The sequence below is a fragment of the Aedes aegypti genome, chromosome 2, assembly GCF_002204515.2.
Source record: "Aedes aegypti strain LVP_AGWG chromosome 2, AaegL5.0 Primary Assembly, whole genome shotgun sequence".
In the NCBI taxonomy this organism is placed as follows: domain Eukaryota; kingdom Metazoa; phylum Arthropoda; class Insecta; order Diptera; family Culicidae; genus Aedes; species Aedes aegypti.
Window position 1 is genome coordinate 399,796,370 of NC_035108.1, and position 144,179 is coordinate 399,940,548.

The 144,179-nt window shown below is 38.2% G+C and overlaps 9 protein-coding genes and 1 long non-coding RNA gene across 14 annotated transcripts; 4 read left to right on the forward strand and 6 right to left on the reverse strand.

Annotated features, from left to right (window-relative positions):
• Positions 1-1,172: 1,172 nt before the first annotated feature.
• Positions 1,173-13,665, forward strand: LOC5564019 (growth hormone-inducible transmembrane protein). The gene is made up of 4 exons (XM_021847114.1): positions 1,173-1,336; positions 1,611-2,086; positions 12,752-13,221; positions 13,288-13,665. The coding sequence occupies exons 2-4, from the start codon at positions 1,628-1,630 to the stop codon at positions 13,373-13,375; spliced, it is 1,017 nt and encodes a 338-aa protein (XP_021702806.1). The 5' UTR covers positions 1,173-1,336; positions 1,611-1,627; the 3' UTR covers positions 13,376-13,665.
• An 813-nt stretch (positions 13,666-14,478) lies between these two features.
• LOC5564020 (SNAPIN protein homolog) lies at positions 14,479-15,551 on the forward strand. The gene is made up of 2 exons (XM_001648292.2): positions 14,479-14,918; positions 15,367-15,551. The coding sequence occupies exons 1-2, from the start codon at positions 14,583-14,585 to the stop codon at positions 15,433-15,435; spliced, it is 405 nt and encodes a 134-aa protein (XP_001648342.1). The 5' UTR covers positions 14,479-14,582; the 3' UTR covers positions 15,436-15,551.
• On the reverse strand, positions 15,477-16,575 carry LOC5564021 (ribonuclease H2 subunit B). The gene is made up of 2 exons (XM_001648293.2): positions 16,418-16,575; positions 15,477-16,359 (listed from the first exon to the last, which is right to left on the reverse strand). Exons 1-2 carry the CDS (start codon positions 16,449-16,451, stop codon positions 15,560-15,562), a joined length of 834 nt encoding a protein of 277 aa, XP_001648343.1. The 5' UTR covers positions 16,452-16,575; the 3' UTR covers positions 15,477-15,559.
• A 3,765-nt stretch (positions 16,576-20,340) lies between these two features.
• Positions 20,341-23,228, reverse strand: LOC23687831 (putative oxidoreductase GLYR1 homolog). Its single transcript, XM_021847115.1, is given in 5 exon segments — positions 20,341-20,624; positions 20,627-21,408; positions 22,290-22,823; positions 22,825-22,954; positions 23,011-23,228. Coding segments are annotated over 5 exon segments (1,695 nt in total). The 5' UTR covers positions 23,174-23,228; the 3' UTR covers positions 20,341-20,538.
• An 881-nt stretch (positions 23,229-24,109) lies between these two features.
• Positions 24,110-31,667, reverse strand: LOC110676973 (putative oxidoreductase GLYR1 homolog). Its single transcript, XM_021847116.1, is given in 6 exon segments — positions 24,110-24,392; positions 24,395-24,844; positions 29,516-29,847; positions 30,729-31,262; positions 31,264-31,393; positions 31,450-31,667. Coding segments are annotated over 6 exon segments (1,695 nt in total). The 5' UTR covers positions 31,613-31,667; the 3' UTR covers positions 24,110-24,306.
• Positions 31,668-36,237: 4,570 nt separating this feature from the next.
• On the forward strand, positions 36,238-78,270 carry LOC5564023 (myb protein). 5 transcript variants are annotated; one of them, XM_021847118.1, is made up of 9 exons: positions 36,238-36,542; positions 46,745-47,311; positions 56,682-56,831; positions 68,352-69,176; positions 71,882-72,211; positions 74,209-74,405; positions 74,469-74,730; positions 77,340-77,495; positions 77,557-78,270. In XM_021847118.1, exons 2-9 carry the CDS (start codon positions 47,234-47,236, stop codon positions 77,683-77,685), a joined length of 2,127 nt encoding a protein of 708 aa, XP_021702810.1. In that variant the 5' UTR covers positions 36,238-36,542; positions 46,745-47,233; the 3' UTR covers positions 77,686-78,270. The 5 variants fall into 5 exon arrangements, with proteins under 5 accessions (XP_021702810.1, XP_001648344.3, XP_021702809.1 ...); XM_001648294.3 differs by having other exon boundaries at positions 36,238-36,435; XM_021847117.1 differs by having other exon boundaries at positions 36,238-36,424.
• Positions 78,250-79,118, reverse strand: LOC5564022 (deoxycytidylate deaminase). The gene has a single exon (XM_001648295.3). It carries the CDS (start codon positions 79,012-79,014, stop codon positions 78,421-78,423), a length of 594 nt encoding a protein of 197 aa, XP_001648345.1. The 5' UTR covers positions 79,015-79,118; the 3' UTR covers positions 78,250-78,420.
• A 6,437-nt stretch (positions 79,119-85,555) lies between these two features.
• On the forward strand, positions 85,556-89,350 carry LOC5564024 (COP9 signalosome complex subunit 6). Its single transcript, XM_001648296.2, has 3 exons — positions 85,556-86,150; positions 86,452-86,963; positions 89,083-89,350. The coding sequence occupies exons 1-3, from the start codon at positions 85,715-85,717 to the stop codon at positions 89,221-89,223; spliced, it is 1,089 nt and encodes a 362-aa protein (XP_001648346.1). The 5' UTR covers positions 85,556-85,714; the 3' UTR covers positions 89,224-89,350.
• LOC5564027 (zinc finger protein 330 homolog) lies at positions 89,280-108,762 on the reverse strand. The gene is made up of 3 exons (XM_001648297.2): positions 108,433-108,762; positions 107,120-107,667; positions 89,280-89,681 (listed from the first exon to the last, which is right to left on the reverse strand). The coding sequence occupies exons 1-3, from the start codon at positions 108,564-108,566 to the stop codon at positions 89,425-89,427; spliced, it is 939 nt and encodes a 312-aa protein (XP_001648347.1). The 5' UTR covers positions 108,567-108,762; the 3' UTR covers positions 89,280-89,424.
• Positions 108,763-121,908: 13,146 nt separating this feature from the next.
• LOC110675999 lies at positions 121,909-123,116 on the reverse strand. Its single transcript, XR_002499985.1, has 2 exons — positions 122,236-123,116; positions 121,909-122,170 (listed from the first exon to the last, which is right to left on the reverse strand). It is a non-coding gene; the product is annotated as an uncharacterized LOC110675999 (long non-coding RNA).
• Positions 123,117-144,179: the final 21,063 nt, after the last annotated feature.

The window sequence follows — 144,179 nt, forward strand, 5'->3', positions numbered from 1 at the left end:
AAACCGTGTAATCACACACTTAAACGAATTCGCCGAGAACCCAACAGCTGATATCTCGGTATTAATTTGACGATTCTCGGTAAGACTTTTACCGAGATCTCGGTAAACGTTTACCGAATCTCGGTAACGTTCGCCGAGATCTCGGTAAAAAATTTAGATTGCCGAAATCTCGGTAAAATAAGTACCGAGATTCGGCATTGAAAATTACCGAATTTTCAGCTGTTAGGTTCTCGGTGAAAAGTTTTACTGAGGTCGGTGAAATAATTTAAGTGTGTAGTAGGCTATGAATTAGTTAGTTAGTTAATAAAAGCTATGTTCAGTTATCACTTGCCAATGGACCGATGCACGAGTTCACTACCGGGTACCCCCGTTGGTTTGACCACATTTAATCTGAACACTTTTTAATCTGTACCCCGCTAATTTGCACATCGTTCAAATTAAAAATGGTTCAAACGTCATTAAGCTCATGGAACCGATTGAAGTGAGATGGAACGCTATGGACCGATGCACGGGTTCACTATTTGACGTTTTAGCGGTGCCGTATTATTTATGGGACCATGGCAACCAGTGAACTCGGCACCACTCAAATGTCAAATTAGTGAACTCGTGCATTGGTCCATGGAACGGAACGCAGAATCAAAACAAAACATTGAAAAAAGTTACCAGAAACACGTTTTTAGGGTGACTAGATGTTCAAATTAAAAATGAACCCCGATAGTTTGCATAGGTACCGTTCAAATTAGCGGGGGTGCCGTGTTATTTACGTGACCATGGGAACAAGTGAATTCGGCACCGCTCAAACGTCAAATGGATCAATGCACGAGTTCACTAATTTGACGTTTGAGCGGTGCCGAATTCACTTGTTGCCATGGTCACGTAAATAACACGGCACCGCTCAAACGTCAAATAGTGAACGCGTGCATCGGTCCATTAGTGAACCCGTGCATCGGTCCATAAACCGTTGAACCATTAACATCACTTTGCTCATCAAATTCAACGTTTTATTTAATATGCAAAATCGAAATTTCGTTCGCATTTTCACATGCCCCACTCCGAGGATGAGATATTTTCAATTGTCACACGAGAAGTGTGTCCTGAACTGAACTTGCATTTTTGACATTACTTCTCGCACTTTCTCCGTTCCTTTTCGAGCGTGCGCGCAAAAGAAAATGAAACGTCGCCGTTCTGAGTCAGACACAATCAAAACATCGGCAAGTGCACATCGCAAATCGAAGTGACCCGCAATCAAAAAACCAAGACGAAAACAGGCATTTTGTTGTGAAATTTTGTTAAAATTTTCTGAACAGCGCAAAATTTAGGTGAATATCCTTGTAAGGTATGTGAATCTTCCCTATTTTAGTTGTAAATAATAACTTAAATGTTGCATCACATCTTGTATGTGTAGTTACGCATTTATATGAGCAATGAAACTTTCTAGAAACTTATTCGATTGATGACGTTTTTTATTGCTGGTAAACAAATCACGATCCATCCCGGAAGAATCATGGTTGTGTAACGAATTTTATCCCAAAAAATAACAATGTTTTCCGCACAGCGACAAAAAAAAACTGATGATGAAATTTAATGCAATTCCTCTCTGATCGTTTTAGGTTACCAACGAAGCAAAATGCTATCCCGACTAGCTTGCACAGGAAGGACATTCGTCTCGACTCCGCTGCTGAAATCCGCCCTGCAGCAAGTTCCGCACCGCCAGCAAGTGGTCCGCCAATATGCCCGAGAAGTGAAGGGTGGAGGCTCCAGTTCCAGCTGGACCGCTCGTGCCGAACGACAAACGCTGCGTGAAAGAGCTATGGCACCACCCGGCCCAAATGCGTACTCCTTGGGAAAGGGTGCCCTGGCGGGAGGAGCTGCCCTAGGGTTGGGAGCGCTGTGCTTCTATGGGCTTGGTTTTGGCTCCGGTACCAGCACCCTGGACAACTCGATCGCTTGGCCTGAGTTCGTGAAGGAACGCGTGCGCGATACGTATCTGTATTTTGGGGGGTCTTTGGCTATTACGGCTGCTAGTGCCATGGCCGTTTTCCGGAATCCGACTCTGCTGAATTTGGTGTCAAGAAATGGATGGATGGTATGTATCGAGGAATGGGCAATTATTACATTGGTTCACGCATTTTGATCAATGGATTCAATAGAAATTTGACACGCTGACTTCGAGAAACTGAGGTTTCTACTCACAAAATTTTACTTTTTGTTCTATAACAATCGATAACATCTGCTTAACGAAATCGATGCCGAAAGCATGGCATGGCATGGACAGGGTGTTTACTACCTGAAACAACCTGGAATTAAAATAGATTTTTTTCAACCTGGAATTCTCAGGGAATTTTGGCTTCAATCAAGGAAATTATTTTGGAATAGTAATACCATCAGCGTACCAGTATCCGTTCATGCCCCTATTTCAAATGAAGTCGTCTGACATTATTTTCATTTGATAACAATTTTTTATATGAACATTTATTTATTTATTAAATTCATCAACAGGCTTTGTAGCCCCAATGATATTGTTTAAACTAAGGACAGCATAACATTGTTCCGGAGTGATCGTGGCTGGGCGTGTAAATTATTTTTTTCCAGGATGAAGGCACAATCTAGCGCTCTGCACACGTCCCTTCTGGAGCGAAGTAGCTCTAGATCAATCTGCTGGCATCGACTCTCGTAATTGGCAGTTGGAACGGGTTTCTCCATGGCAGTCTCCGAAGTGCAAACCGAAGAAAGCGGTGCTGTACAGACTCAATCCTTTCGGAGCCGTTGTCGTAAGCGGGACTCCAGACCGCGGAACAGTATTCCAAAGTGGAGCGCACGAGCGAGCAATATAACGACTTCAAGCAGTAGACGTCTGTGAAGTTCTTTGCAATTCTGAAGATGAATCCCAATGTTCTGGATGCCTTGTCGACAATGTACGAAACATGCGGCTTGAATGTCAGCTTTGAATCCAGATTCACCCCGAGATCCTTCACTTGGTTCACACGATCGATTGTAGTTCCCAACAGGCAGTAGTCAAATATTATCGGCTGTCCTTCCCTTGTAAACGTTATAATGGAACACTTCTTTGGATTAACTACCATACGGTTCAGGAAACACCAATCGGCAAAGTGATCAAGCTGTTGTTGCAAAAACCCACAGTCGGCAATGGAGTGGATCTTAAGAAACATTTTGTGATCATCAGCATATGATAGCCGAGGACTTCTGATGGCCGAATGAACGTCATTAAATAGATTAAGAAGATCAATGGCCCAGGTGACTACCTTGGGGTATGCCAGACGTAGCATAAAATCTGCAATTTCCTATCGCCACCTTCAACAGGCGACCGGTTAAATAAGTTTTGAATCAACTAGAAAGACTGCCACAGACGCCAAGCCTTTCAAGCTTAGCGATCGCAATAGTATGGTTCAGCTTGTCAAATGTGGCGGACAGATCGGTGTAAATAACATCCGTTTGTGATCGTTCTACCATGCTGTCGGCTATAAACGATGTAAAACAGAGCAAATTGGTGGTAGTGGACCGATTGGCAGTAAACCCGTGTTGATCAGGCAAAGATGTTGCTTGCAGTGCGACAGAAGTGGTTCCATGATCAGTAACGTAATCCCTCTGTAGTTATCAACGTTACGTTTCCTTCCTTTCTTGTGCACCGGAAACATGTGTGCATACTTCTAGTTAGAAGAAAATATGCCGAGGGTGACAAACGGAATAGAGGAGTCAACAAGCTGGCGAAGAAGAGGAGTCAGCAAGCTGGCGATGTGTTTCTTCAGGAGTACGGATGGAACGCCGTCAGGTCCAGGGTTATTGGAAAGCTTTTAGTTTCGTTGCTGCTTTGGAGATCATCCCAACGTAAATATCGATTGCATCCAATGCTTGATACCTAGTTTGAAAAGACATTGACCCATTAATGTTTCCAGTGGACGATTTGCCCTTTGAAAGAATCACCACACTAGACAACGGACTAGCATGCAACGCCTAATGGCACAGTCGAAATACATTTTTGACGAAAAGTTTTTCGGACTGAAGCAGGAATCGAACCCACACCCCTTGACTCTATGCGGCGAAATGCTTGGTAACACTAACCGCACGGCCACGAGGCCCACAAACATTTCTGAGCCATGCGAGTGAAATTTCACTGCTGCTTATAGTTTTGCTGCTGAAAACCTTGGAGAACTTCTCAGCGAATAGCTGGCAAATTTCTTGAGTGTAGGAACCCGCTGTCCCATTCAGTTCCATTGAAGAGGATAATTTGTACGTCTTTGACTGCTCATTAACATATTTAACAGACTGCTCGTTAACATCGTTAACAGGTTTCAATTTAAATTTTCGTTCGATTTCCCGTTGGTTTCGCGTGAAACATTGACGACTCACGCGTTGATATTCATAGTTGAGCATCACCTCGTAATGGTATCTTAGAGAGGATGTCCGAGATTTAGTGTATTTGCGAAGAGCTGCTCTTTTGAGTGACTTCATTTTACGCAGTTCAGCAGTCTACCAAGGAAGCCGCGAAACTCTATGCACTCTTTTTGGGACGAGTCTGCCGTGCCTGTCAATGACGTATGCCAAGATATTTGAGAAGGTCAGAGTAGCAATATCAAATTCGCTCCGATCCAAAACATTTTCCCAGTCAATGCTATAGTCAACACTTCCGCAATATTATGATGATCGGCCTTCTGGAAATCATAGTATACAGTTGCTGGACTATCATTGCAATTAACGGAGAAGTTTCTGTCGACGGAAATAATCAATGGAGGGTGATGAGAGACATCTTTAACTAGTGGACAAGGGGCCATCGAAATGATGGGTGCTTTATTCTGGGTACTGATGAAGCACAGATCCCAGCTTCGTCCGTTCTCATTAACTACGTGATTTATCTGGGAGAGCATAGCGGCACTGTAGCTTTCCAAGAGGCCGGATACACAACCGTGGATTACGAAGCGTTTAGGGTCCGGATAGAAGAAACCATTGTGTGATAGTTTCCACGAGACGGTCGGTAGATTGAAGTCGCCTAAAACGAGGACCTCATTCACAGGGGAAGCAGTCTCCATTACAGAAAAAACTGATCGACATGCGTATCGAAAACAGCATTGTCCCGAGTCAGATCAGGTGCGATATAGAGCGCGCACAGGATCAATTTTCGATCGCAGAGATTGACAGATATCCAAACTTATTCAAGGCATTTCCAGGATTCGTTCATGACGGCCCTCGCTTTCAGTTCCCGTCGAACGGCAACCAGTACGCCAACGCCAGTTGATTTCTGGCAGCTATCTGGATTCCGATCACAACGAAAGACTTCGTAATCTAGTCCAAACATTTGATTAGACAAAGTTCGAGAATCGAGCCATGTCTCGGTTAGAACGATAATTTCGAAACTGGAATCCGAAACAGCCAAGTGGTAGTCCTGCACACATAAGTTCATTCTACCAACATTCTGGTAGTAAACTACGATGACCTCGAATCGTTTGGGTGCAGGATCGCTAATGTTCCTGGAATCCATGTAAATATCAGGCGACAGTTGGGAGCGTACAGAAGAAAAATACTCGCCGTGATTGGATGCTTGGAAGACCCTCTCTCCACACTGTTGTTCGACCAATATTGGCATATGGGTGTCTTTTGTGGTGGTAAAAGAGCGAAGTGAGAACAATCTAATCAAAGTTGGGTCATCCCCAAAGGATGTGCTTGATGTCGATGTCGAGTGCGTTCTCTACGACTCCCACGGCAGCGCTCGAGGCTAAACATGCGTCTTAAACAAGAAGCACTTTCTTACTGTTACCGTTTATGCGTATTTGATCAACTGGAGAAAAAAAAAAGCAAATCTCAGATCTACACACACTTTGTTGTTTCCACTTTTAGTGAACTGGAACAAAATTGTCCTTGCTTTAAGTGATCTCACATTTGCTTGTCATTTTCCTTACAGAACATTTACCATACAATTACGGGAAGAGTGGACGTCTGGCTATTTGGAAAGAAGTCCTGAAGGTTCCCTTCTTGAAGGTAAATCTGGTTCAGGTGTATATTTTCGTGAGCAAACACTGAATCAGTTCTACTCACTTGGTAGGCACAATATTTGCTCTTATGTGTAGAGCGCAATCAGCACTTTAACAGCATGTTATGGGCAACGTCATATACTTCTGTTCAGATAGTCAGGCTGCAATAAAAGCTCTTGCTTCGGACAACAGGTCGAGCCTTGTTATCGCATGTCGTACTCAAATTAAGTAACTGAATTCAGTTAACTCGGTGATCCTTGAATGGGTTCCTGGACAATTGCTCTGCTTCTGGATCTTCCTAATATGAGTTTTAATCTATCACCGAAATAAAATTCAGGCTCAAGCCAAACATCACTTTTAACAATATTTGTTCAAACTGGTTATAAATTTAAGGATATTTTTTTTAATAATTAATAATCAAAAATTTAAGGTAATAATTAATGGTACTTTGAGGTACATTGTGACATAAAAACTACACTCAAAATAATCCAAACGTCATTGTTACGTGAAAACATACGTGATTTTTTTCCATCGCACTTTTCACGTAGCTCCTACGCAAACCATAGGTAGCCCAGAATGAACGCATGAACTTTGGAAGTTCGTCCATTCCACCGTCGCTAAACGTAAGAGCTACGTGAATTTTCCGGTAGCCTTTACGAAGCGTTTCAATAGGACCTAGATGGTTTTGCATTAAATTTAACTGTAATAAAGACTAATCTTATTTCTAATAGGCTTTGGAAGAAAACTAATTCCCAATTGGAAAATGTAAACAAATTTAAAAGATTGTGATATTTTTATTGTCAATCTGAGCATTTTGAATCCTGTTTCCTCAATTTTGTGAGTTTGATCTGTCTTGTCGTAGCCTTCGCGTGCCATAATTGATAGAGGTTATAAATCACCTGTAAAATATGAAGTAATGCAGGGATTCTTCGATATTCAAAGCATATTTACCTTGAAATCAATCTTACACAGAGATTAAAGCAACAGCAGCTTCTGAAGTTCTTCACAAATCAAGCGGGCGCCATCTTAGGATTTGAGCTCAATACCGAATGTACGTACAATATTCAGATGTCAAAATGAACTTAGGCACCTACGTGAATTCCACGTAAGTGCGATAGGTAACCTCAATAAACATTACCGAGTCACTGTTTGGTGGTTATTAATGGTTTAGTGATCTTCATCTTAGTCAGGTGAAGTGGAGGTAAAATGAATTTGGAATGATCTACGTGATTTTTCACGTGGCAATGACGTTTGGATTTTTTTGAGTGTACAGTCACTCTAATCACAGTCTGGCGGATAGGGCTATCACACTCAAAAAAATCCAAACGTCATTGCCACGTGAAAAATCACGTAGATCATTCCAAATTCATTTTACCTCCACTTCACCTGACTAAGATGAAGATCACTAAACCATTAATAACCACCAAACAGTGACTCGGTAATGTTTATTGAGGTTACCTATCGCACTTACGTGGAATTCACGTAGGTGCCTAAGTTCATTTTGACATCTGAATATTGTACGTACATTCGGTATTGAGCTCAAATCCTAAGATGGCGCCCGCTTGATTTGTGAAGAACTTCAGAAGCTGCTGTTGCTTTAATCTCTGTGTAAGATTGATTTCAAGGTAAATATGCTTTGAATATCGAAGAATCCCTGCATTACTTCATATTTTACAGGTGATTTATAACCTCTATCAATTATGGCACGCGAAGGCTACGACAAGACAGATCAAACTCACAAAATTGAGGAAACAGGATTCAAAATGCTCAGATTGACAATAAAAATATCACAATCTTTTAAATTTGTTTACATTTTCCAATTGGGAATTAGTTTTCTTCCAAAGCCTATTAGAAATAAGATTAGTCTTTATTACAGTTAAATTTAATGCAAAACCATCTAGGTCCTATTGAAACGCTTCGTAAAGGCTACCGGAAAATTCACGTAGCTCTTACGTTTAGCGACGGTGGAATGGACGAACTTCCAAAGTTCATGCGTTCATTCTGGGCTACCTATGGTTTGCGTAGGAGCTACGTGAAAAGTGCGATGGAAAAAAATCACGTATGTTTTCACGTAACAATGACGTTTGGATTATTTTGAGTGTAGAAGTAGGTGAGAAAAATTACGCACAGAAAATCATCAAAGGCGGCATTCGTATTCACGTTAAAGAAAAGACGAAATTTACCGTTGTTGTTGCTGCCCTCAAATCGGAAAATGTTAAATTTTTCACCCACGGTACAAGCGACGAAGTTCCGATCAGAATAGTGCTAGGTGGTCTGCCGGTGCTCGATTTGGAGGAAGTGCGAGAAGAACTGAAGCAAGCAAATGTTCTCCCAGTAGAGGTCAAGTTACTGTACTCATCGAAAGATGAAGATTCAGCTCTGTACCTGCTAAAATTCCCGAAGGGTGCCGTGAAATTGAAGGAACTGCAAAAAATAAAAATGCTGTTCAATGTAGTTGTCAGTTGGCGCTTTTTCTCAAGGAGGATTGGAGAAGTTATCCAGTGTTATCGGTGTCAAAAGTTCGGCCACGGAATGCGCAACTGTAATATGGATGCAAAGTGTGTCAAATGTGGGGAACTGCATCTCACGAAGGACTGTACATTACCGCCTCGTAGAGCAACAGATGATCGTTCAAAAATTCGTTGCGCCAACTGCAGCCAGAACCATACTTCTAGTTACAAAGGATGTCCAGCAAGGAAAAACCACATCCAGGAAAATGAAGAGAAGAAAAAGATGCAAAGCTCACGAAGAAAGGATGCACCTGCTTTGTCCCATGCCCCGGGAGGTCGCAGCTTTCGTTCCACGTTTGTTACTCCGAGTAAATCATTCGCTGACGCTATCAAAGATGGGTCTTCTGCTACTGTTGTTGCTGCTGCTGCTGTTGCTGTTGATGGTGCTGCTGGTGGTGGTGGTTATGCTGGTCCCGATCAATCGGAACTATTTTCGCTACACGAGTTTATGAATCTTGCTAGCGATTTATTCACTCGTCTCTCTTCGTGTAAAACGAAGACACAGCAATTTCTCGCCTTGTCGGAATTGATGATCAAGTATGTGTACAATGGATAACACAACCAGCTTGAACATACTTAATTGGAACAGTCGTTCTATTCGTAATAAGGAAAGCGAATTCTTCAATCTACTGGACAACCAGAATATCGATATTGCAGTTGTGACAGAAACCTGGTTACGTCCAGATATCTCTATCTACCATCATGACTACACATGCACTCGTTTAGATCGTTCTTCATCGGAGGCAACCCGAGGAGGAGGCGTGGCGATATTTATTCGAAAAGGAATTAAATTCACCCAATCTGGTGGACTGAATACTAACGTCATCGAGGCCTTACAAGTAACCGTTCACACCGACGCTACTCCAATTCATCTAGTTGCTGCTTATTTCCCTGGATCATCCAACCTAAGTACGCTCAACAAATTCAAACGTGATCTTCGTACCATAACAGGGTTCTCTGAGCCATTTTTCGTAATTGGTGATTTTAATGCCAGACACCGGTACTGGAATTGCCAAAAAATGAACAAGGCGGGTGAAATACTTTTCCGGGAATACGAAACATCTGACTTCTTCATTCATTTCCCAGCTGGTTTTACTCGAATGGCTCCAAACGGTAGAAGTACGTCTACACTTGATCTAGTGCTGTTGGGAAATTCCATGGATATGTCAGTCCCAGAAACAATTCAAGATCTTTCATCGGATCATTTTCCAGTGATGTTCACTATCAATGAAGGGAGTATCACCTTCAAAAATGAGTTCCGTCAGTACAGGAACTATAAACGCACAAACTGGACCGTTTATGTGAACTCAGTCTCCAGAAGTCTGGATCTAACATCTGACGTCATAAATAACCTGGATACTGAAGACAAAATCGATACTGCCATTGAAACGCTTGTTACCACATTAGTTGAGGCTGAAAGAGTTTCGGTGCCAGTTGTCAACTGTAATCCTCAGAAGCGCGACCTTCCAGATCGGATCAAACTTCTGATTCGTTTGAGGAACGTACGAAGAAGGCAATATTGCCGAACTAGAGATCCCTTGCTGCGAACAATTGTTGAAAATCTCAATCTCCAAATCCGCAACGAAAGTGCCACCTACAAGTTTCGAAATTTTGGTACAACCATCCGTAATCTAACAAATGGTAGCAGCAAATTTTGGAAAATCAGCAAAAATCTCCGGAATAAAATCAAATACCAACCACCTCTTCGATGCGGAAACCGGCTCATGGTGTCTGACGCGGAAAAGGCGAATACATTAGCAGAGCACTTTGCAAACTCACACAACAACCAACTTCGCAGCGATCCAGAAACTACCTCAGAAGTACATCGGGCAATGGAGGATTTGGAAAGTCACGCTCTCCATAATATCGACGTTGCCACTTTCACTAAACCTAGCGAAATAAAAAAAATCATCCAGAGACTAAAAAGCAAAAAAGCACCAGGACAAGACGGGATTCGTAATGCTATGCTCAAGCGGCTTCCTCGAAAAGGTTTGGTTTATTTAACCAAAGTCTTCAATGCTTGCCTGAAACTCACGTACTTTCCTGAGAAGTGGAAGCATGCAAATGTTGTAGCCATTCCAAAAGCCAACAAAGACGTTACCCTTCCTACAAACTATCGTCCAATTAGTTTGCTGAGCAGCCTGAGTAAGATCTTAGAACGGCTAATTCTAAATCGCTTGAATCGCCACCTGGAAGCAAATCCTGTAGTTCCCAACGAACAATTCGGCTTCAAGAACGGTCATTCAACTAACCATCAACTCGCCAGAATCACGAGGCTTGTTAAACAAGCCTAGATGTAGAAAAGGCTTACGACTCCGTTTGGCAGGAAGCGATAATTTTCAAACTCCAAAAAGCAAACTGCCCGCTATACCTGGTGAAGTTGATAAAGTCGTTCCTTTTGGGGAGGTCCTTTGCTGTATCTAGCAACGGTTTCACATCAGGTGTCCATCGTATTCCATGTGGAGTACCTCAAGGATCCGTCCTGAGTCCTACACTCTACAACATATTCACCAGTGATGTGCTGATAGTGGACGGCGTCACCTACGCATTTTTTGCCGACGACACTGCGTTTCTAGCGACTGATGATGACCCCGAAATTGTGACCTGTAAACTCCAACATGCCCAGAATAAATTACAGGAATTTCAACATAAATGGCGAATCAAAACCAATGCTACGAAATCTCAAGCAATATTTTTCACCAGAAGGCGATCACCGAGATTTCTACTAACAGCAGAAATAAACGTCAATGGATCGAACATCCCCTGGAAGGCGGAAGTAGAATATTTGGGCCTAACTCTAGATCAAAAACTATTGTTCGATAAGCACATAAATCGGGCCATCAACAAAGCCAACTGTTTATCTCGCTCCCTTTACTCATTGATAAATCGTCGATCACCACTCCAGATAGCCAACAAACTCCTTCTCTACAAATGTGTGTTTAGGCCTGTCCTCACATATGGCTGCCCAGTTTGGGGAAATTGTGCGCTGTCCCACCTACGACGGCTTCAAGTTAAACAGAACAAGCTTCTGAAAATGATGCTTGATTTAAGCCCTTGGTATTGTACAGAAGAGGTGCATGAAATAGCTGAAATTGAAACAATTTTCAGATTCGTAGAAAAAGCTGCAGAAAGATTCAGATTATCTTGCGAAATGTCTAATAATCCACTAATTGTTGCCATTTTTCCTTAAGCATAGCTGTGATACTATTAGATATAAGAATAGAATAAAATTGAATTCGAGGGTTTTTTTTTAATTTTTCCCTGTTAGTTGAATTTTGGAAATAATAATCGACCTCCTGAAATAGTTTTTGACATTACTCGCAGCTGTAAGTGACACAAATCTCTGCCAAAAAAAACGAATTTGTAACAACATTAGGTAGAATCGAATAAATAAATAAATAAATAAAATAAATTATCACTAATAATATTTTCATCGGTGATTTACCCTTCTTTCAAATTACACTGTTAATGGGGCAGGAGCCGTCATTGATTTCGATATTTTCAAAAGCATTTTTTTCGTTCAAAATCAAGATAATTTACAGGAAAATGTGTTCACTGTATTCTATTCTCCAATTTATACACAGTGAACAGATTTTTATTGAATAATTTTTAGTTTTGAACAGAAAAACTGCTTTTGAAGTTTCGATGATGACGATGAGCTTTGGTATCCAATGTAATCTAATCCTAAAATTGTTTTTCCTTGACTTGAACAAACGTTTGTATAAAACAGCAAGTTATCGTACACAATAGCTAACAATAAATACAAATACAAATACAAATGATTACGATGACGGAGCGTTGAAGGTTAAGGCTAAGTAGCCCGTCATTCGTTTTGGCAAAAATGATGACTTTTCAGCTTGCATTTCAAAGTGATAAAACTCAGTCTTGATAGTTTATATTGACTTAAAAAAGTATCAGTGTACGCGCTAACAAGCATAAAGTAAGCTGATACTTTTTCATCTGTGTCAATGCAAAACCAACTGATTTTCTTTGAGTCGAAATCGTGAGATGAATTAGCAACAATCATCAACGATCCGTACAAATTTCAATGACGGCCTACTTCGCCTTAAGATAGATGAAACATCTTGGTACAAACCGCGAAATGGTACTGACCGCGAAATGACATGTCGCCAAATGGTACTCTATGACGTACAGAAAATTAGTATCAGTTTCTCTTCCCCAGGTGAAAAATTTTAATTTTATCGCCTAGTATTATTCACCATGTAGTGAGTGCTTCTAATGGTTCATTATTTTCAGTCGATTCTCGGCACATTTGCGTTGATGATCGGATCCGGCATGTTGACCCAATCGATCCCGTACAGCCCAGGATTCGGATCCAAGCAGCTGGCTTGGGCTGCTCATTCGGCTATTCTGGGAGCGGTCATTGCTCCTATCTGCTTCATCGGAGGACCTCTGCTGACCCGAGCAGCCTGGTACACGGCCGGAGTCGTTGGTGGACTTTCCACAGTAGCTGTGTGTGCTCCTAGCGACAAGTTCCTCTACATGGGTGGCCCATTGGCCATCGGTCTAGGAGTGGTGTTTGCCTCCTCGATGGCATCGATGTTTTTGCCACCGACGACGGCTCTCGGAGCAGGTATTGCTTCGCTGTCGCTCTACGGAGGATTGTTGCTTTTTAGTGGGTTCCTGCTCTACGACACGCAGAAGATTGTTAAGCGAGCGGAGCTCTATCCTTTGTACGCACCGCGACCATTTGATCCCGTCAATTCGTAAGTTATTATTGTTCGAAATCATTTTACGATTACCGTAACTAATTGTTTTCATCATTTTTACAGAGCTATGTCAATCTACATGGATACGATGAATATTTTCATTCGAATTGCGACAATTTTGGCCGGCGGTGGCGGCAATCGACGAAAGTAAATCATGTTAATAGCCCTCGCTCTGTATATAAGTTACTAGTTCGTAAACAGCTTTTATGTCTATCTTCAACTGTATTTCATAGTTTGTTTTAGCAAGTCTATCAACTCACTAGTAGGTGAGATTAATCTAGAACATAAGTTCATTGAAAGCGATATTGTTCTTTACAGGGAGAAATAATGTGAAGAAATTTTTAGTGAAGCTGATGCCTATCCCCTGTCGAAATCTTGGAAATACCTAAATTGATGAATGTTCTTGAACGAAGCATAAATAAAATAGAACAATGAATTATATACTTTCACTCTGTTTGTTGGTTATACATGACATCTCTACTTCGGCCCTATCAAAATTCGAACAATTTTTTCTCCTCAATGAATAACAAATTGAAAATCTGCCATTTGGTTTCAATGCAGAGCAAGATACAGTGAAGATAACTGTACATGGTTTTCAGGTCAATTAAATTGGCTAATACATCCAAGACTTGTGGGTTCCAGCCATAATAGGATTTCTTTAGATTAATTCTCGCATAACACATGACCTTGTCCTAAAAGCCATTGGTAACCGAATGCGTAGCTCGGTGTTTTTAAGCACTTTTATGGACAAAGAAGAAAACTATCTCCACTGGAAGATAGAGGAGGATCTTCTCTTCATCGTTACATTGTTGTGTAAATCAAATAATTTGCTCTGTATCAACAAGCTACACACTTGATTACCAATGGTTTTTAGGGCGAGATGATAAATTAAGCAAGAATTCTCGAATAACATGTGATGTCGTCCTAAAAGCCATGTTCGAATGGTCGGATTTTTATGTTATTTAGCAATGCTACAATGAAGAGAAGATCCTCCCGCATCTCCCAGTGGTGATTGTTTATTTTTAATTTTTGTCCTTTAATTTAAAACAACAAGCTACAAACTCAATTACTAATGGCATTTAGGGCAAGATCATATGTTATGCGAGGATTGATGAACGACACGAAAATCAAAAATTCAATTTTAATTTTGTATGTGTTTTAATCACGGTTAGCGTAAAGGCCACCCTATTGTGACATCTTTCGGATGTCACAAATGTGACGCATGCGTCAAACTAATGTTGCGTCAGAATGTGATGCTGCTTCATTGTTATGTTGCAGCTGCCTATCCACAGAGCAGTGAGTAGAAACACGGAATCCAAAAACAGCATCGATTCGGATCCCGGAAAATACCACCTGCCATGGAAGACGACCGATCGGACAGTTCCGTGACTTCGATCGAAGACGATGACGAGGAGCGGACGGACAACACGGAAAACCTGTGCGAAAACCCGACCAGAGACATCCTAACGGAGGGATTTTTCCGCCTGTTCAAACCTGTGATCGATGATCTGGAGAACAACATCCGGGGGGCACGGATGAACCAAGTGGAACTTCGCCAACAGCTGGACGAGCTGTCTGTGCAAATGAAAAATCTCAACTTTGAAAACGATCCCCAGCTGCACGATTATTTCAAACGGATGGTTCACATCAAGCAGAAAGTGGTGGTGATAATGAACATTTTGCAGGGAGCTCAGGTAATATTTACTTTCTTTGTCTTCTTCTTCTTGGCATTACGTTCTCACTGGGACAGAGCCTGCTTCTTAGCTTAGTGTTCAATGAGCACTGCCACAGTTATTAACTGAGAGCTTTCTTTGCCAAAGTTGCCATTTTCGCATTCGTATATCGTGTGGCAGGTACGATGATACTCTATTCCCAGGGAAGTCAAGGAAATTTCCATTACGAAAAGATTCTGGACCGATTGGCAATTGAACCCAAAAACCTTCAGCATGGCTTTCCTTCGTAGCCGCGGACTCTAACCACTCTGCTAACTAAGGCCCCGACGCATATTGTTGCCAAATATGAGTTCAGTAGTTATTAAAAATCCCCCCGCCGAAGTGAATCAAAAATGCCAAGAATGGGATCCGACTGCCTACATCTTATTGAGAGTAATTTTCAAACGGACTTCTTTCTTCCATTTCACAGGAGCGCCTTGTGGCCATATGCCAGCAACAGGAACTAGCGGCACCTCCGCCCTTGGTTCAAGACAAATAAACGTAAGCTGATTCCTAATTGAATATTACTGAACAAATCTGTTAGCTTTATGTATTCCTTAATTTATTCCCTATTTTAATCATCATTAAATGAAACAAACAATAACACATAACAAACCCTCGCATTACTTTTTGAAGAAACTGGCAATACTTTTCGTTCCTGAAGCCGCTTTGGCCAGCGCCTTCGATTTGGCACTTACCTTCTTCTCCACGGGTTTGATTGGCGTCGTCTCGTGGATTTCCTCCTTCTTGATCTTCTTTATCTGGCTAAATTCCAGCTCAGCGGTTGACTTCCGTTTATTCTGAGGCTTCTCCTCCGGAATTCCAACGGCAATGCTAAGCTTTCGGCTGTGTTCCAGGCTCAAATAATCGGACATAATGCCGTGAGCATACAGAAGCATCTCGCCAGCTTGCCGCTCGTTTTCCTTTTCCTCCTTGACGAAATTGTGCGACCGGGAGAACTTACGTTCCTTTCCCAAGGCTTGTTCCAGCCGGACACATTTCCGACGAAGCCAATCCAGTAGTTTTTCCTCATTGTACTTGTAGGCGCAAATTTCACCGGCCTTTTTCTCATCGGAAATCAACGCCAGCTGTCCGGTTCTGGAGCATGCCTTCACCAGCCGGTGCGTATGGGGAAAATCATCATCCACCAGGATGTGATCCAAAGGAACGGCTTTCCCATTGCAGTTCTTCTCCAAATAAGGTATAGCCAAAAACAGGGGATCTATCCTAGTCGGGAGGAATATCTTCCCATTGGAGCACACCGTTTCGTTGATGAACCACGACCGATTCGCCTCCGAGAAACAGTTCAGTTCGTACAAATCAAGGTCATCATTGCGGATTAGATACTTGGTTGGCTTACCGGTGGCCGGATTACGAAGTGTGATGATCTGCAACTGATCGTCCGATTCGTTTTCGGCGAGATCTGTGGAAGGAAAATACAACTTAAATAGAGAATGTGCCTACATTTACACAACATATACCTTTCAGTATGAAGAAATGTTTATTATAGGACATTTTTCTTGAGAATTTAGACTTTTAACCGAAATTACTGCGGGCTGGCAAAAGTTTATGTTTGCCAAAAGCAAACGAAAACTTTGCATTTCCCGCGAAAAGGCTTTCTTTCGGACAACAACAGAAACAGGCAGTGTTGCCACATTTCTATCTGTACCGAAGGCTTAAAAATCTTTTTTATCTGTACCAGTGATTCTAAATATCTGTACCCAAAATCTGTACCACATCCAACATAAATTGTTGGGAGAAACCCTAATTAAATTGGAATTTTCATATAGTTTTTATTGATATAATTTCACTTATTATATAACTTTTATTAAATTCAATAAAAATAGTATCTTGCAATAATGGTTTTAAGGAAATCAGATCCAATTTCACGTATCCTGTTACAAACATCGTCAATTCCAAAAATCTGTACCAATCTGTACCTTTTCGTGAAAATCTGTAATCTGTACCGTACAGAATCTGTACCAAAATCTATCAGAAAATCTGTACCATTCCAGATAAATCTGTACTTGTGGCAACACTGGAAACAGGATGAACACGCTCGTTCAAATTTACGCAAAAATAACTAGTATTTCTAGCATAACTTTTGAAAAGGGCCTATCTGCAAAACGCAAACATTGAGAAATTCTCAATTGAAGATTCCGTACCATATTTATAATTCCTATTTTAAACCCATTCGCATTTTTACTAGTTTCATACCTGTGTTCGACACCCATTAAAGTCTGTTGCGTGGCCCATTATGTTTCTAATCTCAAATAACACAACAACTCGTGAAAATTGATGAATTCAAACATCATCGGCAGATAGGCCCTTTTATGAATCTTCAAACCAGTTAGGCCCTTTGATTGAACATGGTTTCAGTTAGGCCCTTTTATAATTTGCTAATTTTATTGATTTTTGAATTGATTTGCATAAATCTTGAACAAAATTTAGCGATTATGTGAAAAAACACTATATAATAGCTAAATATTGGAAATTTTCGGTTGAAGATTCAGTACCATATTGATTATTCTTATTTCAAACCCATTCGCTTTTTACTAGTTTCATACTTGGGGAAGACCCAAAAAGGACGTCCATCGTTTTTCGGAACTTTCTAGAACCCTTCTACCCCCTCTGTCACGCTTTTTCTAATACCCAATCCATGCACTGTCACATTTTCGTACATCCCCCCAATGCAGGAGGCCCCAATTGATGGACGTCATTTTCGGATAACCCCTTGTGTTCGACACTTATAATGGTCTATTACGTGGCTCACAACGATTTGAATTTGAAATAGCACAACAACTTGTAAAAATAGTTCAATTCAAACATCATCCGCAAATAGGCCCTTTTACGAATTTTCAAACCAGTTAGGCCCTTTTTGAATTAGCTAATTTTATTGATTATTGAAGTGATTTGCATAATTCTTCGACAACATTTAATGATTATGTGAGAAAACAACACAATATCATACAAGCTACATATTGGAAACTATTCTATACAAAATCAGCAACATATTGATTATTGATATTTCAAACCCATTTACTTTTTTTACTAGTTTTATACTTGTGTTAGACACTCATTATGGTTTATTACGTGGCCCAGAACGTTAGTAATCTCAAATAGCATAACGACTCGTGAAAATGGTTGCATTCAAATATGATCAGCAGTTAGGCCCTTCAATGAATCTTCAAACCAGTTAGGCCCTTTCAGTTAGGCCCTTCGATTGGACATGGTTTCAGTTAGGCCCCTTCAGTTGGGCCTTACATTAAACATAGTTCCAGTTAGGCCCTTTTGGAATTTGTTGATTTTATTGCTTATTGAAGTGATTTTCATAGTTTTTAAATAAAATAAAGCGAGAGAAAAACAATGTAATAGCTATATGTTGGATATTTTCGGTTGAAGGTTCAGTTCCTTATTGATTATATCTATTTCAAACCCATTCACTTTTTTATTTGTTTTAAACTTGAGGGCCTTCCTTAGCCGAGCAGTTTAAGCCCGCGGCTACAAAGCAAAGCCATTCTGAAGGTATCTGAGTTCCATTCCAGGTCGGTCCAGGTTTTTTCGTAATGGAAATTTCCTTTACTTTCCTGAATATAGAGTACCTTCGTACTTGTCACACGATATACGAATGCGAAAATGGCAACTTGTCAAAAAAAAGCTCTCAGTTTATAACTGAGGAAGTACTCATTGAACACAAAGCTTAGAAGCAGGCTCTGTCCCAGTGAGGACGTAATGCCAAGAAGAAGTATAAGAAGAATTCTTGCAGGGCTGTTACAAAAACAAACGAATTTGTTTTTGTGAAAATCGCGACTTTTGGAACTCGATCCACAACTAGAGGCAACAAATAAAAATTAACAAATAAAAATTATTCAAAATTTTTAATGTAATTGATTTTTTTTTCAGGATAAAAAATCAGTTTCTAACTAACTTTGCATTAATATTATGATAAAACTAGTAAAAAGAGAATGGGCTTGAAATAGGAATCAATATAGTACTGAATCTTCAATAAAGAATTTTTAATATTCAAAGTTGATTTTCTCACATACCTAATCGATTGATTCCCGCATAGAAAAATACATTTTGCCAAATGTTGCAAACACTACGATGCCATTACCTGATAAGGTTAATGCATCACAAATTGTTACTTTTCTGTTGAACAATATCAAACCTGAATCTTGAGATAATTAAAAACTGTTTGTGTCATCTATAGCAAATAATGACAGTATAATTTAATTTACGGATATTGTTGAACTATATGGAGATGGAAAATTGTGGGAAATTGTAGCAACACATGATAACCTTTCCGCAAATTGCTGATATTTATTATCATACACGCTAATACAAAAGTAATCGCGCTGGCTGATGAGGTTAACGCAGCGATGAAAAATTCTTTTAATTTTCTTACGCATCTCGAGTCAAGATTCTCGACATAAAATTAGAAATTAAAATTGAGCATTTGTTTCACATTCAACGAGCGTTTGAAAATAAATCATAAAGATTCAAATTTTTATCAATTATTTTTTGTGATACCTGGCTACTGTTTTTTTAGCGTGATTACTTTCGTGGCCAACCAAAATAGGTGACAAAAAATCGGAAAAAATTGACGTCGCTTAGCAGTTTCTTAAAAAAATTAATAATAAAAATCTGCTCATTCAGTTCCAAAGTGCCCGCGGCCTGATCTGTTTGAATAGAAGCGCTGGTAAGTAATGTAAAATAGTCAAGTTCATCGGTAATACGCAACTAATTTTGTCTTTCCGATAAATAATTATGAAGCCGTGGATGCAACTTCGACGCGAGTGAGAAAACCTCCGCTCGGCCACCGGGGAAACCGTTGCTGCTTTAGTCAACCAGAAACAACCGGAATTGTGAAAGATGACCGAAAACAGACCAGTCGAACCTGCGGCCACTACCAGAGATGTGAAAAACATCGAAACGCGATTGAGGATCGTAGACGAGACTTGCAGCAGCAGAATAGACCATTTCCGTGAAAATTCTTTAATTGCTCATGAGCTTTCTTTTAATTTACTGAACAAACTTTCCCAAGGAACCCATATGTTTTCAAGCCTCTAACTATTGAAAAACAACGAAAAACTGGCGGCACACTAGTTCACCCCACGGTCCCCTACAATTTATATCTCTCCAAAAGTTTTGGGAACCCCTTTTTCTCCTATGAATTTATCTCCACGTTGTGGTGAATATTGATCAGCTGTTCCTCCGCCGTCTCCACTTTGTTGCCTGGTGACGGAGAATTTGCTATCTCTGTTGCTCTCTCATCATATTCAATTGACGGTCCTGCTCTTTGACATTTCGTGCAGGAATTGTTTTCATTTTTATATGGAGTTGACCTTCACTGCAGGACTCGTTGACATTATTTGTATTTTGCTACTAAAAGAAAACAAAAAATAGCTGCTAAAATAATCCTTCAACCTTTTTCCATACGTCCACGCCGTCCCTGCCCACCCCAACATTTCGGGGGTGCCCAGCAGGGATGCGTTATTCCGTCCATCTTGGTCCATCCCCGCGCTCTTATATGCACTCCTTCTTCGTCGTCGCCGTTCAATTCTTCAAGCTCACATCTCCTCCTTTCAGCGCTAGACCGAAACTAAACTGCGCTGGAATCGTGGGAACCGTAGCCGAGGCATTTCGCGTGCTTGTACACCTCGTTGGAGGCGGCCGTGATGGGCAGGGGTGCTCCAGACCTTCGGCCAGGTTCAGCGCCAGCTTGAGGTCCTTCTGCATGTGCTTCAGTTCCTGCTGGGGCGGGAATTCGCCCATGATGATTGCATTTCCCTTCTGCATAACCAGCTCTGACGACATGCTTGTCAGTTCCAGCACTTCCAGGACATCCTTCTGTTGAAGACCCGCTCGATTGGCCAGCGCCAGCCCCTCGGCAATACCGGCCAGCATCACGCCGGAGATCATCTGCAGGACCAGATTCATCTTGGTGGCATTGCCCACGTCGCCCATGTACAACGAGTTGCGCGAGATGGCCTCGAAGCAGATCTGGCATTCCTCGAACAGCACCCGTTCGCCGGCGGCCAGAATTATTAACGTTCCTTCCTCCGCTTGGTTTTTGGATCCCTGAATTTGTGCTTCTAGATATCGTCCTCCTTTGGAGATAATTTGCTCTGCAATGTCATGTGACGTTTCGGGATCGACGCCGGTCATCTCAACGTAGCCTTTGCCGACCAGATTGGCCGACATGACGCCACAATTTCCGAATACCAACTCTTTGGCAACCTGAGGATCGGCAACGCACGAGAACGTCACATCGGTCATTTCGATCACGTCCGACGGGGTGTCGGCGACTTCGGCGCCCACTTCCTGGAACTTCCGACACTTGGTGGCCGTCCGGTTCCAAACCACGACCGAGTGGCCGGAATTGAGTAGATTCTTGATCATGCCGAGTCCGAGGAACCCGAATTTCAGATTCGAGGCCTGAATGTTGCGCGACTGGAGCGCGTTCGACACGCTGCACAGTGGCCGCATCCAATACAAATGCTGGCCAAAAGTACAATTTTCACTCAAAATGTTCAAAGATGCTAATTATTTAACAAAACATGATTTTTAAAGGTTATTTGATAGAAATAGTCGTTGAAACAAGAAATCTATATTTCCGGTACATTTGACAGAATTAGTTTAAAATAGCACATTTTTTTAATTCAATCAATTAAATCCGTATCCAGATCAAAATCGAATGAAACGACATTATTCCGATGCCAATTTAAAGTTCAATATCGTGGGCAAGCTCGAGGTGGTTTTTGAATCTATTTGGGAGCTTAAAATGGTAGAAAAATGCGATATATATAACAAGTATGATGGTCTTATAGACTGATTCGCAGTGTAACTAAAAATATTTTTTTCTTATCTTGGCACAAAAAAGCGCAAGTGAAGCCATAGTACATCGAATACTATGGAATATTTGCCACACATTGAGGGGTAAATGTTCATTTTAGAGCGTTTCCCAGATATCTTGCACTACCTTTGAAAAAATGTCTTATTTTTGAAGGAGCTCTATGTTATACACTTCTTGATATTCTCAAATGGTAAAAATGTCTAACATGGTTCAAAATATCTTCAAAACAAAGCCCAAGGTATATTCTTTCGAATGAGACCGAATGAGAAAGATTTGGTCATGATTTAGTACAGAAACTGCAATTTCTATAGAACAACCTTCACGAAATTTGAAAAATTCAAAAGGGTCATTTTTAGCTGACATCTCTCCAAGTTACATGCTGTAAAAAATCGAAATATACACCGATTGATCTGGAATTTTGGGGAATTGTTATTCATAATAATATTCGAAAAGGAATTTTCAAACTTCATTTTATTGACTTTTGGCCAGCTTTGGGCCACTGTGCGCTGATCATATCGATTTCCGGCGTGGCCGGGCGGGCTACCGTTGGTCGGTTCAACAGATGTGATACAGGTACATTGCGACGCACCGGGGAGAAAGTGTCGAGATCAAGTGAGGACACATCGCCGGTGGTATCGTTGAGGATTTTCCGTTTGCGCTTGGGCGATGAAGTGTCGTTCAGGGCCGCTGCAGCTTTCGCTTTGTTGCCTATCGCGCGGGCTTTGGTTGTGGAAGCAGCTTTCTTTTTGGCGGCGGATTTCTTGGCCGTTACGGGTTTCGTTTCGACCGATTCCAGCGCTGCCGGGGTGGACGTGTTGTTGACGGTCGTTTCCTCGCCGCTTTCGGTGCCACCTTTGCGCAGTTTGTTGAACTCGACGTCCGGATCGGGGCGGTTGTCTTACTCCGAGGCGAACAGATGCTGGAAGTTTTCCGGCGAGGCGATGAACTCTTCGATTTGCTGAACGGCCTCCTTGAAGCCGGCCGACTTGCACGACGAGAGCAGCTTCTCTTTGAACTCCTGGTATGGCTTGTGTTTCCTCGATCCATGCATAGTTGTTGGAACCAAAGAAGAAAATGCATCGAACGGGAATGTTTTTCTTGGCGGTAATACGGCGGAGCTCTGCCGGGGGCTCCGAGATACGACCTGGCCAGGGCGAGAAGCCTTTGGATTGATGATTCCGGTGAGGGTTTGAGCACGGAGTTTGAAGCTATAAATACCTAGCAGTTTTATAAAACAAACGAAAATTGTTGATCTTTTTTTAAATGTGCGAGCGAGCCAGTTTTGTTGTGAGCTGGGATTTGACATTTCATTATATCTACAAACATTCAATGCAGGGGTGTTATTGGACATTGAGGAAAAATCTCCACTTTGTATACCCATAGGGTTGAAACAACTGTGCCGCACGACGATTTTCAGCTCAAAATGTGGTGAATTCTCAAGTTTTTAAAAAATTGTAAGAAAATCAGGACTGCATATAAACAAAATCTAAAAGCGTCAATAATCATTAAAAGTTAACGTCTTTCAAAGAAAAATATAAAAATTGGGGGTAAGTTCTGACGGAAATGGTCTATTGATGCGAGAGAAGCTAAAATACCGTGAAGAGCTGAAACAAGCATATAGTGAATGTATGTTAATTATTAAATTCAAGAACAAATTAGTAAGAAAGTGTTCAAAGTTTTTAGTTTTTTAGTTTGAAGAGAAAAATTAAAAAATAAAAGGAACAAGTTATCAAAGTTTAATAGAATACACTGAAGTGAGTTAAGACGTTCAATTGAAACATTTACGGATTGAATTAATAGGTAATCCCGGTACTGGAAATTTTTGTGTTTCTGTTAACAAGTATTGATTTTTTTTTCTATTTTAACAATCTGTAAATGTTTCAATAGACCATTTCCGTGAAAATTTTTTAATTGCTCATGAGCTTTCTTTTAATTTACTGAACAAACTTTCCCAAGGAACCCATATGTTTTCAAGCCTCTAACTATTGAAAAACAACGAAAAACTGGCGGCACACTAGTTCACCCCACGGTCCCCTACAATTTATATCTCTCCAAAAGTTTTGGGAACCCCTTTTTCTCCTATGAATTTATCTCCACGTTGTGGTGAATATTGATCAGCTGTTCCTCCGCCGTCTCCACTTTGTTGCCTGGTGACGGAGAATTTGCTATCTCTGTTGCTCTCTCATCATATTCAATTGACGGTCCTGCTCTTTGACATTTCGTGCAGGAATTGTTTTCATTTTTATATGGAGTTGACCTTCACTGCAGGACTCGTTGACATTATTTGTATTTTGCTACTAAAAGAAAACAAAAAATAGCTGCTAAAATAATCCTTCAACCTTTTTCCATACGTCCACGCCGTCCCTGCCCACCCCAACATTTCGGGGGTGCCCAGCAGGGATGCGTTATTCCGTCCATCTTGGTCCATCCCCGCGCTCTTATATGCACTCCTTCTTCGTCGTCGCCGTTCAATTCTTCAAGCTCACATCTCCTCCTTTCAGCGCTAGACCGAAACTAAACTGCGCTGGAATCGTGGGAACCGTAGCCGAGGCATTTCGCGTGCTTGTACACCTCGTTGGAGGCGGCCGTGATGGGCAGGGGTGCTCCAGACCTTCGGCCAGGTTCAGCGCCAGCTTGAGGTCCTTCTGCATGTGCTTCAGTTCCTGCTGGGGCGGGAATTCGCCCATGATGATTGCATTTCCCTTCTGCATAACCAGCTCTGACGACATGCTTGTCAGTTCCAGCACTTCCAGGACATCCTTCTGTTGAAGACCCGCTCGATTGGCCAGCGCCAGCCCCTCGGCAATACCGGCCAGCATCACGCCGGAGATCATCTGCAGGACCAGATTCATCTTGGTGGCATTGCCCACGTCGCCCATGTACAACGAGTTGCGCGAGATGGCCTCGAAGCAGATCTGGCATTCCTCGAACAGCACCCGTTCGCCGGCGGCCAGAATTATTAACGTTCCTTCCTCCGCTTGGTTTTTGGATCCCTGAATTTGTGCTTCTAGATATCGTCCTCCTTTGGAGATAATTTGCTCTGCAATGTCATGTGTGTTAGCAGAAACAGGCAACACAGCGGATCGGGGAATTCACCGGGGATTCGGGAGAACCAGCGGAATAACGAGAACACACGCGGAAATAACTTTAACGATGGTTTTATTAAGCAAAGAAATACAAAGTTTGTATGCACGCGGCGAGTGTTAGATTTGAACTGAAAAAACGGGTTTTCTCTTCTCCTAGCTGTCGTACACGAAAGAGTGCACGGTTGCCAGAATGGTGGGAATGGGTATTCGTCCAGTAGTGAAAGGGTACACCGATGCATTCTCCACACTCCTCCTCAGCGGTTACCTGCTTCACTGCGGATCCTCCAGTCCCAGTTTCACGACGAAATCTCCATGTTTCTGTGGTCCCAACGGTTTTGTCATTACATCAGCTATCATTATCTCCGTAGGACAATACTCGAGCACAATTTCGTTCTTCTCACACAGTTCTTGCACAAAACGTTCCTTGGTGTTAATGTGCTTGGATCGCTTGCTTGACCTCTCCGTTTTAATGAAGGCAATACAGCCCTGGTTGTCTTCTTTCATCGTAGTTGGCTGTAACTGAGGCTCTCCGAAGTCGCGAAGAAGCTGCCTCAACCAGATGGTCTCTTGGCACGCTTCGGCTAGCGCGACATACTCTGCTTCCATGGAAGAGAGCGTTACGCAAGTTTGGCGGCGACTAGCCCACGAAACTGTACCACCAGCGAACAAGAACACAAATCCCGATGTTGATCGCCGGCTGACGGGATCACCTGCCCAATCGGCATCACTGTATCCAACCAGTGGATCTTCTGCAGCACCGCCCAATCGAAGATAATAGTGACGAGTTGCTTTCAGGTAGCGTAGTAATCGCTTTGCAGCGGTCCAATCGGCTTGACTTGGCTCCGAAAACTTCCTTCCCAATATCGCTGTACTGGCTGCAATATCCGGTCGCGCAACCACTGACAAGTACAGCATTCCTCCGACTAAGCTTCGATACAGGGTAACGTCCTCAAACGGTTCACTGTTTGCGCCGTCTTTCAAAAAACCGATGTCCATTGGTGATCTCGTAGTTTTCGCATTCTCCATTCCGTGCTTGATAATCAGCTTATCGATAAACTGCTTCAGCCTGATCTTGAACACGCCATCTTCACGTAAGACTTCCACTCCCAAAAAATGACGGATTTCGCCCAGACATGTCAACTCGAACTCTCGGCCTAGGTTTTCGAATTCCCTCTTCACATTCGCTTCTTCTGCTGACGCCACTAGAATGTCATCAACGTGAACTATCAAAAACACTTTCACTCCATCCGTATTCTTCGTATACAGGCACTGGTCGGCCGCAGATGACTTGAATCCATACTTGGTGAGAACTTCATTCAGTTTCTTATGCCAGCAGCGGGCTGACTGACGGAGCCCATAAATGCTCCTCCTAAGCCGGCAGACGTACTCCTCCTTACCCTTGACTGTAAAACCGGGAGGCTGCCGCATATAAACCTCCTCCTCGAGCACACCGTTGAGGTATGCAGTCCTAATATCCAGGTGTTGAACGATGAGCTTCTGCTTGGCGGCGATAGTGAGGAACAGACGAAGTGTAGCTTGCCGGGTGACTGGTGCAAAAACTTGGTCAAAGTCTATGCCATCCTTCTGACTGTATCCCTGTGCTACGACCCTTGCCTTAAACTTCACTACTTGTTCTTCCTGGTTCCGCTTGACTTTAAAAATCCATTTGGAACCGACGGGTTTCCGTCCTGGCGGCAGAGGTACTAGCTCCCATGTACCGTTCCGCTGATGCGAGTCCATCTCGTCCTTCATCGCAGTGCGCCACTCCGCACTTTCGAGAGCTTCCAGATGATTATCCGGTTCTTCAACCGCGCATGCCGCTATTCCTACGGCGTACTCCAGCAGATAGTCCTCTAGATGTTTCGGAATTGTTCGGTTCTCCCGTGCCGATCTACGGACTGGACCCGAGGCTCCACTTGATTCAGCACGTGGGGTGCTAAACTCTTCTTCTTCGCTAATCTCCTCGGTGTCGGTCTCCTCCTTGAACGGATTCGGATTGATCTCAACCTTCGCTTGCTTCTTGCTGGCCCCGTTCTCCGAAGTTGGAATCTCAACGGACGACGTTCCGTTCTCTTGCTCTATGAAACGGGCGTCCCTGCTGATGGTGATGCAGTCAGTCTCAGTGTCCACAAACCTATAACCTTTATGCTCAATTGAGTAACCAACGAAAATGAGCCGCTTCGCTTTCGGATCCATCTTGCTGCGTTTCACGTCGGGGACATGAACGTACGCTGGACTGCCGAACACCCTTAGGTGGCCAAGGTCCGGCTTTCGTCCCCACCACATCTCAAATGGAGTCTTAGGTACTGATCTAGACGGTATACGGTTTTGTATGTACGTAGCGGTCAAAACAGCTTCGCCCCAGAAGCGCTTATTAAGTCCAGAGTCCAAAAGCATACAGGTTGCCATTTCAGTGATGGACCTGTTTTTCCTCTCCGCTACACCGTTGGATTGGGGAGTATAGGGCGTCGTGAACTGTGGCTTTATTCCGTTAGCACGATAGAAATCCCGCAAAAGCTTATTATCAAACTCCCCTCCACCGTCAGATCGGATTACAGAGGGCTTCCGACCAAAAAGATTCTCGGTCCACTTCACAAAGTCGATAATATTTTGGGCCGCCTCCGACTTGTGTTTCAACAGGTAAGTTACTGTGAAACGACTGTAATCGTCAATGAGGTGCATGACGAATCTATTCCCACTCGGCGTGGTGGTTTTCATGGGCCCACAGAGATCGGTGTGGATGATATCGAGAATCCTGGTCGACTTCCTTTCGACAATGCTCGGAAACGGAGCTCTAGACGCTTTGCCTTCAAGGCAGCACTCACATACAAGTCTAAGACCGCAATCACCTACCTTCATACCCGTTGCTAACTCCTCTTTGTTGATGCGTTCCGCAGCCGCCCAATCGCGGTGGCCGAGGCGACGGTGCCACAAGTGTTGGCAGTTCTCGTGATGTTGCCCACCTGCAGCTTGCAGCGAAGACTCTGCCTGCCGCAAATGATACAGGCCGCCGCAACGAACTCCTGTTGCAACGACGTTCCCCTTCGGATCGATGATACGGCAACCATCACTATTAAAACTCACATCAAGCTTCTTCTGAGCTAGTTTCTCAACGGAAATTAGGTTCGTCGACAGTCCCGGGACGTACTTTACACCACTTATGTCGATCCTGATCACTTCATCGTCACCGTCTATGCCATGGAGCACACCGGCACCCTCACCGAGAATCTGCGTTTTCTTACCGTCAGCGAGCGTAATGTACCCTCCGCAAGATTCTTCGAATGTGGTGAAAAACGATTTATCGCACGTCATGTGCGCACTGGCACCACTGTCAATAATCCAGGATCGAGCATTTTCACCATTCACAACGAAAGCAATTCCTCTCGTATCACTGTGTACGGCTTTCGCTTTTACACTGTCACTTTTCTTCGGCTTCGTGCCGGACGACGAGCTGTTGTTTTCTTCTTTCTTCGCCTCGAGAAGTTTGCGGCAGTTGCGTTGCAAGTGCCCTGGCTTCTTGCAATAAAAGCACACACGCGTTTCACCCGTCTTCGTTACGGCAGTTTTCATTGCCTTTTCTTTCTTCACCAGATGACCGTCGCGTTCCAGCCGGCGCTGGAATTCGTCCATCAATTTGGACTTAACCACTTCGAGCGTAATGTCATCTTGTGACCGCGAATCAAGAGCTGTGACTAGCCCGTCAAAGGAGGGTGGGAGACTCCTCAACAACAAACAGATTTTCGTATCTGCGTCCAGAGTTGTGCCCGCGGCGTCGAGACGGTCAAACAAATCGTCAACTTCGAACAGATGTTGTTCTAAGTCACCGCGCTCCGAAAGATTGATCGCACATAACTTTTTGAGCAAGGACACGCGCACCGAACGGGTACTCTTCTCGTGGTACGCCTTTAACGCACCGAACACATCGTGAGCGAACACACACTTCTTCACTATGGCGAGCTGACTGTCTTCCAACAGTAGCACCAACGTCGCCTTCGCCTTGCGATTCGCGATATCCCAGTCATCGTCACGGTCAAACTCGTCGGGAACTTCCTCGACCACAACATCCCATAAATCGTCACGGGCCAACAAGTTTTCCACTCGCAACTTCCACGTTGCCCAATTCGTCCCGTTAAGTTTCGGGATCGAAAATTTCGCGTCGGCCATTTTTGCACTCGTGCACTTTTTCTCACTCGGCCGGTAAACTCACTAACACACCCGCACGATGGGGCCTTCGCGATTTTCTTTTCCACTCTTCGCTTCCAAAGCGGAACACCAGCAATGGCGGCTCAGCTCGGCCGGCCAAAACTTTTCTTCACTTTCACAAATCCCGCGGGGGCCTTGCGCTGGGCCCATCACCTGTTAGCAGAAACAGGCAACACAGCGGATCGGGGAATTCACCGGGGATTCGGGAGAACCAGCGGAATAACGAGAACACACGCGGAAATAACTTTAACGATGGTTTTATTAAGCAAAGAAATACAAAGTTTGTATGCACGCGGCGAGTGTTAGATTTGAACTGAAAAAACGGGTTTTCTCTTCTCCTAGCTGTCGTACACGAAAGAGTGCACGGTTGCCAGAATGGTGGGAATGGGTATTCGTCCAGTAGTGAAAGGGTACACCGATGCATTCTCCACAATGTGACGTTTCGGGATCGACGCCGGTCATCTCAACGTAGCCTTTGCCGACCAGATTGGCCGACATGACGCCACAATTTCCGAATACCAACTCTTTGGCAACCTGAGGATCGGCAACGCACGAGAACGTCACATCGGTCATTTCGATCACGTCCGACGGGGTGTCGGCGACTTCGGCGCCCACTTCCTGGAACTTCCGACACTTGGTGGCCGTCCGGTTCCAAACCACGACCGAGTGGCCGGAATTGAGTAGATTCTTGATCATGCCGAGTCCGAGGAACCCGAATTTCAGATTCGAGGCCTGAATGTTGCGCGACTGGAGCGCGTTCGACACGCTGCACAGTGGCCGCATCCAATACAAATGCTGGCCAAAAGTACAATTTTCACTCAAAATGTTCAAAGATGCTAATTATTTAACAAAACATGATTTTTAAAGGTTATTTGATAGAAATAGTCGTTGAAACAAGAAATCTATATTTCCGGTACATTTGACAGAATTAGTTTAAAATAGCACATTTTTTTAATTCAATCAATTAAATCCGTATCCAGATCAAAATCGAATGAAACGACATTATTCCGATGCCAATTTAAAGTTCAATATCGTGGGCAAGCTCGAGGTGGTTTTTGAATCTATTTGGGAGCTTAAAATGGTAGAAAAATGCGATATATATAACAAGTATGATGGTCTTATAGACTGATTCGCAGTGTAACTAAAAATATTTTTTTCTTATCTTGGCACAAAAAAGCGCAAGTGAAGCCATAGTACATCGAATACTATGGAATATTTGCCACACATTGAGGGGTAAATGTTCATTTTAGAGCGTTTCCCAGATATCTTGCACTACCTTTGAAAAAATGTCTTATTTTTGAAGGAGCTCTATGTTATACACTTCTTGATATTCTCAAATGGTAAAAATGTCTAACATGGTTCAAAATATCTTCAAAACAAAGCCCAAGGTATATTCTTTCGAATGAGACCGAATGAGAAAGATTTGGTCATGATTTAGTACAGAAACTGCAATTTCTATAGAACAACCTTCACGAAATTTGAAAAATTCAAAAGGGTCATTTTTAGCTGACATCTCTCCAAGTTACATGCTGTAAAAAATCGAAATATACACCGATTGATCTGGAATTTTGGGGAATTGTTATTCATAATAATATTCGAAAAGGAATTTTCAAACTTCATTTTATTGACTTTTGGCCAGCTTTGGGCCACTGTGCGCTGATCATATCGATTTCCGGCGTGGCCGGGCGGGCTACCGTTGGTCGGTTCAACAGATGTGATACAGGTACATTGCGACGCACCGGGGAGAAAGTGTCGAGATCAAGTGAGGACACATCGCCGGTGGTATCGTTGAGGATTTTCCGTTTGCGCTTGGGCGATGAAGTGTCGTTCAGGGCCGCTGCAGCTTTCGCTTTGTCGCCTATCGCGCGGGCTTTGGTTGTGGAAGCAGCTTTCTTTTTGGCGGCGGATTTCTTGGCCGTTACGGGTTTCGTTTCGACCGATTCCAGCGCTGCCGGGGTGGACGTGTTGTTGACGGTCGTTTCCTCGCCGCTTTCGGTGCCACCTTTGCGCAGTTTGTTGAACTCGACGTCCGGATCGGGGCGGTTGTCTTACTCCGAGGCGAACAGATGCTGGAAGTTTTCCGGCGAGGCGATGAACTCTTCGATTTGCTGAACGGCCTCCTTGAAGCCGGCCGACTTGCACGACGAGAGCAGCTTCTCTTTGAACTCCTGGTATGGCTTGTGTTTCCTCGATCCATGCATAGTTGTTGGAACCAAAGAAGAAAATGCATCGAACGGGAATGTTTTTCTTGGCGGTAATACGGCGGAGCTCTGCCGGGGGCTCCGAGATACGACCTGGCCAGGGCGAGAAGCCTTTGGATTGATGATTCCGGTGAGGGTTTGAGCACGGAGTTTGAAGCTATAAATACCTAGCAGTTTTATAAAACAAACGAAAATTGTTGATCTTTTTTTAAATGTGCGAGCGAGCCAGTTTTGTTGTGAGCTGGGATTTGACATTTCATTATATCTACAAACATTCAATGCAGGGGTGTTATTGGACATTGAGGAAAAATCTCCACTTTGTATACCCATAGGGTTGAAACAACTGTGCCGCACGACGATTTTCAGCTCAAAATGTGGTGAATTCTCAAGTTTTTAAAAAATTGTAAGAAAATCAGGACTGCATATAAACAAAATCTAAAAGCGTCAATAATCATTAAAAGTTAACGTCTTTCAAAGAAAAATATAAAAATTGGGGGTAAGTTCTGACGGAAATGGTCTATTGAAGTAACTGTTTTATACGGTTTAATTCGTTTCATTGTATTTAATTGTATTTATTTTTGTTTCAGGTTTTATTTATTGTTAAATAATAACAAAGCAGTATAATATATGGTTGGGATACCATAAATGACAATAAACTAATAATTACACATGCATTGTTTATTTTTGTTCTTATTTTACAATTAAACTGTTTCTTAACAGTTTCCCTTACCGTAGATGAAGCAAAAAATGGACAGTATATCTACAACTTGACAAACTGTAACTGACAAATTATGTTCGAGAAAATCGACGTTTTGAAATGGTTACATAACTTAACCGCCTATTCCCCACATTGTAATTTTCCGATTTACAATTTACCAAACTGTCAAAATAGTTTGTGGTAATGTTGATATATTGTTGTTAAACATATTACATGAAATTGTTTAGGTATGGTCGCAAATTGTTCTGAACAATATCGGGAACAGTACTTGTATGGTTCATGATTATGCGGGTTATGATCTAAAACTTTGAAAATCACTTCAATAATCAATAAAATCAACAAATTCCAAAAGGGCCTAACTAAAACTAAGTTTAATAAAAGGGCCTAACTGGAGGGGCCTAACTGAAACCATGTTCAATCAAAGGGCCTAACTGAAAGGGCCTAACTGGTTTGCAGACTTGTAAAAGGGCCTATCTGCCGATGATGTTTGAATTCAACCATTTTCACGAGTTGTTTTGTTATTTAAGATTTAAAACGTTATGGGCCACATAGTAGACTATTATGAGTGTCGAACACAAGTATAAAACTAGTAAATAGGAGAAAGGGTTTGAAATATGAATAATCAATATAGGGCTTGAAATAGGAATCAATATAGTACTGACCCGCATAGAAAAATATGGTTTGTTGTACATTTCAAACAGTAAAGTACCTCTAACTGTTAAGGTTACTATACCGCAAACAGTTGCGTTTTTGTTGAACAATATGGATCCCAGAACTTTAAACCATAAACAACGTTTTGTGTACAAAATACCAAACAGTAATAATTCATTAAAGTGTTCCGATAAAGTTCAACAATATCGGTATGGGATCTGGTGAGAAATAGTCGCAATATAAAATCACTGTATGTGGAATGGTTAGCTCTTTTATTCGTGCAACCCAGTTGTACACGTGCAATTCACTGTATATTACCTTTATTTGACTGTTCGGGAAATAGTTGTTTTGCATTGTTTGTGAGTGATTTTTATTGTACACGCTGAAAAATTAAAACGATTGTGACGCTAACCAGGTGGTTATGCAATTTTATACTGATGTTAAAAGTTCTTGAGATTTTCACAAAAAAACTCCCGATAATTCAGAACAACGCACAATTTGTGTTGTTTCACTTTTTGTGACGAAATGACAATTTTTTTTCGTCGCTGTGTGAAAAATATTTACTGTGCATTTTTTTTAGCGTGCTTGTCTTTTCACCGTCTGTCAACAAACAAAACGATAAAAAAATAAATGAAAACGAAAATCGCCGTTCTGTGTTAGTTTCAAAGTTCCTTAAATTTGCTTAAGTTTCCGACTTCTTGCGTTTGCAGATCAATAAAAGCAAGTATGTAATTCTATCCTATCTACTGATTAATAATCTGACTTGTAACGTGTGATTAATTTCCTCTTCCCAAGACTCGCCCCTGATGCCACCAACATCCGGAAACACCAGCAGGACTAGCAGCTGCGGAATTGGTTTTAGTGAAACCTGGAACTAAGATAGTACAAGTAGATGTGGGATTGGAGCTTATTCCAAGAAAAATTATAGATATTTTTTTAACTGCAGTAATTAAGTGATGTATGTCGAATAGTAATATAAAATAATAATTATAATAGTATTAACAATAAGTGTGTTTATTTTTTTTTATATGAAACAGTGAAACAAATAGTGCGTGTAATCTTGTCTGATATTTTATTCAATTTTTTTTAGCTTTCATATACTTTAAAGATAGAGTTATCTGCTTGAGTAAATTGGACAAGTTTCAATCGAAGTGATTTTTTCTACATGCATTTTTGTTTCATTATTTTTATTGAATGTCTACCAAATTCCCATTATAGTACAAATACAACAGGACAGTTCACCGTACGGTTAATGCACCATAAAGTAAGGTCCTAAAATTTTTAATGAAATCTTGTTTTTATTTAATAAGACGAAAGAGTACGTTTTTGCAACCACTTTAGCAATTTTTCCTGTTCAAATAACGGTTATATCAAATTTAAAATGAAATTACAATAATAGGTTCAAATTTGAACCTTGACACACAGACAAACAGACGTAACACTTAGAACAAATGTCGATCAAAATCATAGTCACGAAGACATGTACGCCCAATGCTAAAATCGGTGTGTTTGGCCGATAGGCCAACAGATGGCGGTAGTGTGCAAACGTCAAACACGAACAAAAACGATGCGAGCGCTGCGGGTGGTGAATCGGCCACCTACCATATTTTTGAACCGACCGTTAAAAAGGTGGTCGATGGCCAATGATGAGAGTGTGACGTCTGTTTGTCTGTGCTTGACACTTTGGATCATGTTTGACTTTCACTGAGTCGGCAAAAACGCCACAGGGGCTCATCTTTTTAACATTGGGGTTGTTCCTATTTGATATTTCGGAAGGGACACGGAAAACAAAATACACCCAAAATTTGAGGTTAAACCAAAGGGTGTGACAAAATCCCAGAAATCCGAAAAAAATGTTTTTTGGCCGTAAACCAACGAAAATCATACAAAAATTGAGTAAACATGTGATTCTGGCCTAAACTTAATCTTTTGGTACTAAAATTAGGACAGGGATTTAGGACCCTATTGGCTTGTTTAGGGGTATCCTGTTTTTTTTTACAAATTCTGATTCTACGTTAAAAACTGAGCCAGAATCCAACGTTTCATAATTTTCCGTGCCCTGGCATTCAGTCGACGAAATGAAATCTTTTTAAATAATTTACTATATCAAAATTAAGATATTCAAGCGCAATAAAATCATGTTACGCTTAAAAAAATGCGCTCTTTCGATACGGCTACAAAAAAACGTGAATTTTTCATCACTAAACAACCCAAAAATTTTTAATGAAATCTTGTTTTTATTCAATAACACGAAAAAGCATCTTAGGGGCGGTCCATTAATAACGTAAGACAATTTTGGCGATTTTTAGATCCCCCCCCCATCATGAGCATCTCAACCATCTTAACTAAGCTATGGCGAAACTAGTTGATTCGGCGCAAAAAAGTTTCACCAGTTGTAGTGATATTTCCCACACTCATGAAAATTGCCTTGATGAAAATAAAAAATTGCTTGTCGCTTGGTCGAGTTTCAGTGTTGAACACCTCCGACAACTGACAAAGCATTTCAAGGCAGTCCAATCAGCTTTTCTGCATTCCAATCGTGATACCTCTCCACGAAATAACTCCTTCGGTAGTATCATCCGGAAACGTTCCTCGCACGTACAATACCGGATGTTCTTGGTAATCAGATGGAAGGGGTTCATCAACCTGTTAAGCGAATACGAGATAAAGTTCGTCGTTCCAATTGAATAACATTCAGAGTTCTTACATTACACTACACGATGCGTTTCGAACGGAATTCAAGATGAAAGCTAAGACGTGTCTCCTGGCACCGGATGATTCTACAACAGGAGATTCTTGTTTGACACTTTTCCGCATGCGCATCAGTCTGTTTTGATTTGATTTTGACGACAAGTCAGTAAAAATCATCAACTACTGAATAGTCGGTAATTGTTTTTACTGACTTTTCGACCTGTTCGGTAATGTTGCAAAATTGGGTCCGACAGCTACCGTAGTTCAGTAAAAAGTAAAAATTATTACTGAACTTCAGAAGTTTTTAATCCAAAAGCTGAAAGTTCGGTATGTATTATGATTTACAATTCGTACCCAGTATAAAAAATTACCGAACAAGCAAATCGTGATTGAGTGTGTACACCCAAAATTTGAGTTTAAGCCAAGGGGTGTGACAAAATCTAAACAAATTTTCTTTGGGCTCAAACCAACGGAAAACATTAGTAAATTGAGTAAACATGTGTTATTGGCCTAATCTTAAGCGTTTGGCACTAAAATTGGGGCAGGGCTTTACGACCCTATTGAGCTCTCGCCGAGCGGTGTCACGAACACGTGCGCAAATTTGCTAGTTGAAAAGTCAAGGTTCATTTATGAACCCAATTTTTAAATTAAAGTTGAAACATGATATAGCCGTTATTTGAGCGGGAAAAATTGCTAGAGTAGTTGCAGTAAGATGCTTTTTCGTGTTATTGAATAAAAACAAGATTTCATTAAAAATTTTAGGACTCAATTGTTACGCGAGATTTCCTTTAGCGTGCATCCCCATGCCGCCCATACAATTTTCATCGGGGCTTCGCGCCTTTTGCCTCCTTCTGTCATCGCTCGGTAAAAAGCCTTTTCGAACGCACGTCAAAATTGAAAAGCAAGCTGTCGACAAACGAACAACGTCGTTTACCACTGCGGGAGTTGCAGCAAGAGCGGAACATTGTTTGCTGCTGCATTATAATTCGGGTGAATTTATCAAAAATCCGACGTGAAAAATTACCTATAAACGGTGTACTTCGTGGTCGTGTGTGATAAAGAATCGTTCGAAATCCGTACTGGTGCGTTTAAGGTGAAAAATTTGACAAAATATAATCGATGTTTCGATACGAAACGCACGGCGTTTCTCTTGCTTCGGCTGTGGGAAGATATTGCGTGTTGTGCTCCCGATTGGAATTTGTGAGTGGATCTCCGGATTTGATAGTGAGGATTTGAAAATCTGATAAACGCATTGACTGGGATAAGAAGATAGTCTTATTCCGACGAATATCCGGAAATCCACTTGTAGTGATGGAACACAGTTCTCCGAACAGCGTGCCGATCAGAGAGCGTAAAGCAAGGAGCTGCGGAGGAAGTACATAACAATAGTGACACCCCATTTTCGCGTTCCATTTCTGCCTGCTGGTGGCCGTGTGTGAAGTGTATTTATTGCCTACTGTTATGTACAGGAGGCAAGGAAAAAACAGGGGGACGGATCGGTGCCTGTGAGGACCCTCGCGTATGCTTACAGAAAGAGCTCCGATGTAATAATATTATGTACAGTGGCGGACAAAACTTTACGACATCCTTCTAAAAATATCATATTCGTTGACTTTCAGTATTATCACCATATATCTGTTGTGATTTGGCGTTTATATGTTTTTTTACTATTCATTGTTACGTATAACGCATTTGTAGAACATAATATAAAAGCAAAAGGAACAAGCAGTAACATAAAAAATGTGTTACACGGAGCGAAAATCTGTAGTGGGACTGACATGCGGTTACTTTTCATTATGGGACAATTTGACTTGCTGTTTTTTTTTCGAACAAATCTTATAATCTCATTAGTGCAAGCTGGTAGAGCATTGTGAGATATGTTGAAAACTGAACTCAACTGAATTTTGACGAAAATGCAGATGGGACTGACTTGCGTTTACATGCTGTAATTGATATCGAATTAGATATAACATAACAGGGTTCTTCGGTATTCCACGCATATTTACCTTTAAATCAATCTTAAATAAGGTTTGAAGCTTAGCAGCTCCTTTTTTTTCGAAAATATTGCGGACACCATTTTAGCTTCCGAGCTTAATACTGGATGTACCTGCCAGTGTGATAGGTAACCTCAGAAACAATCACCGGATCTCCATTTTGTGGTTATTTATGATTTAATCATCATTTTACCTTAGTCAGGTGAAGTGGAGATAAAAATGAATTTGGAATGGTCTACGTGATTTTTCACGTAGCAATGACGTTTGTATTATTTTGAGTGTATTTTCGATCTGGTCACTAATAAGTAACTATTTGCAATAAAGTCACTGTTCTTCGTCTTTAATTCAAAGTAGGTAGAGTAAGGTGGGGCAAAAGTTCGACCTTAGTGAAATAATCAATATTTTCAGAAAAACATTAGCAGTTGAAACTAATGATTTATTACTAATGAATACCACACAGTGGACCTTCAAGATTTTAAGTACAATGTTGCTGAACAAACATGTGTCAAGGATCTTTGTCCATTTTTGGTGCTAGCAGTTTCAAAATTGATCGTCTTATACAAACTTTTGCTCCACCGATGGGGCAAGAGTTCGAATCATACGGGGAAATAGTACGAAAATATACGGAAAGTCCTAAATGTACTGCAAATACCAAGTGAAAGCTTTCAATCCATATTATGTGTGAAGAAACTAAGAGATAAATAAAAATAGGTATGCAAAATTCGAGCGCAATTGATTTAAAGAAACGGCCATGACGAAGGAACCAAGGTGCCGAAAATACAACCCTAATCACCTCACAGGAAATTCTGAACATATCCAAGGATTTTAACATAGTACGTGGTGTCATTCTCACAGAATACTAGATGACCGGAATACTAGCCGAAGTACTTTTGATGGATTTCAAAGTAGAAGAATGTGAAATTTTCGGTTATCATTCTTATATTGTCTTCGGTACAACTTGTAAATAGTCTTGCCCGATTTTCTGATGAAATCCTAGATAAAGTTCTTACAAGATGCTGATAGAATCAACTTAATAATCCTAAACATTGACTAACTTGACCCTAGATATTCATAAATTTTGAAAATTATTGGTGAATTTGCTATAAATATGAAATGGAAATGTTTAAAAGCATTTATATCTATCTATATAAATAAAAATGGAATGGTGTTTGTATGTCACGAAATGGCTTACGAACGGGTCAACGGATTTGAATGATTCTTTCTCCGTTTAATTTGTCAAGGGTTCCGACGTGTTTGTGTGTATGAAAATCCCAGGATATTCACCGGGAAAGTTGGAAAAACGAACGTGAACGGACTATAAGTTTGTATGGGACGATCTTTAGCGTTTTTCAACAGCCTACTTGTTGGCAAGACGAAGTTTGCCGGGGCCACTAGTTTCTGATAAAAATACATTTTGTGCTGCGTATTTATTTAACGAGAACTTTCATTGTGTTTGGGCCTTTACGGTAGACTTAGCTAAGCCCCTACATAGAAAAAACTAATAATATTTTATTTTGTTTCACGTAATGAAAGTTCGATCGAAAATTACAATTTTCACGTCAGATAACAACTAATTGCTATTAGATATAGCTTTCCTAAAACTCAATCGATTTTTACGATATTTTGATTGAAAACTATATAACGTAAGACTCATGTCTTTTTTGTGTTACACAAAGTAGTTTATTTTAGAAAAAGCGCCGTTTGCAAGAGTTATTGAGAAGGTTTAAAAAATTCCCACTAATAAATTCACAATTAAAATTATCTAAACTATTCTGCACATCCTCTCTTGAAGGCTAAATATGATTCCTTATTCAAATTAATCAATAAATCAATACATTCCAATGTACTAATAAAACGAATTTTCGTACTTAATTGTGTGATATCGTGGTGAAATGTATTTTTAAAACGAGTGCTTCTCGCAAGTTGTAGCTTGCTGTGTAAATAATTTGTCGTTTTCTAGCTTTCTAGTACAGCTTTTATACAAATGTACGTAAACGAAGTTTACTGACATTTTCTAAGCGACATCCTATGAGTAAATGGTGTAAACAAAAACAAATTAAAGACCTCCATATCCCTTGCAGTTGCCCCTAAATTTTATGGCTCATGAGGTAATCTAGAATGCCGTGAAAAGTGTACTGCGATCTGTCAAACTTGGGTACCTTTTGCACTACCGAGGGACCAAATGCAGTACTAGAAGTGGTACCCAATCTGAGCCCGAGTGGGACGGACCTGGTGTAAAGGCAGCATCCATTTATTGCGTAACGCTAAAATTGGAAATTTTCGATCACCTCCCTTCTTCTTAACGCTTTTGGTGTAAAAAATAAATAAAACAAATAATAGTCGTCACGCTTGAGCCTTCTTCTTTTCCCCCTTCGAGCGTTACGAATGTTGTGGACGACGCCAAATGAGAAACGCTGCAATATCCATTTAGGCGAAAGTGGGGCAGTTTGGCCTTAAGGAAAAGTCGATGAAGGTGTTGAAAATATTATGCAATCTTCTGATTTTTGCATGATTCATAACAATTCATTGATCGATTCGCTAAATCCGCATGATTTCCGTTTTCTTATGAAGTTCACCAATGAATAATTGTTCAAAAATTGTAATTTTTCGAGTTGAAACGAGCCATTCGGGTATTAAGGACGGTTTTTTCAAACATCTTTTATTTCATTTTTTTTGAGTTCAGAACACTGACTTATAGTATGCCTGTTGTTTCATTTCCTTGTCAGCTTTGGGATTGCATGCCATTTCAGATGAGATTTCAATAATTTATGCAGTTTTCAAGGGGTGCTTATTCCACCCCATCGGCGAAATAGTCCCGACTACCATTAAATTGAAAGTAAATTGTAAACACAGAGTTACAGCATGTCAATCATGAGCATTTTGTATGAAAATCGGCTTCCACTACTATTATTCTGAACACAACTGTAGCTATCCTATACTGAATTAGATTCATTTCGGATTCCTAGACTAGTAGCGTGTGTTTAACGAACTCAATAGCTTTATTATTGAGTTTTTTAAATGGATTCAATGAGTTCAGAAAACCACAATATGAAATGAAGAGAGCATTAGTTGTCCGAGCTTTCAATGTTAGCTTACTCTTGCGAAACCAATCATCAATCCATTCCAAACTTTTGTTGATGTCTTGCGGATTTTTTGTGGATTTTTTTAAAAACATTTATAGTATAATTCTGCGTTATTCGCAAAAAGATGAATTTGGCAATTTTTAACAACAAGGTAGATCATTAACCTTCCAGTCGTCGCGCGGTTTTCCACCGTCTGAACCACTACGCTGCTGTTGTGAACGAAAAGCGATGTTTTTTCAGCTGTGTTGTACAAAATACAACAGCGCGACGACTGAAGTGTTAAGGCGTCGTCCAATAATTACGTAGAGTGAAGTGAGGCAAGAGTTTCATTTTAGGATTTCTAGCTCAATTCAAAACAAAACTTATATATGGCATGGTGGTTCGATTGCTATTCAAGTAAGAGACTTTTACTCCAAATATCATAAAAAGTTATGGTCATTTGTTGTTTTTCGACGTGAATATTGTAATTTTTGGTCAAACTTTCGTTGCATGTAACCAAATATAGATAAAATCTTTTTCAATATTTTATATAAGGGCGTTTCTAGGCCTATCATAAGGATGCTTTGAGGTGTATTAGTGTTTGCAAAAAAGGCTTGGAAACAATTGTTGGTCCATAGTGGGGCAAAAGTTCGACCCATGTATAGACTCGCGGAAAAATTAGCAAATTACCTAAAATCCACCTATTATCTTGAAATCTAACGAAATGCCGATTGTGCGAGAAATTTCACCAAAATTTTACATTTACGAAAAAATGCTTTTTTTGGGTGCATTACAATTAACCCTGTTTTAAGCAATTTTTTTGACGACTGGTATAAAGTAGGGGGATATCCCCCAGTACCGGATACTTGAGACATTAAATTCATAATTCGAAAAATATTGGTTTTATGTTACCCATTTATGATAAATATTATCATTTTTATAGTGTACAAAAATAAATTTGAAAATATAAATGTGAATTTTGACATTGCATTTTGATGATGTATTTTAGTACAACATTGATCGATCTTGGAAGGTGGCACTTAATACCTAATACCTAATAATTATGAACATGATTGAATGTTTTTACTTTAGAAATAGTATATTATTGCCAATTAAATGCATTTGCAACTTTTACAAGAACAATTTGAGTTTTTCTTATTTTGCAGGATGTCCATCAAAAACCTCTTTCATATATCATGAAAAATAACACATTTTACGATGTTGTTCTGAATGTCCATTCTTCTGAATACACTCAAATTTAAGGCGATACGTAAATTTTTCTAAGATTTTCAAACATTTCTACTTTTTTAAAAAGGCATGCATATTTCAAAGATGTGTTATTCTACGCAAACATTAGACTCCATAATAGCTTTCTTTTCTGCTAATACACCATCTTGATTGGACCGTGATTTCTTAATTTTTCGACTTTGTCCGGTATTGGGTGCTGTCCGGTACTGGGGGATCTCCCCCTATACCTGTCATAAAAGTATGAATATTTTGTGTTTTAGCCAGCGAACTTTTGCCTCACACTAGATTCGAACTCTTGTCCCACCGGTGGGGCAAAAGTTCGTTTGAATCTGTTATAACAAAAAAGGGTAAATATTTTAAATTATTTTTTTTTCAATTTGTAAGAAAATGCAGGTTGCATCATGAAAATGTTTTTCTTCGCTTTAAATAAAAATGTCCCCTTTCCTCGTCTATTAAACGCATTTTCGATATCGCAACATTTGATTTTTTCAATCGCGAAAATTTGTTACGTAACGGTATTCAGATACCCTCCCCACCTACCCCTATTGTAACAAGAAGTAACGGAAGTTCAACCTCCTTAAGGAAGTAGTACATAAAAAAAATATTTATAGATTTATAGTGCATTAACGATGTATTTTTTTTCTTGGTTCATGAAGCATTTTGTCTAGTATTGTACTATAGATCGATAAGACAATATCTTCAATAATTCTTTAGAAGACCATCAATTCATTAGGGTTCTATCACGTTAGGCTGAATGTCGTTAGGCCGAATGCCGTTAGGCCGAAAGGGTCATTAGGCCGAAAAAATACCGATAGTTCTAATGAACCATAAGGTCCATTGGGTAACCAACAAGGATAGGTCAGGTTAATTTTCAATACGTAGAAGCCGCCGAATGAATTTTCAGTTCGAATGGATTGTTAGTTGTTAGATCAGAAAAATTAACATTACCCAGAAGCGCACATCGGGAAAATTTGTATTTCGAATGGTAGAATACCGGTTAGTTTCAATTTATGAACGAAACATATTTTTGTTTTGGAGAGATGGTAGAGTGATAGTCAATGGTTTCTGATATTTTTATCAGATTTCTGTAAAATATTTGTTTCCTGGAGAGATCTTCAGTATATTTTTCTTATAATGTATACCAATTTATTGTGAGATGCTTAGTTAATTTCAGGCGGAGAGATATTAAGCAAATTTGAAGGAATTCCTATGGAACATTATTAAAATCCTTGAAAAACTTCTAAAAGAGGTTAGCAATTTTCGACTCGATTCTTGGTGAGATGCTTGAAAGATTTTTTCTTAAGATGTATGATTACTTCTTAATGAGAAATTTTTACAGGAGTCCTCGATTAGTTACCTGAAGGTTTTTTTAAATATCATTGAAAAGAACAAGAGGATGCTATTGAAAATATGTGTAAGTTGAATAAAACATCCTTGGCTGATTTTTCCTGATTCTAGGCAGTTAATAGAAAGTAAAGCTGAACGGATTTTCGCAAATCTTTTGGACAATCTAGGTGGTCTAAAGTTTTAGCCAAATTTATTAAGTGCGGATTCCTGAATGATATTTGGTGAAGCTTTGTTAGTAATACTAGCTTGACTAGTCCTTAATTTACGATTCTAATGAATCCATGGCGAGATCACTAAGGTATTCTTGGACATATTTTTGTTTAGTTCTTGACAAGATTTTTGTCAAAATTTTTGATGGGTTTTGAGAAGATGCTGTTTTGGATTTATGGTATTTCTTTACCAGACTTCATAGGAAAACACTCAAATAGTCGTCCATCTTTAGGTGGAGCGGGGTTTATGAATGAGTGTCAGTACATGTATTAGGTATTGGAAAAAGCTTGGAGAGTTAATTTTTGATTTGGACTACTGGTTATGTACGATAGATAATAATAAATACTTCTGATTACCTCTTTCTCTGTTTTGTTTCGATTCTGAGTTTCGTTTCACAATGTTCCATTTTACTTCAGTTAGTTTCAAGAGCTGAATGACTTCTAAATGATTTTTAATTAAAAAATTAAAAAAAAAATCGGTCAGTTTATTTTTATAAACGTTTTATAAAAATTTGCTTTTTTTTGTGAAATTATGCTTAATATTCAGATAAAGCCTTGTAGTTATATACATACTTGTAGGTTATTTTCACAATGTCAAATATTTTCTTCAACGAATCCGAAACTTGGTGGTTTTTCAATACACGATTTACATTGACAATTGAATATCAGAAAAAGCTTGAAGGCCTACAGATAACTAAAGCAAACTTTCAGTGCTGACAATTTCTAAAAAATAGCTAAGAAGATCTTTAGAGATTTTCCATACATCGTTTATATGTTTTCCTAATACTCTAGAAATTCTTACTATTACCATTTAAAGCTTACAATATTTTAAAATGATCATCATCAAAACTAATTCATAAATAACTTAGATCACTTATCCGAATTTAAACATATTGTACACAAACACGATAAAGATTTAAATGTTTTGAACAATTATGGCACTGCGGTGGTATTGCTAACAATTTCAAATATTATCAAATTGCATGAAGTTTTTCTGTGATTAAAAAAAAACTGTCCCAAAATCCATAGTTTGATAGTTAAATAAAATATCAAAACGTCTGGAAAATTTAAAGTTGAACGATCGTGATGTCAGTGTCTATCGTGATGTCAACAATAGGGAATAATCCGGGAATTGGAAAACTGGTTTGTATGGAAATTACTATGGAGAAACTTAGAAAAAAGTTCCAAACATGTTAATACTGGAATGTAAGTGCAAACTTATTATCTCATAATGAAAACTCATTCTTCAACTCATTAAAAAGAAATTTGCTGACGAGAACTGTTCAATCCGACAGATAGGCGAAGAGATATTCATGGGTTTGTTTGCTATTATTTAGCTTCATATGGGATTAGAGCCCTGCAAACATCTACCAAAATCCAAATTCTTCAGCAACTTCCTTCATTATGGTTTGAAGAATGAGTTTCCACAATGGGATTATAATTTTGTACTTACATTCGAGTATTAACGTGTTTGGAACATTTTTCTGAATTTCTCCATAGTAATTTCCATACAACCTACATCGTCTTTGGACCACCTTTATATTTCATAGAACACTATTTTTATTATAAGGATGGTAAGAAAGACATGGGAGATCGAATTTGTTTTTTTTTTTAATTTTGAATCGTTTAATGGGACAGTTACGCATATATGGGCAGTTCAGAAATAAATCAGAAATTTTCTTGGATTTCCAACCAAAAACATTCCAAAGAAATCGTTAGAAGTCCCTCCACAAATTTTCACGAAAAAATAACTAGGAATTCAGCTAGCAATTTGATCAGTACTTTTGTAAGTAATAATTTATGAAATTTAGAATAGAAATTCTCAAGTGCTCCAGGGATTCTGTCAATAATATCCTTCCACGATATTCTTAAATGTATTTTTTTTTTATTCTGCTAGAAATTCCTCTTAAATTCTACCCTATTTTCAGAACTGAACAATGGAAATGTGCTAAAAATGAAGGAATTCAGTGATTATGATAAATTTTAATCAGGTGGTTTTAAAGTTTTGTCCGTCACTGTATATGTAGTTCGGATGGTCTTCCTTCGGCCGTATGAGCAAGACACATTGAAAAGTGATGTCGTAGTACTCTCCGAATGTGTGTTTGAGTGTAACAGAGAAAGAAAGGATCAGCCTGAAAGCGCCCCGCAGTAGACGAGTGGTGTTGTACCTTCCTATTACCTATGGGAGATCCGAGGACAACACTCCGCAGTGTAGCGCACGCGGTGCACGCAGAGGAACGAAAACAAAACATCTGCCGCTGCTGCTGCCGGGGAAGCAAAGGGCAATAATTAAACATTGAATTCTCGTCTCCATATGTGAAGTGCGTCCTATATGTGGTGCGAAAGGAGCACGCCAGGGATGCGCCGTATGACGATGTCTGATGAAATTTAAATTTATCCAAAGAATATAGTAGGGCTGGTAGCAAGACCCGTTTTAGAGACTAGGTTACTACATATTTTGATATTTTGAGTCTCTAATTTTAATGGATGGTTTCCAAAGGCTTCAAAAATTCTTGCGTGACTATTTTACAGGTCACGATATTAATTCTCAGATTGCTCAGGGAAAATCTTCAGAAATTCAAATGATTATCTCAGGGATTCGTCCAGAATTTTCTACAGAAATTCCCTTTTCTTCCTCTTTAACCGGAATTCACTCAAGATTTTCTCATGCACTCCAACACTAGTACCTCCAGTAATTTCCGCAGAGATTTCCCAGAAAAAAAAATATCCAGGATGTCATTGAGGCAATGTACCTACTATGGTCCAGAAAGCAGATTTATGCCGAAAGATAAATTTAGAATGAAACATTAGACGGAAACTGTCTTCAACAAAGTTGTTCGTATTGATTAGGCCCTTTATTTGGTTCTAAAAATTGTTCTTTTTTAACTCTTGTTTTTCTATTTAAAAACTTTACTTTGATGTACCGTTTTGATTCATATTACGGACAGCTTCTTATTCCGGACACTCTACTTTGTATGGGAAACATTTCGCACGAAACGTTTCAATTTTTGGTGATTTCTGTGGTTATCCGCTGATAAATTCCGAAATTCTTAGATGATTTTGCTTTAGGAAATCTTTGGAATAACAACTGAACTAAGTTTGGGCTGGGGACGGACCTGGTGTAGGGGTTAGAACACACGCCTCTCACGCCGATCGAATCCCATCCCCGAGATAGTCACTAAACATTTCAGTAGTGACGACTGGGAAGTAAAGCCGTTGGTCCCGAGATGAACTAGCCCAGGGCTAAAAATCTCGTTAATAAAGATAGAAAAAAAAAGTTTGGGCAAATATCTGAACAATTTTTTTTATGAAATTTCGGAAGAATATCTTGAAAAATGACATATTGTAATACCAGCCCTGAATACAGTCTTTTGAAGAACTTTTAATTGATTATCAATTAGTTCCCATAAATTGTATTTTATTGAATTAAGTTTCTGGTCAAACTATGAACAACTGTTCTATGTATCATTTACCTTTTACGAAGAATCGTCCATCCCTAGCGGAAAGGTACATGTGTTACTTATTTTTTTCCATTTCAACAGAGTCAGGCAGGAAGCGCACGCGGGTATGAGTTAAATCGAAGAAGCACCGTGTCATGAATGATGATGATGATTGCCGCTGAAGTGGTACCGAACCCCATCGGAGTGTAGCGCTGCAGACAGAGTCCTCCTGTCCTCTGCATGTCAATGCCCAGCCAAGAAGAGAAGTGAACAGTGAATAAACACACGGAGAAGAGTGGTCCGGGCCAGAGCAGCTTCAGGGCCTAGTGCGTAAAGCATACCGGTATAAAGTGCGTAGTTGAATATTGTATTGGGAAGTGAGAAAGAGGGGTTCAAAACAAGCGAAGAAGAACAGCGCTGAAGCTATTCGAGGTATAGTGCAAGGAAGTGGTGGGGGGAGTGTGTGTGAGGAAAGGACAAAGAAAATTTGTGGAATATCCTGCGCCAGCTGAAGGTTCATTAATCGGAGACAGTGGAAACGACAAGCAGGGCGAGACGAGGAAGGGCATATCCTTAATAACAAAAAAAAAAATGGATACCTCGGACGATGATCTTTCCGAGCACTCGCAAGGGGACAAATCGACCAAAACCCGCTGGACGAAACATGAGGTAAGTGACCGGGAGATTTTTGATTCCTCTAACGAGTATGGAAATTAGAATACCAAGGAATAGACAGCTTGAGCCATATTTTTTTTTTATTCCGTATAAATCATTCGGAAACGAGTAGTGTAAACAAAAATATAATAATAATTATTTGACATTATTTTGGCTTCAACATGTTTTTAAGAGCATAATATACTGCCCATAAACGCATGTCAGTCCCATGTTTGCTGGATTTCCTATTCACATGGGACAATTATGCGTTTATGGGCAGTATAGTTCTTCATAGTTCATACTTGTTTTAGAGACTTGATGGCTATTTGAAAGCAAATGTCTAAAATTCTTATTTGCAATAAATTTTGTTCAAGCATTTTTTCTAGAAATGTAATATTGTTGGTCAATTTCAAATTTGTTTCATTGTTTGTTAAAGTTGTGGGAAATGGTATCTCTAGATCAGTGGTGAGGAAATCTAGGAACCCGATCAAAGATTTTATCAGGAAGAATTCTTTTGGAATCCCCAACTCACCGCTATGAACTTCCAGCTTACTTTAGGATACCGCACATAATTCTTAAGATTCCGCTGATAATTGTCTAGATACCGCAAGGAATCTACATGATCCTTTGGATCCAGTTACATGGTTGTTATGACTACACGTATTTCGCGAACTTGGTGCTATTTTGAAAGTAAACTTTGGGCAGATTTAGTTTTAAACACCGAGTCAGAGTATTGAAATGTCAAAGAATATATTTTTCTTCTAGCATTTGATGTCGTTGCAATTGGCAAGGATGACTCATATTAGAAGTGCAAAATCAAATCTGGACAATGATTTATCTCTAATTCAATGCGAATACAAGTACAGCATTGTAGGGTACACTACCCTACCATACATCCAAAGTTGGCTACCTTGCATAAATTGTAAAAAAATCCAAATGACATTACTCCTTCTTTACTGCGACGAAAGTATTGAAGATACGGACAGTCTTAGAGTCAATTATTGAGTAATCTTTCTTCCATGCCCACTCATGATGGAATTTCTATAAATAAAAGTTTTAGAATATTTTCGGTGCATCCTGGTGTAAACCTTTTAGGGTCAAGCAATTCCTATCGAAATTTTCACTTCTATCTTTCACAAGTTCTTTAAAAAATCCTTCTATCCTTCCTTCCAAACATTCTTTCATAAAATCTTCCAAAAATACATTTGGGGACACATCGAAGGATTTCTCCAGAAATTCTTGTACATACCTTATCTTTCCGAAAAAATCTGCAACGATTTCACTAGGTATACTGCCGTGAATCGCAAGTCAGTCCCATCAGCATTTTTGTCAAAATTGATCTGAGTTCAGTTTTCAACATATCTTCCAATGATTTGTTGCAGACCTGCACTAATGAGACAACATGATTTATTCTAAAAAAAATGCGAAAAAAACAGCAATTCGAATTGTCTATAATGAAAACTAACCGCATATCAGTCCAAAAATCACTAGAAATAAACCAGGTAGAATTCCTCAATGAATTTCTGGATTTTCTCAGGAGTTCTTCGAAGGATTCATTCAGGGATTTCTCCAAAACGCATTCTGTAATTTATTATAAAAAATAGAGACATAGAGATAGAGACTCATAAAAAAATCCATCAGAAATTTAATCCGAGGTTATCTTCTTGATTTCTGGAAAATTTTTTAGCAAATTGAACTCGTTTTTCCACAAGGACTTTCCGAATTTTTCTCCCGAGGCTTCTTAAAGAATTCTTACAGGGACTACTTTGATTTTCTCCAAAAATATCTCAAGGTTTACTCCATAAATACTCCAGTAGTTCTTCCACAAAATCCTTCAGAAATTTTTCTAGGATCCCTCTAGAATCTCTCTAAGATTTCTCTAGGGGTCATCCATAAACTACTCATGCAGTATGAATTAATAGAAAACTCCAGGAATAATTTTGTATAGGAATCTTGAAAAGAATTTATTGAAGAATCCTTGAAAAAAATAATTCTAATAAAAATTGGAGAAAATTCTGGAATAATTCCTGAAAGAATTCATGAAGAAATCGTTAGAGATGTTGGCGGAAAACACTGAAATATTTATTTCAACAATAATTCCTTAGTAAATTTCCAAAACCCATATAAGTTTTTCTTAAAAGGCAAGAATTCATGCATCTATATTTGAAACATATATGGGAAAAATGACTGAATAAATCCCAGCAACGATATAGGAATTAATCTATGGAAGTATTCCTGGAATATTTCCTGAAGAAATGCATGGAGGAATGTCTCCGAGGAACCCATTAGGAATTCCTGCAGTAATCCGTCTATGGATTCCACCATGAATTTCTACGGGAATACTTCTGAAGATTCCTCAACGACGTTCTCCTACAGAAATCTCCAGGAGCTATTCCAGGAATTCTATCGAAGTTCCTCCGTTGTGTCTTATAGGATTTCCTCCAGGAAGTCCTCCAGGGATGTCTTTCAGGAATACCTTAGTGGATTTGCTGCAGGGATTCCTCAGGGGATCTCCTTCAGGAAACCTTACGAATATTTCCATCAGAAATTTCTCCGTGGATTTCGTCTAAAAATTTCTTCGAGGATTTCCTCAAGAAATTCCTTTTAGGCTTTCCACCAGGAATTCCTCCGTGTATTTCGTTCATCAGCGTGCTGACTCTTTGGTGTGTGTGATAGCTGTGAATCCGATTATGGAACTTCGTATCATCTGATATGTAACTGTCCAGTTTTCGTACCACCGTTGGGGTAATGATCTATAGGCTCTCTTTACACTCATGCGTTTTGCATTGAACCGATTGTGGTATGGAGCTACATGCTCTCATTTCGCTTATGCGATTTTCCCTTTTCATAGGATCCCACTCCCATTTCCTCTCATCTTTCCCTTCCTTTTCCTTTCCCATCGAGTAGATGCTGAAATAGGCTCATATATAGCGATGGCACAAACCTCTCAATCGGCGTGGAACGTACCTTTGGAGCAGGCCTTCTGATACCTGATACCTGTCCTTTTTGCTGCTCTACCAACTTGATATTTGGACTTTTCAAGGCTAATTATGCTTTTTTGAGTCAAAGTTTCTTAACAATATTTTCGGTATTCCTAAATTTGCTTCCTTTATGTTTTAAAAATATAAAAGTTCAATATTAAGAAGTTGTGTTAGCCCTGTCGGTAGGCGCGTGCTACCGATAATCCAAAGGTTTTTCCCTGGCCAAGATCACAGGGGTTGACGGTGCCAAAGTAGAAGGTGCACCATAATAATATCCGTCTGTGAAACATATCACCTTCCCAATACTTTGGCACACCTCTAACGGTTCATGATTTATCATGAAATGGCTGCATTCAGGCGGAGGATCTGTTAATATGTTTCGGCATATTATCAGGTCCTCTTCGAACGGAGGGACCGCCAGGGCTCAGTAGTTACTTATAAACTAGTGCTGGTTGTTGATGTTTCAGTCCGTTTACACGAGCTGTAGCATCTTTTGTACTATTCAGTAATGGTGGTTAAGTTTCAAAGCTAACGTGTGATCAATCGTTTTATAAGTGATTGTGTAAGTGCTAATAACGATATTTGAAGAAATTTATGGTGATGAAAATGGCATTAGAAGTGATTGTGACAGTTTTGTTTAAAGCACGTACATAATAATGATAATATGAACCCTACTAGTTTATTGATGGTTATAATACATTCTGCAATCATTTCTCTGAATTCGTGATAAAAGTGACAGCAAGTGCAGTAGAATTAATCGAAGTAATTTTATTTTTTCTGTAACTTTCTTTATCGTAGTTCGATTATCTTTCAATTATTTATTAATGATAACAGATGGGAAATGGTAACAAAAATGAATTATGAAAGTATTGTAAAGTTATTGTGATAAAAATTGTTGTTGTGTTATGAAGTGATAAAACGGAAAGTATACATATGTGATGTGTATTACGCAAGTTAATGAGTGATAATCGGTGGTATAAGTGATAGTGTCAAAAACAAAAGTGTGGTAGTTATGTGACAGTGACTAAGTAATGAAATGGGGAATCATAGTTTTATAGTAGTCTGGAATACTAGACTTTAAAACTACGGCAAGGGCTGATTGCTGCTAGGGTACACAGTGATTATTTGAGCAACATTGCTTAGGAACGTCTTTGTGATGAACGTAATAGAGGCTTATAAAGGCAAATGTAGGGAAGGAGTTTAGGGTAGATTAAAAGTCCCAGTACTACCCCTATTGCTACAGACTAGGGATGTTAGTACCGACACGAATTCAGACTATAATAGCTAAATTTTCTCATATTTTTATCCCTAGCAAAAAACGATGGTAATGTTCATTTTACCAGCACTATGTGGGTAAAATGAACAACTGTTGGTGGTAAAATGAACATCATGCGAAATACACGAGCAAAACAAATGTTCTTGAAAATTTTCGTTGCATTTCCGAAAATATATCTATTAATGATTATAACCAATTCAAAAATTAATCTAAAGATATCAGATTTGACATCATATCATAACGATATTCACCTCACTGGAAAACCTTAAGACCTCCGTCCTAAAAGTTACGTCAGCTCGTATTTTCAAACGTATTTTTTTTTAATCTTAGTTTTCGTCGATATAATCACTTCAATTGACCTCCGTATCAACTCGAACACTTTGATTTATGCTCTAAATCATCCGTGCGTGATAAAATTTGATTGAAATTTGTCTTTTTTTCTCGGTAAGAGGCACGGTGTTCATTTTACCACCCTGTTCATGTTGCCACCACATTCTCACTGAATAATAAGATGTATTCTTACAGACTCCAGAGCCTATAGAATTTTGCACAGGATACCCAGATAAATTGCACGCAAAACATTGGCAGGTTCATCAAAATATTGAGCAAGAATATTAAAGAATCCGTAGTAAAATTTCACAGAATCCAAGTCATCACCGAATCCGGAACATTATCCTGGGAAATTTCTTCGGATTTTCTTACCACATCCTGAGCAGGACATATTTATCCAGAACAGGATTCTGATAGGCCGCATCCGGCCCGCGACCTCATTTTGTGCGGCCCGCGGAGGGTTCGAAGATTGTTCTTATATTTTGAAGTTAGAACATACAAAGCTTATTTAATTTTCAATTTAGTTTCAACTTAATATTCTAGCTTAGTAAATCTATAAATTGTTTTGTTTTTAGACCCTATTAGATATTTTATTTTATGAATGCTTCAAATTCTAAATTTCAAATTCTGGGTGTTTCAACAATGTTTCTACCAAGACTTTCTTCGACATTCATCCTTGACAGAATTATAAGGAAGGCAGGCTTTTACAAAATCTTGAACAGGATTTTAAAAAAAAATCTGCACAAGGCTTTCAGAACAGAATTCTGGTCACGAAATTCCTTGACTGAATGGGGCAGAGCCCCATTTGAAATGACATTTCTTCTCAACTGCGAAATGCGATCAATGAAATGTGATTTTATTGACCATTTTATGCAAATAATTTCTCACGTATCTTGATTGTCGATTACTTTTCTTGTCAGCAGCAAATCAGCCTTAACAATCGCATGATTCTCAAGACTTTTTACCAGGATTCCATAGCCAGGATTTTAAACGAATTCAATTCATATTTCTTTAAATCCTGGGCAGGATTACAACATAACGGTATGTAACATTTTGCCAGAACACTAAACGAAACTATGTAAATAAAAATGGAATGGTGTTTGTATGTCACGAAATGGCTTACGAACGGGTCAGCGGATTTGGATGATTCTTTCTCCATTTTGTTCTTCAAGGGTTCCGACGTGTTTATGTGTATAAAAGCTCCAGGATATTCACTGGGAAAGTTGAAAAAACGAGAGTGAACGGAACTGTCATTTTGTATGGGACGATTCGTAGCGGTTTTCAACAGCCTGCTTGCTGGCAAGAGGAAGTTTACCGGGAACACTAGTTTATAATAAAATTATTAGTAGGTTTCTTTTGAAATACTTTTTAGCATTTTCGAAGATTTCTAGGTGGCATTTGTAAGTGACTATTGAGCGAGATTGTGAAGGAATCCTAGGCATTGTTCTTGAAATATTTCAGGATTTAAGAACATCCCAGTTCAAGCGTATTCCTATTATTATTATTCTGACAGAATTCGGAGTACGATTTAAAAAAAAAACTAGGTATTATTCTCACAGGATCTAAAATTTCTGGGGTAGATTCTTCAAAATAATCTGGACTAGATTATAATATAATTTTGGTAGGAACTCTCATAATGTCCAGCACAATGCTTAGCAGCAATTATCTCTCTTTTAGAGTACCGTAAAACGGGGTATCTTTGATAATGCGGGTAACTTTGATAGTCCGTAACTCACCACATACTAAACGAAATATCATCATTTCTGTAAATCGGTTTAGCAAAACGAATGCAAAACTGAAGAATATTAGTATGACACTCCATATAAGAGCTGTTTTCATTTGAATCGAGACCAGTTGAGGCTTTTACACAGATATAAAAATTGACACAATTTTTTAAATTTTTGAAACGTTTACAAACAATCTGTTGTACGATCACTATTTGATGTACTTTTGAATAGTTGGCCACTTATATTTGGCAGCCTAGTTATCATAGAACTTGAATACGGCTTCAAATCTCTTAGCGAAAAGCATTTTCACAAACTGGGACCATTTTTGTAATCTAAGTCAGAAATTTCCATATAACGTTAAACGCCTATAGGTATGCAATGCCCTACAAATGTTCGTAATTCATTCAATTTTGTTCGATGCATACTCCATTATCAAAGCTACCCCAAAACAGAAAACCGACTTTCGATTATATGAAAAATTATATATCCATTCAAATTAAATCTTTTGGCAATCTATCAACAGCAATCGATAGATAGGATGCCAGTACTTGTTTTAAAAATATAAATTATAATTCTTTGAAACAGCATGCATAAATATTCAAGTTTTCTTCGAAAAAAACTATCAAAGTTACCCCGTATTACGGTACTTCAAATGAAATTTACTTCATTCACTGATTTTTGTCAGGTTTTCTGAACTTCATTTACTGACTTTTGTCAGAATAGGGTCCTAAAGCCCTGTCCCAATTTTAGTGCCATTATATGAAAAATTATATATCCATTCAAATTAAATCTTTTGGCAATCTATCAACAGCAATCGATAGATAGGATGCCAGTACTTGTTTTAAAAATATAAATTATAATTCTTTGAAACAGCATGCATAAATATTCAAGTTTTCTTCGAAAAAAACTATCAAAGTTACCCCGTATTACGGTACTTCAAATGAAATTTACTTCATTCACTGATTTTTGTCAGGTTTTCTGAACTTCATTTACTGACTTTTGTCAGAATAGGGTCCTAAAGCCCTGTCCCAATTTTAGTGCCAATCGCTTAAGTTTAGGCCAAAAATACATGTTTACTCAATTTTCTAATGTTTTCGGTTGGTTTGAGTTCAAAAAACATTCTTTTAGATTTTGTCACACCCCTTGGCTTAAACTCAAATTTTGGATGCATTTTGTTTTCCGTGTCCCTTCCGAAATGTCAGATAGGAACAACCCCAGTGTTAAAACTAAAACCCCTGTGGTGTTTTTGTCGACTAAGCGAACGTCAAACATGATCTTAAGTGTCAAGGTTCATTTATGGACCCAATTTTTAAATTAAAGTTTAAACATGATATAGCCGTTATTTGAGCGGAAAAAATTGCTAAAGTAGTTGCAATGAGATGCTTTTTCGTGTTATTGAATAAAAACAAGATTTCATTAAAAATTTTAGGACCCGATTGTTGGGAATATTTGTGCGTTTAAAAATGTGGCCCGCGACGCAAAATTACTTCTGCGATTTGGCCCGCGGTTAAGAAAGGTTGGGCAGGCCTGCTCTAGACAATTAGGGGCTGTTCATTAATCAGCAAGTCAGAATAAGCTTATTAAATTTCCAAATTTAGCGAAACATAACCCAACTTTTATTATTTTTTAGTGCATTCAGCAATAGATGTTCAATAATGTCATCCAAATCATATGATATTTGCAAGAAATAGTTTATAAAACTTTCGAAAACATCAGTATTTCTTTGAAAATTTTCTGAACACATTATTCTAAAATCCTGCGAAACGTTAGAAAAGGGCCTATCTGAAAAACGTAAACATTGAGAAATTGTCGATCGAAGATTCAGTGCCATATTGATTAATCATGTTTCAAACCCATACCCTTTTTTTAGGGTGTCTATCTATCCGGGAAAAGCGGAAAAAACCCGAGAATTACAAATTACTGGGATAAATACGGGAATAGTCGTGAATTTGGTGAACACACCGGGAAAATATGGTTTCAAACATAAGAATACCTGTTTGTTTCAAATTCAAAAAGTACTAGGACATTTTGACGGAAAGAAGATTTAAAGAAGATCCTTGAAACATCTCTAGTAGGGTTACTTCAAGATTCCGGTCAAGATTCTCTGTGAGATGCTTGATAGATTTCTATTTAGATTCATGGCAATTTCTATGAGATTTTTGCGGGAATCCTAGAGAGAATCGATTCGATAGTTGATCTTTTTTTTTCAATTTCTTCGGAAAATGTCAGGCCCGAAATTCTTAGAGAAATCAAATTATGATACAGCAAGATTGTGATGGGCCTTTTTGAAGTAACTTTTGTTCATACTGGATAGAATTTTATATAAAATTTTGAAATTAACTCAAAAATAGAATAATTTTGATGTAATATGCTCTAACCCAAAGTTGGTAATTCATTCATCGGGGCAGATATGAAAAGAATCTTTTAACTCTTCGCGGGCCGCACAAAATGAAGGCGTGGGCCAGATGAGGCCCACAGGCCGTACGTTGGGCAAATATGCTCTAGATAGAACGCTAGCTAATCCTTAAAAGCGTGTTGATTGAAGAGTGCCTGAAATAGATAAATATTTTTTATAGTTGCTTAAATACTATTTTTAAATAACCTACACCTAAACATTGTAAGCTTTGCTATTTCAACCGTTGATTGCGATTGAGCTATAGTTAATTAACGATTAGATACGTACAACAATAACCTTAAGCTATAATGAACAATATTATATAATACGTTCCTATAGTTTCGTCTACCCTTAACATCAGATGCCTTCACTAAATTATTGTGCTGGTCTGGAACTGGCTGTCCAAAAAGCTAGAAGAAATGTAGCTATTTGTTGTTTTAACAGGCTCATTGAAAATTCAATGGAAGACAAGAACGTCTGTTTATCGTAGATGTAGGGACAAACTTTTCTGCCTGCATGTTTTTCAATATGTTTGTTTGTAGGGCTAAATATAGATATGGCCATTACTACCTATAAAATCAATTGAATGTTTATGAACATAGCCGTGAAAAAAAAACTAGAATGAAAATGTATCATACATTTTTAATACAAAACTCAAAATTGTATCCTTTTCCAGGACGCTGCCCTCAAATCGCTGGTGGAGCAGTACGGCGAACGGTGGGACGCGATCGCCAAGTTCCTCAAGGATCGCACAGACATCCAGTGCCAGCAGCGTTGGACAAAGGTGGTCAACCCGGATCTTATCAAGGGACCCTGGACAAAGGAGGTAAGCAAAAAAAACAATCAGTAGAGGGAAAAAATATACACTTACATTATGGCTAGGGGGAAGCATCTAGCGAAACATGTTCAATCATGTCAGGTTGTTGTGCGCTATATTCGGGAGAGGATGATGCACTCGCATTAGGTATATAAGGATTCCCACTGCTGTAGCTACGAACCTAAATTGCGCAATGCCTTTCTAGAATCGTAAGAAAGGGGTTCGTTTCACCCCAGTGCACTTTCGTTTGCTATATACTCATTTGATTTGTACGCTTGTCTCTGATGGTCGATTTTGATGATGGTGATGGTGATGACGAGTGCGACGAGGACTGCAAAGTCGTCTGCGCATATAAATTATGTTTCTCTCCCCCTTCCGATATGTTGGATGGTTTTTCGTCCTCTGTGTACATTTGCTTAGTATGTAGAGCCCAGGTGGCATTTGCCATCAAGTTACGGCAATAGTAAGGCAACCCGTGGAGGGAATCTGCAGGTTTCAATCGGATAGCACTCTACCTATAATAAACACATGTTTTGTTCTTTGTTCCGGTTGGTGCCGATCGTCCAGAAGTCATGCGGGTGTGTCTTCCTCCGTATGTCTGAGGAGGCGTTTTCCTTTAGGGGACAAACTGGTAATGTTTGACTGTCCAGTATATTTCAAACATATTCGAAGCATTCAGCTAGAACAAGAGGTTCCAAAAGAGCTGATTTGGTGCCCTATTAGAACCTATCATCGAGTTTCCAAAATCGGGAAGGCTATCATTTCCTGAATATCTTAGATAAATTCATGTTTGAAATCTGTAGGAAATCCCAAATGATAGTTTTGAAGGTTATCCGAAGAAACCAAATAAAATATTACCAAAAAGAATCCCAAGGAAAGGGCTTCAGAAAAAAATTGGAAGATTCTCTGGAGATCAATTAAAGTATCCTTAATGGAATTCAATCCAAAAATGAAACCTTAAAAAAACTTAAAGGAAAACATTGCAGAATGCAAAAGTCCTCAACAGAAATTTTGCAGGAAATCTTTGGAAAATCCGTAGGTAAATTCCTAGAGGATGGAGGACTTTTTAGAGAAATTGCTGGAAGAATCTCTAGATTAATCTATCTTGCCGTAGCAATTAATCGCCACTGAATATTTCCCAGCTCTGTTTGCTCTCTTTAACAAACATATGGTATCTATAGTTCCTATTTGTGCACACATAGTCGTTACATATCTTATATAAAGAAAAATATAATGTATAAAGCGTTTTATAAAATATTGGAAAAACATATAACTCAATTGTGTTTTTTTTTTAAATTTTATCAGAATCTTTCGAACGATGGCGATGTTCGTTAATTTCAAAGGATTGATGTTATGGTTAAAATAGAAGAGGAACTAGTCCAGTGGCAGTAGTTTAATTCAGATATCTAGTTTTGACTGTGCACTTCATGGTCTAATGTGAAAACAGTTCTAAACTACGATTGATTCCGATCGAGGAAATGAAATAGACACGGTGAAGTTGCGTTTGAGCCTAAATAAAGTACCGTAATACGGGGTAACTTTGATAGTTTTTTCGAAGAAAACTTGAATATTTTTGCATGCTGTTTCAAAGATTTACAATTTATATTTTTAAAACAAGTACTGGCATCCTGGCTATCGATTACAGTCGATAAATTGGCAAAAGATTTATTTTGAATGGATACATAATTTTTCATATAATCGAAAGTTGGTTTTCTGTTTTGGGGTAACTTTGATAATGGAGTATGATTCGAACAAAATCGAATGAATAACGAACATTTGTAGGGCATTGCATACCTCTAGGCGTTTAACGTTGTATGGAAATTTCTGACTTAGATTACAAAAATGGTCCCAGTTTGTGAAAATGCTCTTCGCTAAAAGATTTGAGACCGTATTGAAGTTCTATGATAACTAGGCTGTCAGAGATAAGTGGCCAACTATTCAAAACTACATCAAATAGTGATCGTAGAACAGATTGTTTGTAAGCGTTTCGAAAATGCTAAAATTGTGTCAATTTTTAATATTCGTATAAAAAGCTTCAAATGCACTTGATTCCAATGAAAATAGCTTTGACATGAAGTGTCATACTAATACTCTTTACTTTTGCATTCGTTTTGCTTAACTGATTAACAGATACTTCGTTATTTCGTTTAATATGTTGTGGGTCTCGCACTATCAAAGTTACCCGCATTATCAAAGTTACCCCGTTTTACGGTACAAGCATCTGTAGGTAATCGGCACTAATGGAGGCAATGATGGGGCATAAGAAAAAAAAAATGGAAAGCAAAGGCCATGATGATCGCGCGGTGTGCCTTCAAACAGGAAAGGATTTTTTTTCCCGAAGGGATTGCGTTGGTTGAGGGTGAGCGATGCTCTGGAGTAGAAAGACAATCAACGGAAGTAGATCATTATGTCATTGCGCGCTACGGAATCCCACTAACTATAAAGAATATGTTCTTTAGGGAGCAATGCGGTTGTGGGTTGGTGTAGCGTATCGGTATGTTTCCGTAGAATGGTTCTTCTCCTTGGTTTTACTTTCACATTGGAACGAAACTTGCTTGTGAGTTTAGTTTTCGAAAAGCACATGCACAATTAATAATTGAGAGTTCTCTCAGCTAGAGTTGTTTTGTCGTATTTGTAACAGATACGACGATATTTTATACCATGTACTGAAATGATACTCAACTCTAATCAAGGAAATTTCCAACTTATATGGACATTTGCACCTTGGATGAGATTTCATTTATGTACCTGAATCTTCAAGACTGTTACAGAAAAGCGTCATGACAATAGAAGCTCACATTTATCTGAAAACAATATGTCATTTCATTTGATGGAAGCGAATGTTGCTCAATTCCAGTAGAAAAGAATAAAGGAATAGTAACTCTAAAAATCTGAAACTTCAGTGTACTAGTCATTACTAATAAAATATGTCGGAAGAGTACATGTGAGCAATTCTCGTTGAAACCAGGCCGCCATCGGCACCCATAGTTAGAATTCCAATTTTATGTCACTGATCGTGTTTATGGACGGTTTTCATTTATTGAATTTATTTATTCATTATTACTGAATTCAAAGATATGTAGAAGAATTGTTCTGTTGTCAGAAATCGCATTATAAAAGAAAATTCCTGTTTAATAACCTAGATTTATAACTTATAAAGCTGAGTATAAGGCTCGGTTCCAGTAGGGACGTAACGTCAGGAAAATGAAGAATAATAATAAGAAGAGTATACATAACCTTTTTTTATTGGTAGCCTCTAAATTGGACAGGCTAAGTGCTATCAAGGTGAAAAATTTATTCTACTACTTAAAATCAAGATGGCGTCAAAATCCAAGATGGGCGCCAGATTTTATCACTCAAAATATTTTTTTTATTCTTTACTCGACTCGAATAAAACACCAAAGGCTGAAAACTTGTTTCTTTGTTGTACAAAAAATGATGTTTGTATTGATTGCACTCGCCATATACGTCAAAATCGTAGAATTTGATTTAGAAAATCGTTCATTTGATAGGGTGAATACCATTGCTTACCTAGTTTCTGTAGTCTATTTTACGCAATTATTGCTCAGCTTCCTGATGGTGATCTCAGAATTCAAAACTAGCGGTGCGCTACTGGTGAAAAAACGATTTTTCTAACAAAATTCAAGATGGCGGCCACATTTGAAATGGCCCCCAAAATTTTTTCAAGTTTAAATGAAAGCTGTATCCTTTGTCTATACGTTGCCACTAAGTTTGCTAAGTGTTCCAAGCGAAAATTGAGACATCTCACGTGAAGAAATACCCTAAATTTATCAAAAAATGGGCTTTTTCGCAAACAGTTCAGGTAGCTGGCGTACGAGGGGTCCACCAATTTGAGAAAACAGAAAGGACCACCCTTAATTTTTATCGAAAACTAGCGATCAGTGACATAAAATTAGAATTCTAACGATGGGTGCCGATGGCAGCCTGGTTTCAGCGAGAATTGCTCATGTATAGGGGTCATTCGAAAATGACGTCCATCCTTTGGGGGAGGTGGGGTCTCCGAAAGTGTAACAGTACGTGTATAAGGTATTGGAAACAACGTGACAGATGGGGGAGGGGGAAATCTCGAAAAATGATGGACGTCATATTTGAATCGTCCCATGCCTAGATTTAACGAAAATTTTTCATAAAATCGAAGAAAATTTGTTTGTTTTACGATACAGTTATTTTTAGTTTAAATTTCGAATTGCATTCTTGATGAAAACAGGCCGTTATTGAAGTAGGATCACGTTTGAAATACATTCAACATCAGGAACCGTTCAATTGCTAATTCGCGACAGGCGTCGAGTTGATTCATGTCTTACTTGAAAGGAAGTTGGACGATTAACCCTCAAAAGCCCGGGACGAACCTTCAATTTTCAAATGGCCACAATTTGGAGACCGGTTGATCAATTAATTTGAAATATATTTTGGAGTACATGCGGTTAGTTGGTCTTACAATCCTTGTGTGAGACATTCCCCTTGACCCCTCCCCATTTTCTGGGAAACGGAAAAATCGTGGACATGAAGGGCAAAAAATTGGCATTACACGGATATCCAAAGATCCCGATGAGCTAGAAAGTTGGTGTCTTCGCTAAAGTTGTCCAGCATATCAAGGACTATATGGCAATGAAAAATCTAATTGAGAGTTTATCCGGTAGGTGGCGTTAGTAACAAAGTTTCAATCGTCTGTACCTCAAGATCCTTATCAGCTAGAAGGTTGCTGTCTTGGGCAAAGCTGTTCAGCAGATCAAGGGCTATCTGGCAATGATGAATCCAGAGGCGACTCGTAATCTCACTTTTTACCTGTTCTACGAATCTAAAAACGGATAATTCGACAAATTTAGTTTATAAAACACAAAGTAAATGATTGTAATCTTCCTTTCTAACAAAGCTCTATTTGTTGATTGCTAATTTGTTTCTGAAAATCCAGAATTTGTAATCGTGGAACAGGTAGATTTGAGGTTAGGGAATCGCCACTGGAGGACTCTGATTGAGAATTCCGCCGCCAGGTAGCGCTAGTAATAAATTATCTTCAATTTTATATATCTTAAGATTCTTATTAGCTAGCAAGTTGGTGTCTTCGGCAAAGGTGTTTTGAAGGTGAAGTATTATCTAATGGTGAAGAGTCTAATTGAGAATTCTTACGATAGGCGGCGCTGTTAAAAAAGCTTCTGTATCCTAAGATCATAAGATCATTATATGGCAGAATGTTGATGTCCTCGACAAAGATGTTCAACAGATCAAGGGCTGGCTATTTAAAATCAATGATTTGGAATTCAACCATTCGGCGACACTAATGACAAATTTTCGTCAATCTTCAGTTTCTCGATATACTTAAAAGCTAGTTCGTGTATTCAGAAAAGTTCTTCAGTAATTTGGGCGATGGAATCTGATTGGAGATTGATCCGATAGATGGTGCTACAGCCATCTCTCCATAACTTCTGGATATCGAGTTATAGAACCATGGCTTTCTGAATAGTCTCTTGAAGCGCAATTGTATTGTTTTTGTTTTTTTTTCTAATTCGATGTTTATGTTACTGGATAGTTTCCACAATATCGAATTATAAATAGTTGGCTGTAGTTTGAAGTTTATTTAATTTTCTGCATCCTAAGATAAACTAGATAGTTGGCGTCTTTGGAAACGTTGTTATGAAGAATAATGCCTATCTGATAGTGATTATATTCAAACATGTGTGACATTTTTACGATACTCTATTTCAAAATCCTGGTTGTATGCTTTGACGGCTTCGTGGCCATGCGGCTTGTGTCGCCGTTGAAACTTTTCGTGAGGAATGTTCCGTGGCTGTAGTTATTCTTGTCTAAGGTTATATTAAATTGCTGAAAACAATGTCCGTGTCATTTTTGTTGGAATAGATATAGTGTGGCACCAATAGTCATACAATAGTCGTCGGTGAGTGAAGCATGCGTCGTCGTCGTCATCAGTAGATGTGTAGATCTGTTGGGAGGGGTACGGTAGTTTGAAAAGTGCCACATTGCAGATGAATTTTCAATTATATTTTAAACTGCAAAAGAGCCCTCAATCTACTCTGCCGAAGTCACCCAGCTTATCGCAATCTTGAGTTATCCGTGGAATGGAAAATAAGATAAACTTTGATACCACCAATCTACTAGTTTATCAATATCTTGAGATACAGAATGATAGAAAATACAAGCAACACCCAATTCAATTCACCGCCAGATAGCTCTTGATTTGCTGAACATCTTTGTCGGAGACACCAACCTTCTAGCTAATAAGAATCTGGAGATATAAAGGCGCCACCAACGGCTAAATTCTCAATTCAATTTCTCACCTCAAGATAGCCCTTGATCTGCTAAACAACTTTGTCGAAGACATCAACCTTCTAGCTGATCAGAATCTTAAGAAACAGACCGTTGAAGAAAATTGGCACTAGCGCCACCTAGCGGATAAATTTTCAATTAGATTTTTTATCGCCTTATAGCCCTTGATCTACAGAACAACTTTATCGAATACATCAACCTTCTAGCTCATCGGGATCTTTAGATTTCCGTGTGAAATGCCAATTTTTCACCCCTCGTGTCCACGCCTTTTCCGTTCCGAGAAAAGGGGGAGGGGTCAGGAGGGATGTCACAGCCAAGGACTGTAGGACCTACTAACCGCATGTACTTCAAAATTTATTTCAAATTAATTGATCTAGTGGTCTCCAAATGTGGCCTTTTGAAAATTCAAGGTTCGTCCCGGGCTTTTGAGGGTTAACCATCCTGATGAATTCCGCGAATACGTCGAGACTTCGCTTGCTTGTTCGTCGGTTAAGAGACTGTGAATGGTCGGTGCTTTTTCGAACTACCAAAACCTGCGTCCACTTTTCGACTTCCTCAACTGTTGCATTGTTGGAGTGAAGGGCAGTGAAACTGGATCTTTCGGTTTATCTGTAAATAGGAAATCTAGGTGGACCCAGATAGCCGTAGCGGTAAACGCGCAGCTATTCAGCAAGGCCAAGCTGAGGGTCGTGGGTTCGAATCCCACCGGTCGAGGATCTTTTCGGGTTGGAAATTTTCTCGACTTCCCAGGGCATAAAGTATCATCGTACCTGCCACACGATATACGCATGCAAAATGGTCATTGACATAGTAAGCTCTCAGTTAATAACTGTGGAAGTGCTCATAAGAACACTAAGCTGAGAAGCAGGCTCTGTCCCAGTGGGGACGTAACGCCAGAAAGAAGAAGAAGGTAGGTGTCACGAAGAAAAGGTTTCCACTTAGATCAATGGCTTGAGCAGGTCAAAGAATAATTCTCCTCCAATAAGTAGATTTATTTTGTCCGACTTATGCAACTGTGGATTCGCAAGTTGGATGTTATTCGATAGACGCCAGGAAATCACATCAGTCTTGATAGACGGTATGCATTGCGTTAGCTTGGGCGTGACCAAGCATTCTACTAAACAATAAAACTTTTTTTTGACTCCAAGCATGACAAGTTTCAGGATGATCGAGCTGAAGTTCTAAAGCTACCTAACGTCGAAAGTCTTGTTGTTTTCCTTCCACCGTCTTCAACAATGTTTCCCCGAGGTTATCTTGGAGTCTTCATAGTGGTACACGGGATTGCAACAGAGGCTGATGGAACGTTTGATCTAATATGAGTTTCGTATAAAGTAGTTACACACAAGAACACATAGCATTTTAAAGAATACTCTTCCAAAAGTCCGTTGTGTGAAACATCTTTTTACACAATGTCCCACCTCCTATTTGTTTCAACGTCGAGCATTGGTAGCTGAGGTGATAGTCTGAGCACATACCGCATGAATTACCACATGAAGTCGAACTCACAGCAACGTTGGTCTTCTGAGGCAGCTGCTTGAGGCATGAAGAATTTGAAATCGTGATTTCTCATTCGTTGATGTGTACTGCGGTAGTTCGGTGCTTTTAATGGTCGTTTCCCATGCATTCCGAAATGCCTTGTCGATACTAGCGAAACCTAAGCACACTATAAGGTGCTCAGAAAGTCCAGTAAATTATTGTATCACAGACTCTCCACATGTATGGTTGTCACATCGAGCAATCAACAACGCTTGACAGCTTAGTTGTAACCCAAGAGAATTCCGGATTTCTTAAATGAGATTCAATTTGATACTTTCAATGATAAAAAAAGCGATCACTCAACAAGATCCTAGTTAACCTCATTGATAATTTTGACGCCCAGTTAAACACGGCTTTGTCTTAACAGTACAGTTTAATGGCTTCGAAATAGGCTAAATGTTTCATTAGATCTTGAAAAATGTTCTCGAATTTACGCCAGTTGGCATAGTTTCAGTTATGCGGGAATGAGGTCACTTAGAGATTGCTGTTGGATAACTACTTGGAGTATTGGCAACGGTTGGAGGTGTGTTGCAGTTGGGGACTAGTATGTATAATCTTGGATGTTGATGTAATCTGCTTAAGTGAAACCTGGCTCACGGATAACATTCCTGATTCACTCATTGAAATAGAAGGGTATAACATTGTTAGAAATGATCGAATTCACAGTCGTTTGTATATATTATAAAAGTTTTTTAAAATGTAAACTTCTTTCTGTTTCAGAAGCTATGGTTGGAAATGGTCACATGAGCCGCACTGAATTTATGTTTTTAGAGATTATGCATAATTATGATAAATTTTTGCTATGCGTATGCTACAATCCTCCAGGAACAGATTGTTCGGAACTCCTATTCGATAAATTGGGTGATCTTTCTCTGCAGTACCGCAATGTTTTATTATTAGGTGATTTTAATACTAACTGGAACAAAACGGATAGTAAAACGGAACGATTTAAAAGTTGCTTAGACAATTACGGCTTAAAATGCTTAAATTCAATGAACACCCATTTCCATCATAATGGTAGTTCTTTATTAGATCTCGTTTTGACCAATAATCCAGAGTTTGTATTGAACTTAAATCAAGTTTCGGCACCTGCTTTTTCGAAACACGACGTACTTTTTTGCTCAATCAATATAAGTAAATGAAGAAACTACTCGTACATATCGTGATTATAGTAGCATTAACGTGCCTCACCTAATAAATGCGTTTAATGGCATTAATTGGAACCTTCTTTATAGTATGAGTGATAGTGATTTAGCCTTAAACTTTTTCAACCTACAACTACTAAGATTGTTTAATGAATTTGTACCTGATCGTACAACAAAGCCTAAGAAAAATCCGTGGTTCAATCAAGAAATTGCTAATGCAATAGTCGAACGCAATATCGCTTATCGTCTTTGGATTGCTAATAGATCTACTTTCAATCATAACCAATTTAAACGTCTTCGTAACAGAACTACTACTTTAATTAATAATGCTAAGGCAAATTATGTGTCAGATAACCTTTCAGCTTCTAGTACAAGCAAAGATTTGTGGAAGAGAATTAAAAATTTAAATATTTCCAAGACTTCTGAATGTAATGATAAATTCGATAACAGCATTGACGAAATCAACGATTATTTCAGCTCAAACTTCACCTTCGATGAGGATTTACCATCTGTGCCACCTGAAAATGTATATGGTTTCAGATTTTCTGAAATTTCTGAGAATGATATTATAATTTCTATCAATTCTATAAAATCTAACGCAGTAGGCTTGGACGAAATTCCCCTACGTTTTATTAAACTTTTGTTTCCTTCCATTTGTCCAATCATACATTATATTTTCAACTTAATTGTATCTTCGTCTCAAAATTTCCTCAAGCATGGAAACATTCAAAAATAATTCCTATAAAAAAGAAGGCAAAAACGTTAAACTTAGAAAATCTCCGTCCAATTAGCATTTTATGTGGTTTATCAAAAGCTTTGAGCGGATTTTGAAATATCAAATTCAAGAGCATATCGAATACTTTGACCTCATGCATACTTTCCAGTCAGGGTTTCGACGTGGTCACAGTACAACATCCGCTTTTCTAAAAGTACACAATGACATTCTTTCAGTTATCGATATAGAAGGTGTAGCATTTCTTTTCCTTTTAGACTTTTCTAAAGCATTCGATAGGGTTTCACATACCAAGCTTTTAAAAAAACTATCCTATGATTTTTTATTCTCTAGACCAGCAGTAAATCTTATGCAATCATATTTATCAAATCGAAGTCAATCAGTTTTTGCTGGTGGAGCCTTTTCTAAGACCTGTTCTATTTTGTCTGGAGTACCGCAAGGCTCAATCCTTGGGCCTCTTTTATTTTCTTGCTTCATCAATGATTTACCTAACGTTCTAAAACATTGTAAGATCCACATGTTCGCCGATGATGTGCAACTCTATCTGGCTCTAGAAGAAGTTGATTTGTCACTTATGTATCAGCTAATTAATGATGACTTGTCTCGCATCATACGTTGGGCGGATGAAAATCTTTTGCAAATCAACGCTTCTAAAACAAAAGTGATGTTTATTTCAAGAAGCACTCATAACTACTCCTTTCCATCGTTTCATCTAGGCAATGATCTTTTGGAGTACGTTAATAAGGCATCAAATCTAGGTTTCATAATTCAAAATAATCTTGAATGGGACAGTCACGTCAATAATATGTGCAGCAAAATTTATAGCGGATTGAGATTGTTGAGAATTTCATCAAATATGTTACCAACTTCAGTAAAATTACAACTTTTCAAATCATTGCTGCTTCCGCATTTCATGTACGGTGATGTATTACTTATAAATGCTTCTGCCAGAGCTATAGACAGACTCAGAATAGCATTAAATTGTTGTGTACGTTATGTTTATAATTTGTCAAGATTTTCTCATGTGTCACGTTTTCATCCCAAGTTGATTGGATGTCCATTTTATGATTTTTTCAAAATGCGATCATGTCTAACTTTGTTCAAGATTATTCGATTTGCAACACCTTCATACTTGTACGAAAACTTAAACCCTTTCCAAAGCTATCGCACTAGAAACTTTATAATACCGCGATATAATACAGCACACTTTGCGAATACCCTATTTGTAAGAGGCATAGTATTCTGGAATCAATTACCAAATGAAACCAAAAACTTAAATACTTTCAAAAGCTTCCAGCAAGAATGCGTCAAATGGTTCAACAGGGGGAATCAACAAAATTAATAACTACGGAGTATCAGAAACATAATATTAAGTTAAATGTATTCCTTCAAATAATAGCTAATTGTAGCGCTTTAAAAGGAATTTTCCTTATGCTACATTGATATGAACAAGTAAATAAATAAATAAAATAATCGCCTGAATATTTTGTCACCCACGCTGCATCACAGCGGTTCTTGAAGGAATCCCAAATTTCTTAATGTGTATCTTCAGCATCGTCGGGTATCAACAACATGGTCTCGCTATGAAAATTTCGGAACTCGGTGTAGGTTTCCGCGAGTTTGCTGCTGATGACTTTGAGCCATGTCAATCTCAGATGTTTCTAGTTTCGCAGGGTGAACGAATGATAAGAATAGTAGATACGTATAACATCAAATTTAATCCATTTGTAATATCGAGTTATATATGTTGGGTGTTCAATTTTATACAGTAACAGTAATCAAACGATTTCTCTTTTCTCCCCAAAAAAACAGGAAGACGACAAGGTCGTTGAGCTGGTTACCAAGTATGGTCCCAAAAAGTGGACCCTCATCGCTCGGCACCTCCGGGGTCGCATCGGTAAGCAATGTCGGGAGCGGTGGCACAACCACCTAAATCCGAACATCAAGAAAACTGCCTGGACCGAGGAGGAAGACACCATCATCTACCAGGCACACCTGCAGTGGGGCAATCAGTGGGCGAAGATTGCCAAGCTGCTACCCGGCCGTACTGACAATGCCATCAAAAACCATTGGAACTCGACGATGCGTCGAAAGTACGAAGGACCCGAAGCGACTCGTCGCAAACCCAAAGCGAGCAGTAGTCATACCCCTCAGAACCAGTCCGGCTCCGGCCAATCGAACCAAACCAGTTCCCAGCAGTCGCAGAGTGGACAGAACAGTCTGCGAAACATCATTTGCAATAACCGAAAGAAGTCTTCGGTAGACAGTATGAACGAGGACTCGCTCGACAAGGACGGTGGAACGATCGCCGTATCGACGGAGCAGGGTGACTTCCTGATATCTCCGATGCCGAACGCCACCAGCGAGAAGCAGTTCGTCATTGCACCGCTGTACTCGACCGGAAAGGCCACCTTCGTCAATGCCAAAGTGATTGCTAGCAGCAACAACATCCATATTCTCAGCGGTAGCAATAATAACAATAATAATAATAACCACCTCCAGCCGTACACTCCGACCAATGTGGACTTTAGTGATCTGCTCAGCGGGAATGATGCCGATGGCAAAGACCGGAAGTTCAAAATCAACACACCCAGCATTCTGCGAAGGAAGCGAAAGTTCCGGGACGAGAACGAAATGGTAAGTTACCCTACTAGGATTAAGGTGGCACATGTTTATATGGAAAACATCAACTTGTACAAATCTTAAGATATACTCATCAATTTTTTTTCTTTTGGACCCAGAGGCGTCGCGTGCTCAAATAAGCCACTTGTGCAACAACAAGAAAAATATATTTTATAATTGGGTAAATAATGCCTATGTAAACGGTAAACTGGTGATTAACTGGATTTTGCACGTTTCAGTTACAAAACATATCAGAAATAACAAAATGTATCAATGTGCGCGTATTTGCATATATTCTTGCATTTAGTAAAATAACTGCAGAGTGTATTTTTTTTACGATTTATTGGTACGTTTTACTTGATTTGCAAATTTTTTCATCTGCATATTAATCTCGTGTATCCGGCAGAAATATAGAAAAAAAACACATTTTTTTTAAATAATTTTCTTGGTCCCTTAGGCATTATAACTAATATTTGAATATGTGCGTATTGTGCTCTGCAACAAAAAATCCACGGAATGCGATTAACAGAAAATGGTGGTATATCGTCGGTGGTATAATTACAAACATTCGCGTACTTGAAGAACGAAAAAATTCAAACCTACTTGAATGTTGACGTTGCGCGCATATCTGCGCGTTATCGCCGCCGCTGGATGTGGATTTAAAATGAGCAATACCGTCGTCTTTGGTCCATAAGGGTGACTTTGGGCCAAGATTTTTACAGCAAACCATAACCAGAATAATGAAAACAATGTGGCAAGCTTCAAGAATACGTTATAAATAGCCACTAGATGGTCATGGATTAGTTTTTTGCCTCCCGTGCAATTCAAGACATGCATCAAAAAGGGCGGTCAAAGTCACCCGCTAGGACCAATGTCACCCCACACGGCGGTACTTGAATTGTATGAATGCAGCGTAAGAACACATCGCGAATGATTTGTACGCTGTCCGCTTCGGTGGCGAGCCGAAAATCCCGTTAGAAAGGTTAATCCTTCTTTAAAAACAACATGAATCCCACAATAAACTATAGAGAAAACAGATATGGAATCATCTATTATTAAAATATGGAAATTGGAGCAGTCTACGGAGCAAAAATAAATGCGCTAATTCCATTGATAATACATTCTTTCTGAGCTTTTATCATCTTCTTCAGCTTGTTCAAATCGGCTGGTTGAACCTGTCGAGAGAAACCGATTTCGTATTGCATGAAAGTTAGCACCGTAAAGCATGCAATTTGCACTCTAAGAACACTCTATTTCCATATTGACTGCGCTAACTTCACCAAAGACCAGAAATGATTAGTTTAACATTGGATTAATCGAATTTACGTAGGGTAAGTGTACCAGTTTTGGCCACCCTAAGGAAAAATATTGTTTATTTATAAATCAAAAGACCTTTGGTTACTGTCTGGACATTAAACGAAAGCTTTCAATCCATGCTCAGCAGGGAAAATATAAAAACTAATCAGAAACTTTGTTTTTGTATTAAAAATGGTGGTGGCGAATACTGGACCACTTGCACCAGTATTCGCCACGATTTTAATTTCGGTTCCTGAATTCGCCACTTACGTTGATTTCTTATGGAGGGTGGCGAATTCAGGAACAGGTGGCGAAAAATAGGTGCAAAGGAGCAAAAAGTTTAAGGAAAATGATTTTTTTCTATTATTTTCTGAGAAAATTTTGCGGTTTCCAAGAATGTTTCCGTATCATCTCAAAGCAATTTAGCAAACACTAAACAATTGGCAACCATATATGAAGTAAAACGGTATAAAATCTGGGGTGGCGAATAACTGGTACATGGCGAATACCGGTACACCTTCCCTATGCTTGGTATGCATTCGAATTGTTATAAATTTGATTTTAATTATTAAAACCTCTTATTTTATAATGTGGATATCCTTCTAAGTTGATGTAAATATGTCTGGATGGACATTGGACATCCGATCTATTCCAAACAAAATGCATTCTATTAGGAAACTGCTTAGCGTGCACCAATATTTCGGAAGGAGAAAAAGTAAAACCTGTTCAACTTCTTTCGTTGAACGGGTTGTTTCCACACATGTATGCTTTTGAGCGTGTACAGATTACTAAGCTGTGAATGTATGTGGGACCTTAGTTATATGGGATTTGGTTCAACAGCAGCAGTTGAACAGGCACAGTAGTTTCTCTTCAACTTTTGCGCTGCTGTCTTTGGTGAAATACCACGCTTGTGCTGTGGATGTCAAGCGAGCTTTTTACATGGTGCGTGAACTCAGCACACTACGCGATCGTTCTTGGTGCCTTGGGACAATTGTTATGCTACTTTCTATGTAGTACGTATGAACCCACACTCATGCTATTTTAAAATTTGTTGAATTTGATTTACTTTTTTAAATTAGTTGTACGATTTTGATTCAAATGGTCTACCTGTTCAATGAACAGGTTGAACAGGCTGACCAGACGCCTCTGTTTGGACCTTCAGAAGCAAATTTGATGGGTGTAACTTAATATTTTTGAAGTGCGATCATTATGAGCCACCGTAATACCTGCCTTGGAGTCGTTTTTGCTTAGTTTTTCGTTTTTGTTTGCTTGCACTGTGTTTCATTTATTGTAAAGTTTTGTGTTCAGTTCCATTCATGTTGTGTCAAAATAATCAAGAGCCAGAAATCGTGCAGTCGCAAGTTCGAGAACGAAATTCGATCCCACGTTCGCAAAAAATAAACCACGTCGACACATTCTTCCAGAACGACCTTCAACAGCAGCTCATGTTGGCCCACCAGCAGCAACGTCAGCAGCAACTGCTCCAGGTGACGACAGCGGCCAGTCAGGCTTTGAACACTACTGGTTCGAGTCAACAGCAGCAGCAACAGCAGCACCACCACCACCTTCATCATCATCATCAACAGCCAGCACGTGACGAGCACCACCCTAACGAAAGGCACCTCATGTCACCCACCGTCACCCCAATCAAACCGCTTCCCTTCTCGCCCAGTCAGTTCTTGAACTCACCCAGCTTGAATGTTTCGTTTGATCAGCTTCCGGCGAGCACACCGGTCAAGAGGGCTGCCTTTAAAGTATGTTTTTTTTGGTTTGTTTAGGTTCTGATATAACATTTAAACTTAACTCTTATTCTTTATAAGAAGTCATTTCACAGTGCCTTCATCTATCCTCAAAAAATAGCAATCGAAATTTAAACGCTAATTTGTTTATATAATTGTTCTACCGTAAGGACGCCATTCACCGCTCATTTAACAGCATTTCAACAAATTGAATTCTGTCAAAAATCGGTTTTTCGTTATTTCACAAAACTTTTTTCGCTAGACGCAAGATAAAACATTTGTTTTTGTAGAACAAACGTTGAAATGTTAAAAAAATATAATGGAGCCGAATACTATGGTATGATGATGATACAGGTCTAGGGCGCCATTCACCGCTCATCCTAAGTATGAGGCTCAATAAAAAGCACTAGTTGAAATTAACTAACTTTCATTAGCTGGCAGTTATCTTTGCACTATAATACGACAACGAAATACGCCTTAGCAGCTAAGAAGCATTTTTCGATCTGTCATAATAATATCATTGATGAACTCACGTTAACCACCATAGCATGAAATGATTAATTATTAAAAATATATAATATATTAAATCAAATTAGTTTCACTCTAACACAATCGATTTTGATAAGCCAATACATGTTGATAACTTTTATTGTGAAAAATTCATTTTTTTTTTCAAAATAATTCGATGAGCGGTGAATGGCGTCCTTACGGTACATATTTTTGAGCTCCGTAAGGCAGATAGCGGGTCACTTTTTAGAGACTTAGACACTGTTTGGAAGTCTCTTTAAATACTATATATTTTTAATGGATGATCTCTTCACTCTAAAGTCTCTTTTTTAATCGAAATGGTCTCTGATGTCACTATTTTCCTTTTTCTCCTCGCAGTGTATTCTGATGCATCCTTCTAGAGACTCAAGAGGAACCATCGCTAGATTTCCCCAGGAATTTCCTCTCAGATTTCTAGAGGAACTAAGGAATATTCCTGGTGTTTTTTCTGGACTATTTTATGGGAAACCTCCAGGCATCCCTTCAGAAGTTACACTACCTACTACAAATCTCCCTCAATTGCTCCCAGGAAACTTCCATGAATTGCTTCATTTTCTTAAGGCTTCTTTTTATTTCGTTGCTATAGAAAATCCAATGAGACTACCTTCAGTAATTTCCTTGGTGATCACTGTGAAATTTGCCCCAAATATATTACTATACTATTCCAGGATTTCCTCCAGGGTTTTTTCCTTCAATTCTTCCACCGTTTTCTCCATTAGTAATTCAGCAAGATTCCTACATGAGTTATTCCAAGATAACTCATAAAGCTTTAGTTCAGAGTTTTAGAAGATTTTTGTAAAGCGATTTTCCTAGGAAATCCTACATGAATTCCTTAAAGAGTTCCCACGCTTTTTTCAGTACTTCCATCCGCCATTTTCATTTGTAGTTCTTTTTTAATTCATTCATAATTTGTCTCAGAAAAGCCTCCATTTTTTTTTACCGGGATTATACCTGGACATTTATTAAGAAATCTTCCAGGAATTCCTTAATAAACTCGACCAGATATTTTAGTAGAAATTTTCGTGACATTTGACTACTACTATAAGATTTGTTTTAGAACTATCTCTCGGATGTTTTCAAGAATTTCTCAACTAATTTCTAGTTTTTTCGGCTCCGCAATGCCCAAAATGAAATCGACTCTGTAATGCCTCTCTGCGCTTGACCCTGCAAATAAACAATTGATAATGGAAAGCATTTGTTAGATTCAACTATTTTATTTAATGGAAACAATCAGGGATGATTTTCGGTATTCAAATACATGTTAATGTACTTAAAATCTACAATTTTAAAGGTTAAGCTTTCAAAAGGGTTGTCTAACGAAATCACAATTGGTCCAAAGATGTAGGACAATTAATGAACAAGCTGGCGTTAAAACTTTTGATGGTTAATTTCTGTTTAATAATAATGGGTAAAGAAGGATCATGCAATTCAATGTATAAACTGATCGATAACTTTGATTTTTCTAGACGAACGACACTAGTCTATTGAGTACTCCAATTCCTCTGAGGGATGCACAAAGTCAGAAAAGAGATAACGCTGAAGAAGATGGCAGCAGTAGGGGTCCCATCAAAACTCCCCTGAAGGATGGGAAAACCCTTGAGCCTCGAACCCCCACCCCGTTCAAAAACGCTCTAGCGGAGTTTGGCAAGAAACGCTCCGAAGTGTAAGTTGTTAAACATATCCCCTGACAAAAGGAGTAAACTCATTTAGAGCTACATTTTCGCAGATACATTCCTCCCAGTCCGGCGCGGTTAGGCGAAGACATTGCGGAAATCATGAGTAACGAACAGGCCAAAGAAAACTCCGGCAGCAGCGGGAACGAACCGGACAGTACGCTTACCAACGGTGGTGATAAACGACCCAGCGAACAGCAGAGGGGCCCCGGCAAGGAACGGTCGCTTCCTGTGGCGCAATCCCCGCGGGCGAAGAAAAGTGCGTTCTCGCAAAATTGGGAGAACTCTGACATGAGCTTCTTCGCGGAAACACCGGTGAGTGTGGTTTGTGGTTATCCGTTTTGGTGAATGGCGCTATAGTTGTAGTATGCATTATGGTTTAATAGACCAACAACAGATTTGAACTGTAAATAGTTTATAGGGCTAATGGCGGCCAGATAGTGACTTAAGTAACTAAAATTATTGAAATAAACAGCGACTTTTAAGTGGCTTTAAAACTTCACAGATGGTAGAATATATTAGCCTATGAAATATCCCCAGAAATAAAAATACGGCACATATTGCTAATGAATTGAAGGATTTTCCCCATCAATGCTCCAGGTATCCTGCAAGATTTTTTTTTGAAAAGTCATTTAAGTATAGTTTCTGCATGATTTGCTTCAAGAATTCATTACATTAACTATAACTGAAGCGTTTCCTTGAGAAATTGTTAACTAGGAATTCCTTATAGAGTTTCTCTCGACACAATAACTTATTCTAACTTTATAACACTAATTCCTTAAACAATTTCTTCAGAACTTCATGTAGGATGTGCCATGTCATTTGAGAAAAAAGAAGGAACATGATATCTTCCGGTCCCGGGTATTACTGTGTTACTGCAGTATCTTCCTTTTCAAATTATGCCAAACGACTGTATGCCAAACAGCATTACGCCAAACGGAGAAGACCCACATTAGGAGTTATTTCAGAGATTTCTGCCGAAGTTACTCCATGTATTTTTCCAGAAATTTCGCCTGATATTCATACAGGAAACTTTAAAGGAAATCTAGAGAAACTTATGCGAAAATTGTACAAAGGAATTTCGTAGGAAGTTCAACAAGAATTCCTACGTTTCTGCGTTGATTCTTCCGCAGATACTCATCAAAGTAATTTCCACATGAATTCCTCAGAAAATTAAAAGAGTGGGCCTGGTGTAATGGTTAGAACATAGGCCTCTCACGCCGAGGACCTGGGATCAAATCCCATCCACGAGATAGTCACTTATAACCCTAAAGTAATATCGACTACTTCCTTCGGAAAGCCCTTGTTCCCGAAATAAACTAGCCAAAGGCAAAAGATATCGTTATTAATGATAAAAAACCCCTGAGAACTCCTTGTTTCAAGACTCATCTGAAAATTATTCCAGCAATCGTGCTAAGGGAAACCCCAGGAAAAACTTTACTAGAAACCCTTCTAAATTTTTTTTCGAAAATCCTTAGTCTTAATGAACCTATTTATATATTTTTCCAGCTCTTCCAGCCTGGGATATCCTCCAAGATGTTCCTTTGGAATCCTATTCTTCAGAAATGAACCCAATGTTTATTTTTCAGTTTACTTCAGAGTTAGCTCAAAGATTCCTTAGAATTCCCTCAAAAATTTCTTTTTGGTTTTTTGTAAGATTTCAATCAGTATATTTTATCTACGAATAGTATCAGGAATTACTCGAAAGAATCCTTATTATTTATTGAGGATTTTCTGAAAGAGTTTCAATGAGATTCCCTAGAATAATCTGCAGAATTTTGTAAGCAATTTGTGGAAGAAACTTCCAATGAATTCTTGAAGGATGTTTTTAGAGTAACCCCTGAGGAAATTACTAAAAATAATAGCGTTGGAGTGCTGGAGAATTTCCTCTCCTCAAAATAATGTTTAGTAAACGTCCATGGACAAGTTTCTGGAGATGTTCTTGAAAGTGTACCAGAAGAAATGTATAGAAATCATTAGAATTATTTATAAAGCTATTTAGGAATCTGCGCTGAAGAATCTGTGGAATAGTCACGTAAAAATCTCAGAATGGTATCTCTTGGGTCTCTAGAATTTCGCACCAGGAATCATCCAAAAGGAGGAAATATAAAAAAGTGACTTCAAAGACTATTTTGGTGAGAAAAGAGACTTCAGAGACCTTCTATTGAAAATAGAGGCTTCTGAGAATTAAAACAGTGACCAAATCTTTGAAAACCAACTGCTATCAGCCCTAGGAAATGTATATCCGAGCAAGTTGAAACGGCAGGGGTAAGATGAAGTGGAAAGGTATCATAATGAAACTTTGTTTGCTTTTTAACTTTCTTAGGATTTAAAGACATCATGATCAAAACTTTGCATATCATTTTTCCCCTGTGTACCTTATGTCAAATGTTCTTACCAAATCTCACGGAACATTACTAAAGGACCTATCTAACATTGAGAGGCTCTCTTTGTTTACTTTTTCTTTCATTAATAACTGAGTCACATTAACCTCCTCTGTTGCGTTTTTTGTATGAAACGCTAGTCAGAGAAATTGACTTTCGATCTATAGTGAAAAGCTTCCCAAAATCTTTAGTATTCCACTGTTATAATCGAAAGAGAACGAGAGAGGAGAGAATCTCTCATTTGTACATAGGTCCTTTAGTAATGTTCCGCGAGAAATGACCTTTTGCTAATGACCCTGACCTATTCCAGAAAACTTTTGAACTTATTGTACGCAAAAAAAGTATGTTTTACAAAGCGAACCTATAATTAGTTATTTATTATATACTCTTTCTAAATAATAAATTCATGCTTATTAAATTTAATTTATTCTTTTTAAAAAGACTATTTCATTTCTCGAATATGGCTAGGATTTTTCAGTTTTCAGTTTCAGGAATATCTAAATGTCTTACTCAATTCCCCTTCCGATCTAAATTCCGCAGAGCAAATCCCTGATATCCGACTCGGGTGTGATCTTTTCCCCGCCAAGCATCCTCCGGGATACTCTCAGCGATTCCGATCTACTGTTGGATGGAGGTGGACTGCTGGAACCTTCGAACGCGCCAAATGTACCCGACAAACCAGCGGAACCGGAACAGGTAAGGCGTTGCTTTTGAGCCGAAAGCACATTCGAAACTAAGACTTTCGTTCTGTTTGCAGATTCTCGACCCCAAGTGGGAAAAGTGGGCATGCGGGAAGACCCGCGACCAGCTCTACATGACCCAGCAGGCCCACAATTGCCTGAAGAAGACGTCCCTTCAGCCGCGATCATTGAATTTCTACAAGTAGGAAGGATGTGATCGTTTGGACGCCAAAAAACAATCGTCGTACAATTGAACAGTAAAAGTACAGTTAAGCTATAGGGAGTTGGAGTGATGGATATGTTGTGTGAAGTGAGAGTGAGTGTATTTTCCGAGTTTAGGGAACACGATCATCGATTTATTTTGTATAGGACTTTCGTACGTAAGGTTTATATAGTTTTGGGATTTGGGTTTGTGACTAACAATTTAATAACACGAGCATGCTCAGCGATCCATGTGTACCAGATATCAAAGACCGGACAAACAGTGCTAACTGATTAGTCAGTTTATTTTTTTCTATAGCTATCCATTCAGTAGATTAGGTAAAGTTGGTTTAAACTTTGGCACCCTAACAAAAGATAGAAGCACATCTTCCTTAATTCGGTAATATATATGAAAGTATAAGTTTTACAACCCGGACAAACCTATTTTAACAGTTTAGATGTAAGGAACCCGTTCAGGAAGTGAAATTTTGTTCTCATGTTTTTGAAAACATTTTTACGTTTGTCTATTTGAAGCAAAAAGTGTATCAGATGGAAATAAAGCAAGTATATTTATTTTTGTACCACCTCAAGTTTTATTGCATTGTAATTCCTTTAACAAGTTTGTCATTGTAACAGTCATGAAAGTGGTGTATCATTAATCTACTATTTATAGCAGAGAGGATTTATAATAAATTATCATCGTTTATTGATAACACGTCGTTCTATTATTGAAAGGTACTTCAATTCAGCCCATTGCTCTTAGTCGGAGTGGCTGGTAGCTGATTCAGATTGTCCCAATCGATTTCCGAAAAGTCTATCACGATTCTGCTCTTGCTTGGCACGAACTGCCAATACTTGATCCCCGCCGCGTCGAACATCTTCTTGGCCGCGATGGTCGTATTCTTGTGTGCATGCTTATCGGACATGTAAATTACCTCCTTGATCTTGGATTGAATGATAATTTTTGCGCATTCGTTACAAGGGAACAGCGCCACGTACATTGTGCAGTTCTTCACATCCGAACTGTTCTTGTTCAGGATGGCATTCATTTCCGCGTGACACACGTACAGGTATTTGGTCCCCAGAGGGTCAAGGGACGCCTTACCCCAGGGGAACTCATCGTCGCTACATCCTAGCGGGAATCCGTTATATCCTACACCGACTATTTTTCGCTCTTCGTTGACGATGCATGCTCCGACCTGAGTATTGGGATCCTTGCTGCGACGGGCCGCCAAGAATGCCGTGGCCATGAAGTACTCGTTCCAGTCGAGGTAATCAGCCCGTTTCTGCTCGCTGAGATTCATGTTGGCGAGATCGTCAGTTGCTTTATCCATTTTATTTCAGTTAAATTCTTTGCACGATGCACTGTTTATTTTCAACAACTTGAGTGGAATCTTGGCGCCAACTTTCGTGTCACGAGTTTTGACAAAACGGGAGCGGAAGATGTCGTGCAACAAACATAACCCGGTTCGCGCGACGATAATCGTGTTGCGTGGTTTATTCAGGTGGATGTACACTGAAAAGGGAATCTGAAACTACCCAGATTGGTTTGAAAGTGACCCAGAATGCCTTAGCAAATCGTGAAACATGTTTCTTGCTGGGTATCACGAAATGAACCCCTTTTTGTTTTAAAGCAAATCTTCAAACATTTTTCTTGTGAAGAATTGTGTTTGTCGTGTTAGCCTCTCAAACATCACTTGGAATGGATCATTGAAGGTCACTCATTTAGCACTCGCCGCATCAAAACAGCGGCACCTGGGAGGGAGGCACCGATACTACACACGAAATATAGAACAATGTTTGTTTGAACTGCAAGATAACTCCAGCTTGCGAACAACAATCAAGGCAGGCTTGGGGAAAATCGCTAGTTTTCTTTTGTTGTGTACTTTCGATTTTTCCTGACAAATATGGAAAAAGGGCCACAGTTTTCTATGCACTAAATATTAATTTTTATTGGAAAAAGTAAAACGATGCGTTTTTCAATGCTTTATATTCAATCCGATTGAAAGGTGCTCACGTGACATTATTTGCATTGTGTGCATGAATTGATTTTCATTCGATTTTTGTCACTTTTGATGAAATGCGAAAATGTGTTTTAATCAGTTACGCGCTTTTTCCATGTTAGTCCAATGTTTGAGATCTGGGCTCACAGTGACAGTTCATGAAAGCGGAATCCCGGCTCACTATGACGTACAGAAATTTTGTATTGGTTTCTCCCTCCCAGAGCGGCACCACCGTATATGGAATTTAACAATGTGACAGCATTGCTGTTCTGTCAAACACACAATACTACGATGGCGCTATCTATGCATTTCATAGCGGTCATTTTGTAACGCGAGTAGTCACGCGTTGTACTTTGTACAGAAGTTTCAAAATCACTGCCAAGGAATGCTGGGAGTAAACCTGGAAAAGATGATCAAATGGTACTCGCATGAAATCCAGTACTCGGACGATACAAGACCCTCCCTTGGATGAGATGCTGGCTGGGGTAAGGCAGCTGAACAAGAAGAGGAAGAAGCTATGGAGGAGTCTAATGATGAAGAAAGTGCTTAAAATTGACATCGATAATACAAGTCTGCATTGACCCGCTCCAGGTCCCGTGTACTGAAGCTTCCACTGAGGAGCATCATCAGCGGCGTTCCATTGTCACGTCTCATAATAAAAATATACATTTTATTACAATACATTTTATTCCCTCTCCATCACTCTTAGAGGCTGGCAATACCTAAATATTACGTTCCCAAGAGTCGTCCTTCAGTGCATTGTTGATTAGTTAGTGTGGTCGCAACTCATAATAATGACCGTGCCAGATTAGTTCTCAACAATGTCCAGAATTTCCACTAGAACTTCTTTTCTAGGGTTTATTCATAAACTTTATAACGCAGAAAATGGTCATTTTTGACCCTCATCCACCCTCTCGTAATGCTATTTGTATAAATAGTCTAGAGGTTTTGTATGATCTGTAACATCAGAAGGACCCACCCTCTTCAGCATTATGAAATTTGTGAATGGGCCCGTACCATATGGTGCTTCAGATGAGTCGCCATTTTTGAGCAGCAGAATTTCCTTGCGTGAAACTCCACTGTTTCGTCAGATCTTTAGAATCCTTATCGCTCTGGTGGGCATCCAAATCTACGATCGGAGATTCTGAGCTCGAAGCAGTAGTACAGCTTGTCCATCTCATCCGGATCAGCCACGTAGTAGATCGGAAAGGGGAAATCCTCTAGCAGCTCCAACAGCCTCGTCCCCCAAGGAGTCCAACTGCCTTCCGGTCGCTCCACATCACACGTATCTTCTTCCTCTCCGAAAAATCTGCTTCATTCTTTCGGACAGCGCTATTCCTGACTAAACTTCTTCAACTCCGTAACATTGTTTTATAGAGCTTAGTGACATTTGAACACACGTAGACTAGCATACGCTCAACAGTACAACGAACACACTGTAGATGGACCTCGAAGCCCGCATCTCCTCGATCACGGCCACCCACTACAATTCGGAAACTATTTTGGGCTCATTCATTTATTTCATAACGCTAAAATTGATCATTTTGGACACCCACCCACCCCCTTGTAACGCTTTTTGTATGAACATTATTCAATTTTTGTATGGGCCGTAACATCCTCAGGACACCCCCTCTAGCGTTATGAAATTTGTGAATGGGCCCTTTGCAAATCCACTATCATCCATCGGATCCTTAGCGCAATGCTTGGCATTCAAATCTATGATCATAATCTGCGCGATTTCTTTGCCACTGGACTGCAAAATTATATTAGGGCTGATTCACAAATTTCATAACGCTGAAGGGGGTGGGTGGGTGTCTTTGAGTTGTTACAGTTCATACAAAATTTGAAAAATATTCATACAAAATGCATTACGAGGGGGTGGGTGGGTGTCAAAAATGGTCATTTTTGGCGTTATGAAATTTGTGAATAAACCCTTAATGTGTTCTTGAACGCAAAGGCACATTTTTACTTAAAACTAACCAGAAATCTAAATAGCGGCCTCCGTCAATCAAAAACCTTAGATTTTATGCTGTTCAGTCGAATTCGTTCAATCGGTGATTTTGAAAATAAACAAAAACAATCTGCCATAGATCAAACAGAGTTGCCAGTTATTACAGTGCAACCAGACAAATATGACACATCGATACGGTCGCTCACTTCGGCACAGTCGGCACAATTTTAGATGAGCCGAGTTTCCCACCCCCTGGTCAACATCACTACACAAGAAAATTTCTTCTGTTGGTTTAACCAGAGTTGTAGTATTTTTTCATTAGAAACATTCTTGATTTGAGAAGTTTAGCATCATACTTTTGACCACACGGTGGGTATCACGGATTGAAATACAATGCTTTGTAGTGGATGCTATTGTAAATTTTGCACCTTATCGGACGCGACGATTTGTAATCGTCGCCGGTGAAACCGTCGCCAAAATCGTCGCCAGCCAACCAGCAGCAGCAAATTTGACGTTTTATCAGTCTTACCTACATAACACCAAATCACCTCCTTTGATTCGTTTGCTGGCGACGATTTTGTCGGTCTGTTTGAAAGTTGGCGGCGCGTTTTGTTGTCAATGAAACAGACAATACTATGGACATAGTCAAATTTACTGCACTGCTCAGGGGTTCATCCATTTATTTCATAACGCTGAAATTGACCATTGTGGGCACCCACCCACCCCCTTGTAACGCTTTTTGTATGAATGTTATTCAATTTTTGTATGGGCCGTAACATCGCTGGGACACCCACCCACCCCCTCTAGCGTTATGAAATTTGTGAATGGGCCCCAGTGATTTTCACCAGATTATAATAAACTTAACAGATTTTTGTAGTCGGCTGAAAATCGTTGGTGCAGTTCTTAATTCTATCATGGATTCGGTAGATTACAGTGTTGACCAGACTCATTTCCCCGAAATTCGAATTGTGATGCCATGAACTGTTACAACTGAGATGGAGGGGGAGGTGGTTGGGCTTGAGTGTTGCACATGGGATCCGACAGTTTCGATCGATTTGTCGACTAAGCGAACGTCAAACATGATCAAAAGTGTCAAGGTTCATTTATGGACCAAATTTTTAGATTAAAGTTTAAACACGATATAGCCATTATTTGAGCGGGAAAAATTGCTAAAGTAGTTACAGTAACATGCTTTTTTGTGTTATTTAATAAAAACAAGATTTCATTAAAAATTTTAGGACCCAATTTTTCTAGCTTAAATAACGGCTATAACCTTTTTAAAATTCAATTTTAAAAATAGTTCCAAATATGAACCTTGACACTTGTGATCATGTTTGACATTCACTTTTTCGTCAAAATTGCCACAGGACTTATAGTTTTAACACTGGGGTTGTTCCTATCTGACATTTCGGAAGGGACACAGAAGACAAAATATACCCAAAATTTGAGTTTAAACCAAGGGGCGTGACAAAATCTCAAAAATCATAGAAACATGTTTTTTTGCACTTAAATCAATGAAAATCATTTAAAAATTGAGTAAACATGTGTTTCTGCCCTAAAATTAAGCGTTTGATACTAAAATTGGGACAGGGCTTTAGGACCCTATTGATCGATTTTGTGTGCAGTACTCAAGCTTAACCATCTGCTCTTCTATCTTAGGAGGATAGAGCATGGTTGTAGTAGTTCGTGGCTTCGTTGTTATTTTCGGGGAAATGAGTCTGAGCAATACTGGTAGATTATATTGTGCTCTGCAAGATAAATCCACGTAATGCGATTATCTGAAAATGCCGATATACCGTCGCAGTGATAATGAAAATCATCAAATGTTTCAGATTTAGTAAATTTGAAACATTTGCGTCCTTGAAGAATGAAAAAATCCAAGCCTACTTGAATTTTGACGTTGCGATTGAATTGCGCCGCTGGATGTGGATTTAAAATGAGCGCCGCAATATTGCAATTTTAGGGATAACTTTCCGTTCTACGGTTGAACAGAAAGCTACCGCAGCAGTCATATTACTGATTTACACAAAGCATCATCGATCGGCTGCGATGATACCTTGGAAACCACGCTAATGACTGTTGTTTTCTGCTGTTTTTCAAAGCTTTGCAATCTACTAGCACCAGGCATTGCATTTCATCCCATCTTTCGATCTTCTGAGCATGATATGGATCGAATTGTGAGAGATGATCTTAGAGCTCTGTGATCGATTTTTCGTACATATCTTATGCTCAGATGAGTCATGTTGAACTCAGCAATCTACGCGTTTGATTTTCTTGACTTTAATCCACACATTTGACAAGGAATTGGTAGTGAAATGACTATGCGGGCAAATGTCAAACTAATTATGTATGTACAGCTATCTCCATGTCGGTCTGCGCCCTTCCCCAAGAAATACCGTTAAGGGGTTCCGGGGAGAATAGCAGTCTGAGGCCATGGACATTATGTGTATTCCGTACACCACTTGAACAATCCAGAGAGAATTGCTCACCTACAGTGCATGAGATGGTTTTAGTGGGTCATCCCCATCATCTGGTGGTGCGACATCCCCATACTCAGGGAACCTTTCCTGAGGTCTGATTGCAAATTTCACTCTTGTTAAAAAGAGTCCCTGTGTCAGACTCTCATAAGCTCACGTACATTGAATAAACGTGGCATATGGGATTTCGATCAATTATTTCGAACATGGTTCCTTGCGGCAACAATTATAATGCGTTCACTTCAACCTTCACTGTAACGAAAATTATTTTTAATGACCATCTGGCTCAAATTGCGTAAATGACGCGCCACTGTATGCCAAAATATTTGGAATTTTATTGTTGAAAATACACTGTACATATACTGTTATTTTACAAGAAAAATAATACAATACATATGACACTGCGGTACGTAGAAAGTACTTGTGTTGCTCAAACTATGAACCTATGAATGAACCATAGAAATTGTAGATTTCATTGCTTTTCAATTCAAAGGCTGTCCACAATTATCCAGTATTCCAATTTTTTAGTCACTCTTCATTTCCGTACATGACGGTATATTCGGTATATTAATCACCCGTTGTTAATTCTGTAAAGGAAGGTAATATAAATAATAACACATATTAGAAATAATTAGTTAAAAAGGAAATTTGTGCCAATTCACCAGTCAGCTGTCAAGATTATCTCTTGATGCTCAAGATCGAGAGATTATATCATTTCAGAACGCTCTTGGATTAAAGATAATATCTTTCTTATATCCGAAGATGATTTTGCTCATCAGATGAGGTTGCAATGCCTGACTAGCACACTTCGATTAGATGGCTTCATTCAATGATACAATGATTTTCAAGCCTGCGGTAGAACATTGACAGCTGCAGTAGAACTTGGCGGCTACCGCAGAACGGACAATTTTTGAAAGAACCGTAATACAACATAATTTGTTTGCGTGTACAGTCAACTTTCGTTCGTTGCACTAAACCTGTAGCCCACTTAGTGAAAGACTTTCACTAATCGGGCTGAGTTTCAAGCTGTCAAATAACGTAGAACAAAAGAAAAACAGAGCTACCAACATTGATAAATTGCGTGTAGTGTCAGAAAATGACGTTTGCCTTCGTTTTAAGTGGGCCATGGACCGATGCACGAGTTCACTATTTGACTTTTTAGCAGTGCCATGTTATTTACGTGACCATGGCAACAAGTGAATTCGGCACCGCTCAAACGTCAAATAGTGAACTCGTGCATCGGTCCATAGCCCAACTAACGGGAGCCCAATTAAAACGTAGCCTACTTAAAGATAGTGCAACGAACGAAATTCGACTGTATAGAGAAGAAAAACGTAGTCCTACGTTAAAAATACTCAGTTATAGGTTTTTCATTTTCTCCGTGTGCGAATATTGACAGCATATCAGTTCATGCTGTCAGGTGTAGCATGAGCTGAACACTAAACAAAAACAGACAAACGTCAAAAAGGGTGCTTTCTCGACAGCTTCGACTCTCGTTTTCGAAAAAAAGTCGTCTTTGTGCCAATTTGTGATTGTTTTTGAGGAACAAAAATATTTTCGTTCTAATTCACGTAACCATCGGAAGTGTCCCTCCGTGATCAGTATGAGCCAACCGCGCCCAAACGAGGAAAAGATGGACATCGACAGCGAGGTGGATCTATCGGCTGCCGGTGGATCCGGCTCCAGTGCAACCGGTTCTGCTGCTGCTGCTGCTACATCGATTAGTGGTGCTGTGCCACCGTCCGCTGTACCGCCTACAAAACCGTCCTCTTCCGGCGAATCGCGGAACGTTATGGCCGGAAGCGCAACGGTTCCCTCGGTTACCTGCTCGCTCCATCCACTGGTGATTATGAACATTTCCGATCACTGGACCAGAATCCGCGCCCAGAAGGGATTCAAATCGCAGGTGTATGGGGCTCTAATTGGGAAGCAGAAGGGCAGGAACATTGAAGTGATGAACTCGTTTGAGCTGAAGTTCGATCTGGTCGACGACGAGGTGCACATTTTGATGGATTATTACAACACCAAGGAGGAACAATGTAAGATTTGACACGGTGCTCCCAAGACATTTATTATCAGGAAAAAAAAAAAGTCTATCAAATCTATGGGCTAAATTGCTTTTTGCGGCCAATTTTCAAGGTTCATCAATTTGGTATTATTCAAAATACCATGCCAAAATTCGTATTTATAATGCCGAATTTGTTTCTGCATGACAGAAAAAATTCATAAAATATAAAGCCTCAGTTTTGGAGCACAGATTTTTTCTGGTAACGGTCCGAGGAACACTGTGTTTCAGTTTACGGCCTGAATTTCATAATGCTAATCATGTTCTTTTTTCAGACAAACAAGTTTTCAGCGATCTGGATTTCTTGGGATGGTACACGACTGGGTCAGTTCCATCCGAGAAGCACATCAATATCCACAAACAAATTTGTCAGATCTATGAGTGCCCGATTATGATGCTGCTCGATCCTACCAGCCGTAACATGAATCAGTTGCCCATCTCACTCTACGAATCGGTGATCGATATTGTGCAAGGGGATGCTGCTATGCTCTTTGTACCCTTAACCTACACTTTGGCCACGGAGGAAGCCGAGCGGATTGGGGTGGACCATGTGGCGCGCATGTCAACGAACGATTCGGACGAAAATTCTACGGTGGCGGAACATTTGCTGGCTCAGCACAGCGCCATCAAAATGCTCCATTCGCGGATCAAGATCGTGCTGGCGTACATCAAGGCCGTGGAAAGTGGCCAGCTGGAGGCGAATCAGGAGATTCTTCGCGGTGCTTACTCGTTGAGTCGCCGGCTGCCGGTCATTCAGAACCCGTCGTTCAAAGAGGAATTTTATACGGTAAGTTTAAGGGGATTTTCAACATAAAGCTGACATTCGGGCATCATTATAAAAAGCAGAAAATTTGCAATATGAACGGACATAAAAAAAACATAAAAATGAAATTCGAACGAACGTCAATTAAGTAAACGTAACAAAATCAGGTATTTATGGTTGTAGACCTTGTACAGCTTAAATCGTCTAATCATACGAATTTTCACATATTTAATCAGCTTTTGGGCCTTTGTTACTCGTCACCCGACGATTTTTTTTTCACATTTTCCCACACTGATTTCTTTATTTATTTGAAGTAAGTTTTCACGACTAATACAGTACTGGACAGAATAAAGTACGCATTGGCCGTTTTTCAATACAAAATAGTCAAGTTTGGAGGCTTATATCTCGGTTTCTAGATGTCCGATTGACTTGAAATTTTCACCGCAGCTTGAAAGTAACCTATAATTTGCTAGGCTAGAAATTCATAGTTTTTCATTAACAAACTTTTATATTATCGCAAATCTCAATTTTTTATGAAAATGACAAAATTTTTAAATAGAAATAATTTTTAAATGGAAATATTTAGAGCAATATGTCCTGAAAAAATTTGCAATTTGATGAGACACACAAGTTTGCAGAACATCATTTTTCGGTAAAACTGATTGTTTTCAAAATATTTTCAAAATAAAATTATGCAATTCTTCTCAAATTGAGAAAATTTAAATACCGTAAAATGGGGCGAATAGAAACACTCTCCGACATGTTTGAATGTGTACAACTTAAACCGTGTAGATAAAAAACATTTTTATTAGTCTCAAATATGGGTCCCGCCTTCCTTAGCTGAGACCCTAAATGCTGTTAAAAAACAAAACTTATTTCATACAAAGATTTGTGAAAATGTTGTATGTTTCTATTCACCCCGCAGTGGGGCGAATAGAAACACTGTTCAGTAAATATCAATATTTTTTTTCATTTAAATGGAAAAATAAACACTTGTTCGAGTGCATCTTAAAGAAATACCATAACGAATTCACCTAGTGAAGAAAAAAAAAATGAAATTATCAAAAACAATTTCAATTTTTGACCATGTAGGAACTCGTCAAAAATGGCGGATGTTTCAAGCTATCAAAAATGGCTGAGATTTCAATATTTTCTTCTTATTTTGTTTAAGCGAAATGTAGCAAATTTTTTGATTTGAAAATAATTTGTCGATACTCTGTTACTCTTGGACTAATGGAAAAAAATATATTTCAGTAGGGTTTTAAAGTTTATCTTTACATAATAGACGTATTTCTACCTGTAGGTCTCTTTGTTTCTATTCGCCCCACTTTATCTATTCACCCCGTTTTATGGTAATTCAAAAGATTGTGTTTCAAATACAGTGATATTCCAATTGAGTAAAATCTATGTTATATCTGGGCTGTGGTGAAAATTTCAGATCAGTCGGGCCACTAGAAGCTGAGATTCAGATCTCCAAACTTGACCATTTTGTATGGAAAAACGGCCAATGCGTACTTTATTCTGTCCAGTACTGTATGTGCCGAATGCAAAAAAAAAAAAAATCGCGTCAAATTCTCGGAGAATTTTTCGATTACTTTTTTGAATGGACGTAAGAAACTTTCACTTTTACAATCTCTTTTTTACGTCAAATCTGCGTTATTGATTCCAATAGTCTTCATTGTGATAAGTTATGTAAGAATAATCGATAATTAATGAAAGGAAAAATAGTGGACAATTCATACTTCCATCTATTCAAGTATATCTTCATTTTTTGGGCTCATGTTAGTTTTGGGCTAGTGTAGTTAAATCGCGAGATGACTTTACTTGATAATGCAGATGATTTATCAATACTTCATTACCTTTCCGCTTTTTGACATAATCAGCGTTTCAGTATCTTCAGCCTTACCAATGTGTTTCAACCGTTGGTAGAAAACCCATTTGAAACATTGTAGGGTGCAGAGCAACTTCGGTACTTCCATGATTCTGAATCTTTGCAATAAGATGCACTTCAATACGACGCACATTTTAAATATTAGCTCAGTAGCTTTGAAAAAACTCCACTGCCGAAGTGAATCAAAAGTGCCAAGTATAGGATCCGGCTCCTAATTGAAGTTTAGAAAACTAATCGTTACATTTGTTTCAGCAATCCAATGACGTCGGCCTGATCACATATCTCGGTGCACTGACCAAGGTTTCCAACGATATGAACCAACTGGTGAATAAGTTTAACGTTCTGTACGATCGCCAAGGCATGGGAAGAAGGATGCGGGGCCTTTTCTTTTAAGTTTGACATTTCTTTCCACAAAGGTAAATATGCACCTAATTGAACTCACTAATGAGTATAATGGATATTTCTGCGTTCTTTATTGAATACAACTTCTCATTTAAATGATACACCGAGCACAGCCGAATTCAACAAACGTATCATTCTATTAATGAATGCCAGCATTTTGAAAGAACTTCCTTGAGAGTAGCACCAGAGCACCTACTTGCCCCCTTTATCAGCGCTGGTTCCCGCCTTGGCTTCGTCTTCTTTTTCCTCGTCTTCCTCCTCTTCCGACTCACTATCGTCTTCCTCATCGGAATCCGACCCCTCTTCGTAATCGTCATCATCGTCGGAATCCGTTTCGTTGTAACGATCGGCAGCAGCCCGATATGCAGTGTATTCGGCATCGTAACAGTAATCATCGTCGTCGTCATCATTATCGTCCTGGCGCTTGCGACCATACTTGTGGCTACGAACTGGAAAAAAGAAGTCCTTCGTTACATATCGCTCCTACCAAACTAAAGGTGATTTATCTGGATCTTTATAAATGTGGGCGAAACAACACAAAATTGCCAAGGTGTGCACAACTGCCACCCATCTCGTATTTTGAAACACTAACATTCAGTTTGTTTCATACAAAATCATGAACATCTTTCAGATTAGATGCTTTGCACAACTCATAAGATTTTCTTGTATGTTTCCTTGTAAGATATTTGGTAGATTTCACCCAAAATATCCTATAAATTTCGAACAACTCGAAGATTTATCATCTTTTCATACGCCTGTAACTGCCCATAATCGCATAACAGTCCCATGTCGACTTTTGACCGATTTGCATTTTTTGCATAAATCAACTCAGCATCGTGAGAAGATCTATAAAAACTACTAAAAAAGTAGCCTGTTTTCCTATCTTGTACAAAAACAAACCCCACTTGTGTTGTCCCATCTTGAAAATATTCGCATAACAGTCACATCAAAGTCCGTATAGTGGTCGGGCTCAGAATGGGTACCACTTCTAGTACTACATACGGTCTCTCGGTACTACTTATGTGTAACGAAGTAAATGGAAATCAATTATACAGTGAAACCTCCATGAGTCGATGTTCTATGTCTTAATATTGACTCATGGAACCATACCTAAACAAAATTTCATGGTAACTTAAGTACTTAAGCTTGTAAGTGTGCACAATAAAAACTTTTCAACGCAAAAGCAATATTTCCATATAAAAACCATCAGCAATTATCGTCTTGTTCATCTGCTTATTGGGAAAATACAGAAAGACTTTGGCTCGGCACATCCCACGAGCCACTGTATTTTAGATCTGCGGTCAAGGCTTACAGAAGTTGCCTGAAAAATTTGTTTCATCATTCTGGATCTCCCATATAACAGATCAGCTAGATTCGTCCTGAATCAGGTTGTTCTGGAACATCTCGAATTATTTCCATCGAATTCCATTTCCGCATTATCCAAAAGATGATCATCAAGGTCCCAGTCATGACTGGGACTCATGACTGTAAGCGCATTCTACATCATGTCGTGTGTTTTGAGAAAGCATTTAACCCGTATAGGCCTGAGTGAAAGCAAAAATTTTAAAACCCTCACCGCTCAGCGAATTCTTAATGGATTCAAGTGTTTTTTTGTCAGTATACTGGCACACATATCTAGATTCTAGAAGTAGACAGGGAAACGCGGAAATATTCATGTGGCCGGAGTTATTCCGGTGGGTCAGTGGGTCAGGTCGGGTGAGAAGGGTACTGTGCGTTTATTTATTTTGAGAAACGATTGAATTGGATAACTATGAGTATTGCATTTGATCAATCCTACAAAAGACCATTTTCGGGTCCCGGGATGTCTCAAACTTACGATAAAGTGGCCAATTTGTATCTTAACATCTGTGCCAAGCTTATGGGAACGCATTTTAGTACACAATTATGTTTGATCTCTACTTTTCGAGAATTGAAACGAACTAGTATCCAACAAATCTATAGCCGGTTCTTCCGGGCATTACGTCCGAATGGCCACATCCGGTATATTTTAAACGGTGCAAAACTCTTCATTTATAATATTCAATGTCAGATGTCAGATCTTAATGATTTATGTAAATTAAAATGATTGTCATGGCAAATAAATAAAGGTAGCTTTGCATGTCCCAAAAAAATAGCCCTTTTTTACCCGACTTGACCCAGCGACGCACCGGAATAACTCCGACCACAGGAATATTTCCAAGTCCCTCTGGCCACTTCTAGAAAGACGATATGTGGGCCAGTGAACTGACAAAAACCATTTGAATCCGTTGAGAGTTCTCTGATCGGTGAGGGTTTCAGTATTTTTGATTTCACTCAGGCCTATACGGGTTAATCCGATGTTTTTTTTTTATCTGGTGATTCATCCATGGACATACAGTATACTATCCGTAACTCACTGTTCCGTATCTCGATAACGAATTATAGAACGTGTAGTAAATGTGGGTTTTATGGATACCTCGATGGTCCCTTTTACCAAAGTTTGTGTTTGATTTTGTGTTCTTTAACACGATATTTCCCTAACTCGATAGTCCCTTAACATCGAGTTACGGAGAGTTGACTGTACTATAATAACTATTTTTTTACGGCCAAAGAACATAAACAGCAAATGAAACGACCAGTGCATTAATAACAATGAGTGTTTTAGTAGCTGTCGAACGAGCCGATGAACATGATGGGACTGGTATGCAAATACATTGGTATATTATATTGTATATAATCGCATAACAGTCTCGCTACGAGTTTTCTGCATTTTGAGGCAAATTTTCAACTTGAATTCAAAATAAATTTATTAGGTTTGTTCGTGTACTCAACAAACAGTGATATGGAGAAATTTAACACATTTTAGGCCAAATAGAGACTCAAAATGGAACGAAATTGTTTCCACATTTCAATCGTCTTTTTCTCAGTTTGTCGTTTTCCAACATGGGACTGTTGTGCAAAGAGGGGCAGTGTATCTCACGTTTTTGATCACGGTCATGCATGCTACTGCTTCTGCAAAAAATGGGCGATTGGTATCCGAGTAAAGGGAGATCAGAGAGCTATTCTTATTCAGAAGCTGCTCACCCAGTGTTTGTAAAGGTTGCTGTAGGATAAATCCCAAAATATCCGGAACCTAAGTTCACGCTTCTTCACGGTTCATGCAGGCAGCTTGGTACATGAGGAATAACTTAAAAAGTAGAAAATTGCATGCGGCGTCTAGCCTGATCCCTTGTCGAAATCAGATCAATAGAATCTCGATTGAAGCGTGAAAATTTGTGACTGTCATAATTAAGATCAGGCTGCTGTGTCACAGCCTACCTGATTGAAAACTACTGATTCTATGTGTTGCATGGAAGGCCATGTAGGTACTTTTGAAATAGGATTGTGCTGTTAGAATTCAATAGAACGGCAATTTACGTAATAGCAAAAAATGGTGTATGCAACTCGTTGCAAAACTCGATATTTCAGTGCTGAAAAAATCATCATTTTGCATCTTGTTGCATAAATAACTATTTCAGATTTCATATTATACAAAAGATAAATAACACATTTATGCACGGATTGCAAACTGTTAGCATTATTGCTTGAAATCATCTGAAATATAAAAATTTCAATTAGGCTTGTCAATTCGAACCCAATTTTAGATTCATACCGTAAAACGGGGTGAAAAGAAAAGGTAAGGCGAATAGAAACAAAGCGACCTACAGTTAGAAATGAAATCATTTTTGCCATTAGTTCAATAGCAACAGAGTATCGATAGACTATATTGAAATCTCAACCATTTTTTTAAACTTGAAAAATCCGCCATTTTTGCCGATTTCCAACATAATCAAAAATTGAAATTGTTTTAAATATGTTTTTTTCTTCGCTAAGTTAATTCATTTTCTGATTTCTACAAGGTGCACTTGAAAAAGTGTTTATTTTTCCATTAAAATGAAAAAAAAGCTTTGATATTTACTGAATAGTGTTTCTATTCGCCCAATTGCGAACATACATAGAAATATACAATATTTTCATAGATCTTTACTGCCGTGAATCGCAAGTCAGTCCCATCTGCATTTTCGTCAAAATTGAGTTGAGTTCAGTTTTCAACATATCTTCCAAAGTTTTTTCAGCTGCCCTAATGAGATAATAAGATTTGTTCGGAAAAAGTAGGAAAAAACAGCAAATCAAATTGTCCCATAATGAAAAGTAACTGCATATCAGTCCCACTACAGATTTCCGACCGTGTAACAGAAAAATGAACCGTGTTCTGATCATTTTTATATTTTTCTCATAAAGATATCGCAGCGAAAAGCAAACTGTGAAAATTTCATTAAAATTTGAACAAGTTTAAATCCTGTGGATTTTTTTTGGAATATTCGTATGAAAAACGAGTTTGGAAACTTCACACCCCATTTTCTCAATGCCTACTTTTTATAGATGTTTACAAGACATAATTTTTATTTTTATATCAGCCATTAGGGTATCAACAAAGGAGAACTATATATATTTGAGATTATTAAAACTGGTTTTTATTCACAAGGTTTAACTTGTACACATTCAAACATGTTCCTTCCGTTTTACGGTACAGGTGTTCTTCCAGGGTCGCATTTCAGCGCCCCACTAATTTTACTTCACCGCTTGAAAATATTAGTACAGTTAACTCTCCCTTACTCGATATTCCATATCTCGATATCGAGTTAGAGAACCATAGTAGAAGTTGGTTTTCATGGCTGACTCGATGGTACCTTGGAACGCAGTTGCACTGCTTTTGTGTTCTGTAACTCGATACCTCCCTAACTCGATGATCCCTTCAATATCGAGTAAGGGAGAGTTAACTGTAATAAAACTTTTGAAAGATAACATGAAACCCACTTCTTAACTTCTTAAAATCAGATCAAACGATCATAATTTGTTTATGTACCAATGAGTTACGGCCTATGGAATTTACTCTTCATTTTCCAACTGCCATTTTTTTGTTTAACAATTCATTACACATACAATCGGTTGTGATTTTGATATATGCAGTTTCTTAAGGAAGATTAAAATATTTAGACATAGTATAGATTTTTTTTTATGGTGTGCTCAGCTGGAGCTGCATGACAGCTTCTTTGTCTGTGCTGGACCCCGTAGTGCAAATTTTTACCTCTACTTTTGCCAATATTTAGACGGAATAGGCTATGTTGCCCGCTTTAACACTATTTTGTTTGAATATTGTGCAGAAGTAGTTTTATTAAATTGTTTTTGCTTCAGTTTCCGTCCCGTTGTCGTGTTTGTATAGTTAGCCTTTAGTCCTGAGCAATTCGGATTCTTGTTTACGCATGGAGAAGCGACATGAAATATTTGTTAATGTAAATGAATGCACTTTTTGGAAATAACATACAGAGCTATGTTGTAGTCTATGTTGACAAATTGCAGCCCAAACATCATCTCCAAGCATCTTTTGACAATGATATACAGAGAATGTTAATTATATAGATTGCGGTCGAATTTAAAAATGATAGCGATTTGATGGAAGATCCGTTTTCCCGAATGAACGTTATAGAAGTGAAAAACATGAAATACGCTTCCAACAACGCGAACAAGAACTACCTGAAGTGTCTCGTCATTTTCAGGTCTTGTATGTCATGTATTCTCTTGTATTTTAGTCGTTTATGCTACTAGTCTGAAACAATGTCAATGATGTGTTCCAATCTATTCCAATCTATTGTTCTGATCTATCCCAAAATATGAGTCAAGTTAAAAAGTCTTATCTTCCAAAGGTCGCGCTGGAATGCTAATTATTACAATGTCTAGGAGAGATGACTATCTATGTTGACAACTTGTAGTACCGATTCCAAGTTATAGATAATTATGAGAAGAAGTATCAAATCAAAATGTACTGTAAATGTGTTCGGTATGGTCAGCGATGTATTTTATGTTCGTCGTATTGTTATTGTTCTGAGGTCTTCTCAAAATGAGAATTGAATTGAATAATGTCTCAAGTTATTTTCCCGATTGGAAAGGCTGTATTATCGGGCGGGTGAATATGTAGGGACCGAAAAGTTAAGTTGTTGTTTCAGTTTCAAAAAAAATAGTATGCAGTATAATTTTTCTATTTAGCTTGAGATGCGGTCCATCGCTGGTCCGTTGAGTCCGAGGGACGTTCCCGTGGCCGGTGTACCGAGGAATAGAGAATTAGAAAATATATGTGATATTATCAAAGCGGTATATTCAAAGACACTAACAAAGTGTCACATCTCAACTAATACCATAATACCTTAACTACAAATACAAAAGCTTCTTCTATGTTATTTCCACTACTACGCTCACGATAATTATGTTATGATCGTTAGAATAAAAACGATAGAGGTTACTACTACATAACAGAAATACTACCCAAAGAACGCTAATGTCGCCAGTGTTGGTGTGATAAATGCAAAGTAGTGCAAAAATATTTAGATAATTAAATAAGTTATAAATTATCGAAGTATATTGACAGCTATAGAAGGTATGCTATTCACGACTGTGCATTAGTATTAGTAGATAGTTATGAACTTTTTCTGGATTTGCATAGCGTTTGTTATATTTTAATGCAATTTAAGTAAATTTAGGTATTTAGGATAACAAAATATCGATGGCTTAGCAGAATAATTTCTAACGTATCCGATTGGAAGATTATTCAATGCATTTGTTCTATTTATGATGAGTATTCTCCATGTTTCTCATCAAACCCATTATCTCCCTCAGAAATAACTAGCCGTGCAATTTGTTTTTTATTTTACATACAGGAATATATTTACTAAATGTACATAGAAACGCCTTATTGTACGGAATGCAGGAATTGAATCCAATATAATTTCTGAAATTTGACCGAATTTCTAGTTCACATAAGGGGCCCAAATACAAAGGAGTGGGAGTGACATTGAGGTCGGTTTTGAGTTGAGTATACTGAAATGTTTAAAGCTGTACAAGAGTGTTTTTGGAAGATTTTCGATCGACCCTTTCGATATTTTAGATAGGTATAATGAAATAAATAACACAAAGTGCATTTGCTTGTTGTTTATTGTTCAGTGTAATTTAACTTTCGATAGTTGTTCAAATCTTACATCAGGATTTTCTTTATTTTCTTCCGCTATGGTCCTACTATCTGATTCTCAGACGTACTTGGAACAAACGAAAAGATTCGTGGTATTTGTTTTCAAGTTTTAGCCTAAAAATGTTAGCCATCGGTTTCTCTGCACATTGATCGTTGGAAATCTATGGAACGTAACCGGTTCACATGGTTCTGTTTTAGGGTTTCTTCGAATATAATTTGCTCCTGCATGTCGGAACATGACAATTCGACATTTTGATGATGACATTTAAGCGACGGTCTAAATTATTAATGAAGGTTTAAATCTGTAGACTAAATGGCATTTCAATTTACATAATGACAGCTCGTCCCGTAGTAACATTTGCCGAGCAATGATTCAAAAGCGATTTCCATACTAACTTCAAATGTATTTTTAAAGTAGTTCCAGGGCACGGAAGAATATGAAATTTTGGATTCTGGCTCAATTTTTAACGTAGAATCATGATATGTAAAAACATGGATAGCCCTAAACAATCCGATTGAATTTATATTCCGATTTCAGTACAAATCTGCAGAATTTTCATAACTATTTTATCTGTGTGAGTATTTTCGTGTAAGATAAACAAAAATGCAGCGTACCTTTAGTAGCTGTCAAAATACGTTGATAAATTACAGCATTTTGTTCAACAATATTATATCATATTATATTATGCATCCGGTAGAAATCAAGACCAACATTTATTTGAAATTATTCTTTTCTCGGGCCCTGAGCGTCGCAGCTAATATGCGCTGTGTTCATAGAAATCGCTAGAATGCAGCGCCACACTAAAAAAACTGATTTCAAAATGTCGCGAGTTGAGGCGCGGCGCGAGTCTCACTGGCGCGATCCGGTTTGGTGGCGGTGCGCCAATAAAAGACAGTAAAAAATTAAACATTTCAGTAACAACAGCGTCATCAGTTATAGTTCTAATCATTATACATATATCAATAACACTTCTAAACTATCTCTAATACCGCTACAACCTACCTTACTAGATAACGCAATACCGTAGAATGCCGTAATTCATATTTTGGAATATTTCTCAAAAATCGTAAATTATTATTAGGGTAGAAGCACCGGTTTTGGCCATACACCAGTTGTAGCCATAGTGGATTATACACCGTTTTACATAGCCAATCAGCATTGAACCTTTTGTGTTCAGTAGATCACATTCATATGATAGAGCTACTTTCATTTACTCGTCCAAATTGATTTAAAACATAAGAAAAACTATTCATTTTCCTTATAATTTAAACTCCCATACACCTAATTTGGCCAGGGCACTCCTAATTTGGCCACTCTCATGAGAAATCAATGCAATTGGTCAATTTAGGAACCGAAGTTAAATCTCTGGCCGAAACTGGTTCCGTTGGCCTATATTGACCAACGGGATTTCCAAAGCGAAAAAATGGTTTTAGCTCAGTTGTATTATTTTACACACATAATATGGATTGAAAGCTTGCATTTGACATATTTGTAGTATTGATACGGCTTCCCATTTAATTTTTATTGACATTTTCTCTTAGGCTGGCCAAAACCGATGATTTTACCCTAATGAAAATTTTAATTGGAATTATGATGCATTACCATCATATACAAATAGCAGTATGGGCAAATTTCAAAATTTTTCTTAAATTTCGACAAATATCGGACCAAATACGCGGATTTAGGCGATGCGCTGAATTACGGTACCTTACGGTATTGCTAAAGTAATAATTACTACATTGTTAGTAAACCTAATATGAAAGTCTATTTTCAATGACCTGTGAGACGCAGAGACCACCCGCACCCACTCTTGCGCCTCGTGGTCTACTGAAAAAGATGTATATTGAACTAATAATACTATTAGAAATAGTGCTACTGATGAAGGTGATCGTTGGTTTCCCAGGCTTGTTAGTGATTTGAGTGTTAGTAGAGACTGGTAGTAGGCCCTGCCGGTCCCTCCAGGATTACGCGTGGTTATCTGGTGTTAGATCATGCGACAGTAACTAAACTCATGCTGAAGGTGTGATAAATCAAGTGTAAAATATATTAAAGCATTGAACCACATGTCATTATATAACTTAAAACTATTAAACTAGCTTACATTTTTTAAGTTATAATTACGATTAATTTTCGCGATCAATATATTAGCATTAGAGTAATTTCACAATATCAACAATATGTATTCACTTGATAAATCACCGTCAATCCCATCACCCAAGGCCAGGGGAATATTTAGACATGGTATAGATGCATACATAACGGGTCAACGGATTTGGATGATTCTTTCTCCGTTTTGTTCGTTAAGGGATCCGACGTGTTTGTGTGTACAAAAATCCGGAGATATTCACCGGGAAAGATGGAAAAACGAGAGTGAACGAAACTGTCATTTTGTATGGGACGATCCATAACGTTTTGCAACAGCCTACTTGATGGCAAGACGAAGTTTGCCGGGACCACTAGTTAATAATAATTTGAAGAAGGTAAAATTCTCAACTAAAATATAAGCTTAATCTAAATCTGATGAAATCTAAAATAAACAATTCAAATCCTAGCACACCGTTGGCAATCCAGAAATTAATTAGCTGATCATTTATTGGATCAAACTTATGAATCTTATACATCAGCGTTGTAGCAATTTGATAGTTTGACCAGATGGCATTCTGCAAAAAAAAAAGTGTTCGGCTAAATAGCCGGATAGTTTTCCAAATAAGAAGCATTGCAGTGTATCGCATATTGTGGCCAAATCAGTATCAGATCAGTAGCTTATAAAAACTCCACCGCCGAAGTGAATCAAAATTGTCAAGAATAGGATCCGGCTCGCTACTAGTTGGATATTTATCGAAAAATGTACGCAAAATGTTGAAAAAAGGCTATAATGATAACAAAAACTATTTTGGGAAAATTAAAAGTAACTTTTGATTCCGGGGTGAAATTGATTACTACGATAGCTTTTCAAAAATGAAGACACGTGGTACTCTCCAGATATGGAGTCACTTAATCTGAATTGAGTTTCAAAAATTTTACAACTTTTTGATAAGTCGGTATTTTATTCTATTCAGTAAGACCAATAAAAGACTCGTGGGCTCGAATCCCACCGGTCGAGGATCTTTTCGGATGAGACATTTTCTCGAGTTCCAAGGGTATAGAGCAGGCCTGCCCAACTTTTTCGAACCGCGGGCCAAATCGCAGAATCCATTTTGTGTCGCAGGCCGTATTTTTAAACACACAAATGTTTGCGTGAAGTCTGACAAAAATTACTAAATGAAGTTTTGTATGGAAATCTGACAAAAATCAGTGAATCACGAAAATCTAATTTGAAGAAATCTAATAAAAAGATAATTGCTGCAAAGCATTCTGCTGGATATTGTAAAAGCCCTTTAAAAATGTAACAATCTAGTCCAGAATATTTTGATGAATTTACCCCAGACATTTTGGTTCCTGTGAGAATACCCTGGATTTTATAAAAATCATAATCCGTATTCTGCTGGATTCCGTCCTAGTATTATTAGCATGACCCGGAATGGGCTAGAATCCTGATCAAGCTTTCACCAAAGTCTCGATCAGATGGTCCAGGATTTCACAAGAATCGTACCTAGGACTCTTTAAGAATCTCACTCAATAGTCTTTTTGAAATGCAATCTTTGAAAACACGGAGAAAAAACACCCTAGTTTGAAACAACAATGTTTTTTTGTTGGATTTCAAACCAAAGATTTGGTTGTTTTTTATTCAAAATTTGTTGATTCAAACCCATCGTTTTGTTTGAAACTAATTTGTTTTATAGGCAGTTTTAATATTAAATCTTGATTTCTTTTCAATCTGTGTAATGGATGTTTCAAACCAAGATTTTAGTTTATTTTCACAAACGACAGGTTTGTTGTTACCAAAATATAGGTAATATGTTTCTCTGATGGGCTATTATTTTCAAAATAGAATAGTGAGTTGATTCGACCAAAACAATATGTCGAATCAAACTAAGATTTTATTAAAGTTACAAACAACTAATGTTTCAGTTTGTAATGAACCTTTTTCGTGTGTTGTTTCTGCTGTTTTCTTGTTACATGTGTAAGTAATTAGCAGTTCCCCTAAAATCTCCTGACGTTTCTTTTTTTTGCATTTATCTCATTAAGAAACAACACGATACAGTTAGTTTTCAGCTCACAATTCTTCAATTTGAATTTACATGTGAAGGTAACATATTTGATTCTATGGTTCTATCGCATTTAGCTAGCTAATATTTCTACTTTTCAAGATCCTGATGAAATCATAGCACAAAATGGGTGCGAAATTCCAAACATCGCACTCTGTTTTATTTTCTCGATTTCATGCGCTTTTTGAATGGCGCCCAACCGTTGATTTTCTTCTTTTGTCTATAAGCGTCTTTGCATGGGTTTTTACTATCAAACAAATAAGTCTTATTAAAACGAACTCGACTGATAATTCTTTTTCATTAAGAGATAGAGAGGTACAATGTTCAGCAAAAACACGCGTTTGAAGATGTTTAACAACTTTGTAGAAGACATGAAAAATGTTAAAAATCTTGTAAAAGAGTTCTGAGTTTATTAACATAAAGTACACAAATTTGTATAAAAAACTCGTTTAAAATCATTTTCGTTCATTACTTTTTACTTACATTTTTAACATTTTTCATGTCTTCTACAAAGTTGTTAAATGTCTTAAAACGCGTGTTTTTGCTGAACATCGCTCCTCTCTATCTCTTAAGAAAAAATAATTATCAGTCGAGTTCGTTTTAATAAGGCTTATTTGTTTGATAATAAAAACCCATGCAAAGACGCTTATAGACAAAAGTTTTTATCAACTGCCGAAAGGAAAGATATGGTACTTTCCCCAAGCAACACATATGTTATAATTGTGTATTATCAACGTATATATGACTAGTTTTGGTCATATATCAGTTGTCTGCGCCATTTTGCGCCGAAGCCAGTTATAGAGGCCTAAATAAAAAAGACACGGACACCGTCTTCAGCCATTTAGCTGCACAGACTGTAACTTAACACTAGACAATGGACAAGCATGCACCAGTGGCACAGCCGAGAATCATTTCTGACGAAAAATTTCAATGGCTGAAGCGGGAATCGAACCCACACCCCATGACACGATACGCTTAAATGCCCGACGACACTAACCGCACGGCCATGAGGCCCACCAATTGAAAAAAGAGTAATTCATGAATAACTTTGTTATTTCAATAGATAAGGTGATGATATGTTCAGCAACAACACGGGTTTTTTCATGACAAACAACTTTGTAGAAAACACAAAAAATGTAAAAATCTTGGAAAAAAGTTATGATAAAAAATATGATTTTTAGGGGCCATTCACATACAACGGCATATATCTCAAAAAGTATAGGAGATAGAAAAATCGTGTCTTCGACAAAGTTGTTTCAAATTGCCAATTCTACAACTTTGCCGAAGACACCATATGTCTATCTAAATGTTTTGAAAAAGAGTTTTTCTATCTCACTGCTAGGTGGATTGATCACAATACTTTTTCGTCAAAAGTTGCGCTTTAATAAACCAAGAAACTTCTCCGAACAAACTATATCGCTTAAATCAACGGTTTGGGCGCTATTCAAAAAGCGCATGAAATCGAGAAAATAAAACACAGTGCATCGGAGTACACGAGGAATGCTGGTGCTGCATGTGCATTGCAATGGTAAGGCAGACTTTTTATACTTTATTTCAATGCGGTCAATAAGAAATATCATGAAATTTTATTTCAGATTGGCGAACATCTTCGACGACCTTATTTGCGCCTGCGTTATTAGCAAGATCCTGTAATCGTCTTGGAACTTTTAATCATGTTAATCTTATAAAAAAAATGCTGTAAAATGTCAAATAAACGAAAAAACGCATGAACATATTTTGTTAGGGGAACATGGTCCAATTCGGACCTAGCAGCAGTTTTTTTGCCATATCTTTTCAGCACGATGAACTGCATGAAAAGTTTTAGTTTTTCGTGAAAGCGCGATTCAGCGTGCACATTTTTCTCTCAGAGAGTTTTGTGATAGCTCCTACCAGGACATGGCTGGGCATGTTTGAACCAACTTCTCCAAAAGGTCCGGATTGGAGCAACCCTGTTCCAATTCGGACCCCCCATGTTCTAATTCGGACCACCCTATATTTTGTTATTTGCAATATTATTAACAAAATATAACTCAGATTTGTTTGGCATCAAAGCTAGTTGAACTTTTTCTGCAAGCACAAGCATAAAAAATAAACTAATTCTAGTCAGAACAAGCTCTAGTGAAATATGAATTTCATTAAAAAATATATCAGAAACTTGTTCAAAATTGGGTACAGTCATCTCTTCCAGACTCGATTTTGAACGGGCTATCGTGTATGGGAGCTATCGAGATGAATTACACATATTTTTTAACTTTTTATTTTTATTTTGGCAAAATACATTCGAAAAAGTTATTTTAAAGTTGAATATTGTAAAATTTTCCACACATTTAAAAAATATTCCACTTTGCTATGAAATTTCGGGTTGAAAAAGTGAACTTGTATGGGAAACTCAAATAGTCAACAAACAGACTCAAAGTATCGGAAAATAAAGTTTGAGAAGTATCGACATATATTTATGGATTAAAGTACACTATATTGAAGGGACTGCGCTTCCTTTCGAGCTTGTGAACAAAAACACAGCAAATCGGATAAGGGATAGTTGACTGTATTGTTCTTAGCACTCGTAAACGTTTTTTATAGCATATTGTCAAACTATTTTGCATAAAGCTTGGCTGTGGTATTGATGGAGATGCTTTTCAAGTAGCTGATTTATTGACTCCTTTAGTTTTTGGTAATCTACCGTATTTCTTAGTTTTTTTCGAAACCATTTTCTTGACCGCAACAGACACAAAGGCACCATTAATCAATATTACAACTGCTGTGATTTTCAACCAAGTCGGGAAGATTTTCACGGGGTGCAGCTCTTAGAATAGACTGAGTACACGTTGAAAATCAAGAGGTCCGAATTGAACCATATCAAAAGGTCCGCATTGGACCAACATACATTTTGAGATTTTCAAACTAGTTGAGCACAAACGGTGCATAGACATATCAAAACCATATGGTCAGATGAAAGCTTAGGCTAGAGAGATTCGATTATAAAATAACACAGAGAGATTGGAGAATTATTGTCGCTTTCAGAAGCTTGGAAATAACGCCAACCGATAGTACACCTGAGCGCTTCAAAACAATAAACTAATATAAAAAGTAAACGAAATAACTGAAAGGCGTCAAATTTATTGTGTTAGATCTAAGCCAAACGGTGAGCACAAAAACGGTACTCACGATCGTTATAGTAGCGCCAGTATTGAGAAATGCTTGATGGTCCGAATTAGAACAGGGTCCGAATTTGACCAGGTTCCCCTATCAATAATAATTATAAAGAAATATGAAAAACAACAGCCCCACAATCAAAACATAAAAATCGGTTGAATCAACCAGCGTATTAGTTTATTTTGAACCAATCCTTGGTTGAATCAAACCACTTTTCTTAGTTAGAATCAACCAACGTTCTTGTTTGTTTCAAGAACTGTCAAATTAAACAACAAATATTTTGGTTGTTCCAAACTATGCTTTGTTGAATTTACCTAGAAAATCGTGGAAAAAACAACTTGGAATCTTAGTTAGTTTCAACCAATGCATGTTGTTGATTCAAAGCATGATTTTGTTTGCGCACATTTCAAACTAAAGTTTTGTTTGAAATCAACTAATAATAGGTTGTATTTACTAATTATTTTTCTAAGTGAATGCTAAAAAATATTTCAAAAGAATTCTATTCAAATTATTATTGTAAATTCGTTTAGGGTTCTGGCAAAACATTACATAGCGTAATATTGTTATCTAGCCCAGAATTTTTGAAAATTATGAGTTGAATACGATGAAAATTCTGGCTAGAAGTCTATGGACTCCTGAACAAAATTCAGTGAGAATCTTGCCAATGTTATACGTGAAAGTCGTTTGCAAAATTTTAAACAAATCCTGTTCAACATTTTGTTAAAAACCTGTCTGTTTTAAAACCCTGTCAAGGATTCTGTGTGAATTACGCCCAGGTGTGTTGGTAAAATTTAGTTCCACTATTCTGTGAGAATATTATCCTATGATTCAGTGAAATTATGTATGAAAATTTAGCCTTTTATCCATATGTTTTGTTCAGGCTGCATTTTTTTAATTGTGTTGACGGAAGTCATGGTAGGAACATTGTCGAAACACCCATAAATTAATACTTACAAGATTTGAAAAAAAAAAAAAAACAAAACAGCTTAAATAATTACCTAGCTTTACTAGGTTGAAACCAAATTGAAAAATAAAAAGTTTGGTGTGTTCTAACTTCGAATTGGTACAATAGTCAATGGGCCAAATATGAGAAGAATATTCGAAAGTTCCACGGGCCGCACAAAATGAGGTCGCGGTCCGGATGCGGCCTTCTGTTAATAACTGTGGAAGTGCTCATAAGAACACTAAGCTGAGAAGCAGGCTCTGTCCAAGTTCGAACGTATCGCCAGGAAGAAGAAGATGCTATGCAATTTCGTGAATTCTCGAAAACTTATTCAAATAGTCTCAAGTCAAAAAAGGGAATAAACTTACTTTATTGATCCTACGTGTTTCGCAGGCGAAATTCGACATGTTCCGCTCCTACCCAACTAGATTTTTCACTTTTAGAACGTTTAATTTCCGGATTTACAAAACGACGAAAGTAAGATTTTCAACTTTCGCAACCTAACCACTACTTTCGCCGCCACGCTGTATAGAGAGACAACGTGACTTAACCACGAATCAAAACAAAGCACTACTTGAGCCGATTTTACACTGGTAGAAAAACGTCGAAAGTAACTGTATGAAATGGCTTATCATTTTGTTATAATTATTTTTGTTGAAAATAATAAAAACTATCTAGTTTTTGAACGCGATCTGATTGTATGCAAAATTTGAGCGATGTACACGGTGAAAAAATGTTAAAAAGGTGATTCATTTTAAAACAGTTTTAGAAGACAGGTTGTGATTCTTCTCAATTAGTTTTCTCAAACCCGTATGAAAGTTACTTACGTCGATTTGAAAAAGTAATCGAGAATTGCAGATTAAACCATTTTAAACGCCTAAAGGTAAAGTTTCTTTGAAATTAACAACATTCTCTGAAAATGATTTTTATGCTCAATGGCAATTCGCAATTGCATAGCATAGCATAGCATAGACTGACTGTACATGTCAATGGTTGCTACTCCGTGATTGATCGGAACTGGTAAGAATTGCACTACGATCCAAATGAATAAGGGATGGGAGTTTCCGCTTACTCTCGAAGTGCAATTTTAGCAGATCTTATATTATTGATCAATAACGGCGCCGGCCAAGTCCTTACAGTCAGTTGGGATGGGGAAGGAATGTTATGGTGTAATGATTGTTGCTTCTAGAGACCGAGAATACCTCTGCATCTCCACAATCACCACGGGAAGGGTGTTTATTAGTGAGGGAGGAAAAGATCTGGGAGTCACCTCTGGTCGGTGATGCGATCCATGGACAAGCGGGAAATATACGACTTGTATTTAAAGCTAGTTTTGTATTTTTGTCTCGAGAAGTTTTTGGAAAAAATACGTCAACATCTATAATGTCGAACAATTCAAAAGACGTTTTTATTAATGACGAAAACTGAAAATTACATGTATATATTTTAACTTATATGAAACAGGAATAATGCCGACACTTGTAGTGACGAACCATACTTAGTTTGTTTGAAACTTACATATGAGTATTACTGTGCATTTTGTCTCGATATGGTAGAAGTTTTAGAAAATACGTCAACATTCACAATGTCGAACAATTCAAAAGATAATTTTTAATAATGTCAAAAAGAGAAAAATATATGTATATTCAAATTGTATAAGAAAAAAGCATAATGCCGACACCTATAGTGACAAACCATACAAAGTTTGTTTTAATATTACATAAAAGTTACGCTTTCAAGAAAAAATGTGTTATCATAAGCATGAAACGAACTCACCAGTTGGTAATCCATTCTCGACTGAACACAAAACTGACACTGACAGCAAAACTTCTTAGCGTCCCGAAAATAAACCGTCTTGCTTGTGCCTTCCCAAATACGTACCCAGCAAGACGCTCCAAAACAGGGGGAAAAAAAATCTCCGGCAACGAAAACGCGCGAATCCGTCAGCAAAATCAATCGGACGACGCAAAACCGAACTGTCCTGCTTGGGCTTCACAAAGCACTCTCTATGAAGAGATCTTGAGACTACAGTTATCAAATTAGGAACCACATATTCTGATTTTTATGCTCAATGGCAATTCGCAATTGAGTCAGAAAACAAATCTGGAATGTATGAAACAGCTTATTCAATTGTTGTCTTTATATGGTGTTGTCTTTATATTGGCTATAGTCGAAAGTTTGGAGCATAACCCATCACTATTCAGCATAACAATTCACCTAACATTTCCTAAAAACCCTGTTTTTCATTGTATAGTTATCTTCAATGTAAAAACAAATTTGAGAAAATCAAAAGTAGCTTTAAGATATGCGACATAGCAGGAATTTTGATAAAAGAAGTAGAATTATAGCTCTTTTGACATACTTTTCCCCGCTGATCAACCACACCCATAATTTTTAACGTTTATTCAAACTCCAAAAGAGAGCGCATAGAAGCTAAGTGCTATTGAACACGTATTTTCTAAATTTGATATAACAGTCAACGGTGCAGATAGATATAAAAAACATATCTTAAAAATCTTAAAGGGCTGAACGAAATGAAGCAACGTGCTGGTTGCTGAGACGTTTCGCCTATGGTCATAACTACCTAATCTAATAAGTCTTACCTGACATGCTCAAATCCTTGGTCTGGTTCGTATCGTAGTTACACTTCGGACACGGAATCGGCTTATTCTTGTCGTACTTGAAGCCCTTCCGGCGGATGTGGTCCTCGCAGTAGCACGTCTTACAGCGCAGACACGAGTACTGTCCCAGCCGGTTGCACGACTGGCACTTGTACGATTCCGACTCCAGCACCTGGCAGGACGCCTGGTGCTCGAACTGATCGTCCTCGCACAGGAAGTTGTCGCAGAAGCAGCACTTGTACATGCGGCCACCGTGATCCCAAACGCCACGTTCACATTCGATGCAAACGGCATCCATCAGCGGACAGATGCAGGCATGCGACTGAAGGCACTTGCGCCCGTGGCAGATCCAGGCCTCACAGTGGTCACAGATGGCCCCAACCATCTGCAGTCCGGTGGTGTACACTCCCGGATGCTTCACGACGCAATCTCCGGTCTTTAGCATGCACTTCTGTTTACCACAGTGGGCGCAAATCGGAAGGCGTTGAACGCTTTGGCAGAAGTAGCAAAATGCACGGGACTTCTGCTTCCTGAGTTGAAAAACAATCCATTATCAAACCATCCGGAGGTAAATTCATATATTTTATTAAATATCAAATTACAATGTGAATAGCATAACAGCATGAAGGATGAACAGCAAAGCGGAACAAGAGCATTTTCATATGTTTCATCAATTTCATCTGGATTCCGGAAAGATAACAAAAACATCCCTCAGGATTCCTGAGGAATTCTGGAGAATTTCGGAAAGACCCTCCTCCAAACAATCCTAGAAAAAATCCCGGAGGATTTCGGAAAGATTCTCGAATGATTTCTGAAGTATTTCAAAATATTTCTCGAAGGATTCTGGAAGAGTTTTTTATGGTATCCTGGAAGAATGGACAAAGGATCTTGAATGAATACTCAAAGAATCTAGCAAGGGTACTGAAAGGATCCGGTAGGATTGCTAAAGGATCTTGAAAAGATATCCAAAGGATCCTAGAAGAATCCCCGAAGTATCCAGGAAGAATGGACTGAAGAATGCCACTGAATCATGAAAGGTTTCCCAAGGGAACCCGTAATGATTCTCAGAGAATTCCAAAAGGAAGAATCCTGGAAAGATTCCTGGAGTTTTTGTGAAGGAATCTGGTAGGATTCCTGAACACATTATGAAGGATTCCGGAAGAATTCTTGAAGCATTGACAGAACTTGACAAAACGTTCATACTATCTTTTGAACTATGTATGGCAGAACGAAAGCGCTCTTGCCGTCGTGCAGCCATGCCGCTATGCCGTCCACATTTCTGGCTTAAGACTCACCTGCCGCACTTTTCGCAATCCATCGGGAGATTGCACGGTTGCTCTGGGAGCTGGGATTCACGGTTGCGAATCTCCTTCTGGCGAAGCTTCTGCTTCTCAGCCTTTTTACGTTGGCCAGTCTTTTTCTTCGGCATCTTCGACGCTCAAACGGACCGCTCCGGTTTTTAACTCGACGCAAGCAAAAGCACTCGAAGGAATAAATTAGACTTTCTATGCTACCATTAGTGTTGAATAATACACGATTATTGGCTTCAATCTCTAGATTCGACCCAGCGAAACTCGCGAACAAAATCGTAAATGCAAGGCCGCGTTGCGTGTTTATCACTTTCGCGAATGTCGGAGAAACGTCAAAACAAGCCAGAGACCAAAAATCGCTTGGTGAGTCGCACGCGGTGTTATTCAGTCTGTGAGGGAATCAGAAAACGATTCTCACCGAAAATGTTAAATTGCACCATTTAAAGATATCCTTAATTGAAGACTAAACAACATTAATGTAGTATTCTAATACACGAATATACAGTGACTCAATTTCATTTTCGTACGGGGCACTGTTTTCATATGCAGTTGGTATAAAACTATTGAATGGTGCATGGACTTCGATATAGAGCGCTGCATATGACGAGCCTAACCTCACTTATTTGACAGCTGCTGGTCCTGTTGTTTACGTTTCGGACTTTTTTCATCTTTTTTTCATCTTCCCATTTCTATCACCAGCATGCTGATGGTGACGATTTTCCACGGTAGGAAGATAGAATAATACGATCCGTGGGTATCTGCAGTGGATTTGACCTCTCCTCGCAGCATACTTTCACGAAATTAAGAATGATTCGAAAAAAGTACTAAGTCCAAACTGTAAACAACAGGACCAGTACCTGTCAAAATTGATGCGTGACGTCACAGTGCAGTGGAGTATACTTTATCAATAATGAAGGTTATAGGTGTCATCTATTGTTTGGGAATGACAAACTGTATTCATTTGCTTAAATCTTTGGAATAATGGAAAAGTATTGAGATTGTGTCTATAATTGACCTAATTCCATATTCGTACACCTAACAAAAAAGAAATATACAGCATTCAAAACTAATTTTAATGGACTAGATGATTACTTAAGCTCTTCGTTGTGTTGTTCAAATGCATTAGAATACATTTGGAAAATTTATATGCGGACATATTTGAAACTTAAGTAAATTTAAGAAAAATACCAGTTTTCCCATGTTTTTTTGCTAAAATATTCGGTAAGTCGAACAATAAATTGCATTTTTTTCAACATCGCTTCCTTAAGAAAGATAACTGCGAATATTGCACAAGTTTCAAAAAATTATAATTAGTTTTAGAGTAGCTAGGAGTGGATATCGACAACTTATACTCTTGAATCTTAGGTAATATAAAATTTATAACAAATCCAAAACCAAAAATTTTAGTCAATTTCTTTATGTTTGGCTCCTAAATGTATATACATAATCCATAGTTAATAATCCTATCAAAACATTGCGTAATTATAATTTTTAATTTACATTTTACTACCAAACATGATTATAGAGATTTATAGAATAAATATTATTGCCATAACCGCAATACAAACATTTTTTAAAATGATGAAAACAACAGGATATATTCTATTAAATAGTATATCAATGCTCTCTGCTCATTCAAGTTATTTTGTATTTTTTTTTATAAAATCAATAAATTGCAAAATAGGGTGCTATTTTGAATATAATTTGAATATTATTTCAAAGATAATTGAATATTACGATGACATCAATTATGTGGAGGTATGTACAGCGTAGTTTAGGGTACTTTATTGTAAAACAAAGTTCGTAGTTCAAATTATTTTTACAGACAAATTCAAAATTAACATTTACCTGTTGTTTAGAATGAAAATTTGGTTTACATTGATTAAAAATATCATTTTAGAAGAGTTTTGAACTTATGGCACACCAATTTTCTGAACTCAAAGGGGATAAAAACTGTTTATGATTTCTGTAAACTGTACACGTTTCAACTAAATTTCTATCAGAGCTCACGAATATAATTAATAGATAAGATCAAATGACAAATATGAACGTTTTTGTTCGAATTATAGAATTTTATAGCGAAAATCATTGGAAAACTGGCATTTCTCATAATTTTACCTAAAATTCATATATGTCCGCTAATAAATTGTCCAAATGTATTTCACTACATCTGAACATCATAATAAAGCACTTCAGTAATCAAATAGAGCTTCTAAATTTAGTTTTGAACGTAGTGCGTTTGAATTTTGGTAGGTGTACGAATATGGAATTGGGTGAATTTAAGACATCAATTCAATACTTTTCTATTAATCCAAAGATTAATGTAAATGGAAACATTTTGTGATTGGCAAACAATAGATGACACCTATTACCTTCAATGTGGATAACGTATTTGTAGCTCAATACTTCATTAAATAGTTTTTAACTAACTTGATGTGGAAACAGTATCCTGTACGAATATGAAATTGGACCACTGTAGTCGGTTTATGTTCACCCTACATAGTGGTTTCTGCGCTCGTGTACATACACGGTACATGTCACCAACACTACTTAAAAATTGCTGGTGGAAAATATAAACAAAGATCAGCTGTTCCCAGCAAAATCAAATGGCAGTATTTTCAACCAGCAAATTTGCGCATGTGTTCGTGACACCGCTCGGCGACAGCTCAATGGTGTTGAGCGAGTTTTCATCCTAACTCTACTAGATTATTGTTAAATTTAACTTTTTACGATGCACCCCTTGTTGGTGCAAAACGCACCACAACTTTGAGGCAAGACGCACCATCGTGTTTTAAACGTAAATGTATTTATCGAAAAAAAAAAAAAACACGAGGTTTGGATGATTTTCGCTTACAATATGATTCAATTGTGCAGGAATACGTTGGCAAAGACTTCGAATGACCTAACTTTCATGATTGTACTACAATCATTGTAGTTTATTTTGGAATGGATCGTTCTGCCCCGTGCATGAAGCGCATGTTGCGCCAACCAGGAGAATGTTATGGAAAATAGAAATCGTTGTGTTATTTCGTCAAATCATCTCATCAAAAAATAACCCGGTCTCTAGTCATCTGTTTTATGGTTAAACATTGCAAAAAATCTCAATGCATCACTTTCAAAATAACAAGTAAAATGATCTGGAATCAAATTCTCATCGTGTCGACAATTTGGAACATTTCATTAATCTGCATAGGGTAACCAATATATTTTGGACCCCATGGACCATTTTCCTGCAAATGTCCCAGATTAAATCGAAAGACCAACTCAATTCGCATGCCATTTTGAAAGATAAGACTATTCCGCACTTACGTCAACCGTTTTTACATAGAAAATGTGTTTATTTTATCTGAAATTAGTTTAATTTAAAGTTCATTTATGCAACCGTTACAACACGTTACACACAGAAATTGAAGCCATCAGAAATTTTTCAAATGTAAACTAAAAATGTTTTCAAATTTCAGGACTAAAAGCGTAGACTTTCTTCGGTTTTCCATTGTCCATCGATTAATTAGACTATAGGCTAGCATTCTATACAACCAGGATCGTGGACTTTATCGCCAAACGATAAAAAAAAAACCGGGGGTCCAAAATACACTCCCGTGCATAAGTTTGGGTTCACCCCCTCAAAAACATACAAAAGTGTTCTGTCCATATCTCTGTTGTTACACTTCCAATTGAAACTCTTTAACCCGCATTCGAAAGGCAAAGAGTTATTCTTACTTCGTATGTATTTTTCCAAAACCATTTTTTGAATTTTTTATACTAAATTTTTACTTAAAGTTGTTACATTTTTCAAAAAACTCACTGAAAAATCATATCTAATTTCCTCAGAATTGGGTAGACCACAATTTTAAATCAAAGTGTCATTAGAATCGTAATCTTATATTCTTTGAAGAGATTCCACGAAATTTTGGCGGAAAAATCTGGAAAGTATTCAAAATCAATTAAACAGTCAGTCAAGTCATCGTGCAAAAGTTTGGGTTCACCCCTCAGTATGATGCAAATCGTGCAAAAGTTTGGGTTCACCTGAGCCGCACGCACATATTTTTTGTCAATATCTCTGTCATTTTTCAACCGATTTTAATAGTTTAAAGCTTTTTTGAGCGCAAATAATAGCGCGTACATGATTGGTTTGAGATTTCTCAGATTAAGTAAGTTCAGGTGAACCCAAACTTTTGCACGATACACCATACTGAGGGGTGAACCCAAACTTTTGCACGATGACTTGACTGACTGTTTAATTGATTTTGAATACTTTTCAGATTTTTCCGCAAAAATTTCATGCGTGGTCTTCAAAGAATATAAGATTACGATTCTAATGACACCTTGTTTTAAAATTTTGGTCGATCCAATGCTGAGGAAATTAGCTATGTTTTTTCAGTGTGTTTTTTGAAAACTGTCACAACTTTAAGTAAAAATTTAGCATACAAAGTTCAAAGAATATTTTTGTAAAAATACATAAGAAGTAAGAATAACTCTTTGCCTTTCGAATGCGGCTTAGAGAGCTTCAATTGGACGTGTAATTACAGAGATATGGATTGAACACTTTTGCATGTTTTTTAGGGGGTGAACCCAAACTTATGCACGGGAGTGTATATACTTTGAGGATCCTAATGTATTGGTGTGTCCAAAATAATGAAATGCAGTACATCACAATTCAATTATTTTCGGCGTTTTCTGGATCCTACATGACCGTTTGGGCATTTTATCTCGTAAAGGAAGTTTTTCTCTACATTTTGGCACGTTCTTTGGTTACGGTGTGTAATTAATTAATTGGGACAACAAACTAAAATCACTTCCTTGCGGGGTCCAAAATACGACCGTTACCCTAGTGTTTTTTTTTACTAAAAACACTTGTTCGTTTAAGAGACATTGACTAGGTGCGTTCTGCCCCGACTACGCATGTTACCCCAGGAACCCCAAGAAGTCGGCTCTCACTTGTCTGAACCTGGGAGGGAGACCAAAGACACATTAAAGACCTCCATGTCCCTTGCAGTTACCCAAAATTGTATGGCTCATAAGGTAATCTAGAATGCCGTGCAAAGTGTACTGTGATCTGTCAAACTTGGGTACCTTTTGCACTACCGAGGGACCAAATGCAGCACTAGAAGTGGTACCAATCTGAGCCCGAGAGGGAGGTTAGGGGGACTGGGGGTAGTTTGCCCACGTTAAGGTGAACAGCGATTTTAGATGTGAAAAACATTATTTCTGCTCTTTTTTAGTTATGGTCGGATAAACAAACATGTTTTCTACCAAATAGTAGAAACAGCTATTCATTTTAGCTTTTCTGGGGTTTATAAATTATTTAAAAAAAAAATGCTTGCTTAACTACATATGTATTGTTTTGCGGGGTAAAACGCCACGCTTGAGTTCGGCGTTAGCCATGCTGCAAATGAACGCACACAATCATGCTTGTTTCTTTGTTGAATACATTCGGGCGTTTGTTCAGATGTTATTGTTAAATAATAGTATACATGCTGATGTGAAAAATGTACATTTGTAAGGTTCCAATTTTTGCGTACCTTCAACGTGGCATTACGTTTGGTAGAATTTGAATTCAAACGGCTGTTTTGGTGTTATGAAATAGGGGTGGGCGTTTTGCCCCATGAGTTGATTAAAGTTTAGGTCCTTCAATAAGGTTTTTAAGGACAAATGTAACATATATTTTGCATGTAATACAAATTACGACAGTCCACAAGTTTGCTCTCGGCAACAGTTTCAGAAATTTGGTTATTTATCGACCTAAAAAATGACATTGAAAATTGCAACGAAAACAGCGAAAAAAGTTTTTATACGTTTTTATCGATTTGGTTGAGAAAAACACATAAAAATATGTTTGGAGAAGTATTTTTATCCATTTTCTATGATCTAGGGTGAAAAAAAAAACATTCTTAAACACATTGTGTCGTACCTGTAGGTAGATGTTCAGAGGTATGCTATACTATGCTTAGTGGAAATGTATGAATTGTAGATACCAGTTAGTAGCTGTCTGTAGAGCTCGTTTACTAAAACTTTGTGGTCCCTTTTTATGTGTTTCCCGTTGGCCATTCCGGTGCTTCAAAAGGACCAGAATAACCATCCATTCATCCTTCTGGCAAAACACATCCGAACATAGAAAAACGTAAAGAATTGGGCACAATTAATTTGGTTTTGGGGCATAAATCCAAGTAATTTCATCGAATTGTCCAGATTGGCCACTAGACCTGTTCATATTTGAAAACATGTCGGGAAATCTTCCGGTCAAGCAATATTCTAAACTTTCATGCTAAGAACAACGTCTGGTCAAATTTTCAGCTCATTTGATAATGATTTCAGTATGCTTCAAGTTAAAAATGTGTTTTTAGGCTTATTTTAAGGTTTGAAAAATCATAACTCAAAACTCATTAATTAAAAACCACTTGCTTTTACCACCAATTGAAAGCTAAATCTATTCTGTTAAAGTTTGTCGAACACCCCAATATGATTACATGAAGTTTAAATATTGTTTGATCGAGATTTGTTCTCCACAGTACCCATAAATCACGGTTTTCCAAATATGTATGGTGTATAAAACACACATTGACAATATTTTTCAGGCCCTAGTCAACGAGCATCAAACAAAATAGATCTATGAATTTATTAACCATTAACAGATTACATGTTGCTTTAGGCAATAAATTACAAAAAATGCCCAAAGATCGAACAACCCATCCCAACCTGAAGATAGTTCTATCATGTATGACACATGTACCGACGAATGAATGAATTGAACAAGTTAGCATTGCTTATTCTTTCCGAGTGATGATTGTTATGATCGCATTTCACTGACTATTCAGAACGATTTGGAAACAATCATCATCATCGACTAAGAAAAAGCAGTGCTAACGTGTTCATTTTTTACATTCATTGAAGCACATGGTGGTGTTCTTGGCCCACCCACAGCGGATTTACAAATGTGCTTTCTAATTACTTATTTTTTACAATTTATTTTCGTAAGATAAAAGGTAACTTTGATAGTGATTGGGTTTTTGATATGCATAGACATCATGTTCTAGAAATTTGAAATCCAAAATTTTCATACAGGTATGTTTTTTAGACAGAAAACTTCCCAAAATTAGTGATTTCCAAGAACCTCGAAGCAAAAGTTCGACAAAAGTTCGTACAATTGAATAAACTACTATGTAGAGGTATTTCCGATAAGTTTTGGTGTTCCGTTCAGTAGTTATGAATTTTCAAAGCTTGAAAATAGCCCAAAAACACATAATTGACTTGAAGCACACCTAAATTTACTCCGAAATAACTGCAATTTTGACCAGAAGTTCATTTCAACATGAAAAATCCAAATATTGGTTGACTGACAAATTTACAGACAATTTTGAAAATATGAATAGGTCTATTGGCCACCTTCCGGGACTCTAGGAACTGGTTCCGCATGGACCATACTTGACCGAATTTTTCAGGGGTTGAGCGTCGGTAATTGGTTCCTTATCACAAAAAAAATTGGCCATAATATCCATCAACCGAATTACATATACAAAACTGCGATAGAAACTTACTTTTCAGATGTTCCGGGTTTCTGGAACCAGGTATGAATAACTAAGCGATTTGAGAATCTCTGTTCACAGTCCACGTGAATACCTATTCAACAATATGACGGTTCAGATTGCTTGTTTAGTTTCGAAACTACAGGTTGTCAAAGTAAGGGTCTTTAAAGGGACTTTTTTCAGATGTAGCAGGTTCCCGGTGGCCATAGTCACCAAATCCGGATCTCCGGGAGGGTTTCTGAAACTGGACATGTGTGCCTTTCATTTAAGCCTAACAGAACTAAATTTGGTTAACACACTGATTTTTGCGAGCTGTTTTTTATTTTCGGGACGAAAACGACCCTAAGTCACAATTTGTAACTTTTTGTTAGGGACTTAAAGGAAGATTAAACTGCAATTTGCAGAGTGCATACATTATGAGACTTTCGTCCAAAACGCTATTCAAAAGATGATAAGCTAAAGATGAAGATGAAGAAGAATAAGAAGAATAACAAGAATAAGAATAATAATAAGAAGAATAAGAAGAATAAGAAAAAGAATAATAATAAGAAGAATACGAATAAGAACAATACTGCCCATAACTGCATATTTGTAACATTCAACAAAAGTAGGCATTGAGTAAATGGAGTACCAAGTGTGCAATTATGGCAGTATGCTGTCGTGAATCGCAAGTCAGTCTCATCTGCGTTTTTGACAAAATTGGGTTAAGGTGAAGATGAATCGAAGCCAAAGTTCAAATTTTCAAGAGCACGGATCTGAACAACCAAACATCCATTTGAGCTGAAACCCTAATCGATTGCTCACCACCAACTAGTGACCAATCGATTAAGTTTTCAGCTTGAACGGATGTTCGGTTCTTCAAATCCGTGCTCTTGAAAATTTGAACTTTGGCTTCGATTCATCTTCACCTTAAGTTCAGGTTTTAACATATTCTTCAATGCTCTTTCAGCTGCACTAATGAGATCATATGATTTGTTCGGAAAAGCTAGTAAAAAACAGCAAGTCAAATTGTCCCATGATAAAAAGTAATCGCATATAGTTATTAAAATCTCTTTTGTTAAATTATATTGAATTTGTGGTCCAGAAATAATAAAATAAAATAAATAAAATGAATTAGAATATGAATTAAATGAATTTAATCCCTATCCTTTCCTACCCATTTTCCTTGGTGTCAGATGCCCTTTACAACCCTATTTTAATTTGAATTTAAAAACCTTTTCCACACACTAAGCTCATACGGTGAATTTCACCGTAATCTCAACAGCTGAACAGTTCGGTGAAATAAAACACCGTAATTCCGTCGAAATTTTACGGATTCCGGTGATTTTTCACGGAATACTGTAAAAATTTACCGTACTCCGTTAATTTATTTCACCGAACTTTTCAGCTGTTGAGATTACGGTGAAATTTACGGATTACGGTAAAATAATTTAAGTGTGCAATATCCCCCTGACACCAAAGACCTTGTGCACCAACCATATTGTACGTTGGGTACACGTCATCGCAATATGAATCTCAGATCCAGAACATCATCTGGAATAAAAACCCCATGCAGCCATGGATGGCTCTCTTATTCGGTAACAGATTTTCAAAGCTAAAGTAGCTAGTAGTTTCTTTTAACGATTATTTCCATCGTACAGTAACAGTTAGTCTAGTAAGACTAGTGCCCACGTGAGTGTGAGACGAAACAACCGGACATTGAAGCCATATGAGCCCGTTAGTGAAGTGCCGAGTTAGCTCAACGTTTGTGCCACGTGAGTAAACGAAGTCGACAAAGTTAGTGGGTGTGACCTGGGAGGGAGAAACCAATAGTGGTTATCACGCCCAATGGTATGGGTGCCCTAGTGTAGATGTAGTTGTGAACCTTAGAGGAAAACAATATGCACTCAGTCTCGAAAAACACCCAGAAACCGGGTGTAAATTTTTCAAATTGGGTAATATTTCCATATGCATTTTGATGAGTCTGGAAAGCGTGTGCAAGTTTCTTTGAGGAAAACAAAAACAAACTGTGTATGACGAGCGTATGCTAGTCTACGTGTGTTCAAATGTCACTAAGCTCTATACAAAATTTCTGTACGTCATAGTGAGCCGAGATTCCGCTGTCACGAACTGTCACTGTGAGCCCAGATCTCAAACATTGGACTAACATGAAAAAAGCGCGTAACCGATTAAAACACATTTTCGTATTTCTTCAAAAGTGATAAAAATCGAATGAAAATCAATTCATGCACATAACGCAAGTAATGTCACGTGAGCACCATTTAATCAGATTGAACATAAAGCATTGAAAAACGCATCGTTCTACTTTTTCCAATGAAAATGAATATTTAGTGCATAGAAAACTGTGGCCCTTTTTTCATGTTTGTCAGGAAAGTTCGAAGGTGCACAACAAAAGGAATCTACCGATTTTCTCGAAGCTTGCCTTGATTGTTGTTGGCAAGCTGGAGTTATCTTGCAGTTCAAAATAACGTTGTCTTATATTTCGTGTGTAGTATCGGTGCCTCCCTCCCAGGGTGCGACTATCGAAGGCATCGAGCGAGCGTCCCGACGTCAACCCGTGGAGTGCGTCGAAGTCAGGCTATCGACATGATGGAGACACCATCTTCTATGGTGACAGAGGGCTCGATTGGCTTGTCAGATAGATCGGGCCCGGGACATCCTGTCTAGGGGTCATGCACAAATTACGTCACGCTCCGAGGGGGGGAGGGGGTCAAGCCAAGCGTGACAAGCCTTACAAAAATTTCGGAGGACTAATACAAAAAACGTGACAAAGGGGGGGGAGGGGGTCAAAAAAGTTGAAATTTAGCGTGATATAATTTGTGTACCATCCCCTACTGCAAATCGCTGCAGTTGATATAGGGCATGTCCATTGCCTGGTCGAAATCGATAGGCAGCAAAAATTGCGCCAACCTGACAAAGGGGGGGGAGGGGGTCAAAAAAGTTGAAATTTAGCGTGACATAATTTGTGTACCATCCCCTACTGCAAATCGCTGCAGTTGATATAGGGCATGTCCATTGCCTGGTCGAAATCGATAGGCAGCAAAAATTGCGCCAACCTGAGCCCGCATCTAGCATCGAGGCGCGACGTCGCATCGCCAGCTACGGCCGAGGATCGTCGTTACCCGAGCAAAAAGGTCTGTGAACTCCAACTTTTCCTATTACATCCATCCTATTAGAAACTAAACAAAACTGAATTAAAGACTGTTGAATTCGAATATTTTATTTTTTTTATGACCACATTCTCCCTTTTCCGCCATCTTCAATTCGTTGTTCGACTGGTGCAAAAGCTTGGGAAGCGAGTCCGCCTAAAAATTCAATTTCTCCCGGATAGACCCTGAGGAGCAAGTGGCAAATTATTAGAATAACCAATTTAAAATCTCTACCCAAGTAACCATGAAGCTATATATGCATACTTTATTTTTGCTCTAGAGAGCACTATACAATTTTATTTTAAAGTGACAAAACCCTTCAGAGCCATATAAAGCAGATTTAAAGTCGAAAAGGGCCCCACTATAATCAAATTAAAGTAATACGAGCTGACATGACTGTCGCATTGCTAATGCAATATTAGTGCACATGCTTCATAACAGCATTTGAGTATGCACAGTTAGAGTGTACATTATATATGCATTATACCTTGTTTATTTAGAGCGTGCGTGCAAAAATAAACAAAACAACTTCTTCACACATCATTTCTATTTTTCGCATCTGGTTTCGTTTTTTTTTGCATTGGAGCGGGATTTGAACCTGTATTGCAGATGGTGTTGGTGATCCGTGAATTGCAGACGTCCTAATCCTCTGAACCGTAGAAGCTTCCAAAATTGCAAGATATAATAGCTTTATAAAAAGGAAGCATTGTGATGCGATATCAAAGTTGGTTCGTTTATTGGGTGACGAGACGGCTATTTTATTCTCATTTTTTACACCTGCTGTTGGGCACACGAAAGAGTCCACAACGAAAATATATAACTTTAGGAAGTGCGCTATCATTTAGAAAAGCTCAGCGAGAAACAGAATAGAATTCCAAAGGGTATGCTTATTTAATATAAATTTGTTTTGGGGGATATTCTGTGTGCTCCAGAGTCTAAACAAAAATTTAGATTTTTAAACAAATCTATCTTCAGTAGTGGCTGAATGAATGGTTCTTACGTGAAACAATGGTTTCTGGAAAATCAACGAATATGTTATACATCCTATTATTGTACAGTTTTTGGGTTTGTAGAGCATCGAATTGCAAACAAACCATCCAATATTTGTTTCGTTTCGTTTAATTATCAATGTTCGTGACCATGACCTAGGTTTTGCTTAAGGTGTGGCTTCTATAGTGCTTTAAATGTTTGCCCTTTAGTGTGCAATGAAACATTTGGCGAGGCAATGCAATCAGGCAAAATTAAAGCAATTATAAAATATGCAGTAATTTGAAGCTTGCATAACGCCACTATAATGCGTCTTGCCTTAACAGTTGTTACTTTAGGGTTAATTTGCATTAGCAATGTTGATTATCTATTGAATTAGTGCAATGATTTAATGCTTGTGGTTACTTGGGTAGTTATTCTATTATTGCACACTAAAGGGCAAACATTTAAAGCACTATAGAAGCCACACCTTAAGCAAAACCTAGGTCATGGTCACGAACATTGATAATTAAACGAAACGAAACAAATATTGGATGGTTTGTTTGCAATTCGATGCTCTACAAACCCAAAAACTGTACAATAATAGGATGTATTACATATTCGTTGATTTTCCAGAAACCATTGTTTCACGTAAAAACCATTCATTCAGCCACTACTGAAGATAGATTTGTTTAAAAATCTAAATTTTTGTTTAGACTCTGGAGCACACAGAATATCCCCCAAAACAAATTTATATTAAATAAGCATACCCTTTGGAATTCTATTCTGTTTCTCGCTGAGCTTTTCTAAATGATAGCGCACTTCCTAAAGTTATATATTTTCTTTGTGGACTCTTTCGTGTGCCCAGCAGCAGGTGTAAAAAATGAGAATAAAATAGCCGTCTCGTCACCCAATAAACGAACCAACTTTGATATCGCATCACAATGCTTCCTTTTTTATAAAGCTATTATATCTTGCAATTTTGGAAGCTTCTACGGTTCAGAGGATTAGGACGTCTGCAATTCACGGATCACCAACACCATCTGCAATACAGGTTCAAATCCCGCTCCAATGCAAAAAAAAAAAACGAAACCAGATGCGAAAAATAGAAATGATGTGTGAAGAAGTTGTTTTGTTTATTTTTGCACGCACGCTCTAAATAAACAAGGTTTAATGCATATATAATGTACACTCTAACTGTGCATACTCAAATGCTGTTATGAAGCATGTGCACTAATATTGCATTAGCAATGCGACAGTCATCCCGTATACTTGTGAACCATATCTGTACTGTTTCCCGTATAATTCACAACCGTTTGCGACAATACCGTAACAATTCCATATAACATGGAAATTAACAATAAGCTCACCCTACCTGAAACGGGTTTGACCGTTTTGCAAATAGTAATTGGGTAAATTACAATGTGGGGAATGGGCGGTTAAGTTATGTAACCATAAAAAATCGCCGATTTTCTCGAACAAAATTTGTCGTTTACAGTCTGCCAAATGATTGTTATACTATCCATGGTTTCGTTCAATAAACTGTAAAGGAAACAATTTAGGTACAGTATAACAATAAACAAAAATAAAATTAAATAGTGTATTGGAAATTGTTGATTTATGGTGTTTTATGTTTGATTTAACCTTATACTGTACAGTGCTGTTGTATTTATACCATAACTCATGAAAACAATAATTTAAGAAGAAATTGAATAAGAAACAGCGCGACAAGAAAGTACGTATTGAAAAACATCTTTTGAAAAAAGATAAACGAACCTCTTGTTTCACTGTTTTCCTTCCAGGATAAATCCACAAAAGCAGTGTTTGAGTCTATGTTTTAATTGCATTTATTTATTTTTTTTCACATAACAATACTTACTTTGAGTAGTAAATCAATCGAACTTGGTCAAGTTTATACTTAAGTTGTGTATGTATGCATATTTTCATTATCTGATCGAAGAAAATGACTGCATTTATTCCGTCAGTCTTCACATCATACTGCGCTTCCCGATGGCACCGCAAGTCCATAACCGTAACATCCTTAGCCATTATAGGTACTTTTTTCAGAAGGTGTTGGAACAGATGCTGCTAAAAAATATGAATAATAAAAAAATAGAAAATTTTCTTTGCTTTCAATAAGAAACACTTACCTCAAATTGCATTCATAATTAGTAACAGCTGGCAGTCTTTCATACGGAAGAACTTCCACTGGTTTCCTTTCTGATGAACAAAATTCATCTGCAATTACATCCTGCATTCGGCGGTCCCATGGTCAGGTTGCGTTCCGAATGGTAACCAATCTGCTCGTATGCTCGTTGCTGGAAAGCTCGAAAGCTGGAAAAATCCTACTGTTTGACTGGGGATTTCGGTAGAGCCGTAGACTTTCAGCAGGGCGACTTCGGCGCGGACCAATGGACCAGACTCTATCCCGAATGTTTTTGGCCGATGCGACGGAACGGAAGCAAAAGTTTTGGCCGGATTACTCCACTTACGAGCAACAAAACAATCTTGACTACTTGCACCCTTAAATAAACTATCGCAGTAATATTGTACGTTCACACAGTGACAGAAAAAAAATCAACTCGTTTATACCGCACAAAATACATGCAAATTTTAATCTTTTAACTTTTCTGCGTCGAATAGGTACTAAGAGCCGAAGGAAGAATTTAAAAATAATTAGTATTGATATCAATTGATGGAACCCAGAAAATCCTTGTGTCAATTTTTATATGCGTGTCCAGCAAAATAATGAAATTGTTGCATCGACTTAAACAATCACAGACGCTAATGCGTGGAACTGTTTGACGAACTGTTAAAAAACGGTAAATTATTGTTACATGTACCAGTGTAAGTGTGTCAGCAAACTTAAACAGGCAACTCATTTCAGAAAGGGTTACGTTATATGCCCACAGTTTCTCCCGAATTTCATCCTTATATTGTTCAACAATATCGGATCAATATCAAAGAATGTTACTGTTTGATATAATTTGATCAAACCATTCTTTATAGTCTGAAACTTTTGTTTTCATATTGTTCGACAGAAGAGCAACTGATTGTGGTACGTTCACATTAACAGATAGAAGATAGTTATTGTTTTGAACATACAACAAACTGTATTTTTCTATGCGGGATGTCAGCTCGTATTACTTTAATTTGATTATAGTGGGGCCCTTTTCGACTTTAAATCTGCTTTATATGGCTCTGAAGGGTTTTGTCACTTTATAATAAAATTGTATAGTGCTCTCTAGAGCAAAAATAAAGTATGCATATATAGCTTCATGGTTACTTGGGTAATTATCACCCCAATAACTCTCAAAGAACTATCAAGTCCCACTACAGATTTCCGCACCGTATAACATAAAATTGAACCATGTTTTGATCATCTTTATATTTTTCTCGGAGAGATATCATTGTGAAAAGCAAATTGAGAAACTTTCATTAAGATTTGAACATTTTCCAATCCTGTGGATTTTTTTGAATTTCGTATAGAAAACGAGTTTGGAAACTTCAAAGTCCATTTACTCAATGCCTACTTTTTACAGATGGGAGTGACTTGCGATTCACGGCAGTATGGGAAGAAACTAAAATTTATAAAAAATACCTGGAACTCAAAAGTGCTTATTTGAGACTGATATTTTGTACAACTCATATCGCATACTAGGTGAATAGTCAGAAAATAATTCTGATAGTAATTTCATTGCTATAATATTATGAGGCTCATTTATAATCTCAATGTGACTGTTATGCGATTATAATCAGAGATGGGAAAAGTTCTGAAATTCACACTACAGTAGGCAAACGTAGCAAATCACAGTCAGCGGAGCCAGTGAAACCACGCGTATCACTGCTGTAGGCAATATGCCTTGAAAATAGCAAAACACCCGTTGCTAAGGACAACCCAAAACTACTGTAGAAAAATGTTCTATATCCCGCTGCATTTTCCGCTTTTACAGCCTTCAATGACACTACTGATTTAGAAAATTCATGTACCCAACATAGGCTACTTGATGAGATTCACAATTTTGAACTACTGTATTAGAAGAACCACGTGATTTTCGCAAAAACTCAAGCCTACTACTATCAATGTGCTATAATACAGGTGAGGAGATGATGCTGTATAATACACAACTGTTTGTATTTATGTATTAGTGCACTGTTTTTTTTTCACTCAGCAACCCATTGCATTATGACTATGTGTGATGTCATACAGTTCGTTATCGAAAGTTTCTGGGGCTGTGTTGCTAGTCACCCTTTCGTTACCAAGGTTGTTTTGTGTGTTGTTACTCAAACAATAACACGAAAAAATTCAGCACAGGAAGATGGCACTTGAGGTAATTTATGTAATTTAGTTTTAACTTTTGTTTTATTTTAGGATGGAACTTCACAATGCATGAGATGAAACTATAAGTGAAACCGTAAAGTACTGAGCCGTAGGCTGAGCCGCAAAATACTTGCAGACAATGGATGTGCATGAATTTCACTAACACTTTGCGTTAGATGATGCATTCGTGATTGTAGTGCTGTAGTGCTTATTGAATTTGATTGGGAAAATGAAAAAAAAAGTATTTTTAAGGCGAAGTGGGCCGTCATTGAAATTTGTACGCGTTGTTGATGATTGTTGCTAATTCATCTCACGATTTCGAATCGAAGAAAATCAGTTGGTTTTGCACTGACACAGCTGAAAAAGTATCAGCATACTTAATGCATGTTTGCGTGAACAGTGATACTTTTTCAAGTCAATATAAACTATCAAGACTGAGTTTTATCACTTTGAAATGCAAGCTGAAAAGTCATCATTTTTGCCAAAATGAATGACGGGCTACTTAGCCTTAAACCACGAATTTGTTGCCAACAAACATATTCCTGGAATATCCTTGTACGACTTTTACGTCTAGGTGTTAGCTGCTGGTTTTTTTTTCGGTCTAACCTTAGCTTGTTTTTACCTGAGAGAGACTCGCGAAGAGGAAAAATATCAACGTCATATGCAGCCCAGTTTCCCCTCTCACGAAACGTCGTTTTTATGGCTGAAAAAGTGAAAAGTATTGTGTTCAAAGTAAACTGTTATTAAAAACCTCAGTCGGCGGAGCAGTTGTTTCCAAAGTTGCTGATAAATCTAAGCAGAAGATTAATTATTTCTAATGTCTGCTACGTTTGCTGGCATGAAATTTCACTCAAACGGTTATCTATGATTCGATGTGATGCAAACTCAATCATTTTTTGCTGAGAAGTTCATGTGAGGATTTGAACAGCATGCGCATAATTGATATAAACACAAAGTGGAATATGAAAAAACTCAGCAATCACAGAAAAAGAAGACCGTCTTCGCGAGTCTCGTCTCAGGTTTTTACGATATGGAACGTTTTGTACCCATTCTTAGCATTCCATTGGAACCGTATGACGTCACCCATCTTCCCCTCAATATTTTGAATTTCTACTGCACTAATACACACAGACTTTCTGCTCACCTCTTCTATATCACATTGTACTACTATTACCATTGAGCTCTCGCCGACCGGTGTCACGAACACATGCGCAAATTTTCTGGTTAAAAATACTGCCGTTTAATTTTGCTGGGAACAGCTGATCTTTGTTTATATTTTCCACCAGCACTCTTTAAGTAGTGTTGGTGGAATGTAACGTGTATGTTCACGAGCGCAGAAACCACTATTCCCAGCTCTGGTTATAATTACCAATGTGACAAAACAACTTGGTATTTTTTCGAATTTTCTAGAACAATCTCACAGATTTCAATATGTTGATTGAAAGTATTTATCATTTGATGACTCTCCATGGTATTAACTGCAATTTGTCAAAAATGTCGAATGTGACTGTCATGCAGTTATGGGCACAGAGGTGAATGAACCGCGTGGTTTAAAACCTCTATAATTAACTCAGAAAAAATTTAGGGGCAGAATACGAATAAGAAGAAGAAGGAGAATCTCTTGAGTATACAAATTTCATTAAAAACTCTTATGAAAATATCTTCGTACTACATACATTTTATATAAGCGTCCTGTATTCTAAAAATCATATTCAAATATAGCTACTCAGCTTTTATACTAATTAAACTTCCGTCTCTTGATCGGCCATATAACAGCACCCATCGTCACCAGCGATCTGCTTCATTGGGCCATCATGATGACACTCGGAAGGTCCCCTGGATGGAATTTGCAGTATTTGAACCGGTGCACTCCTGATCAATCTTTCCTCTACAGTGGTCTTGGTATGGCTTCCCCCCACATTTCGCTTTCTAATGGTGAAGATGTCTTTCGTTTTACCCATTGGGATAAAAGGCCTGGAAAGCGGTATGGGGTAGTAACAGGTTTCCAATGTGGCATGATCGCCACATGCCAAGCAATTGCTTGGTCCAATGTTTTTCGACACAATTCCGGCGGATTGCGAAAACTGCTTTGACTTTGATTGCAATCGCTGTTCAAGGGATTTCAGATTTTGACTAACTTTTTGGATCAGTTTCCGTATGGCATCAAGATCGCCCAGTCCTGCCTTAGTTTTTACAAGGTTATTCAATTCATAGAGGTGCGCTCGTACTGCAGTTTGCTGGTTGTAGTCAGCCTCGTGAAGCAAAGCGATACTTCTGGCAACTTCCGCTTGGATGGGATTGAAGCATTCGAATGGAACATACCTTTCTAAATCCGTTACGAGAGCTCGAAGTTCAAGTTCCCTTTCTACGTCGGCCTTATCGGCTTTGGTCAACGAGAAGTGGTTTATTTGCTCCGTAACTGTTTGCACGGCTTGGAAGAACTTTTCGCGTTCCTTTTCCATGCAACGAATATTGCACTTGATTGTTCGAATTTCCACGCCCATGCCATCCATAATTCTGTAAATGTCTTCAAAATTCGATTCATATTGCCCAACTATTAAGCTGAGGCAGTTCAAATCCGCAGTTAGTTTTGCTAGATGTTTCTGTTGCTCACACAGACGAGATTCCAACTGATCAATATTATCGAGAATTTTCGAAAGCATTTCCAACGTTTCCGTTCGTTTGGATTTCAAGGTGTCTACATCTCTTTCAAGAGCCGTCAAACGGATTGTATGAGCGTTGAGTTGGTTCAAAATTTCTGCATATCGGTCCTGTAATTCGGAAAGTTTTGAGTTCATAGATGCGTCCGATGACTCTGTAGCAGTTGACCTAGAAGAAGGGGACTCATTTCCGGTGTCTAGAGTGATCGACTTGATTTCAGACGAAGGAGAGCCAGATGAATCACCAGCTTCGGAAACATCAGAATTGGACACATCAGCATTGGAGAATTCACCACTATTAGAATTTCCACGATCACCACCATCAGATGACTGAAGTGGGTCTCCATCTACTACCAGATCCCCCTCTACCACTAGATCTTCTACTTTTAATCCAACGATCAGCGATCGAATCAGTGTGTATAAATGCTTCAAATTGACGGTTCCCACGTCCGGTTTTTCAAACGTAACATCCAGTAAATCGATCAACTTCATAGACTCCATAGTTTCCGTTTTGATGAGCTTGATCTACGGTGATAGATGACTTAGCATCGATATGATCGAATGGGTTGCTGCGATTTGTAGTACATATCATGTAGGGGAAGTGGTGGTAAAATGAACAGGGGTGGCAAAATGAACACCGTGCCTTTTACCGAGAAAAAACAAATTTCGATGAATTTTTATCACGCACGGACGATTTAGAGCATGAATCTGCGTGTTCGAGTTGATACGCAGGTCCATTGAAGTGAAACTATCAACGAAAACTAAGATTTTAGAAAACCACGTTTGAAAATTAAAACTGACGTAACTTTTAGCTCGGAAGACTTGAGGTTTTTCAGAGAGGTGAATATCGTTATGTTATGATGTCAAATCTGATACCTTTAGAATTCTTTTTGAATGGGTTACAATCATTAAGGGATATATTTTCGGTGGGGCAATGAAAAGTTTCAGAAATATTTGTTTCGCTCACGTTTTTTGCGTGGTGTTCATTTTACCACCAACCGCTGTTCATTTTACCCACATAGTGCAGGTAAAATGAACATTTGCATCGCTTTTTGATAGCGATGAAAATACGTAGAAATTCAACTATTTTAGTCTGAATCCATGTCGCAGCTATAGATTACATCCCTATTTTTGATGTTGTGCGATAGAACTATACAAATTCCTACTTAGAAATTCAAGTAATGTATTTTACTGCGAATGCGAAACGTTATTGCCGCGTGTCACGTGCTTGAATGCGCACTTGAATTGTGGGTACGTTAGGATAGCTCAGATCAACCTTCAGCATAAAATAACAGCAACGATCATTTTGTGCAGACTGTACCATGGCGCTAGTGCAAGGAGGAATTTCATAATGGGATTAAATCTACGATTTCTATTTTGTTTGACTTTAGGTGTTTCAAACAGGGTTGGGAAAAAACTTGAAATTCACTCTACAGTAGCCAAGTAAAGCAAATCACAGCTGTAACATTAATTCTCAAACCCCCAACGCCTGACTTGTCATTAAAAATGAACTTCAAAAAATCATAACTTGGCCAATTGTTTATCGATTTTGGATCTTTTGGTCTCAAAAAAACCGCATACTCCTAAAGATTTAATGTGTTTCAGAAGAAATGGGATTGGCCACTTGGTTCCGGAGTTATGCCTGATTCAAATGGAATATATTCCCAGTTGGGACGTATCATCAGAAAGAAGATGAAGAAAAACCGACTCTGTCCCAGTAATGGCAAATGCTAAGAAGAATGCATTTCTGATGCTTATTCGGGACTTATTCGTTCTTATGATTACTTCGGTCGGGTGTTAATTCAACACTGTTTAAGTCTTTAGTATCAATATGATCGAGTGGATTACTATGGTATGTACTTCTGAATTCAAGTTATATGTACTGTACATGCGAGTCAAAACGTGTATGCTCGCCAAGTAGAAGTCCCCTGAAAAACCAAAGCATATTGTGTTAAACCGCCAAGGATCCAAGTTGTTTACCGTGCTACTTTCCAACCAACCATTTATCATTCATCTGGGATTATTGTTCGCCTTGACTGTGGCTCACAGGCGTAGTTACAATACTTCACACTGCACCACAACAGCTTCCGCCAATTTGTTGTTGAGGAAAATTTCAGAAAAACTAATCGACACAATGGAACGCCACCAGCCGCCAGCTTTGCATGCACTGCAAAAGTGCAACCCAGCATGATCCGGAAAACGGGTGCGGTTAGGGGTGTAAGCAGGGAATCATAATCGCTCTCAACCCTTCCCTTCCGTTTTGAAGGAAGCCGTACCCGACTAGTGGAATAGAATAGAAATGTAACTGATTTTGTTACACGGCACGTTTTCACTTCTAATAAAATATGTTATACAGTAATGTCCCGATTTAGTCAGCCCCAAGCTGCATTTAGAGTTGACAAAATCGAGAGAGAGCCAAGATCGGGAAAACAATTTCTACGGGTTTCAAGTTTTTATTTTAACTTAAGGGCTTAGTTTTACGATTTTGTTAACATAAACATTTTATTTTACTTCTATTGCATATGTACCGTAATTCAAGGTAACATTGATCCTTGGATAACTATCAAACATTTAAAATTTTAAAATTTTGGTCTCATGATGATTGTATGGACGTGGCCAAGGTCATTATTGATTTTATGCACCCAATATTGCCAGTATAGACATGCTTACTCTGATTAAAATTAATATAAATTTTAGGCTGACAAAATCGGGTCAAAAAGGGTGAGATAAAATCAGGGGTAGACAAAATCGGGGGCTGACAAAATCGGGTCATTACTGTAATGTGGCTAGTTACCCGGGTAGAGGTAAAGTAAAAATTGATTGCAAATTGAGTTTAGCGATGAAAAAGATACAGGTTTTTGTAGCTTCTCTCGATCAAGCACATAACACATATTGAGCTACAATATCTTAATTTTGACATTTTAAAAGATTAACAAATATAAAAATTTCAATTTAAGCTTCTTTAAAAGTATATGGAAAATGAATTCCCCAAAAAGTTGCTTACTACGTTCTGAAAATATTTCCATGATGTCATATATGATCAAAATTTTCAATTTCAAAATAATGTTTTTCAGTCGTCTTTAAAAGAAACAACGTTATCGATTCGAAAATTACGATGGTTCCGGTTTTAATTGCAGATTGTGCTGGCTCGTAATGGCTAATTAATAACTGTTTTTAATTACAAATCGTGATTAATTACTCTGGTCCAAAGAGTCAATATCCTGGAGATAGTGACCAATATATTGGCGTTGTGAATCATAGCTTGCGACACATCAAACTTTATGAATTTTGCAATCCAAGTCATTGGATTAATTCTCGAGGGAATTATCAAAATATTAGTTATAAGATTTTTTGAAAAAATCTTGGAGAAGTTTGGGCGAAATCAGTTTGAACATTTGAAAGAAATTTCCTAATGAGATCTCTATGAAAAATTTCCTAATGAGATCTCTATTAAAAACTTCAAACGATGTTTTAAAGGAATTTTTGCCCTTTTTGATTTTTATTGAATCAATATTTCAGTAAAAGCGGTTTGTGATTAAAAATTTTAATTCATTTGCTGTAACCAAGTTCAAAAGATTTTTTTATCAGATTTGTTGCTAATCAAGAGTAAACTTCATCATTATGTAATGTATAACCCGATTGTTCCTTACATTAAGGCATTTATTGCATATTTTCGGACATTTAAGGTAACGCGGGGCAAGTGAGAATACGGGGTAAGTGGGGCGTTTCGTCATAGCTCAACTAGGAAAAGTTTTTCATGGGGGTATTCTTCTAGAAAGTTGAAGATACAATGACAAGGAATGTATTTAGTACTAAACATATTGTTATTTTTATTACCATGTGGTTCATGTAACAGTTGTCAGTTCAGCGCCATTTTCAACTTGCATGACAAATTGTGACACGTTCCACGTCTTGCATTGACTCGCAAAAAATAAATGTGTTTTAAATCGAATTTCCATCAGTATGCTATAATGTTGAGTATTATTACAAGCTGCTAACGATAAACCAGTATTTTGTTTTCATTTCATATGAAATTTTCGATGGTCTATCTTACCTCAGAATATATTTGTACCTGGGGTAAGTGGGACCTATCAAAACAAAAACCAGAATCAAAACTTTTCGTACACGTTTCATACATTCTCCTAGAGAGTAGCACTAAAACATTCAAACAAATGATTCTTATCAAAAAAGATCAACCTCAAATTACGTTATTGCATAGGAGGGAGAAGAAAAGTGTTATTATTCTTTATTTTTAAATTTATTTTTTATTTTTGAAATACGACTTCAAAATTGAACAAACACACAGCTGAAATTTGAAATGCATCATGAGAACGATTACTTTTCTATTTTATTTGAACTTTATTTGTTGTTTCTACCAAATTAAGTAGAGATGGAAAACAATTTCACCCCATAAGATGGTTTTCTGCCATGCATATAAATAATAACAAAACATAGTTATAATTTCGTCAATTATTGATTGTTCATGTTCTACATTTTAATTAACAACCTATAAATGATATATTTTGAACATGTGTAATACCTCTTTACGCTTTTATTGAGGAATTTTCAGTTAATATTAAATGTGAGGTGACATACTATTAAATAAAGGGTTTCTTCCTAAAACGTAACGTATTTTATGGTTGATCCCTTATGTACATCAAATATGTACTTAAAATTAAAAATCTATGAATTATCAATCCTATTATTGTAATGGTTGACTTACTGATGTGGATTGACGCATGAAACTGGATGTGTCCCACTTGCCCCGCTTGGCGAGGCAAGTGGGACCATTGGCTCATTCTAAAACTTTCTTCCAAGGTTTTCACAATTTCGAAATTATTCGATTAGTTTCATGCACACACCAGCAAATATGTTGCCAAAACGTGATTGTGTTGTTAGATTTGAAAAATATTGACATTTGAAAATTTGATTGAACAATTTGTTTGAACTATCGTTTTTTTCGTTCCCACTTGCCCCGCGGTACCTTAATCATTAGCCTTTGAATGTTTAATCTTTAATCAATGGCTATTAATAAAAATAATGATTAAATAACTTTGAAGATGCCCCGTACATAAATCATGTAATGCTCGAAATGGGGAGGGGGTAGGCTCATGCGGTACGACTCAAACAAAATTATTAAAATTTTCATACTAAAAGCATCACGGAGAGGGGAGGGCCTGGTGTCAAAAATTTCCATTTTCAACGCTACGTAATGAATGGCTGCTGCTTACACCCCTTGACGTATGCAACGAATGAGCTATAAACATGAAAATGAATAGCTTTACTCATTATTGAAGTAAACAATACAAATTGATCTGCAGATGATGTAAGATTGCAAACATCCAACATTATGAACAAAAACTGCGAGATAGCTGTAGGCAGAATTACATAACACCTACTAGGAGAAAAGGACTAATTTTCGATCTACAAAAATGTTGTGCCAATTTTCGGATTTTTATACAAAGTATGCAGAAATCTTATGAATGGCTTAGAAACTTTTGCCAGGTTGAAATTTGGTGCTCTGTCCCTATTAAAAGCAATCCATCATGTAGAATGGTAGCCTCAAAACGGGGCTTTGGATTCGGATCAAATACAACTGGGAAAAGGCACCGTCTTATGGTAACGTCCGCGGATATAAAGCAAAGCCACGCTGTAGATTGTTGGATCTGAAACTTCTTTGTGCATAAAATATCATTGTGCTTGTCACACGATATAAGAAATGAAAAAATATTTATACATAAGAAAGCAATGTTTGATTATATGCTTGACTTATGATTAAGATTATGATTATTGAATAAAATTAGCAATTAAAAAAGCAATTTTTATGATTTTGAATAATGATTATTGATTAAAACATTTTGTAATGATTATGATTAGTGATTAATAATTAACTCTTTTTTTGTGATTAACGATTAACATTTTTGATCAATCATAATCATTAATCGTGATTAAATTTATGATTAATCATTAACGCTCTGCAAAAAAACACATACATTCTGTGTATTATTGATGCAATCCGGTAAATATTGCAACGAAATCGGAGCATATTTTCCAATTAATTCCAATTGATCCGTTTGAGCAAAACGCCATTGATTCATACTAGAGTTTTCATTCCCGGGAACATTTCCCGAGAATTGAGATTTCCCGGGATTCCCGTTTCCCGGGAAATGATTTTCTGTTTCCCGGGATTCCCGTATTTCCCGGGATTTTCTTATTTCCCGGGTAGCTTTATAAAAAAAGGAATTACTATCTATTTTCAAACAAAAACCATCAAATGAATCTAACCAAAGAACTCACTACATCACTAGTTATCTTTCGATGCTGATTTTTTGTTTATTGTAATGAAAAAGTTGTTCATAAAATAGATATCGTTTTTGACGAATTTTGCTATATAAAATAAAAATATTTTCAAGGGATGTTTTCTTTGAATTCAGTAGGCTTATAAAGTTTTCATGGATGTAGCAGTCACAATTTTCAATGTAAAGACTCTAGTTAGAACAAGAATCAACTCCACAAGGACTTTTGCTTAATGCTATAAACTTTGTTGTTCTGAAGCCTAGCGTTTGAAATGAAGCTAACATTTCTTTAGAGAAACATGAATAAATTACTCACAAAGAAGAGAAGTAACCAACAAATTTACTGGTATAAAATATAGGGTCGATGAAGCCGCATGACTAAGAACAAATTTTCGAATAAAATCGGAAAATAAAGCCAGTGGCATTGTTTTTACGTCTGAAAGCTTTTTATCACGGTTTTGTTAAAAAAAAAACACAAAAAATACGAAACCATTTTTTTTGATTTATTGTCGCTTGTGCTACTATAGCCTATAATCCAAAGCAAAATACAAATCAAAACCGTGTTTTCACAAAACTTTTACATTTTTGCTTTAAAAAGTGGATCAAAAGCTTTTGATTGATATAAAAAGTTCTAATTTAATTAATTATTTTGTTTTATGACAAATAGTTTTTCTTAGTAAATAGTGCTACTATAGGAACAATAGGTTTGCTATAGATGCAAGGGAACTTAAATTATAAGCAAAACTATACTGCCCATAAAAGCATAACTGTCCCATATGGAATTGCTATCGAACGAGAAATCTATAGATGAAGTTAAATATCTTGTCGTCAAAAAAACATCAATTTAGCGTCGACAATGCCAAAATAAATACCCAGCAGAACATCATCGTGTTCAATACTTAGCGCTCAGATGTATTTTGAGTAGTTTCTCACGGAAATATAATTATAAGAGCATAAAAATGAAGAAAGTTCTCTTTTGCCTTTATTTTATTGCAAGGCAACAGAAATAAAGCCATATCAGGCTCACCGCCAGCTCAGAACGATGAGCAAAATTTTGGCTAATTCCAAATGGTCATAACTTTATGAAGAATGGATGAAATTCAATGCATCTGGAAGTAGTTGGCGGCAAATTTGGTCTTGTTTCAGGAACTTTCTTGGCCCTGCATATTGGCCACCTGACACCAAAGATGTTCCGGATTCTCCGAGGTCATGTCCAAATGGCATTTTTCTGTCGCTTGTAATTTGTGCGGGATGAAGTTGTATGAGTGTTTACAATTTTCCTAGAGATTAGAACTAATAGGAAGTTGAATGCCGGCAAACGCATTTAAATTTGTTGAAAATCTTCAGAAATATAATCATTTACGTAGAACTGGTTCCGGAAAATATGATCAGTCATGTTTCTATTTCCTGTCATGTATTGTATATACTATCCGGGGCTATATCCTAATGACCTTTAATGCTCAAGAATACATCATTCAATCATCAGCAATCATCCAAAATGAAAACCCAGTTTTTTCGTTCAATTTTAAAAAATCTTCATGAAAATATATCATTGCATTTCAGATTGCAAGTGCAATGCAATGATAGATTTTCATGAACAGAGTTGCTCGCTGTCACTATCAACGCTACAAATTTGCTGATTTGTACAGGCTGACTGCGATACAATTCGGATCAATTTATATCACATCAACATCATGTTGTCTACTCCATCACAAGTGCATTGATGGCGATAGACTATGGATATCACTGATGGGTTAAGTTTAGCCTTAAATTAAACAGTTAAAATGGCAATTTATCAGTACGATATTTTTGACAGTGTTGCAGATAGAATGAAACTATTTGTTGGTCACTGAAAAACAGTAATAGCATGGATAATTACCACGTGATCACTCATTCCGCAGTGATTATGATCTAGAGTGCGATGTCGCATCACTGCTGTTGATTGTCAAATCAAAGTGATATTGATAGCTCGCAAGTGAAAGTGATAGTTTTAGACCATCAGCCATCAGCTGATATGATTGATATTAAGCAACTCTGTTCATGAACATTGCTTCAAATTTGAGCAAAAAAAAAATGGTTTTGATTTTTTTTAAACGATGATGGTTATTTTCCTCTTATACTTCAAGATGATGCTTCCGGCAGCATATTCAGAACCTTTAGACGAATTGACCATTCTATAGTAGGTTACAGGTGCCCTGGGAGAAGTGCCCAATTAGGAACATGTTCTGAACCATATCAATATGGGCATTCAAACTTCAAGATTTCTAAAGGTGATAATTCCGGAAGAATTTTCAGAACCACCGACTGCCATGACCACTCTCTAGTAGTATCTAGGTGCCTCAATGGATGTGACCAATTAAAAACATGTCCGGAATCACATCAAAATGGGTATCAAATATCAAGATTTTAAAAGGTGATGCTTAAGAAAGTACTTCACAAACCTCCGGCTTTCATGACTACTGTATAGTAGGTTCGAGGTACCCTGATGAAAGTGGATAATTTTACACGGATTTTTTTGTACGGAATAAAACCAATATGGGTAACAAACTTCAATATATTTAAAATTCATGCTTCTCGAAGTAGTTTTAGAATCACCGTCTACCATGAACAGTAGGTTTTATATGCCTTGAAAGATGTGGAGTATTTTCAAAATCACAAATGTAGTAATCACTCTATAGTAGATTCCAGGGGCTCCTAGATAAGTGGCCAATTCGGAACATGATCACTTCTCCCGGGGAACTGGGAACCTGCTATACAGTGATTGGCAGCCGATGCCCATGGGTATCCGTATGCTAAAAATCTTTACAATAAACCAAAATATCCTGAATAATGAGGAAAGACTAGGATGAGCAAGATTCTATCTACAAACTGCTGTTCACAATTGAATTTTGATTAAATAAATACTAAAACAACGCATGATTTGGAATACATGGACTTTTTTATAGCTTAAAAAAACCTAACTCATTTGTTAGTTCTTCTTCATATTCTTCAGTACAATTCAATCTCCGGAAATAAAAGGAATTGCTTCTCTACTTATTCTATGGGTTCTTCGTGTATGATATGGTTCGGGTTCCATACTAGGTGGCAGTATCTCAGAATTGGTCTTACATAAGTAATATGCAATATTTTAATAGTATAAGGGTTATGCAAATTGTTGCTGAACCTCTTAATGGAGCCAAGCTTACTGTTTGCTTGTTTAATAATGAAATTTCAATGTTCTACAAAAGTAAGTTTTTAGTCTATTATCTATGATCCCTTACAACTTTCAATCTGCACTACATGATAGCCTTAAAACACTTCAATTGGAGCTGTTACATGTTTTCAAGAGATATTGGAAATTCCGCGATAATTCCGTGTGTCAGATTTTGTGCCTGATTAAAAAACAGGCACCAAATATGAGTATTTTCAAGCTTTTGGGAATTTTCCATTATTAAGAAACATGTCGAAAAGGCGTTTTAGGGGAACGGTAAGCTCTTCTGGACGATTCTTGAAGAACACGGCTGCATCCTGTCCTGCTCATTTAAATGCGTCCAGGTTATTTAGTGCTGTGAGTTTCTTGTTGTGATAGTTTTTCAATCTGAGAGTTTTCTTTGCCAATCAACTGTTTTCACATTTTTATAACGAGTGGTACGAAGATATACTATGCCCTGTGAAAGCAAGAAAATGTTCAACCCGAGTAGATCCTCGTCCGGACTTATATGCATTTTTACCACCGTCACCATGGTCTGGATGAAGAGATGTGCTTCTCTCGCAACAGCTATTTCAGCTCATTGTTTATGCAATTTCAATTATTTGATTGAAAACGAATTAATCATCAATATTGCAAATGAAATACGGTAAATTAGCTTTCGTAAAGATTTAACGTATTCAACCCAAGACTAGCTGACCACATTGACATTGCCGCCAGAAGCGGTTCTGCTTTGTGTTCAGTAAAGGGCGCGGTTTTGGGTCATTTTAAAATATTCAGTAAGACACTACTGTTCTTATGGTAAATATATAGGATATTCTATGAATTAAATGTATAAATGATGCTAAATTTCAATCAAAATGAGCTCGCGATAAATTTGTATCGCAGATATTTTTTACTAAAGAATAATTATACTATTTGTAGGCTGATCTATATAGAGACTAATATGCCTTTATTTTTCAATATGGGACAGCACTAGTTTGAAATTTTTTCGCAATGTTTTCGAACAAACTGATCAATTTTAAGTGTGCATATGAAAATATACATACAAATATGCCTAGCCCGCCAAAAAAAAATTTTTGGAGGAAATCCATATGGGACAGTTATGCTTTTATGGGCAGTATATTTCGATCATTTTTTTTTTAACAAAATTGAGTTGTGTATCAATGGTTCCTAGGTAAATGGTTCCCGAGCTTCATGTTAAAAATATTTTGCAAAGATTTGTAGCAAAACGGCCGTAAAAAGCTACTAGTACGACAATAGGGGACTGTCTACTAAGAAAACACCGACCCTACACGAAACACGAATAATTTGAAAAATAAAATTCCACCAAATTTGCTTTATTTTCACGTTTTTTTTAGAATTTCCCGGGATCCCGGGAAATGGTAATTTTATTTCCCGTTTCCCGGGAAATCAAATCCCGGGAAATTTGAAAACTCTAATTCATACGTCTCCTTTAAATTGACGGCGTGAAGTAGCGGAATAGATGGTTTGTCATTTCCTTGATGTATCAAAACTGCTTTCAAACTCAACTTGCTGCTGTCGACTTAGCTGTCGATGAACAAACGCCATTCAGCTAGATCATACGGCTCACCAAATTCATCGAAAAGACCATTGATGTCGTGGCAGAAATGCCTGTCTTTGGTTCAGAAGTATTTTCCAAATTTTCTTTTCGTTATTAATGTGCGGCCCTTAGGGTCCATCGCCAAATACGTAACGGCATATGGGGGAGGAAGTCTGACGTTTCTTACACTCCATACAAAATAAATTCAGGTTTGTATGAAAACATCTTACATATGAGGGAGGAAGGGTATGGAAAAACTTTTGGATGATCCCATAAGAGACAACCATTGGAAGAACGGTTGCTTCGCAGTCATCATTGGCTTATACATAATTATCATGATCTTTTTTGTCGGGTATATAATGTTAAATTTTCCAATACCAGTAAATCTTGAATTTCAATGCATTTACAAAAAAGGTCATAACTTCTACAATTTTCAACCGATTTCAATCATTAACTGATCAATTTCTCACATTTTTTTAAATAAAATTTTCGTGTGGTTTAAAGTAAAATTTTTGACACTTATCGAGAATTCCATATAAAAACTATACCTTATTATCTTAACATACAATAAAATTGCTTATATACAGTTACTGATTATTGGTCAATACATTTGCAACTTTTCGATTTTCCTTCCAAGTTATCAACTTTGGTAAGCTAGATCTCAGTTATTTATGAATCGATTTGAATGAAATTTTCACAGCACATTAGACATAACCCGAATTTCAATTCTTTGCTGTAGATACCATGCAGTTGTTCCTTCAATTTGTTTGATTATGTCTATTATTTAAATTCGTCAAAAAATTCACTAGTGTTAAACCATTATTGCTTTTAAACTCGTGATTGGAAAAATCACTAGAAATATATGTTGGATATGTCTGAAGAACTTTAATTTTTTTTTTCAATTCGTTCCATAAATAATGCTAATCTAATTAAAAAGTTAACCAATTTGTATGGAAATTCAAAAAAGTTGCAAATGTTTTGTCCAATACTGTATGAGCGATTGCTTTCTGATTCTTCATAACAAATTGTATTATAACTTTGTTTTCAATATATAGAAAGAAATTTAAAACAGCATTTTGTTATCATGGCAGATGAAGTGTCCATTGTGTTATAATTACTTCCAAATTTTGATATAATTGAAATATAATTTTGTTGTAATCCACTGGTCGGGCATACTGTTAAGCCGTTATCTCTCATCAGGACCAATTTGTTGTTCTGTTGTTGCGACCGCTGGCTGCCTTTTACGAAAGAGAAAGAGAGAGATGGGGGTGATGTTGATGATTTTGTTCTGATATTGATGGGGTGGACGCATTCAGAGGCAACAAAAGGATCTTATAGGAAGGATCGGGTGGTAGCTCGATAGCACCAGTAGCGCAGTGGTCTCGATTTGAAAATTCGTGGCAACATTTTTGAATGCCTAATATGTTACTATTTTTGTTCATAAAAGTGTCGTGGAACATATTTGGGTCTAGTCGTATTTTTATTTTATTATTATGGAACAAAATGCCTATTTTCAAACATTTTAAGGCTCTCAACTTAAAAAACAAACAAATAAATGTTTAGGAAAACATAGGCAACTTTAAAAAGCTTTTGAACAAAAAAAAAAAAGAGCCTATAAGAATAGTTGCCAATTAATAAAGGATAACTACAGACAAAAATTTATTTGTTTCTGAAAATGCCGAATCTAAGTTAACTCAAGTTCTATGAATTTTCGACCATGAAAAATTTAAGCTGAAAACTATGGTTTGAAATGGTTTTGATCAAGTCTAACTTGGAAAAAAAGTGGTGTTTTAACATTTAAGGTCCAAACATGAAGATACACATTTTTTTTCCAATTCCTATACGATAGTTAAGAATTATTTAATTTTCCATATGCATGTTTGACTTTGTATTTCAACCTTAGAAAATGTTTGAAAACTGGATTGTTTCCAGCTTTTTCTAAAACGGCACCTCTGTGCGGCAGCACACATCGGGAAAACAGAAGTGGAAGCAATAAAGGAAGGATTTTCTTTATATTTGCGCCTTTCGCCGAGAGTCCGCCGCCGCCGTTGTTGATGGGTGTTATTATGAGTTTGATCGCTCGCTTTCATCCATGGCAGTGCTGATGTGTGCCGTTTCTGGTTCCGTTTCTTCCGCGAGGGTATTTTGGAGCTGACAAAAGGCATTAGTGGATTTAGAGCGAAATAAATTGTTGTATGGTGTTTTGACTTTTCGAGGGGATAATTTGTCTTCATGGTTTTATTGATTTCGGTGGTTGTTTACGAAGCATGTTCCTTTGTGGAATAGTGGTTAACTAATTGACGCAGATGAATGAAATTGTCATATTATATCACATCTGGTAGTCAGTTTATTATGAGGCTTCTAGTGAGCCTACGCATTTTTTGCAGCATATACTTTTAGTTTTTTATTTAATTCCTTTATTAGTATCTTCTTCTTCTTGGCTTTAACGTCCCCACTACGACAGAGCCGGCTCCTCAGCTTAGTGTTCTTATGAGCACTTCCACAGTTATTAACTGAGAGCTTTCTTTGCCAAAGTTGCCATTTTCGCATTCGTATATCGTTTGGCAGGTACAGTGCCGGATTTGGGCTTCAGGGGGCCCGGGTCAGATCTTATACAGGGGGTTCCTTTATACAACATTCAGCACGTTCTAGGATTCCACAAACTAGCATATTGAATTTGAGTTTTGAACGAGAGCCCAAATTCAAAGCAGTATACGTGACATTTTCGTATGTGAGCTCGTTTGTGAAATACATTAAAAAATTTGACTGTTTTGAAGCTTCCCAATAATGTTTTGAGGTAATTTTTGCGTACAAAGGGATAGATATAATAATTCGTGAGAGCTTGGCTTGTTTTTTGGCTTATACATAATTTGTATGGAGTGAAAAATTGCTAAAAGTCTTCAAAGCCGTTTTCTCCAAAGCTCCTTTTGATTCTATTTAGTACAAGTTTCCAGTTTTTCTCTGGTTGCCGTACCCTCTGAAAATAAAAAAAAGAAAGTATTTACAGTACTAGCAAAAATAAAGTACACGACGCCAATTGACCTGAAATTTGAACTGCATGTTGGAAATAAATCATCAAATTCTAAGCAAAAGTGTCTAAGTTCTTAAACTCCGCCCATTTTGACAAAAATGTCAAAATTTTGATACTTAGATATTTTGAAAATAGAAAATATGCCTTATGATAAATGTTCACATTTCAAAAATAGTTTTTAAAAGTTTCCAATTTCTTGAACTACTGCAACTTTTTTTTTTTCTTTTTGAACCACTGCGACCAGTTTTCTTTGATCTTTTGTGGTCTACCCGTGTTCTTTGTTTAGTGCATGTCGTTCTACTCCATTACTATTGAGAAATATTGAAGTAGTCGTTTTTTATACAAATATCATTCTTTACCATTTTGCATAGAGCCTCCTTAGAAAAAGATACCGCTATTCATACTATTTGGAGAAAACAGTTTATCACCATTAAACTCTCAAAAGCGCGCCCTTTAATCAGGTTCGGCCACTAAGATTGTTGAATGATACTGATTTTGACCATGCATCGGTACTCTAGCGTATCAAATTATTGCTTCTACTTCTAAGGTTCAAAGTCGTTTTTTGAAACTGTGAACAGGTTTTATCGCATGAGACATTTAGATTCCTTGAAACAAGAAGCTTATTTTAGAAGTTAGGAGGTCTGCTACTCCACTGATTCGGAATCGTTTCCCTCCTAGATATCGAAAGACAAACTCTTGAACTCGGAAAGTACTTGTCTCATGAGTTGAAACCAACCTCAGATGCTGATTGAGCCATTTTTCCACTTCGACCTCCTCATCATCTAGGACAAATAGGTGGGTCTTAGTGACTTGTTACTCTCTTATACTCTTCCGATCGTAACTTATAAGTATTCACAAGAACAGATACAACTAGAGTATAATATGGTAGATCTTACCCCATAACGCACCACAAAAAGGTGATCTACCAGCGTTACGGGCACTACTTACAGCTTTAACTAACTTCTTTCTTCTCTTGATAAATTTCCAGTTACTAAATCAAATTTCAAGTTATTCATGTGATGTAGTTCAATTTTCAGGTTAATCGGCCCGTTTTCCAGCAGACAGAATCGCAAATCGACCACGTTTTGATCGATGGACGGCACTTCTCCGACATAACCGACGTCAGAACCTATCGTGGCGCCAACATTGACTCCGACCACTACCTGGTGATGGTGAAACTGCGCCCAAAACTATCCGTCATCAACAATGTACGGTACCGACGCCCGCCCCGGTACAATCTCGAGCGGCTGAAACAACCGGATGTCGCCAATGCGTACGCGCAGCATCTTGAGGCAGCGTTGCCGGATGAGGGCGAGCTCGATAGGGCCCCTCTTGAGGACTGCTGGCGGACAGTCAAAGCAGCCATTAACGACGCTGCCGAAAGCGTTGTCGGATATGTGGAACGGAGCTCAAGAAACGATTGGTTCGACGAGGAGTGCCAAGAGGAGAAGAATGCAGCGCGGGCTGCAATGCTGCAGCATGGTACGCGGCAAAACGTGGAACGATACAGACTGAAGCGGAAACAGCAAACCCGCCTATTCCGGGACAAAAAGCGCCGCCTGGAAGAGGTGGAATGCCAAGAGATGGAGTTGCTGTACCGTTCTCAAGAAACGCGGAAGTTCTATCAGAAGCTCAACACATCCCGCAAAGACTTCGTGCCGCGAGCTGAGATGTGCCGGGATAAAGATGGGAGCATCTTGACGGACGGACGCGAGGTGATCGAAAGGTGGAAGCAGCACTACGATGAACACCTGAATGGCGCAGAGAACACAGGCACAGAAGGTCAGGACAGCGAAGGCGATGGCTACGTCAGCACAGCGGATAGCGGAAATCAACCAGCTCCCACGATGGGGGAAGTTAAGGATGCCATTCAACAGCTCAAGAACAACAAAGCCGCTGGCAAGGATGGTATCGGAGCCGAACTCATCAAGATGGGCCCGGACAGGTTGGCCGCTTGTCAGCATCGGCTGATAGTCAGAATCTGGGAAACGGAACAGCTACCGGAGGAGTGGAAGCAAGGCGTTATATGCCCTATCTACAAAAAGGGCGACAAACTGGAGTGTGAAAATTATCGTGCAATCACCATCCTAAACGCCGCCTATAAAGTGCTATCCCAGATTCTCTTCCGTCGTTTATCACCTATAGCAAACGAGTTCGTGGGAAGTTATCAAGCAGGTTTCATCGACGGCCGCTCGACAACGGATCAGATCTTTTCCGTGCGGCAAATCCTCCAGAAATGCCGTGAGTACCAGGTCCCTACGCACCATTTGTTCATCGATTTCAAGGCGGCATACGATAGTATCGACCGCATAGAGCTATGGAAAATCATGGACGAGAACAGCTTTCCCGGGAAGCTCACAAGATTGATCAGAGCAACGATGGACGGTGTGCAAAACTGAGTGAAGATCTCGGGCGAACACTCCAGTTCGTTCGAGTCTCGGCGGGGACTACGACAGGGCGATGGACTTTCGTGCCTGTTGTTCAATATTGCGCTTGAAGGTGTCATGCGGAGAGCCGGACTTAACAGTCGAGGCACGATTTTCACGAGATCCGGACAATTTGTTTGCTTCGCGGACGACATGGATATCATTGGGAGAAAATTTGAAACGGTGGCAGATTTGTTCACCCGCCTGAAACGCGAAGCAACAAGAGTCGGGCTAATGGTGAATGCGTCAAAAACAAAGTACATGCTGGTTGGCGGAACTGAGCGCGACAGGACCCGCCTAGGAAGCAGTGTTACGATAGACGGGGATACCTTCGAGGTGGTGGACGAGTTCGTCTACCTCGGATCCTTGTTGACGGCTGACAACAATGTTAGTCGGGAAATACGAAGGCGCATCATCAGCGGAAGTCGTGCCTACTATGGGCTCCAGAAGAAACTGCGGTCAAGAAAGATTCACCCCCAAACCAAATGCACGATGTACAAAACGCTCATAAGACCGGTAGTCCTCTATGGGCATGAGGCGTGGACTATGCTCGAGGAGGACTTGCAAGCTCTTGGGGTTTTCGAACGCCGAGTGCTAAGGACGATCTTC

Bases quoted from the DNA above. Each gene is read 5' to 3' on its own strand.
- LOC5564019 (XM_021847114.1), top strand. From the start codon at position 1,628: ATGCTATCCCGACTAGCTTGCACAGGAAGGACATTCGTCTCGACTCCG. The intron at 2,087-12,751 runs GTATGTATCGAG...CATTATTTTCAG, and splicing joins TGTCAAGAAATGGATGGATG to TCGATTCTCGGCACATTTGC. The intron at 13,222-13,287 runs GTAAGTTATTAT...TCATTTTTACAG, and splicing joins CCATTTGATCCCGTCAATTC to AGCTATGTCAATCTACATGG.
- LOC5564020 (XM_001648292.2), top strand. From the start codon at position 14,583: ATGGAAGACGACCGATCGGACAGTTCCGTGACTTCGATCGAAGACGAT. The intron at 14,919-15,366 runs GTAATATTTACT...TCCATTTCACAG, and splicing joins ACATTTTGCAGGGAGCTCAG to GAGCGCCTTGTGGCCATATG.
- LOC5564021 (XM_001648293.2), bottom strand. From the start codon at position 16,451: ATGTCCTATAATAAACATTTCTTCATACTGAAAG. The intron at 16,360-16,417 runs GTATATGTTGTG...TTCCTTCCACAG, and splicing joins ACATTTCTTCATACTGAAAG to ATCTCGCCGAAAACGAATCG.
- LOC5564023 (XM_021847118.1), top strand. From the start codon at position 47,234: ATGGATACCTCGGACGATGATCTTTCCGAGCACTCGCAAGGGGACAAA. The intron at 47,312-56,681 runs GTAAGTGACCGG...ATCCTTTTCCAG, and splicing joins CCCGCTGGACGAAACATGAG to GACGCTGCCCTCAAATCGCT. The intron at 69,177-71,881 runs GTAAGTTACCCT...ACATTCTTCCAG, and splicing joins TCCGGGACGAGAACGAAATG to AACGACCTTCAACAGCAGCT.
- LOC5564022 (XM_001648295.3), bottom strand. From the start codon at position 79,014: ATGGATAAAGCAACTGACGATCTCGCCAACATGAATCTCAGCGAGCAG.
- LOC5564024 (XM_001648296.2), top strand. From the start codon at position 85,715: ATGAGCCAACCGCGCCCAAACGAGGAAAAGATGGACATCGACAGCGAG. The intron at 86,151-86,451 runs GTAAGATTTGAC...TTCTTTTTTCAG, and splicing joins CAACACCAAGGAGGAACAAT to ACAAACAAGTTTTCAGCGAT. The intron at 86,964-89,082 runs GTAAGTTTAAGG...CATTTGTTTCAG, and splicing joins TCAAAGAGGAATTTTATACG to CAATCCAATGACGTCGGCCT.
- LOC5564027 (XM_001648297.2), bottom strand. From the start codon at position 108,566: ATGCCGAAGAAAAAGACTGGCCAACGTAAAAAGGCTGAGAAGCAGAAG. The intron at 107,668-108,432 runs GTGAGTCTTAAG...TTTTCAACTCAG, and splicing joins GATTGCGAAAAGTGCGGCAG to GAAGCAGAAGTCCCGTGCAT. The intron at 89,682-107,119 runs GTAAGACTTATT...TCTTTTTTCCAG, and splicing joins CAAGGATTTGAGCATGTCAG to TTCGTAGCCACAAGTATGGT.